The sequence below is a fragment of the Anopheles ziemanni genome, chromosome 3 (genome assembly GCF_943734765.1).
Source record: "Anopheles ziemanni chromosome 3, idAnoZiCoDA_A2_x.2, whole genome shotgun sequence".
Classification (NCBI taxonomy): Eukaryota; Metazoa; Arthropoda; class Insecta; order Diptera; family Culicidae; genus Anopheles; species Anopheles ziemanni.
Window position 1 is genome coordinate 81,696,521 of NC_080706.1, and position 144,179 is coordinate 81,840,699.

At 42.9% G+C, this 144,179-nt stretch overlaps 7 protein-coding genes and 1 pseudogene across 7 annotated transcripts; 3 read left to right on the forward strand and 5 right to left on the reverse strand.

Moving 5' to 3' along the window:
• Nucleotides 1-1,797: 1,797 nt before the first annotated feature.
• LOC131285612 (transmembrane protease serine 9-like) lies at nucleotides 1,798-4,364 on the reverse strand. The gene is made up of 6 exons (XM_058314473.1): nucleotides 4,358-4,364; nucleotides 3,548-3,573; nucleotides 3,364-3,476; nucleotides 2,687-3,285; nucleotides 2,060-2,619; nucleotides 1,798-1,986 (listed from the first exon to the last, which is right to left on the reverse strand). Exons 1-6 carry the CDS (start codon nucleotides 4,362-4,364, stop codon nucleotides 1,798-1,800), a joined length of 1,494 nt encoding a protein of 497 aa, XP_058170456.1.
• A 1,575-nt stretch (nucleotides 4,365-5,939) lies between these two features.
• On the reverse strand, nucleotides 5,940-9,676 carry LOC131285613 (uncharacterized). Its single transcript, XM_058314474.1, has 7 exons — nucleotides 9,283-9,676; nucleotides 7,884-7,940; nucleotides 7,721-7,818; nucleotides 7,548-7,660; nucleotides 6,869-7,467; nucleotides 6,237-6,799; nucleotides 5,940-6,131 (listed from the first exon to the last, which is right to left on the reverse strand). Exons 1-7 carry the CDS (start codon nucleotides 9,674-9,676, stop codon nucleotides 5,940-5,942), a joined length of 2,016 nt encoding a protein of 671 aa, XP_058170457.1.
• Nucleotides 9,677-9,686: 10 nt separating this feature from the next.
• LOC131285615 (uncharacterized) lies at nucleotides 9,687-15,390 on the reverse strand (annotated as a pseudogene).
• Nucleotides 15,391-16,825: 1,435 nt separating this feature from the next.
• LOC131285616 (sialin) lies at nucleotides 16,826-19,480 on the forward strand. Its single transcript, XM_058314475.1, has 4 exons — nucleotides 16,826-17,119; nucleotides 17,970-18,215; nucleotides 18,280-19,125; nucleotides 19,193-19,480. Exons 1-4 carry the CDS (start codon nucleotides 16,826-16,828, stop codon nucleotides 19,478-19,480), a joined length of 1,674 nt encoding a protein of 557 aa, XP_058170458.1.
• Nucleotides 19,481-26,148: 6,668 nt separating this feature from the next.
• On the reverse strand, nucleotides 26,149-31,024 carry LOC131288526 (structural maintenance of chromosomes protein 2). The gene is made up of 4 exons (XM_058317665.1): nucleotides 30,672-31,024; nucleotides 28,605-30,538; nucleotides 28,396-28,544; nucleotides 26,149-27,609 (listed from the first exon to the last, which is right to left on the reverse strand). Exons 1-4 carry the CDS (start codon nucleotides 30,837-30,839, stop codon nucleotides 26,288-26,290), a joined length of 3,573 nt encoding a protein of 1,190 aa, XP_058173648.1. The 5' UTR covers nucleotides 30,840-31,024; the 3' UTR covers nucleotides 26,149-26,287.
• A 431-nt stretch (nucleotides 31,025-31,455) lies between these two features.
• Nucleotides 31,456-32,426, forward strand: LOC131288528 (small ribosomal subunit protein uS9). The gene is made up of 3 exons (XM_058317668.1): nucleotides 31,456-31,534; nucleotides 31,630-31,674; nucleotides 31,795-32,426. Exons 1-3 carry the CDS (start codon nucleotides 31,526-31,528, stop codon nucleotides 32,185-32,187), a joined length of 447 nt encoding a protein of 148 aa, XP_058173651.1. The 5' UTR covers nucleotides 31,456-31,525; the 3' UTR covers nucleotides 32,188-32,426.
• Nucleotides 32,427-32,743: 317 nt separating this feature from the next.
• On the reverse strand, nucleotides 32,744-33,811 carry LOC131288527 (proteasome subunit beta type-7). Its single transcript, XM_058317667.1, has 2 exons — nucleotides 33,656-33,811; nucleotides 32,744-33,596 (listed from the first exon to the last, which is right to left on the reverse strand). The coding sequence occupies exons 1-2, from the start codon at nucleotides 33,715-33,717 to the stop codon at nucleotides 32,819-32,821; spliced, it is 840 nt and encodes a 279-aa protein (XP_058173650.1). The 5' UTR covers nucleotides 33,718-33,811; the 3' UTR covers nucleotides 32,744-32,818.
• A 1,739-nt stretch (nucleotides 33,812-35,550) lies between these two features.
• Nucleotides 35,551-77,816, forward strand: LOC131286003 (phosphatase Herzog). The gene is made up of 6 exons (XM_058314860.1): nucleotides 35,551-35,650; nucleotides 36,853-37,395; nucleotides 73,881-74,119; nucleotides 74,397-74,578; nucleotides 74,687-74,840; nucleotides 75,800-77,816. The coding sequence occupies exons 2-6, from the start codon at nucleotides 37,317-37,319 to the stop codon at nucleotides 76,031-76,033; spliced, it is 888 nt and encodes a 295-aa protein (XP_058170843.1). The 5' UTR covers nucleotides 35,551-35,650; nucleotides 36,853-37,316; the 3' UTR covers nucleotides 76,034-77,816.
• Nucleotides 77,817-144,179: the final 66,363 nt, after the last annotated feature.

The window sequence follows — 144,179 nt, forward strand, 5'->3', positions numbered from 1 at the left end:
GTTGGAAAAGCGCACAAGGTCAGGCGCAGGCGGAGGAGTGCCTGAATTAGTTTGACCTGAGAAAACGAGAAAACACACCGATATTATGTATTTCAACGGATTGAGAATCATTCAGTCTTCTTCGCTGCGTACTGAAAAGTATTTACAAATGTACTTCATTTCGAATTCGACATCAAACCGAAAGATATCGCTTTCCTTGAATTTATTGATTTTGGCTTGAGCTGACAATTTGAAGATAACAATAAACAACTCGCTTTAAGGTAAAAAAGAAAGCTGATAAAAAAAATGAAACAATCCTGCAAACGCAAATCAATCGGCGTTGCTGGTGTTAAAAGTGGGAGGAGTCTTACATCTAACGAACAAACAAAAAAAAATCGACCTGAATCCTTATTTATTCACCGATCTCTTTATGTCATTTCGCACGTCTTGCTCCATTAACCGTGCCCGTATTCAAGATGCTCTCGTAGGAAATAAAGTTGTCTTTTCCGAGCTCTTGTCGAGAAAATATAAACTTAAAGAAACCTACCATTAGAGTTTCTACTGAAGAATTTTACCTTCTGTTAGATTTACCGCAAGCGTTTCTCGGTTCAAAATTAGTAAATACTAACTGTCGTCAAATTTAAGAATTATTGTGGTATTGTATTGTTGGAGTTACATCTTATATGTATATGTTCATGTATATGTTCTTTTACCTGCAGTAACCAAATCTACAACTTTTTATCATACAAACATATTGAGAACTGCACTTCAAAGGCCAACATTATGAAATCCCCTAATCTGTTTACATACGTCACATCAAATAGTATTTCTAACACCATCTCCATGTTGATGTTTCTTTAAGGCAAACCCTCGCAAGGAAACACAATAGGAAAAGGTACACCAAACTCTCACCCATAAATGTAACAAACCATCTCAAAAACAAATCAATTACACCGTTTGATATTTGATTTATTCTTTTCGATACTGCATTATTCAGGATTCCGTCGTTACAGGAAGAAGGAGCTCCCGGAAAAAAACAACTACACTTTTTTCCGACGATAGTACCTCTTTGTCTGCTACAAAAATGCTATGAATAGGAATGAATATCCTACCAAATTTGTAACCATATTAAATTTTATTTCCACCATAACTCTGGCTCTCCACAAATGTCGGGCGCTACGGGTCGAAATACGAAGCCGGTCGATCTCGCATCTCTGTCCCAGCGGAGTAGCAAAATTTGTGTGCATTTTAAGTGAATATTGTAGGGAGGACTGTTCCTTGTTTTTTCCATCTTGTACGCCCCGTCGTTGCTGTGATGGCCGAAAGAGTTTGTCACAGGACGCGTCGGACGAGGCGGTTGCTGCTAGGGAGTATATTTTTCTTTGGTCCACGGAATTGAATTCTAAACCACCATATCAAGCGGGGTGGAACCGAGTCAACAGGATAGGATGGTGGTTTTTGTCAGTCAATAAATTTAAACGCCGTCGTGAATGCGCCCTTTTTCTTCTTCCCGATCATCACTTCTGCTGAAATGTAAGGCGGAAGATTTGAGCAAGTGAAATCGACAATTTCTAAGGTGGATAAGCAGAAGCTTAATGTCATAACCTACAGTAAATCTACATTTACTCTCGTAGGTGTTGGTTTGTCTTCTGCATACTTTCACCATACGCACATGATACCAAAGGAAAAGTTCTTGAAATATCCACACTTTGTTGCTGAGAATATTTTTTATTTGAATTACGATATCAATTCGAGAGATCTAGATCCCTTAATCCCTTTTTCCGTTAAAACCGTTAATATTTCGACTTGCGGACTGTTTTAATTCGTAAATACCAAGAATTTGTTACGCCTGTGCACAATAATAGACTCGATCCATTCGATGTGCGGTGTGATATCGTTCATATACAAATCCAAACCGCAACCTTTGCTCAACGTTGATACAACACCATATGCAAACATTGGCATTCGCGGATTTGTGCTATTGATTACTGCTGCCCCATAATCCATCTAGAAGTTAGATAACATAAAGAGAAAGATTACAATCCCACCGAAACAATTATCGTCTAGAATCAGAACTTACCGTACAAGTTCCAGGAATCAGATTAACGTTGTTTTTAAAGCAAACTACATCGTTCGTGCCAGTACCTGTGATGCCACACTCATGTTCTGGTTCGACATCGACAAAGATGGTAGTATTGACTCGTGGACGGGAATGTATCTCATGCTCAGGACGCGTGTCGTATGCACTAAACTGTAGGCCACTGGGCCACACGCCATCGATGTTTCGATTCCAAAGACACGCCGGACGAAACATTCTGGTGTTGACGAATTTTGCCACCTTTATCAACGCAATGTTGTTCTCCGGTTTGCACAGCCGGTACTTTGGGGAGACGTACACATCTCCTACGGTAATGAGCACTGTACCACTGTGTGCGACGTACCGTGGATAGCCCTTGCTAGATGTAACACAAGAAGCCGACGTTAAGAAATACTGATAGTCGATAAGGGTGGCTCCACATTCATATAACGTGGTGACGTTGTCCCAGAGCAAACCAAAGCGATTTAGTGCAAAATTTGAACCCAAGTTTACCGGACTTTCTTGACGAACTCTTCCGGAACAACGAGGCAAGGTGGTGCACTCTGCAAAGATGGGGAAAATTGTTATGCACGGTACGCAACGATTAGCTATACTATATTTATCACTTACCTGTATAGTCAAACGAAGTATTCGTCACCTGCTCAATCCAGTCCACATATTCGCTCACTTTACTGTATACTCCGGTCGATCCTACCGTGCACGGGGTACCGAACGACACCACACCGACTACTAAAGGGAAAACATATCCTTTTACGTCCAACCGCTTCACACCTATTGGTCCGCCAGAGTCTCCCTCGCACGTGTCCATGCTATTGCCAACGGCACAAAATTGATCTGTTCGGAACCCGTCCGGCATCTGACGACGGTTTAGCGTTATTCTTTTAGAGCAATTAGTCATATCGATCGTATTCAGCTCCGCTCGTTGCAGCGTAGGACTGAGCGCTTCAGCAAAACCGGTTGCCCCGAACCCTACCGCATCCATCGGGCCACTGGGGATTTCAAGTTCACGCCACAGACAAGCGTTGCACACGGCCGACGAGTATGTGGCGGGATCCTTGAGTTGAACTATCGCTATGTCGAAGTACCTGCGGGATCCCCGATACTGTGGATGTGAAATGAATCGTGCGATCGCGATCTGTTGAGCAAATTCATCATCTTCCGGACTTCCTAAATCAGTATCACCGATGCGCACCGTATCAGGGGGAATGCTGCAAAACGACATCAACAAAATGGTTCTAGAAGCTGTCCAATCTGTTACCATTATGACTTTTATAAACCTTTCTTACTTCTCTGAATCTCCACCACAGTGAGCTGCAGTGATTATGAAATCATTGGTTATCAAACTTCCACCACAGAGATAGTCAATTGATCCGTTAGAACGTGTCCAGCCGATCGCCACCTGAAACGTCAGGATGTTAAATTATCCGAAAATATCACCTCAATCACGCATTTGTAACATCAACGTTGTACCATGTGTTGAAATTCTCCACGAAATGCTCAAAAACTAACAGGACCGACGTATGGTGTTTGGTAGAATTGATAGAAGTGAAATCTTGAAGGGCAATCTAGGATACCGCAAGTAGAATTCAAATATATTGAACAAAATATTTGTTTGTAATCAACATTGGCCCATCTATTTACCACGGAGCGATGAGCGGTTATAATAATCACTTGGAGGAGTATCGAAAAAAGCAGGTTCCTTAGAATCTTGCCCAAAAGCAGTAGAGCTCAACAACACACACAGGAAAGCTAAGATTTCTATAATGGACCACGCCATTTTTTTCTCTTTATTTTGTCAAGATACGTCTAACAAAAACCACAACGTGTGTTTAATACCCAGCGGCTCGACACGAACTATTCGCATTTCTACACTGCACGGGTGACCCGTGAGTTAATTGCGTTGTGTTTTGTTCTTTATCACCGGCACCATGTGAGTGTAGTGTAATTGAAAACAGATTCCAAGCTGTCTTTTTATAAAAAGAACTATCGATGTCATCACTCCATGCTACACTCTAGAAAAGGGGTAGGCATACATTTCCTAAAAAGAGCCGGACTATTAAAAGTAAACCAAAAGCGCTTATGGCGTAGATTTAATGTTTTCAAGTACCCTATTGAATGGAGTATCAAGTTTCAAAATGGTAAAGTTATATAAAAGTGTTAAAAGTTAAATTGTTGAAATTTTACCGGTATTTTTGTATTTTCATGCTTATTTTCGTTGAATTTTAATTTTTTTCACTTCGTTAAACAATTGTAATCTTCATTATCGGGAAGAAAACAAACCCGACATCGTGAACCATTCCGATAAAAATTGAGCTAGATTTTTTGCATGAAGCACTAAAATTTTCTTATGTGCCGGATAAAATCAGTTGGCGGGCCGGACTTTGCCGACCCCTGCAGAAGTATGGGGATTTATTTACATTACATTTTCACATAACTCATAGGACTTGATTTGATTAAATTTACCTAAATACTTTATTCAATTAAAAAAAAAATCTAACTTATCTTCATGGCAGCTAATTTAACTTATTAACTTATTTATGTAACAGTAAAGTTACGTTAAGGGGAAGATTAGGAGTGGTTTTGTTGAAACCATTCTACTTTAACCCCAGAAAAAGAGAGTTTAGCATGCTTCACCCATTCGCGGCGTAACGACCATCTTTGGTCATGCCGTCATTCGTGTGCTGGTAGAGACGAATGATTGACCGAAGAGGTCAAAGTCTCTAAAATTAAAAAAAAAAATTGGTCATGCCTGCCCGTTAATGGCTTACAAGAAAGTTTCACTTTGTGTAGGTGTATAGTCAGTTCCCTCGAACAGGGTAGGGTCCGGTCTCGTTTGGGATTCGAACTCACGCCGTCAAGGTAGTGAACCCCGGTGCTCATGGACCGATTTTCTGACCAGCGTAATCGCTCAGCTGTCGCGGATTAAGTTCATTAGAAACAAATTTGAACCTCGTTCATTACCCATTGATGATACAACACCGTGTACAGACCTATGAATGGCTCTTGATCAACAAATTGATTGATCTTGATAACAAATTTTTCAAACTAAATATCGATGGCTCCACATTTGTACAACGAATACGTATCTGGGTCATCCCACAGGAAACCGAAAAGAATCGTTGCATTTTAACGTACGAAATTCTGTGAATGGATATTCAAACTCTCATGGAATTTCAAAGGCGTAAATAACACAGCTACAATCATATGGTGTTATAAGGCGATTCTGTTTTCTGGAAACCGAAAAGAAACCGTCAAATACAATAGATTATATTTATTTGACTGGCGACCTGAGATGTGTACTAGAATACATATTCTACTACTTCATATTTAATCTTAAACCAAAATCACATGAATCGTAATGTAACGTAAACCAAAATTTATAAAACCGGAATGTTTAAAAACACAGAAATAGTTCGACTCTATCCGTCAATATATTTTTTGGTCGGCATATAAAAAACTACCCAATACCAACACTTTTTATAACTTTCAAGATTTTATTTTCAATTCCAAAAACTGCCAAGGACAATATTGACCGCCAAAAGACAAGAATGTTGAAATTGGTGAATTTCATAGACACATAATTCTCAAAAAGTTATGCTAGTCGCCTGATTTGGGTTCTAGGATCAATATCAAATGTGTATACGTTTTTAAATTGTTTGTCTATTGTGCAGTTCTTGCGAACTGTGGTTAAAATCTATTCTGTTTTACTCTTACACCTAATGTACTCAAGCATAAAAAGGACTGTAGACAATTAATGAAATAGATTAACCATTATAAAAGGTCAAAACATAAACAATTTGATTGTAGTTTTTTCTATATGGTTGCATGATAAATAATATAATCTGGATGCTAGTACTCAAATTCAATCTGAAAACACAAGATACTGGTCGCGCCTGCGGATGATGATAGACTCAATCCATTCAATGTGGGGTGTCACTTCGGTCACATACAAGTTTGATCCACAGTCTTTACTCAATGTTGATACTAGACCATAAGCAAACACAGGGGACTGCCCCCATAACGTACCGTTTATGACCGGTGCACCATAGTCCATCTGAAATTTGAATTGAAAAATAGTATATAAAATATATTAGGATATGTAAAATGGACGTACATTTACGTACGTACTTCTTTGGTTAATTATTTTTAATTTACTCACCGCACAAAATCCAGGTACCAAATTAACACTGTTCTTATAGCAAAACACATCACTTGCATCCGTCTTGTCCATGTCACATGTGCTTTGACCTTTAGCGTTGACGAAAATAGTACTGTTTGTCAACAAACGTTCTGGCTGATAGGTCACAATAGGTCCATAGGCACTGAAAAGAGAATCACCAGACCACTCTCCGTCGATGTGTCGATTCCAAAGACATGCTGGCCGGAGTTTGTTGATATTGACGAATTTCTCTATCTTTATCAATGCAATGTTATTCGCAGGACTATCTCGGCGGTACTTTGGCGACACGTACACATCTGTAATGGCTATTCGCTCTGCTTTGCTCTGGGCAACATATTTTGGATAGCCCTTGCTGGACATCACGCAGGATGCCAATGTCATCAGAAACTGATGATCGATTAAAGTAGCTCCACATTCGTACAACGAAGATGTCTCGGTATTATCCCACAACAAACCGAAGCGATTCATGGCGTAGTTGTCACCAAACTCCACAGGAATATGTTTCCGAACTCGCCCTATACAATAAGATGACCTGATGCATTCTGCGACGATAAAAGTAATAAGAGAGCTTTCTAGTGTTTAAGAAAATCAATATTGCACAAAGTACTTGCCTGAATAAGCAAATGATGTATTCGTCACCTGTTCAATCCAGTCCGCGAATTCGCTTATCTTGCTATAAACGCCGGTGGATCCAACGATGCATGGAGTACCGAAAGATACTACTCCAACTATTAGAGCATGCTCTGCTCCTCCGACATCCACCCTCTTCACACCGATTGGCCCACCAGAGTCTCCTTCGCAAGTGTCCATATTGCTGCTTGCAGCACAGAATTGGTCCTTCCGGAATCCGTCTGGCATTCGACGACGATTTATTGTTATTCTACTAGTACAATTGCTTCGGTCGATCGCATCTAGCTCCACGCGCTGTAGTGTTGGACTAAGCGCCTCGCCAAAGCCTGTCGCCCCGAAGCCAATCGCATCCATCCGCTCTCGGGGAACATCATCTTCTCGCCACAAACATGCTTTGCAGACAGCGTCTGAAAATGTGGCCTGTCTTTGTAGCTCTATGAGCGCTACATCAAAATAAGCCTTCGAGACCCTATACTGAGGATGTTTAATGAATCGCGCGATCTTAATCTGTTGAGCAAAGTTATCGTCTTCCGGACTCCCGAGGTCGGTATCACCGATGCGCACAGTATCGGGAGGGATGCTACAAAATTATAACAAGCAAGAAAAATGGTTTATTTTAATATAACTTATCATTAGTTGATTATCGTAAATGGTGCTTACTTTTCTGAATCTGCCGCACAATGTGCTGCGGTTAGCACAAATTTATTGGTTATCAAACTTCCACCACAGAGATATTGTACAGATATATTGGAACGTGTCCAACCGATGGCAACCTGTGAAACCAGCATACAAGATTTAAAATCTTTCACACTTTTATGTTAAACCACCAATACCATATGTTGGAACTCTCCACGATACGCTCGCACCCCTCCAAGGCCTCCAACGGGTCTAAGAAAGTCACCAACGTTGGAGTAAAACCGCTTTGGGCAATCTTGATCGAAAAGAATTAATTCATCAATCTGTTTCTTTGAATCTACTAGTTCTGCTTCTACTTACCCCGCAGTGTTGTTCTTTCGTTATAATCGCTTGGAGGAGTCTCAAAAAACAATGGCTCTGCAATATTTTGACCGCGAGCAAACCAATTCAGGAACACAAAACAAAAAATAGTAATGCGTTTAAGCACAAACAACATATTTGACGATCTTTGTTAAACTTTAAGCCGAACAACGAACAAGCCGGGTGTGTCCGTCACGACGTCTCGATACAAACTAACCGAAAATCCGATCCCCAGACGGGGTTGTCTGCCAACAACGTTGTCTTTTGTCATCGTAATAACATTAATTTCTGGTTGTAAATTCTTTGGGAACAGGTTTACCGTTGCCTTGCGCGAATATCGCACCGAAGTAGACGAACTAGAGAACAGGCGTTCGGAAGCCTGAATGAAAACCCAATAACGAAGATTTGTCTGACAGCAGACGCTCAATGAAACTGGTTTTTGGGACAGAAACAAAAAGCCAGTTTTATGGCTTAGCAACAAAAAACAAGGTTTAAGACAAACTGTGTAGACTCAACTTCACTTTTGGTTTCCACAAGGTGATAATGACCTTTTAAGTAGGTAAACAAAATGCGGCCATTTAACTGTCTGTGAACTTCTGTAGTAACCATCTGTTGGAATGGTATGCAACGACATACAATATGTTGGAACTCTCAGCAGTAAATTTGAACTCCGTAAACATCGCCATCTGATCTACACTGGTTTTCTGCTGTAGAGTGATGTGTGCTAAGCAATCTGAAGTTACAGCAAATGATGATTGGGTACCTCTGTTATTTTTATCTTACGATATTACATCTAAACGAGATGCCGACTAACAAAGTGATTCTTTACCAATCGCTGGTATCTTCAACAATGGTGATAATCTTACTAAAAGTACTCGATCTTTCACTTGGTATAGAGAAACAATTTATGACACTTCAAATTTTTTTTCTATATCAAACTTATTGCAAAACAACTTTATTCATAATTTAGAAAACAAAACCGATAGCGTTAATTTATATCAACTCTTTGTGTCGTCCTATTTTTTTTTTTCATTCATCTATTCAATCTGAAAACACAAGATACTGGTCACGTCTACCGATGATAATAGACTCAATCCATTCGATGTGGGGAGTCACGTCGGTCACATACAAGTTTGATCCACAGTCTTTACTCAACGTTGATACTAGGCCATAAGCAAACACAGGCAATCCCCACAAGGTACCGTTAACGACCGGTCCACCATAATCCATCTGTAAATGGGTATTATATTCAATTTATTTTTAAATTAATATTATATATTTCGTTAGTTTATACTTCTTCATTAACTCACCGCGCACACTCCAGGCAATATATTAACGCTGTTCTTGTAGCAAACCACATCACTTGCGTTCGTTTTTTCACAATTATGTTCATTCCTACCCCTGACGAAAATAGTAATATCGTTTGATCTCGATCCTGGCTCATAAGTCACAGCTGGTCCATATGCGCTGAAAATGGAATCACCAGACCACTCTCCGTCGATATTTCGATTCCAAAGACATGCTGGTCGATACATATTGGTGTTGACATATTTCTCAATCTTTATCAATGCAATGTTGTTCGCAGGACTATCTCGACGGTACTTTGGCGACACGTACACATCTGTGATGGCTACTCGCTCTGCATTGCTCTGGGCGACGTATCTCGGATATCCCTTGCTTGACGTCACGCAAGATGCCAATGTCATCAGGAACTGATGGTCGATCAACGTGGCTCCACATTCGTACAACGAATATATGTCGGCCTCATCCCACAGCAAACCGAAGCGATTCATGGCGTAGTTGTCACCGAACTCCACCGAAATATGTTTCCGAACTCGCACGGGACAAAAAGATGACCTCGTGCACACTGTGTCGATGGAAAAAGTTCGTTTATCGTGAGTTTTTGGAAGTGAATATTGTACAAAGTACTTGCCTCCATAGTCGAATGAAGCATTCGTCACTTGTTCGATCCAGTCTACATATTCGCTTATCTTACTATACACACCGGTAGATCCATCAACGCATGGAGTACCAAAAGATACTACTCCGACTACCAATGGGATAACTGCTCCTCCGACATCCACCCTCTTCACACCTATTGGACCACCAGAGTCTCCTTCGCACGTATCCATACCATTTCCAACCGCGCAGAACTGATCGTTCCGGAAGCCGTCTGGCATATGGCGACGGTTTGTTAGTATTCTTTGAGAGCAATTGCTCCGGTCGATCGCATCTAGCTCCATTCGTTGCAGTGTTGGACTGGGCGCTTCACCAAAACCGGTTACCCCGAAGCCAATCGCATCCATTCGTTCCCGGGGAATGTAATTTTCTCGCCACAAACATGCGCTGCACACCGCTGCTGAATATGTGACTGGGTTTTGCAATTCTACTAGCGCTACATCAAAGTAACGTCGTGTGGCCCTATACTGAGGATGTTTAATAAAACGAGCGATCCCGATCTGTTGAGCAAATTCATCGTCTTCCGTGCTCCCTAGATCGGTGTCCCCAATACGCACAGTATCGGGAAGGATGCTTCAAAAATATAACAAGCAAGAAAAATGGTTTATTTTAATATAACTTATCATTAGTTGATTATCGTAAATGGTGCTTACTTTTCTGAATCTGCCGCACAATGTGCTGCGGTTAGCACAAATTTATTGGTTATCAAACTTCCACCACAGAGATATTGTACAGATATATTGGAACGTGTCCAACCGATCGCCACCTGTGAAACCACGATACACGGTTATAAAATCACTTGCATTTCGAAGTTAACGCAATAATACCATGTGTTGGAACTCTCCACGAAACGCACGTACTCCTCCATAGCCGTAGTAAGGTCCAAGAAAGTCCCCAACGTTGGAATAAAACCTTGTTGGACAATCTATACATGGAATATATAATTTTTCATCAATCTTCGAGCATATGTGCCATTTCACCATTTGCTTCTGTGTGTACCTCGCAATGTTGTTCTTTCGTTGTAATCACTTGGAGGAGTATCCAAAAATGAACCCGAAGGTTCAACAGGAGTACTGCCTAACACAAACGCACTCGTTGACACTAACTGGAAAACTGTGATAATTTTCAGTGTGAGTAACATTTGCACAAATTTGTGAAGATAATTTTAAGCAAACAGACACTTGATTGTTTGTCTCCGTCACAATGATCAGACACGAACTAAATGAAAATCTGCACTCCACATGTACTTGTTTGCCGGTGTAGTGCGTATTGCCATTTTATTACTGATCTCATCTGGGATTGTATTCTTTAGGAACAGGTTTTTTCCGTTGTATCTTACCTCAACACAACCACCCATCCAATATGGGGATTCCTTCGATAAAAGGCAGAAAGCTCGTCAAAGTAGAATACCCAAACGGCTTAATGAAACTGGTTTCAGTAGCAACAACAAGGTTGACAAGACTGGTCTTACTGTCTCAACTTTACTTTTAGTTTCTACAAGCTGGCATTGACCTCGCTATGGACTGAATATAAGACGTTCATGCAATTTTTTGAATATTATCGCTTCCATCCATTTGATATGTGGTGTGATTTCTGTGAAGATGATACAGCCTTTTACGATGGATAGCATAAGTTGAAACGCGTTGAACGCCTTTGTAAACTCCGTTATCGCGTCTGGAAATCGGAATATGACATCTTGCAATCCTTCATCGCGTTTGTCACCGTCATTAATGATTCTTTAAACTCGAATATGATACTTGTAAACTTCATTATCGCCCTGTCAGATTGGAGGCCGGTTTGTTTTGGGTTTCATAGATGCAAATTGTGTACACATACATATATAGTCAACCATTCGAAAAAGACGTTACTGTTCACAAATTGTATCCACGCTGTGAATCAATTATTTTAAACGATTGAACGGTTCTATTGAATATCTGTTATGGAAATTGTATATTGTGGTATACACAAATCATAGGAGGGCCCATAGAAACGAAAATGTAAGATTTATTCTTACCAATCTAGTAAGCTTAGATGTGCTGCGGTGAAGGTAATTGCAAGTGAGAATTTCAGATTCCGTGATAAACAAGCTCAGCGAAGGAGAATTTGCCCACTGAGGAGTAGTGAATTGGCCTTTTATTCCCCATTGAAACTGGAAAAGAAGTGTTGGCTCACGTTTATGCCAAACTCGCATATCGAAACTTTTACAATATCGAGATGTTCCTATGTAGCTGTCGCTGACGGAAACCCCAGCACTGACAAACAACTTAATAGGTCACCGCAGCCAATCGCCGATCGTACGATCGTGATTTATCAAATCATCCTTTGAATCCTTGCAGAATATAATAAAAACTATAGTTTGGTCGAAATAGCAAACCTCAACCTTTCGGTTTTTTTGTTTAAGCATTCCCGCGCTGGGATCGTTCTCTCGCTCGGGATGCCTGGCGCTGGCGGGCATTTCTGTGGAGGCGTCTCGCCTCTCGCAGGCTCTCGTCTAGAGCCACTTGCGCCGCGTCCTGGTGCATTGGGGCCGCGTCATGAAGCCGCAGAAGCGCCAGGTTGCGTTGTATGGTGCTGGCGTAAACCCCGGTTGGCATCCGCTGTTGGCGTCGTCGGAGTTGCCTGATGCTGTCCAAAAGCTGCCTTGCTCTACGCCGGAAGGCCAACCGCGTGTCCGGGTCCATGGCCTGGATCCTAGCCCGTAGCGTGGGGTCACTACCGAACCTGCTCGTTCTCGCTCGATCTTGGGCCGCTGCCCGTTCCGCTGCTTGTTCCGTTGCTCGCCGCCTGGCCGCTGCCGTCTGCCGCTCCGCGATGGCTTCCCTCTCGGTGGTCCAGAGCCGCTGGAGCTCGGAACAGATCATTCTTGCTGCCTCCTCCAGTCGATCCCAGGCCTCCGTGCTATAGAGCAGGTGTTCGTGCATGTTGTCGGCGGTAACGGTTGCCAGCCCATGTCCAGACAGGAGCCGCTAGCCCACCCCGGCGAAACGGGGGCACTGGAACACCACGTGCTCCGGCAACTCCTCGGCGTCAGGGCAGGCCGGACAGCCCGGGGATTGGGTAAACTTTTTGGCTGCGAGATACTGGCGGAAAAAGCCGTGCCCCGTCAGCACCTGGGAAAGGTAGAAGTTTACCCGCCCGTGTTTCCGGGCCATCCACCGCTCTCGTCTTCGAACAATGAGGGCTCATTCAGAAAGCGGTAGGTTTGTTCGTTGCTTGTTGATTTCATCAAATGCCGTCGTTGCAGTGAAAGTTGCTGTTCATCGTCTTGAGCTGACACCATGCTTGTTTTTATATATGCACCCAGCAGGACCAGTGCTTCCAACGCGTCATTCTTTTCTAACACTTCTTTTCCAGTTTCAATGGGGAATAAAAGGCCAATTCACTACTCCTCAGTGGGCAAATTCTCCTTCGCTGAGCTTGTTTATCACGGAATCTGAAATTCTCACTTGCAATTACCTTCACCGCAGCACATCTAAGCTTACTAGATTGGTAAGAATAAATCTTACATTTTCGTTTCTATGGGCCCTCCTATGATTTGTGTATACCACAATATACAATTTCCATAACAGATATTCAATAGAACCGTTCAATCGTTTAAAATAATTGATTCACAGCGTGGATACAATTTGTGAACAGTAACGTCTTTTTCGAATGGTTGACTATATATGTATGTGTACACAATTTGCATCTATGAAACCCAAAACAAACCGGCCTCCAATCTGACAGGGCGATAATGAAGTTTACAAGTATCATATTCGAGTTTAAAGAATCATTAATGACGGTGACAAACGCGATGAAGGATTGCAAGATGTCATATTCCGATTTCCAGACGCGATAACGGAGTTTACAAAGGCGTTCAACGCGTTTCAACTTATGCTATCCATCGTAAAAGGCTGTATCGTTCCCACAACCCTGAGACATCCGTGACAGAACACCAAACACTCGATACTCTCCTTCATCCAGTTTTGCCATCACGGGTCCTCCGTAGTCGAGCTGCGAAGAATAGAAATGAAATAAGACAATAGCTCGATTAGAAAACAATTCCATTAGAAAATAAGAGAAATATGCTATGCCTAACCTGGCATGAGGCTGGAACCAAAGATACGTTTCGGCTGAGACATTGCAGACCGGGAGTTGCTTGTGATGATCCGATAAAACACTTTTCACCCGACAAAGGGGAACGGGTCAAGATACGCTTACTGCTATCAAAAAGCTCCACATAATAACTTGTGTCTGGAATCGATGCAGTGAAACTTGGTTCTTTAATCCACGCGCCTTCGCGGTTTAAATTCCAAACACAAGCTGGCAATGCGTCGACCAGATTTGCGTATTTCGACATTTGGACCAAAGCAATGTCGTAACCCGGCTTCCCTGGCTTAAACTGTGGATGAACGAAAACATCCTTCACCGGGACACGTTCGTTCGTCGCAGTGGCAGCAGCGAATTTGGGATAGCCTCTCCTGGAAGACACACAGTCTGCCGAAGTTAGTAAAAACTGGTAATCTATAAGCACTGCTCCACACTGATGAATGTTGCTGTCCGACTCATCCCAGAGCAAACCGAATCGGTTCCATGGTATTGATGTATGGAAATTTGACGTAACGGAAGCATCGCCATTGCGTTCGCAAGCATTTACGCTAGTGCAAACTGTAAGAAAACGAGATAGAGATCAAGAAATACATTCACAGTTATCTTTATCGTTCGGTCGCATTTGATGTGAACTAACTATCGTAACTGAGCGACTGATTCACTTCACGCTCGATCCAATCTATGTACGAGCTCACACGTGTGTAGACTCCCGTAAATCCCTCGATGCAGTGCGATCCGAACGAAACGACTCCCACAATGAGCGGAAACAGATTTCCAAACAGATCCGACCGTCCCGTTTGAATTGGCCCTCCCGAATCACCGGCACAGGTATCCATCGTTGGACTACCAGCACAAAACTGATCTCTACGCAGTCCCTCGGGTGAACTTCGGCTATTAATTGACAGACGTCGGGCGCATTCATTTGCAGCAATCGCCGAAAGCCTCACTTTTTGAAGGAATGGGACTATTTGTTTCGCCGTACCCGAGGGCACCAAACCCTATGGCCTCCATTTCCACACTCGGAGCTTCCGGCTCGAGCCAAATGCAAGCAGTACAAACCGCATTGGAGGGCCAAACGCGCTCGATCAGTTTTACCAACGCTATGTCGTAGTACTTTCGGGATGCTCGATAATTCGGATGCTTGATGAACATTTCGATCGGTACCTCTACGGCACTATAGTCGTCTTCAGTACTGCCTAGGTCGGTGTCACCAAGGCGTACCGTGTCCGGAGGAATGCTGAAAATGATATAGACGATCAACCCGTTAAATTATCACGTGTCTCGATTGTACGCACTTTTCCAAATCAGTAGCGCAATGAGCAGCCGTCAGTAAAAACTGCCATGTAATCAGGCTTCCCCCGCACAGCCAGTCAATTTGGCCATCGGAACGAGTCCACCCAATCACGGCCATATGTTGGAATTCTCCCTGAAAGGCACGTTCCCCTCCAACTGCTGTGATACCGTACGAACTCGATAGGTCTGGTTTGAAGCGAACGGTACATTCTGTAAGAAAACGTGAAAAGCCGTTAATACCGTATATCTAGCTTAAACTGGCTGTTAAATCTTACCATCAAATGAATTTCCTTCAATGAAGTTTTCTGGTGGAGAGTCTAGAAACGCCTGACCGCGAGCTAATGCTACGGTTGAAAGCACAATTTGAAGTAAATAAATCATTTGTTAAAATGTGCCGAAAACATGTGGACTTCAACGCAGAATGGTCAACGCTATACTGAAGTATCTTTCCTAAATCAACCTATCGCGACCATAGGATTGAGCGGCATTAACAGGAGAAACTGGTTTTATGAGTGGGTATGACAAAGCTTTCGTTAACTGCACAACAAAAAACTTAGTGTCGAACAAGTTCGACATGTTGTTTTTTTTTTATTTCATTCATAAGCTCTTTCTTGGCTATACACAATACACCATACTAGCGGTACAACGACCTGTACAACCCGAGCAGCATAATTCGATGAGTTTGGCGTTACACCTGATTTGGTTTACCATAGCATAGCATAGTGCTCTTGATCAAGAAGGTATGGTTAACCCATCAAGGATGTCCATCACCCGGAAGGAATATATACCGTCTATCGTTCCCTGTGGCTAGACTTTAGTCATACTAACTATGTCAGCAAAGTTGATTCTAACTCAGTTCGTGCTTCAATTTTATCTTGTATTATTACATCAATTATAAACAGTCCTAATTGATCACTACAAGTGGAGATTTGTACTAGTTAAGTGTGAAAATCGTCTCAAACTTAACTGATCTCCGATAATTGCAGGAATCTTGAACGCCATTCCCATGACGGCACGATCTACGCTGATGGTGCGTTATCAGTGTCTTCGTTATTTTTTAACAACACCAGAAGAACAATCACAGGCAACAATTCACTCCCCTTAAAGTACACAGTTCAACATCCCGCTCCGGTTCATCCAATCGCTCCATTATCAGAGGGAAGATGATACGATGCGCTCCGGTGCCGCGGCAAGGAACCAGGAACCGACCGGCGCAGTAGCGGTCAAGATTAGTCAACTGTCAGTGGATGAACACCGTGCTTAAGACCGTGCGCTTATCTTCTCGACGCACGGTCTGGCGTGTAGGATCAAGAAGCCAAACAATTACGGCCAAATCAACAACGCGAGCATTCGTGCCGGCCGTTCCATGATGGTCTTCGACTTCTCAGTTGATCTGAAGTGCTTCTAGCGGACGGGTAACGCTGTTCCGTAGCGGTGTTCAAGAAATAGAACAGATCGTTGTTCGGTCTTTTTAACAAATAGCTTCAAAAATGCTCCTTGGCGCGTCCTAGGACGATCGAGTGTATTTGTGCCTTGTGTCTAGTCAAGTTCAATCCTTCCAAAGTTCCTACAATCGCATTTCATTACTTGCCTGTAGTAAGATGGCAAAAGAAGGGGGTATCAGTGCCAGGACCACCCTTTGGTATTTGGTGTTTGTCGGCTTTGCGGTCAACTACATGATCCGGATAAACACCAATATCACGATCGTCGCGATGATAAAACAGTCCGAAACGGAGTTCGTTGGCAACACAAAGGTAGACTATGCCTGCTACGTTACGCTGAACGACTCCGAAAAATCGGAAGACACCTCCACCTTAAACCAGGGACTTAGTTTGTTGCGATCGCGTGAGAGTAAGATCATATCGCCGGAGCAATTGCTGCTGATGTTTCTGAAGGTAAGAATCACCAACATATTGTTAAGGTAAACTTTCCAACCGAGAAGTAACCAAATTAAGGTCAGCATGCCCTAGTATCTCATCTAATTGGACCGCTTATGTGAGGTGTTTATGATAAGTGTTGTCGGTGGCGCCAAAGTGGACAGGTAGATAAGATCATAACGGAAATAAACTTAGTCATGCCGCTAATCCATCACGGGGACGCGCGCGCCACACACAATAAATGTCGCCCGTAAAGATATACGGTATGTTAATCCTGCAAAGACAACAACGATGTAGGGCGTGCTGTTGACGGGCACAACACTATTGTTTTGATGCGGAACAGACAACTACCGGGCTCGGAAGTTCACCCATAAATACGCTTGAGCTTGTTTTCGGCATTGAACTTGACCTTTCTTGACCGTTTGGCAATGGTTGCACCATGACCGACGTGCGATGCACCTTACGCTTTTGCCCATGCCCGCACGAAGCGCTTGTTGACCTGGCAGTAAATAAATTTCACGCCACTTGACTCCGCAATCCATTAGTGCAGCCATAACGTGCCGACGATAGTGGTACCGGCCGTTTGTAAAGTGTGGCTAATCAAAATAGACTTTAATCACGCTGTAAATGGTTCGCTTCTGCGGCGGGGATCATCTGGTCCGGCGTGAGCCGGTTATCTGTAGCGGAGGTTTTTAACGTTTCACTCTTAACTCGCTGTGTTCGTAACGAAGCGTGGTTTTTGCGGCCACGATTAGAAATGAGTGGGTAATGATAGATGGAAGCATAAGCAGTGAGATGCGATAGCAAGAAGCATATTTTTAGCATAGAAACACCGTTTGATTGTCGATCGTATCTCTCGCTGTTGCAGCTCGATCCCCAGAGGGAAGGTTTCGACTGGAACGACTATCAGCAGGGCCTTGTACTCGGTGCGTTCTACTGGCTACATTGGATCACGCAAATACCAGGAGGAATACTGGCCCGTCGGTACGGGACGAAACTCGTGTTTGGGGCAAGCAATGTGATCGGATGCTGGTTGTGCTTCCTGATGCCCATCGCCTCCTACTGGGACTATCGGGTACTGGTGATCCTGCGTGTCCTACAAGGTTTGATATGTGTACGTCTCTAGGGTGATTGTTTGGTTTGGAGAGATGTTCTTATACTAACAATGTTATCCTTAGGGTTTGGCATGGCCAGCTATGCACCACATGGCGGGACAGTGGATTCCCCCCAACGAACGCAGCAAGTTCGTTACGGCATACCTGGGTAGCTCGATCGGAGTCGCACTCAACTTCCCACTGTTCGGGTACATCATCTCTTGGTCGTCCTGGGAGTATGTGTATCATTTTTGCGGCGTGTTTGGCACCGTATGGTACGTGGCCTGGCTGTATCTGGTGTACGATTCACCGGCCGAACACCCGCGTATCCATCCCAACGAGCGCAAGTTCATCGAAAGTTCGCTCGGCATCAGTGACCACTCGGCAAACCATCAGCAGCAGAACTCGCGCGATGAACGCACACCCTGGAAGGCGATTCTGCTCTCGAAACCGATGTGGATCACCGTCATTGCCCAGTGGGGAGGCATATGGGGACTGTTTACGCTCATGACGCAGGCCCCAACGTACTTCAACAACGTGCACGGTTGGAACATCGAGATGACCGGACTCCTGTCGGGCATTCCGCACCTCTGTCGGATGCTGTTCGCGTACTGTTTCTCACTCCTCGGCGATCGGTTGCTGAAGCGTGAACTTATGTCCCGGACAGGAGTGCGCAAGATGGGCGGTACGATGTGCTGTGTCGTGAATGGGTTGTTTGTCTTCGCCCTGGCCTACAGTGGATGTAACTCCCTGATGGCAATCATCTTCCTAACGCTCGCTACCGCAGTGCACGGGGCCGTTTCGACTGGTCCGCTCGCAAGCTTAGTCGACATGAGTCCCCGATACGCGGGAATCCTGCTCGGTGTAAGTGGGATGATCACCGTCATCCCAGGATTCATCTCACCGATCATCGTGGGAATGTTGGGCAATGTAAGTTCACACCGTATATGTCAAGTACCTTCGTCCTCCTGTTAATCTACTACTTGTATTCCATCAGCACACCGTTGAGCAATGGCGCATCATCTTTCTCATCTCCTCCGCCATGCTGATTGTATGCGGGCTACTCTACATGGTGTTCGCTGATTCCACACTACAACCCTGGAACTCCTACGACGATACTGCCGACGCCGATTTTGACGAATTAGAAGGACTTAAGGAGGCCACCGGGAACCCCGAGGGTCCGAAAGATCCCGCGTACCGGATGTATCTTGATGTCCCACAGGATAGCAATGGGAAACACGAAGAAGCCGGACATCCTCGGGCTGAGAGGCTAAGCTCGGTCTGAAGACAGTATTAGTGAATCTGAACCACATAATTGTTTCTCTTGATGCCAAAGTTTGAGTTTGAATAAATTCGCGCAGAACTCTACGCGACTAGTGTAGTGTGCCATAATAAGCCGGTGTCTGGAAGGGGATCCTTGATGTTTGCTTGTTTGCTTGCGGGTTTTAGAGACACCGAAACCAATCTCGAAGCACGTGGCGAAACCACATCACGAAGCTTTGCGGTCAGCCCCTTCCAGGAACCCTCTCATGCATATGCAAGTGACACATTCGATGTACGGGTAGCATCTATAATGCAGAATGTCCACAAACTCCCACCCGGAAGCGCGTGAAGCTGCGATTCATGTAACTTCATTTCCTTCCACACGAACGTAAATATCGAACCGTGCATATGTCCCACAAGCCTCGACAAACGGGTTAGTACCTACGAGGAAAAGGTGTACTACACCTTAAGAGCAACACCAAATCATACACGAGCACGACAAGAAACGCACCTATTTTCCCTTCCACGGTAGGCTGGATGGCACGATAAAATATTCAAATGCAGTAAAAGACACTTTTATGCCCATCATACATTGCGGAAATTTATGTTTATTTGATTTCGATACCATTTTGCGATAACGTCCCGTATCTTGAAACCATCGCCGGTTTCTTTTATCCAGCCTGCCACTTGGGCCCGGGGACTGACGGGTCGTGTCGAGTCGTTTGCACTTCCCGTACCGACCAGCAAGGTGTTGGTAGAAAGGCTTCAACGATATTCAGATAAAGGAAGTTGGGGTAAAAGTGAGCGATTCTCCTAAGCAACTCATCGCCAATGAACTAAGAATAAGAGAAATTTAAATCTCGTTTATCATCTGGATTTATAGAGCCTAGCGGGTTTGTTATGCTAAGAGTTAGTTTTGAATTAGAACAACACTGCATAAATTATTAATAGTATTCTATGAAACATATTTCAAAATTGGGCCAGTTGCGCTTAGCCTCAAGGTAGCAGATGAGTTAAATCACGTATGAAAATAAAGCGGTGAAGAACAGTCATAAAATTGGAAGAAATTAAAGATCAATATTTCCATAACTTTCATTTTTAATATTCAAATTTTAATGAAAAATTATTTTGAATATTTCAATAACAATAAAGCATTTCGATGATTAAGAGAGAAGAGATTTAAATTTTGCATTGGATTCACCACTTGTGAATAAGTACCAAAAGTGGACCAACCCAATACAGTATGCAGAACGTGTTCCTGTTTTATTTCGATAATTATTTTTTTATTTTTTTTTTATATGTCTTGTTTCACATTCTGTACCTAACGTGGTGAAGAATGTTTTTTGAAAATTTAGAATATAAACGAGGCGTAATCTAATTTAAGCCCCTTCAGTAACTTATTTGCTCTCGTTAAACGTGAAGTGCGCAATTTGGCCCCGCCATACTGTATGCTCAAGAAAAGGTGGCTTTTTTCGCCTTTCCACGGCATGTTTTATCGAAAGAAAGTGACATCGCGTTGAGTTATGGGTGTCTATTGATCTGTTTATTTTCCAACACGGCTCCCCCGGATGCGGATTCCGGTAACCATTCGTTTGCAGGATACATTTTGCCCAAAAATTGAATTCGAACGCACAAATACTATATCACCACCGTTACTACTGGAAAATGGAATATTTTGAAGAAATTTATACATCTTATATTTCAAAGAAACATATCCTTAAGGTTGTCAACAATTTGAACAATTGAAATATTGAACACGATCAATTTTCCCATTCAAAATAATGGGTTAACGTTTGGGAATGGAAATTTCTATATGCATTTTCTTGAAAGAAAAACTGTGCTTTAGCTTTTGAAAACTCATTCCACCTTCAACGCATTGAGTTTTTTTGGAAAATGAAAACTACTCATTCGCAACATCGGATTAACTTATTTGGAACAAATTCACATGGTGATCGTGAGGATAAAAGCGGCAGGTTTTCACGGTTTAACGTTCGCGTGACAAATTCGCGTACGGTTTGTTGGCGTCATTTTATTCTTCACTTTCCCGGCGAACTCTTCGCTCTTAAGGAATTTTATGAGACATCATCAATTTTCCCTCCCGTATGCGCCTGACTGACGCGGGAAAGTAAATTCGCTTACCTTTTTTGGCAAATAAAAAGCGACACCAACGCCATTAGTCTTGATCACGTATCATTTACGAGAACGGGGCGCGTAACATAACCCCGCAACGCCGTAAGAACCGGAACCGGGCAAATCGGAAACGGAAGATGGTAATTTGATTGGCTGTCAAGTGCGCACTTCAAGCCTCCGCGAAAGCACTCGGCAAAGGTGGGAAAATGTGCGCCCTGGGGCAGGTTTAGCGGGGCTAAAGCAACCCACTTTTACTACCTCGCATAATCCTCCCAATCGCGTACCAAATTCGATTCGCACAACATAGATGGGGTAGGGTAAAGCTTTCGAGCTCCGGTCTGATGGCGTGGAAATTGCAGTTTGCAATAGCTTTGCCTGCATCATTTGTACCCATCATTCCGAGGGTTGTTTTATCCACCCAATTTATCACCTTTCACAAGTGTACTTCATTTTTCAATACCTTATGTTCTTCGGAACCCGGCGTGCGTTTTTCACTCATCCGATGCAAACGCTTCATGCAAATATACACCACATGGAACAGAGAATTCCGGTGCTGTACAACCGTACGTGCGACATAAGATCATAAAAATTCCAACTCCCAGCGGATTTAGCGGATCCCACCGGTTCCCGGCTCACCAAACAATCGGTCCGTCGGAATCAACTCCTTTGGCGTGCCTCCGCCCAGGGTTCCGAAACCCCGAAGGTTGGTGTTTATCCACGCTGCCAGCGGCAACTTTCGTCACGGGGAAAAAACAAACGCACGGACTCGCACTCTAACGAACACGACAACACCCGCCCCTGGCGTGCGGTTTCCGGCGTCAAGATCAACCTGGGTGATTTTTTTTTCCTGAACCAGAAAAGCCTTCCACCGACCGTTGTTGGAGATGAAAAATTGAAATCCGCTTCCTTGGCGGGTTTCCCCGCACGAATTTGAGCACGAATGTGTAAATTGATTTCTCGTTTTGCACTTTGCGTTGAACGGACGCGGGGCAGAAGAGCAGCCAGGACGAATGTTGGTGGCTTTTGTTTACTTTTATTATTTTTCTTCGGTGGAACGAGTGCCAGAACCAACTTTTTCCTCCTCCCCGTGGCCGGAAGCAATGTGTGAAGCTAATGTGGAGGGACAATTTGAAGCCGCGGCAATGTTGGTGTTTATGATTATGGATGTTTGATTGGAAGTTAGAATGATTGGATGAGAGATGTCTTTGTCAAAATCCGTCTCCCATTAATGCTGTCGCGTAACGTTTCTATTTGTTTGCTGGGTTTACGAGCTACAGTTGGGTAGATTATTAGGAAAAGTTATCTGACAAATCAACGAATCAAAGAAATTTCTGTTGAGAGTTCTCAAACATGCTGATACGTATGATTTGGTCTTTGACAAATTTTTAAATATTTTAAACCACCTTTTTCAACCTTTCATCTGGCCCCTTTAAAGGTGTCCCACCCGGAAGCTACATTGCAACCCTTCCGTTAGCCACCGGTCCACCTACAATCGTTGTGGAAAACTCTCCACCATGCCGTTCCTCAAATATTTATACCACAACCCGGAGAAAGGTGGATGAGTAAGTGTACAACTTTCTAACCCATCATCGGACTCGGCACAAACACCTAACCCCGTTGGCCTAACGGCACGACAGGAGCGAGGACATTGCTGCGTCGCGGGGAAAGCGTCGGGAAAACTTTTATTTTAAATGTAATATGTTAAAAAGGACATTTTTCAAAACCCCCATGAGGGACATTTATTTGCTTATAATGTAAGTAAATGTTTCTTTTTTCCTGGATCACTTACGCCAGGCTTAACTTCGGGGCGAACTCTTGTGGAAGTGGTGGGGGGGGGGGGGGGGGGAGTTTGGAGACTCATGCTGGGGAATGGAAAATTCACCATCCTTTAGATATCCTGCTTCCCACGGTTTCGGCTACCAAAGCCAAACAAACAGTGACTGAACACTTGCCTAACTCGGTGCGAACATCTCCGATGTGGCGATTCTAAGGTTGAGCAGAAAAAAGGAGCAAAAAGGATAACGTAGCTGTTTACCTTTTTCGGAGTAGAAGGCACATCCCACTCCCAAAAACCGAAAAAACGCACATAGGTAGGGTTGGATCTCCCCGAAAAGTCTAACCGACTGCGAAGTGCACTATCTGGACAACCGCACCTCTAACATCATATCCCTCTCACTGGTAGTGTGTTTTCGTCGTTCTAATTTTTCGGGGCTGCCAAAGTTATCCCAAAGGCAACGGATACGAAGGCAGTGACGAGGACTCAAACCAAGGATGAAAACCACAAGTTTAGAGAGGATTGTGGGTGTTTTTGTCACATTCAGTCGATAATTTAAGAGTTGACATACATCCTGTCGGTGGTTTTGATGTGTGAGAAAGGCTTCCGGTTCTGGACGACTGGTTCAGAACGATCGCTTTTTAACGTAGAAGTTTTTTCATGCGGAAGTATGTTTGTTAGAAGATACTATGATCCTAAAATGTGAAAAGTACTATTGAACAACAAGTTCTTCATTAAACATTCAACTCACTTGGTAAAAAGGCGTAGTTAGGTCAAGAACTCTCGCTGTTCCATTTTATGACTTTGAAACTAACCCAACTTTTCCAGTTTGTTAGTTTTGTTTCTACATTAGATCCTTCTTGCTTGTAGTAAGATATATCAACAAGTTTGAGAATATTTTTAGCAAAAAATTATATTTTACTAATGCATTTGATAATTAATTTGTGAGCGTAGAGCTCTCCATAAATCAATTCAATAAATTACCCCACAGTAACACGTTGACTGCCATGGCTATCATTTTTTATAGCTAGCAGATATAGTTCGAGAAAAGTTGTTACATCCAAAATAAATTTAATTATGAAACCAAAAAACTATGCAATTCGAAAAATCATTACGAGAAAAAGTATAAACATATCACGTAAGTTCTCATTTTCGCACTCTATGGAGATGTTTTTCATGCCTGTCTGAAAACAATATTAGGCAAATTACGTCCTTTATAAAAAATTAAGGACCACTTTGTACATTTCCAAGCTTATCCAAAAGAATGTAATCGTGGCTAGTGCCGGTGTTCAGGTGTTCCTAAGCGCGAAGTTTGTCGTTTTAGACAAACGATTTGAGGTAATCTTGTTGAAACATTAGCAGCAAGCAACATTGGTGGACCGCGCTTTTCAGCACACATCACCACTCGACGAAAAACATGCGCCCGTTTAGATGTAAGCTTGACGGCCTGGGGGATAACAAAATTCCGGCAACCTATTTTTTAAATAAGTTGCTATCCTGTAAAAACAGATAAGACCATCTTGCTACCATCTCATTTTGACTACGTTTTGTAAAATGGATTGTTATATCAAATCGCAATGCTTCTTTGTCCCACCCGAGGGGGGTGAACAAATATACTACAAACATCTTGGCAGCCGACAGGTTAGTGCAGTTTCAGGCAAATTTTTATGCACTAATAGTTATCTTAAGCTCACTGAGTTTAACCTATCTTGGAACAAAAAAGCAAAAAATGCCGTTTGCAATTCGAACAATAGTTTTTTAAATGCATCAATTGCTACATTTCACGGAGGATTTGCTTACAAGTAATTCATACTTTGCATACAAGAAGCCGGTTGGCATCGATATATCACGTAAAGCCTATAGGATCTAAAACATCGAGTTAACACTTTGACTGACAAGCTAAGATTAAGCATCTCTCACATTTAATTGTAAATTAACAATAAACTACGCGAAGCATATAAACCACTCTGTTGCTTTTAGATGCAATACTCTTCTTCTTCTTTGCGTAACGACCGTGTTTTGTTGGTCATGCCTGCCCGTTAAGGACTTACGAGACTTTTTTCCCTATGTGTACGTGGATAGTCAGTCCTCTCGTGGCGAGGGTCCGGTCTCGTTTGGGATTCGAACCCACGCCGTCGAGGTGGTGAGCCTCGGCGCACTCATGGGCCGAATTTCTAACCGGCGCTACCAATCGGCTGTCGCATACCCCCACCATGGTCGCCACGATTGGTGAAATTAAACAAAATTGTAGCAAGATCAGAAGCTCCTTGGTCCGTAGTCATGGAATATGGATCCTATTGGTTGCCTTGATATGCCCGAATCAAGTGTGAAGGCCTTTCTCACGTGCAACCTTCCACCCAACCTCAATTACTTGTTCAGTTACTTCTAAATCTTCTGTTTTACACAAACATTTCAAGCAGCTCGTGGAAGGTAAATAAAATTCGAACCAACTGTAAAATTTTCAAATTCCTTGCCCACTAGGCGATTTGGAGCAAATCGTCCTAAAAAACGTCCTACGTGAAACAAACATCGAACAAACATCGAGCAGACTGCTCGAAAACTACGTCTTAAACGAAGTAGAGGGGCAGTGAAATATATTGTCGGGGTGAGGAGAACACCTTGTAACATTGAAGATTAAATACAAATATTAAATGCATTAATGTCAAATGGTTCCACACTAGAACTTAGTTTATATTATAACGAACTACAAGCTATTTACGACTCTAGTTTTTCTCTTGTGTTTGTGTATTTTCGTCACTTTCCTAGACATCTCATACGTGCAGTGGAGAGTTCCGGTGTACAAATAATCAGATTGATTTCAATAAAAAAAACGTAAACCATAGAAAAGGTCGAATTGTTTGTAAACCGTACATTAATTATGTAAAACATTAAACTAACTCATCTCTCAGCCAAGAGTGTCGTTCATTATCTGCCTCGCGCCGCACCAGCAGCAGCAAATCCGGCTGCCTTCTTTAGGTTGGCCACGTTCACCGTACGTGTGACACCGGACATGCCATCGATAAACTTTGTTCGGAAAAGCACGTTGGCGTTGTTGAACATACCGTCCTTGAGCGAGACGATGATGAATTGCGAGTTTGTAAAATGCGCCTTCAGCATGTTGCCGATGTTTTGCGTGTGCGACAGATCGAGCGCCGCGTCCACCTCGTCGAGGATGTACAGCGGGGCAGGTTTGTACTTCAGCATGGCGAGAATCAACGACAGGGCCACAAGCGATCGTTGGCCGCCACTCAGCTCGGTTAGCGACTCCTTCCACATGCCGTTGAAGCCGACCTTTACCTCGAGCCCCTTCATAAAGTCGATTCCGTCCGGGGGTACCAGCTTGGCCTGTGTGCCCGGCAGTAGCGTGGTGAAGATGCTGCCAAAGTTTTCGTCCACCTCGCCCCATGCCACCTTTAGCTTTTTCTTCTTCTCCTCGTCCAGATCGGTGATGATGGCCTGAATCTTTTTCTTGTCGTCCTCGACCACCTTCTTGCGGCGCATCACCTCTTTGTACTGTTCCTCCTCGCGCTCGAGCAACACCATCGCCTTCTGGTTCACGTTGCGGCTCATCTTGTCCTTCGCGTCCTGCAGCTTCTTCAGCTTCCGGCCAGCCTCCTGCGGGTCCTCCTTGTTGTAGTCGTAGCGCGTGTTTTTCACGCCGAAAAACTCCTTATCCTCCGGGATCCAGGTGTACTTGTGCTCCATCGATGCGATCCGATCGTACCCGTCCTTGTTCTCGTTCTTCACCTTCGCGATTTCGTTCTCCTTCTTCTTTATCTCCAGCTTCAGCTCGTCGTTCTGTTTCATCAATCGGTCTCGCTGGTGGTACTTCCCCTTCAGCTCCTTGTTCTGCGAGTTCATCTTTTCCTTGTGCTCCTTGATGCGTTGCTTCAGTGCGTTCACGGCCGCCGTCATTTCATCGCTCGATCCACTCACCTCCGTCAGCCGCTGCTGCAAGGCCACAATCTGCTCCTCCAGCTTGGCCGCCTGCTCCTGCGAAGTCACAATACCCTTCTGCAGCTCTTCGATTTCCAGCTTCAACGTCTCGAAGTCCTGCTCATGCTTTTTCCAGTTCTTGCGACTTTCTTCGCTTTTCTTTTTCGTACGCTTCATGTCGTCCTCGGCCGCCTTCAGCTCGCGCTCTCGGTGCCCCTTTCCATCCGCGAGCTTCGCCTGCAGATCTTTTACCTTCGCATTGCACTGGGTTTGTGTTTGCCGTGCTTCTACCATCGTTTGCTGCAATGTTTCTGCAGAACAGGATAAAATAGAAATTGGTGAAACAATATCATGTTGAACTCTAGCCACCATGTTTCAAATAACTTTCCTTACAGTTTCAATTCAAAGAAATGTATTTGTTTAAACGGACATGAACAAACAACTAAAAACTTAAAGCATCGCTGACTAAAATTTTACAAATTCGTAACACTGCCATTCGATCAATTAAATATTCTTAAAGTCTCTGATGGGAGTATAAATAACTTTGTTTTAACTTAACGAATAATACAAAAACATGTAGATCAATGCTATCTCTATTATTATTACAACAACTAGTTGATGCATAAAGCTATATTAAAATATTCTGAAGTATTATACTGAACAAATTATTTCTCATGCTAGGGTACAAATATTCAAATGAATTTGACAGCACTGGAAAGGTTACTATGTTAGATATCAGTAAAAATAACCAATAATTACTAAACGCAGAGATATCGAACTAAGAGAGCAATCGGTTGGCCACCGTCATTTTATTCATTCAAATTCATCCGAATATTGTGACACAAAGAAGAGAAACAATTTACTGCAAACATTCCTCAAGCACCCTGTGTTTCTTTTTTAACTCCCTTGCGTACAACTTTCACCAATTGAAAGTCAATTTGACCCATCTAGATAATTCGTATTATTCACGAAAATTTATGTTCGTGTACACTTCACGGTAAATCAAATTTCATCGTGTGTGAATAGTTTTGGATGATAGTGATTGAATTTTCTATCCATAATTAAGCAAATGATGGCAAAAATTTGTTCGTACATACCAATTTTTTTCTTGAGCTCCTCCACTTCCTCTTGCGTCTGCTGGAAGGTCGTCTTTGCAAGGCGCTGCTTTAAATTGTTCAACTCGTAGTTTAGCATATCGTGCTGTTCTTTCAGCTGCGTAAACCGATGGGCCGTTTGTTCAATTTTCCTACAACCAAGAAAAACAAAACATGAGTGGGATTCGATTGCTGTCGTGTTCTATGCGTACCCAATTTCAGAAGTAATTTGTCGAAGTTCCGCTTCTTTCTGGTGCAGCAGAACTTGTAGTTTGTTAATCTCGGCCACCTCCAACAGCACCGCATTTCCCTTCGCCCGGGCACCACCGGACAACGTACCACCCGGGTCCACCACATCGCCATCGAGCGTGACCGAGCGCGTCATAATTCGCGGATGGTAAGTGATCTGCTTTGCCACGTTCAAATCTTTCACAATGAACGAGTGGCCGAAGGCAAACCGCATCGCTTTGTCTACCGCCGGATCGTAGCTGATGCACGATAGAGCCGTCGCTACGTTTTCCCTGCCCACCAGCTCCTCGGCGAAGCGTGCCACCGATGGATCGATCTCGCGGCAAGTGATCTTGTTCAGCGGGATCATGGTCGTGCGCGTTTGCAGCTGCCCTTTCTGGAGCAACTTTTTACTCGTCATGTCCGTGTCGGTTATGACGGAGTACAGGTTTCCGCCAGCCACGGTACCGAGGGCCTGCGCATACTTTGGATCCTTCACCGTGACCAACTTCGCTACCATCCCCTTGACGGCGCTTCGATCGAATCCCGGCTCAGGATCACGATACTGTAGCTCCCAACGGTGCGCATTTCGTCGATCCAAATCCGACCGCAGACCACGAATCTCCGAAGTGAGTGTTTGCCGGCGGGTGGACAAGTTTTCCATCGTACCCTCCTGGTAGCCGGACGCGGTTAGATCCCGCTCGATCGCTCCGATTTGACCCTCGACTTTCGTTAGCTTCCGCTTGTCCTCGAGGTAGGCCGCGTCGCTACTATTCATGTCCTGCTGCTTGTCCCGTAGGACCTGCTGCGAGTGCTTCAGCTCCATCTCCGACTGCTTGACGGTTGTGGCCGCTTCGGCCGATTTTTGTTTGGCCGCAATCAACTGATCCTGCAGCGTGGCCGCCTCGCCGTCTTCGTTAGTCGAAAGACCGGCCGTTACCGCTTCGAAGCGCTTCTGGGCGGTGGCAAATGCATTCGCGTCCGCCTCGCAAGCATCCTTGAGTGCTTGGAAGCTTTCTCCACGACGTTGCATTTCCGCCTCCTTCCCTGCCAATGCCTGTTCGTCATCGCGGATGCTTTTCTGGAGATTCTTTAACTTGCGCTGTTCCACGCCGATGGTTTCCTTGGTGTTGTTTCGTTCGGCGGACACCGTCGCTTCCTTTTTGCTCTCCACCGATAACTGTTCTTCGAGCTCGTGCAACCCTCCACCACCTTCCGTGTCGATGCGGTCTTGTAGCTGCTTCGCTTCCTCTTCAAGCTGTGTCGCCGTTTCGCAATTGGTTTCGATCTTCTTTTCACTCTCGTCAATCACCGACTGTAGGCTTGCGATCGTCTTCTCCGACTCTTCCACGCCCTTGCAAAGCTGCAGATACTTGAATGACACGTACAGCCGTGTCAGGTATTCGATGTCACGGCAGACCTTCTGGTACTCGATGTAGTGTTCGCGTTCCTTGCGAAGCTTCTCCAGCTTCGGTTCGATCTCCTCCCGGATCACGGCGTACAGCTCGTTCAGTTTGGCGTCCTTCTTCTCGATCAGCTTCAGCGCCGAGTCACGCTTTGCCTCGTACATGCTCGTCCCCGCCGCCTCCTCAATCATGGATAGGATTTCGTGCGGCTTCATGTTCAGCACCTTCGTGATTCGACCCTGCATGATCAGGAAGTTCGGGTTGTTTACGTTCAGCTGCACCGAGCAGAACAGATCCTGAACGCGCTTGTTCTGCACCGATTTGCCATTGATCAGGTACTTGTTCTTCCCTCCCACCACGATCTGGCGTGTGATGGCAATCTCGTTGCAGTGCTCGAACCCGATCGGGCACTGGTTTGGGTTCGAGTTGTCGAATATTAGCGTTACCGTGGCTTTCGTTATGCCGGCCTGGCCGCTCTTGTACACCAAATCCTGCAGTGACGTCGCTCGGACCTGCAAATTCAAACACACACCTTTCAATTCCAACTGTCCCTCGATTCGCCTCAACGGGGTCGTAATCGTTGACACTTGAAAAAGGGCGCCAAACGTAACGGACTCGAGTGGGCGCCGGGAAGCGCATACTTACATGGACCAGATTCGAAATACCCAGCACAAAGCATATCGAGTCCAGAATGTTTGATTTCCCCGTTCCATTGAGACCCGTGATGGCGTTAAACTCGGGGTCGAATCCTTGCACCTCCGTACGCCGGCCGTACGATTTAAACCCGTCGATAATGATCGATTTGATGTACATCTTGACGCGTTGGACAATCACAATACCAATTCCACCAACCAACTGTACGATTAGTTCGTGCGCAACATAATTTCACATAAATCGCACCCAAAATAAAACAGTTATTCGATCGTCGAGCGACTTTTAGCGTCCTTTCTGTAGTCAAACACGGCTGGGGCAGTGTTTTTTTAATTTATTTTTTGTTGTTGCTACGCTTCGCACAGCAATCTGTCAAATTATGACGGTTACGAAAAGCGCGTTCAAAAAGCGTCGATACAAAATTCATAAATGGTGGCAGGTTTGTGAAAGATATTTACCGGTTCGCCATTTTCAACACATGACTGTCAAATTTGACAATTTATCACAACCGTTAAACCGGTTGTTGGATTTTCTTGTAATATTTCTAAAATAGCTACGTGATTTGTGTGTTAACTTTATTTTACAGTCAAGTCGTTCAATTTGTTTCTTTCTGGTTGTTTGTTCTCCTAAAAAAGTCATGCAAATTGATAGACATCTATATTGCATACATTCTGGCGTTGACTCCTTGCATAACCGGTTCGTTTGACAGTATGTACTCTGCGAACATGCTCTTGCGGAAATCGATTAATTCACCACACTTCACAACTGTCACCGGTTGTCAATTCGAGTTCAGTGTGCGCGGAAGCACTTCCTTTCCTTTTCTAGTTTTGTTGTGCTACGAATCAAACATGGCCAAAGTAAGTGCTCGTTAAAAATCGTAAAAAATCGTGAATCTCCGTACTTTCCAAGCTGCAATGGGTTGTAAAATGTTCCCGATGTTGTTTCGTTCTAGGCACCGAAGGAGAAAATTAGCGCCGTTCAGGTTTTCGGTCGTAAGGTAAGCATGAAGCTGACCCGTTGACAAATGCGGCGTCGTGAGCAGTGATCCGGTATCCCTCGGGGATATGGAGAAGAGAGTGTGGAATGTTCATGTGCGGTATCATTTTTGCTTTCTCAGAAAACGGCCACCGCTGTTGCCTACTGCAAGCGCGGAAAGGGACTGCTTCGTGTGAACGGTCGTCCGCTGGAGCAGGTTGAACCGAAAATGCTGCGCTACAAGCTGCAGGAGCCTATGCTTTTGCTGGGCAAGGAGAAGTTCGCCGGTGTTGACATCCGTATCCGTGTGAACGGTGGTGGTCACGTCGCCCAGATCTACGCCATCCGCCAGGCCATCTCCAAGGCTCTGGTTTCGTTCTACCAGAAGTATGTTGATGAGGCGTCGCGCAAGGAACTGAAGGACATCCTGACGCAGTACGACCGAACGCTGCTGGTTGCTGACCCGCGTCGCTGCGAGCCGAAGAAGTTCGGTGGTCCAGGTGCCCGCGCCCGCTACCAGAAGTCGTACCGTTAAGGCACCACACAGTGTCCTGTTTTGTATACTCGTCCGGTTTATCATCGCCACTATCGAACCCATCGGGATCAATCCATGGTGGACGCCGGCTGAGGCTGTCATTGTTTAGCGCAGTCGATGGAAGTGTTAAACTGGGCGATAGACAACACGGGAATTATTTCTCCATAAGATTACGAGTGTTTTGCTTTATGCAAACGTGAAATGAAGGTGAATAAATCGTAAACATCTGTACAATCTTACGGAAAAAGTGGTTTTTGTTATTGTGTATCCCTTGAAGTTAGTTGTTTTTAAGACTACCTTGTAGAGTTTCTCACTCGCGCTCATTGTGTTTGGTTATGGGAAAATTATGCACGTTTTTGTACGAAATTGAATATTTCTTAATTCACAGTTCTGTTTTAAGCAGAAACCATGTCTGAAAGAATTTCTCATGCACTAAAAGGCAGAACGTTTCATGATTCTACTAAAACTCGTTACTATAGTAACACTTATGCATGGATATAATGATATTTCTTTCAAGATTTGCTGTCACCTTAAAACAAAGCGTACAACCAACATGTACTTCCGCAGAATTGATACCAGTTTATTTGAAAATGAAAGAATACATATGTGTGGAATCAAGACCTAAACCGCATTAAGCCGTATCCATACTCTCTAAGCCTTCCGGCACCAAATGACGCACAACCGTGTCGGTAATGTCCACCTTGAAGCTCTTGCTCTGCAGAACAGCCGTCGTACCCGGCTTGAAGTCGTACGCCAAGCTGCGGGTGCCCTTCTTGTTGGCTTCCTCAAAAGTGCGCAAGTACTCAGTAGCATCCTTTCGGATAACGCACAGATCAATGTTCGAGCCGGAACCGAGATCGTTGAAGACACCGGCCGCAATCGCATCTCGCACTAGCTTCTTGCCCTCCTCCTCCGACATGTCCGGCTTCCAGCGGGATTCAAAGACAGACATTGCAGCCAAGCTTCCCGATCCCATGGTGGCGTACGGGAGTTTATCGGTCGATCCGTGTGGATAGATGCAGTAGATGTACGGACCGGTGTTGTCAACACCGCCGAGAACCAGAGCTGCACTGATATACCCCTGATAGCGGAACAAAAACTGCTTCAGCATCGTGTTCGCCACCACAACGGGCACTGTGCGTCCTGTGTTCAGTCGGTGCAGCTCCAAGTTGGAGGCTATCATCTGCGTGGTCATTTCTGTATCGGCAGCAGTACCGGCACCGCAGCAGTACATGTTCTTGGCCAAATAGTGGATCTTTTCGCAGTTCTTGTCCGCCACAATCGGACCTTCGGTGGCACGGGTGTCGGCACCGAGAATGACTCCATCCTTGTAGATAATCCCGCAAATGGTGGTGCCAGTTTTGATCATCTTCGGCGGCACGAACCCATTCTTCACAAGTTGGGCATTGCTAAAAGGAAACAATTCAATGCATTCACGTACGAACGGAAAACACAAGGATTCACTTACCGGCGACAGTTTTCGAAGCTGAATCCTGGAGCCTCAAATTCGCGAGCTACGTCGGTGGTCATTTTGTAGAAAGTTCAGAACGAAACAAATTTACTTGTGCTTGTAAATGATTCGCTGTTTTGTAAACTGAGTCGCCTCTTTCGTAGCGATTGAAACTGCTGTTTCATTGAATGCCAAACAGATTGACAGCCGAGGAAAAATTATTGTCATTCGACTGCCATATTGAATTCAGTTTGACAATCGTAGGTTAGGCATTTAAAAAAATATGGCAATGTCCAACAACCCAACAATTCTCGGTGACCGGAAACCTATAATATGAAGGATAAGTAGCAAAACACGACTAAAGAGATAATAATTAACAAAAATATTGGTAATTTTATCTGTTATATTATTTGAACTTTTAACCACGGTTGCTTAAGCGAAGTTATGTAATGGTGTTGGGAAAACCAACTCCCTTTAGGGACTCGAATCTTGCAATTCAAATCTATTGTGAGATCCGATCTTCGAATCTGAATCCCAAATCGGGTACAGTGATTTTTGTATGTAACACTTCGCACTTTGGAAGATGCTCAATGGAAAGTGATATTTTTAGTAGAAATCCGGTAAAAATGTGAAACAGCACCTGCTCAGAATCATTGCTACTCTGTGGGCTAAATATAATGGTAGAACGCCTCAGATAATCAATGTTCTACTACATTTCTTAGCGCCGATTAGAAAATCGGCTCATGAGCGTCGGGGCTCACCACCTCGACGGCGTGGGTTCGAATCCCAACCGAGACCGGACCCTCCCCTGTACGAGAGGACTGACTATCCACGTATAACAGGGAAACAAGTCTCGTAAGCCCTTAAACGGGCAGGCATGACTGTTCGACCGACTCCTATCATTTAGTCGAAAGGCGAATTCGTGCAGTTTCATTGAAGTGCCATCACCGACTTACGCTCGCTACGTATGAAATCGCCTTTTTATACCCGGATCAACCGTGTTTTTGATTAACCGCGAATTAACCAATTATAAAAGGAGAGGATTTCCGCGAAATCGCTCTCTTGCACATGAACCACCAACCTAGAAGGAAAGAAGACCACAGCGACCAGCAGACCCGAAGCAATAGTTCTTTTCAGAGCTGAACGTTCGTTAACCCGAATCACGCCGCCACTTGTGGTTCGGCTTTTACAAAAAGAATTGCGGTTCGTGCAGCATCCTTGTAAGCAGCGACAGGAGCAGAGCGGGACCCACTGTAAGTAGGAGAGTGAGAGATAGAGACGTAACCAGCGATGGGAAAGCCCTTCACCGCTACAAGGAAGAGGTAGAGAGCGCTTCTTCCCAGCATCCTATGGAGCCGCAACCGACCACGGAGGGCGCTGCTGTACCAGCTGTATTCTACAACAGGCAGGCACGAGTGTTAAAAAAGGAAGATTGAAGAAGAAGAAGAAGAAAAATAAAATCACGACGTTGGGCGCACTAAGAGTCCGTGCCCGACGGAACAATGACCAAGAGGTCGTTACGCCAAGAAGAAGAAAAACACTACATTTCTTTCTTAGAATTAAGGTCAGGAATTTTCTCGAACCTAAGTAAAATCTCGTAAAAAACTCAATCTAACATGTTCAATCCATTCTATTCAGCGTTCAATTTGGGTAAACTGAAATCAATCCCATTCTCTAGATCAACTCGTTTCGGGACTAATTCAACTCATCTCGTATCTGGAGATCTGGAGTCACATTCAATTCAAATATGAATATTCGGAGCGCCAACCAAATCAAATCTGATTCGAATCTCATTCGACTCAAATTTATCTAGTCAAAATGGATTCGAATCTTTAGAAACCGTCTAGCGATCGAATCTTCGAATCTTCCGAAACCCGATTCTGCCAACACTAATTCTTTCGCGTCAGTTTGATTCGGAACTTTCTCACGAGTGGTTGTTTCGTGTATTTTCCTTCGGCAGTTGTTTTCCCGTGTTAATGCTTCTACGTGCTGCAGGATTATTGTGCCGAAACGGTTAGTTTTAAGCTTATTGCTATACAGGCAAAATGTAAACAAAAAACCATGATAGAGTGCTGTCTAAGTTATTCGTATAAAAACCAGTTTCAAGTTGTCCATCAAAACTCCCTAGATGGACTAGTTTCTCTTGGGGTTTTATGTGTGTGAAATCGAGCGGCGTGCGGTCGAAGTCGATCAGCGAAAAAAAGAAAGAAAACAGGAATCCAGCAGCTCCACACCCCAAAAACAAGGGCAATTTATTTGGGACCAGTGCTCATCTCGTAGCAACCACAATTGTGTACGAATAAAGTGACATTGTTCAGCGACTACGTCACCCCACTCCGTCCCCCTACGACTTCGGACTGGTCGGATGTGAATATGCGAGAGATTTGCGTTTCGCAATTTCCCGCTCCAGCGCATTTGGAAGAACAGGATTGTGTTTAGAAATCTGTTTAGAGTGGAATAAATGTGAAGAGCTGTGGATAAGGGATGTAGGAGGGTTGGAGGAAAAGGGCGGATATCACTTGCAGTTCGTCACCGATGAACCGTTTGGATCGTGTGAGCGGATGCCCTTTAACCGATTGACGTGTTAAATAAAAAATACATTCGAAATCGTTTCATCGCGAGGGTATGGAAATACACCAATACTAACCTACATTGTGTGATAACCGGTTCGACCGGTTTGTACTACTACGTTCGCAAGTTTATGCTTGTGTTTATGTGCAATGAATGATTCTGATGATGATTGTACATTGATGACATCTCCTCGCATAAAAAAACAAACGAAAAAGGCATAAGAAAACATGTCTTCAAAAGCGAATACTTTCGTGCCACATATTTTTCAAAATATTTTTGTTGCTTTCGGAAGTAGTATATTTTGATACAGTGTTCTCTTCACATTCCCATCAAAGCCTTTTACCACTATGCGACTTGTATTTCATATTAATGATAACATTACAATTTGGAAATCGTGTGGATTATTGTTCTAAAAATTATAATGTTTTGATTCGTGTAATGTTTTGGTGGTCACAAAGGCAAGTGACAACATGTTGTACAGCTGTGTGTGAATCAAAATGGCTGACTGTTTTCGCGGCGATTGCTTTTGGAATGAAAAACATGCTCTTCCATGCTATTACAGTGAAAACCCAACGTAGCAGCCCTCTTTCATTCAGCGTATGATTGTGTGTTCTAATTGTAAAGTGAATTCTATTTTCCTACAGCATATAGCAGTGCGTTTTCGAGCTGCCCAGTGCGGGGTATTTAATTTTTGGTTTTATGCATTTTTTTTACCATTCCCCGAATGTAAACGTGAGTGTTTGAGAAAGCAGTGGTAAAAAGAAGGCATAAAGAAACCCGTTAATGAAAATCTCTCCGGATCAGCCTGGATACAATTCGATTAATCGAAAAGAGAAAGGAAAAACTGCACATACACCAACGGATGTGACACCGGAAGTGGATTAAAAGGCCACCCGATTTCGCGCTCGTCGTCTTGCTGTTCCGTTTTGGTCTAGCGGGGCTCCCGGAGTAGTGCAGCAAGGAAAGATTAGCACAGAAAAAAAGCCGCAAAAGTCCCGGCTGACTGAATTACACTGCCGGCATCGAGCAACGACCACGAACCGCACCTTCTTCTTCCCGCAATCCATCACATTTCCGGACGGCCAGCGACCAACGGCCAATGGTTTAAATGGACGCTACATCCATCATTACGCAGGTGTCGCGGGATGACGAACAGCAACTGAACAGCAGCTATCCCAACGAGAAAGGTAAGCCAGGGAAGCCGATCAGAGGGGGCGCGAAAACCGCACAGCTGCGGCAAGCCAGCTCGTCCGGTTTTCGTGGGTTTTTCTCAACCTTTTTCCCGCTGGGCCTTCGTTGTACCAAGAGGGGTCAATGCCGTATTTTATCTCCCTACCAAAGGGAGATTATTTTGGGGGATTTTTGGATAAAAATTTGACATCCAATTTGGTGTTTTAGACAGTATCTTCGGTTTCCATGAATAATGGGATAAATGTTTCAGAACTGCCATTAGATTGGATTAATAAACTTCGCTTCAATTACCATAACCATCAGGGCATTTGGGAAAATATGTTTGATACGGTTTGAGTATTGTTTGTTTTGGAAATTAATTTTATTAACATAACCTTCATTTCTACACCTCTAAGATACAAGAAAATATTGCGCCAATTGTTCGCTTAATCTCGCAAGGTAAAACATTCGTGCCGACTCCCAGTAACACAACCTAGAAATTAAGCCGAGACGTAGTCTGAACCACATCTTTGACCTTTCACTGCCGGCTTATACGAGGGGAGTACCGTTTCCTTCTCAACTCGACTGTAGAGTTCGCCTACACAAGTTTTTGTCGAGTGAACCGTGTTTGCGTGCCACAAGTCGTTTGAGTTTTTCGTTTTAGGGGATAGATGAAGCGGAAAACAAGAAACATACACCTCGACCGAATCGCAACCGATCAAAAGTATCGAACGAACATCGGCCTAAATGTCGTCCCAAAAAACCCCTAACAACATTCCACGGAGAAGAAACAAACTGGAAACAAACGGAGGTAAAAACAAACATACTCCCTACGCGCACCCTTCTGGGTAATGTGGATGCAAAAAGCGGCCACTCGTGTATCGTCCCTGCCTCGAACCGGCGTTGGTCCATGGTTTGGTGATTTAGAACACGTTCTGCCACCCACATCCCTCGTCATTGGAGCGTTACTGCAGTGGAAGCGGAAGGGATGACGAAGTTCCTTTTTTGGCGAACCACCAATGCCAAGCCTGAAACGTGAAGGCGTTCGGGGTGTATTTGCTACCAGCCGATGGCCGTATGTGCTGTGTTTCTAATGGAGGGATCATCTTATTGGTTGGGTGTTTGATTGGAAAAATATCATTAAGGAAAGGGATAGAAATACGGGACTTTTCATCTCGAAAGAAATCGAGTGGCAAAGAGGGGTTTACAGAAAACATGTTTTACCCATTTTGTTTAACGTTTATCGTAACAGGGCTAGTAAATATTTTATCTTTTAAAAATAGGGAGTTTCCATTCTTTCTAAGAACATTGAGCAAGAAAACCGTTTGTCCAATGTAGCCTATAACTCAACGTTGCAATGTTTCATAACTCAAGCAATCTCGCCGTCAAGCGATTCCTGGTAAAAAAACAAATAAAAAGTTGAGTCCGTTATCGAAAAGTATGAGTAACAGGTGCACAAAACTCGCCTCCGCAAGTTTCCTAAGCAAAACCGGCGTCTTAGCCTAGCATACAGATCCTATGTCAGGCCAGACATAGAACCCCCCTTTGGTTTCTTCGACATCCGTTTCCACGCAGTCAATTTTTCAAGCACTGTAGGAGCAATCTTCGACGGCAATATATGGTCGGGATTTCACGCAGAACACGGACGATATTCATAAGAATTCCCAAGCGCCTCCACCATCAGGTGCGCGCACACCGAAAGGCGCTAGATACCCCGAGATTTTCCTTCAGCGGCGAGCGAGATTGATTTTATATCACTTTCGCCTCGGTGCAGAAAGTTTCTTTCCCTAACGCGAGTAGTTCCGCCACCTCCCCGGAGCTTTCTTTCGCCTTCTCCACCGAACTGACGACGAGCCACCTTTCAGTGTGGCGCAAATCCCTGTGTTGGGTGCCTTTGAACTTTCACTCAGCAGGTTTTTGGTTGTGTCACGTCGAACGACGGCTAGCATCTTCGTTTGAAGGGTTTCGGAATACCTACAATTTTGCGGTGGAATTTCCCTCTGTCGGGGAAAATTTATAGTTAATGTTAGGTGACCAACCCTCCACACCTGCACCTGCACGCGCACCTGTTCAAAAAAGTAAGTAAGTTGTTAAATTCTGAAATGTTTGCCACGACATCTAAAGATAGAGAAGGTATTCTCTTGAATCCTCTTAAACATTGATGTTACGCAGTCTAGTTAAACTCTTGTAATCGTGAACAGTTTGTGAACAGTCCGAGTTGAGATTTCTCATCGTGAATTGTTTCACTTTCGTAGCTTCTGGAATTGGTTATTTGTCTTTATAAGCGTAGGGTGCGTTTTCTGTAATGCAGGAAAGGAAAAAGAGAATTACAAAAACCGTTGCAAAAGATGACTGCAATCAACGTTCGTGTTTGCCAAACGGTTTTGCGATACATAAGAGACGAAAAACCAGGCTAAGTAGGCTCCAGATATTACACGCCGTCAGGTGTAACGCTGGTTGACGCTGTAAGTCTTCGGCTATTGACCTCTCCGGGGAGCATCACTGCCGTCCCCAGACGTGCAGACTATTTCTTTGCAAATACCGGTGCATCTCCATGGCGCTTAGACGCTACTTCACCGCCATTTCGAACTCCCCAAACGCCCGGAGATGCCAGCGGGATCGAAAAGTGAAGGCTATTCCTGTTCGAAGTTCCTATCTTAACTGTTGCATTCGCCATTCGCCAGCGGCACGACTTCGAGACTCGAGCCTTGAAGCCGTATGTTCGATCTATGCCTCACTAGGCCAAGGTGGCGTGCGGTCCAAGGTAGTCTGCGGGCTAGGCGTCTAACGAAAGTCGGGGACTACGTACGCCGTTTGCTGTCTGGTTGGCTGGCGGGTTTTCGCTTGCCCCTGTGTGTGTTGTGTACCTGTTATTATTCCGTTGCTGCTCCTGTCTCTCCCCGGTTATCCCGGTTCCGTGCGCACTACATGGCTCCATGGGAGGCACGTTCCGGCGTCGCCAGCAGCGCGTCCGTGTGGAAAGTGTGTCAATAGAATGCGGCCTGTGGACTTCACCACGCCTGCGGCTGGAGTTGGCGACAACCGGTTGAAGGAAAGGAAAGAGCGCTGTAGTGTAGGGTGACTGCCAAGTTTCTCCTGGGATCGATCCCGCACTCGCCATAAAGTACCGGGGATTATCGGTGTACAGCGGGCAAGGGGGGATGCTACCGGAAGGCGTGGATATGGAGTGGAAATCAATAAAATATCAATAATTTCGATTGATTAGGTACGTTTCCTTGGCAGCATAGGCCCAATACATTCCTGGGTGGACTCGTCACTCTAGGCAAAGTCGTCTGATATCCCTGGAGAAACCTGAACGTAGAATACGAACATTATAATGCGGTCGTTCGGCCCTGAAGACCGAGGAATATAAAATGATACTTTTATCACAAATTACTGTCAAAGTTTAACGGTTTCATCTTGATGCCGAACCATCGCAGATGGTTGCCATCGTCAGTTCAATTTGTGAGAGGCCCACCAGAGGCCAGTGGAGTGTCGAAATGGCAGTAAAAGATAATTGGTCGTAAGCGAAACGACCGTGAGGTCCTACGGTGTGTTTATGACACTGTGATCTACATTGGCCACTGCCACAAAATGACCAAAATGTTAGCCTACTTCAAGTATTACAAGAAACATCCACTTATTATTCCCTTTCCGTTTCTTCTCTTATCATCCCCCATCGGCCCGAACACAGCTTCTGGCCTTTAATTGCTGCATTTGGCGCCCGGTTCGGTTACGTGTTATCAAAGTTTAACGCAATGCACCACGAGCAGTTGCTATTTCCATCGTAGATTGTTGCTATTTCCATCCATCGGTGAGCTCTTGCACCTTACTTCGGAAGTTGCGTTTCACCTCGATTTTCCGATACCGATTCCTTCACGATATCTATCGATAAATCGATTCGTTCCACAATTAAACACCTCGCTTCACTTTACGATGATTTCAATTGCGGCCAAAAGGGAGGTAGGGGGGCTTAAAATGGTGGTGCGGCGTTTGCTTCCACTGACATAGATTGCAACTTTCGTTTTCACTGCTTTTTCCCCGGTTCGCTTTTCCCCCCTGCCCATCCTGGACGTGCGTCGGCCGCCTCGGAATGCTCTGTGCTGAAGGTATGGAATTGAACTCCTCGGTGTGGTCGGTTAGCTTGAAATGTTTCAAATACTTCATAGATGCTTTTCTTTTTACACATCTCGGTAATCGATTAAGGCTACCGGCCGTTTGGGGGCTGTCTGCGATTATAATAATTGGAAAATTCCTGCAGGTGTTGCCCGGTAAATAGTTGTAGATTTTCATCGCTTTTTGGAGCAACGCTGCGCTAAGAAGTTCGTCTCGGTTTGGTTTCCATTTAATCTCATTTGACCATCTGCTAATTAATTGTTCTTCACAAGACGCGATTGGAGCGCTTTTTCTTGGCCAAGCAACAAATTCACTCTGCGCGCGGTCTAACACTTTTTGCCTCGTATGACCGACTTGCTGGTTGTTGTTGCTTCCATTCGTGGAGCAGAACCAGCTGACCTTCCGTTGGGGTGTTTTGAGATTGTTTAAAAAAAGAACCCTTGATTTACTAAAAAAAACCCCCAGCCGCACAAAACGGCCACACAACATATCAACCGGACGGGGGCCAAGATGCTATCGGTCGATGTTGTTCCATCAGAAGTAAATAAGTTTTGCTGTTAATCAGACGAGGAGCTCTGTGGCCTCTCAGAAGCGCCACTAGCTGTGGTGGTTTTCGACTTCAGGCTTGTGGTCGCGTTGCTTGCGGTTGGGGTTTGCCTTGTGAGCCCGTTTACCGCTATCAGCTGCTGGCAATCGTGCAAAATAAAAAAAAAACAGGGCGAGAAAAGAGTTTTGAACCCTCGTCTTCCATAACCGACTTGACTGACATCATCGCACGCGCGTGTATGGTGTGTCTCGGTGAAGGTAGGGAACGAGAGAGAGAGAAAGAGAGATGCTTGGGGGAAATTATCATTTCACAATTATAATTTAATGTTCACGCACGTCCCATGGCTTCTCTCTCTCTCCCTCTCTCTCTCTTTTAAATGCATGTGTGTTTTTGCGTTTCCGCATCGGAATCGATGTCGGCATGGAAGCAATATTTCTCTACCGTTGGGGCCACCGTCATCCTTGACGTTCCATGGTGCTGCACCCACGCACGGCTTGGTGCAAGGGTACACTGGGGAGGGGAGGGGTTGGCGCAATATTTAGTTTCCCATAGAGACATACACCACCTACCACAGCATGTCGCCCGCTGCGCCACCCCATCCCAGCGCTCCATCGAAGCGAAGCGTGTGAGGGTCCCTTTTTTATCTCAAAATAAACATCTCCAGAAATAGCTCTTTTTGCATGGCGTTCGGGCACACACGTTCGGTGCTGCGGTGGAGGGAGGGGTGGAAAAGGTTGGGTTTTGTGCGGGCGGGAAGTAGTCGATGTCGAAGTACTTGCCCCTTCTATGAACCTTAAGGGAAAGATTTGGCGTGGGAGAGTTGGTGCCGTTGCGGTGGCTGAATGTGTGCAAGTTCATTCATGATGATGCGTTCTCAAGTGGGAGAACTTTCGAAAGCAATTAGAAACGAATTGCAGGGCACCCGTTTGTTCAGATTCTAACGGTTCGTTTCGAGTGCATTGAAGCTCCCGGTCATGCGTGACAACTTCTTACAAGTTGATAAGGCTTCGTCTGGTACTGTTGATGAAGTAATTGTCCGTTTTCTACTAATAACGCTCTTCTTTATCTTTTGGCCTCACACATGCTACAACTTCATAGGAAAATTTATTTTGGGTTTGGATGTCCGTGCCAAACACATGTTCTTTACGCTCGACGACAAGTGTCCGGTAAATCATCCTTCTGTTGCCGAACGGTGACACTAATTTATCTGTTCCATTGCACCGGAAACAGCAAATGCGCGAGGATACACGTTCCGCCCGGGCCTAATCCGGTAAAGGCGAGGGCTTTGCGAGTTAAGTGTGCCCGTGCGCCATGGATACAGGGTCTTGCCTCCGGGGCGTTTAGAATCTTGTTTCACGCTCCGGCACTTTGCCGGCCGTTATCAGAGTATATACACCAGCACGGCGCTCGCCGTCGAATCACTACCCAGGAAAACCTCTCCCCGCTCGACCGAGTCCCTTCGATTGTTCAAGATTGCTCCGTACACGCCTGTGTTTGTGCGAATATACACCCAGCCCATGGTTATCTAAATCACACTCATGTCGGTGTGCAAAAATAATAGAAAAACACATTGTAGCCGTTCCAGGGACGGCCTGTGGCTGCAGCTGCTTAAAGGCGCGCGTAGTTGTGGGGTGAGTCGCCCCCGGAGGGTCGTATGTTTGTCGACTCGATTATGTTTGCTGCAGCGCCCGCACTCACCAGTCCCTCCAAGGGCTGCGGTCCTCCAAAGCTACCCCAAAACCGGACCCGATATCACTGCAGCAGTTGGTCATGGTGTGCTAATTGCTGATAGCAACTGCTGGTCGTCGGAGCTGCTTTCTAGGGTGGTTCCCCGGTTCGGGATCTATACAAAAATGGCCAACACTTCTCGAGGATCGCATTGGAGACTCTGAGTCGTTTGAAAGGTAATATAGGCGAGAGGTTTATTTAATCCCTGGCGTTGAATTTGTCGAATGTTTGTTTATTTGATCATCATTTGCCTTTTTTTTATACCCGAGGCAAAACAATGTTTGCATTCTCGATGGTGTCTCGTGCTTAAACCAAGATGCCCTCCCTAGACCGAGCTAAGGTTTATAGTGCATTCAACGGCACACTGTTGTGGATCTTTTAATTTCTTTGATTTCTATTTTATGTCTTGTATTTGCTTGCGTAGGCCATGAATTGGATTAATCTTTTTGCCGCTTGTAAAATGTATTGTGTCATCAAAAACTTGTTTATCGTTTTATCAGCTCAATTTTCACCAAATGGATAGATCCTCTTATCTGCTTTCGTTTAACTTTTTCGACGGGCGAAAGAATTGCATAATTTATTGGTAGCTCTTTATAAGATGGAGGATTACGCCCGACCTCTCCCGACTTTCCTCAATATTTAAACAGCTGGGGCTACTCTCAGGAACTGCGGCCGGTGAAATGAGGTTTCCGATGTGTAAATCATCTTTTATGGTCGTAGGACCAGGCAGACGACCACTCGCCGGCAACGGTCAATTAGTTGTACGGCTTTAAGCGTTGCGTGCTTTGGTAAAATTTTGCTAGATAAACACACACACACACAAACACGCACGCACGCACATAAACCAATGAACGGTTACGGGCGACATGTAAATCTTGGTTATCAAACTGGCAATTATATCTTTATATGCGAGGCTAAATTGTTTGGGTGGCTTTTCCGGGGCTCGGAAAATAAAAGCTAGGTTCCACCCAGGGTTTTGCGTCTTCTAGTTCGCTACTCCAACCGTTGGCCGAAATGACGGCGGTGAGAAATGTGCTGTGGAATGCTAATCGTCGCATATTGCCTTAACCGCTGTTTAAACTTGCCTGGAATTCCCGGTGGCGGGAACGGGAAAAAGTAGCCCAGATTCGACAAAATATCCAGCGGGAACGAGCTTATTCGTCCGATTTGTCAAAGTGAAGCTTTGTTTACGTTTTAGTTTGTTTACGTGATCTAAATTGGCGGCAGGTAAAAGTGGAATTGTGAGTCATTATCAAATATAAAGTTTATGAATGGTGTTGTTGAGTTCCTCCTCCAAAATTTTGCGTCGAAGACTACTCGCATTTTGGTTTCTCTCCAACAACATCGGCCGCATCTATATACGTTGCCCATACCGACGTTGTTGTAGCAAGCGAATGAAACTTTTCATGAAACGTTTCAATTAAGCAAATGCGTCCGTTCCCGCCGGGTCGTAGTTTCGCGTTTTTTAAACATAGCGGGAACGAAATCCGTTTTTTTCATATGGAGTTTCCCGTCGTCCAGCGGGATTCCCGCGGGACGGCGGGAATTTTCGTGCGAATACCGCTGTGTCTAGCCGTCGCTTTAGATTCAGCTTATTATAAAGGGCACTAGACGAAAACAAGCCGTGACAGGAACGGACATTTTTCCGTTTTCTTAAATGTCACCAGCAGGCCCCCCGCCGCTTCTTCACTGTGGTTTAGTTTTCTTGTGTCGCGTTGCTGCAGCTAGAGACTCCGGACAAGGACGATTTGATGCAAATCATGGAAAAGATAGCTTTCGTCCAAACCGAAATACCGCAGCGTGGGGTGAGGGAGATGGTCTGGTACGGAGAAGGAGGCTCGGTTCCGGTTCCGTGTGTTCCGTAATTATACTTTCCCAGTATGCTAAAATCGACCGTTACGGCGCACTATGCTGTGAACCTTCACCTTCGCGACCTCGACATTGGGTCGATCGGTTGTTTGGTTGGTTAGTTTGTTGATTTTTCCTCGTCGCCGTCGATGACGGGTAACGCCGTCGCCGTCGTCGGAAGGAAAAGAGCAGCGTTGTTTTGAGGGGTTCACGCAAGGAAAAGTTCCAGCGACCTTGCACAGCTCCTTGGGCAACGTATTTGGATTTCTTGACATTTCTAAAACGGATTTCCATCGGCTAACGTCCTTCGCTAGAATGGCTACATTGCGAACCGGCTTAGATACGAGTTCACCTCCGGTTGCAGGTCGGAACCTCCTAATCTAAATTTAATCGTCAGCTTTCCACGTGCCACTAGTTTGTTGTTTGCCTGCTTTCTTTACCTTGTGGAAATCGTTGCTTGTCTTCACGCGAGTTTTCAGGCTTTAGCTTTGCATCGGTTAGTGTCGATCGAAGTCAAGATGAAAATCAAAATTGCTTTAACTTCCTTCAAAGAAACCGTGGGGATCATCATATTTGTTTTCGAATAGGAACATCTCGACACTGCGTTCAAGACGAGAGCAACGTCTGGGGGGTGGGGTGTGAATTGTGTCCAACCGGGTGACGGGTTCAATCAGTGATAATCAATCAATTAGCGGTTAATTGACGGCCTCAAGAGTTTGCTAATGAAACTAATTAAGACCAACAACGGTGAAATGGTCTCGTCATCGTTCTGCAGGAGTGTGTTGATTCTTTGTGGACAGTTCCGATTGATTTTCGGCTTTTGAAAGAACCATTTTCATTTCATTTCCTTTCGGCTCCGAATGGAAAAGGGACGGAAAAGAAGGAAAGTGGTTTTTTGCTCTGATGTTTTCCACTCGAACACCTCCCAGAACACTCCGAACACCCTTTCGTTTCCTTTAACATGTTCGGTCCTTCGCGCGAAAAAAAAAACAAAAATACCAAAACTGCTGTACCTAATCGCGATAAATCTGTACGAGGCTTTTAGAAGTGTTGTTTTACTGAAATTTTTATGAGGATTAGTGAATACTTTGTTAGAGGGTAAAGTGGCATTGGCCCGTGGCGCTTGAGAAGAAAAAAAAAACAAAACAGGGACTCGTAAACCTAAATCAGCACCCGAACCGAACAGGGTCGGAGTTCCTTGCGCCGCAACCATTCCGGTTTCCGATAGCGGATGAAAGACGACTCGCACTCCAGTGCTCGTTTGTTTTCCTTTCGTTCTGGGAATTTTCACCGGAAATCCATTTACGCCCGACCGCGAAGCTACGTGCCACCTTGCTCTTCCTTCGGTCTTACTTGCCCCGGTAGCCTCAAACGATAATGAAAATGGACAGGATCTACTGCCAGCAGTCACCGGGCGTCGGTTGGGATCTGCTGTCGACGTCCTTTATTGTTTTGTCCTGCGCCACAATGCGATTTTTCGACCCTGTTGAACAGGGTGTTTTTAAACTGTAGCTTTTAATCAGCCAGTCGGACGGGAAAAAAGGGACGCTTTGGTTTTTTTTTATTTTTTTCGGGACTGCTTGTCACACACCTCTCATGACGGAGGAGATCGGGACGGTCCATGAGTCACTTTCTTTCCCGGCCGTCTCTTATCTACCACCTCACTGCTTCGTCACTTTTACTAATCTGCCACGAAAGACACGCTGACGCGCTGGAGCTATGAGTCACCGGTGGTCCGGAAAATGTTTGGTGTTTTGTTTTCTTCCTTCCAATGAACGAATCCTCGAAACCTTTCCCATTTTGGTTGAGTTGGGTGCCTTAGATAGGGCGTCCATTTGTGTTGTGGTCCGTCGGATTCTATCCGGTTTCATTAGCAGCTGTCTCGTCCGGGTTGATAAGTTGGAAATTATTGTGTATTACAGTTTTTGGAGACATTTTTCAGTCGATTGAATTTGTGTTATTGGTTGTAGTGCTTTACTCCTTCATTGTTTTCTCACGATTCTATCATTTCTAGAGAATTTTTCAAGTTTTTTCTCTTCATGACTCTCGTTCATAGGTTGTGGAAATAGTTCTAAAAGCAGGAAAAAGACGATTGTTTGCTTTTTTTTGTTATTCCTATAGGGCCCTACTAGTCTCGCCCGCTTTGAAAGGGCGTAGCCGGTGTTCGCGTGACAATCGTTATCGCATTTAAATTCAATCTTTTACCCATCACCGGCCGTCAAAGTCGGTAATTGCAGTGGTGAATAATAAATGCATCGGCGCATCCACCACTGCATCCTCCCCAAGCCAGTCCACCAGCACTTCACGTGGATGTAATGGTGTGGTCTCCGGTTCGGTTTGTATTGGATAGCGATGTATTTATTTTCCGATGGCGTTTTCGACGAAATAATAGATCGCACAAAATAAAGACACACGACGAACAGCCGGAGCCGGCCAAAACCGGTACAGGTTTCCGTCCTGCTGCAAGGAGCTGCAGTTGCAACGTGCGCATGCATCACGTTAGTGCATCGACGACTATCGGCAACCCCCCCCCGTTTATTTTTTGCCAACCACCAGACGGTGCGTCTTCCACGCCTACCTCATCGCCGACAAGGAGGTAAATAAATGGTGGAAAAATATATCGCTTCCCTTGCTCGGTTTGTTTGGCATTTGTATGTTGTTTCGGCCGTGCTGACGCACTCCACATCACGGAGCTTCTATTACTATGTAGCGGACCCTTGGACTCTGTTGGACCAAAAACACCGACACATGGGCATGTTTGTTTCCGATGGCGTTTTGTCGCCCCCGACCAAACCAAAATAATACACACATTCACAGCTCATACATTCGCACACTAGGTGGCAGATTATTATGTGTTCTAGCTGGGTGGGATGGAGGCGGAGGGTGGGTGTCGAGAATTGTCGTAACAACACAACACACATCACCTTACCAACCAGCGCCAACCTTGGACCGTCAGATTACTTCATCCCCGAGAGGGACGCTCAAACTTCCGTCCACGGGTCGTGGATTAGCATTACATAAGCATCGGTTACGCTGTCGGGCGATTAATTCTCGACAGCCAGCTTTGTTTCTCTATAACACATACTTCGACGTATTACGAAGACGTCCGGGGCGTCAACTTGGGGACATCGGTGTCTACAAAAGACTTCCCGCGTTGCTGTTGTCACCTTGATCCATGGACCGGGATGTTTTTCTTTTACTGTTCATACGTCGATATAACACACAAGTTACTAGTCTTTCTTCCTTCGGTAATCAATTCTAGCTATCGCTTGGGGAGAATATGCGAATAATACTTTTTTCTTTCGCGACTTTAAACAGATGTAAGAATCTCATGAAACTAAAAACAGCTGTCGACTTTTATGTTGACCAAGTGTTTAACATTCACATACTATTGCACCCGTTGCCACTCAACTTTATCTCGAAAGCAGATGGTGTTGTCTCTAAGGCACTAAGTTTTGCTAAGTAGCTCATCAGCTTTTGTCTTCTTACGCATCTGAGTATGTCACTAACTCATCAGGTTTTGTCTCTGGCCGAAAACATGAAAAAAGGTAGTAGCGGTTTTCGTAGATAATCACAGTGTAGCAAAAATAAACATAAATTCATTTACCCTTCAAAACTTCCGAAATCGGGGATTTTTATTTATTTGCATAGCTGATTAACGTTACTTGTTTTGTTTGTTATCAATCTCTTCCATATATTTGGTTCAGTTCCAAATATTTAATTGGGTAATAATATTGCCTCATTTCCTTTTTGTAGGCAGCTTTGTAAAATAGTTCTAAGTACAAACAATAATGTACAGTCTAAGTAGCCAAATTTTCAGATAGATACAAAATTGAAATCAGGAGACAAAACCAGATGAACACGAGACAAAAGCTGTTGAGTTAGAGACTATCATACGCGTTAGCGACAGAAGCTGATGCACTATTTCAATCATGGGTGGGTTATAGGCAAAGATAGGTTCGAACGACTGTATATTTGATTCATAACCTCTGTCCAGAAGCACAGATTCGCGATTAGAAGTCAGCACCATCACAACTACTCTCATCGAGAGAAGGCACCTCCGATTTGAAATATCTATGCAGCTCAAGGTTAACCTGATTAGTATGGCCTCCAGTGTACGCCAGTCACAGTAGTACTCGCTGACGTCAGTGGCGGTAGTAGCGATAGTAGCGGTGTATCCAGTGCCAGCGGTTAAACTACCACATTTATTCAATTTGAGCATTGTCATATCAATAAGTACTAACCCCCCTTGTCGCGTACCATGTTTGCTTCGAAGCTCTATCTTTTTTCTTATCGATTGCATCTGTGGACCCATTTGATGATGACATCAGTCAGCTGAAAGTGGAATCAAATAGAGGTGACGGGGTGGGGGTAGACATTGCCACGTTATGACGAATTGGGTTACCAGTTTTTCAAATCCCCACGGACATGTAACGACATTTCTCTGGCGTTGATTTGGTTTATTGATTCAATCTTGGAAAATGCACACTTCATACGATAAGATCAGTCGAACAAACAAGCGCGGTTTACCAATGTCAACAGTGCCCGTGTCCGACAGTGGTGGTGTAGCTTTTATTGCATTTCCTGTCGTCGAAAAACTCCACCCAGCGGAAAACATTTATGTTCCATTCAAGATTTCCTTTTCGGTCGTTCCATGCCGTGCCATGTTTCTCCAGCTATAACGGTTTGTGGATTGGATGGAAGCGAAAGAGAAAAAAATAATCTACTACACCACACTCCGATGTCATCAAAAATATCATACACCCAACGTTTGCGCGGCCACACCTTGCGGTCCAGGTCGTTCAAGACGTTGATCACACGCCGCCTCGATGACGAATCTACGCCGAACGATGATCGGCGATGATAATGATGGGGAGTGTACGCCGTCTCGCAACAAGTCTCGCGATTCCGGAGTCTCGCTGCTGGTGGTAGTGGTTTCGACCGCGATCTCCGCGATCTTCGCGGATGCACAAACTCACACACACACACACACGCGCCCGCGGGCATACATACACCTGTGCACACAGAGTCAGCTGAGGAATGTTGCGCTTGAGGTCGGTGACAAGTTGTCCCGCAAACGGCAGTTCGCCAAACCCGAATTCCGGTGGCCCTTTTACGTTCACCTTCAGATATGCGTGTTGTGTGAGTGGGGAGAGCAAGCGTTGCTGGACGAATTTAAAACGAAGAGTTGTAATGTTCAGCTCTTTAAACAACAGCTCTTTTCGCAAGCGTTGTTGTCCAGGTTAAAGTTGAACAAAAATTTAAAACTTCGACTTTAACTATACATTATAACCTACCTCCAGCTTAATGGGGTCGAAGCAGTTCATCGCTTTCTCAATCGCAATCGAGAGCCGGGGGTTCAGAAGTTATTGTTCGTAAAGGCACGTCCATATAATTTCATTTTCGTGGTAATGGCACGGAGGAAATAAATTCAACACACCCCCATTTCAATTTGGAGCTGCGAACTGTTTCACCTCCTTCGGCACGATGGTGGTCAAAACGTTAACTGGACGAAAGACATCATCCACGCTAAGCGGTAGTTCCAGCTTCCACTAAGTGGCCTAATGAAATCGCACTTTGCTCCATCGGGTCTCTCAATTAATTATCGTACATCAACTGGCGAATCCCATTTGCCCCGGTTGCAGTCGATACAGCTGTCAAGCTGGGCAGTAGTTGTATAGGTTTTTTGTAAATAAAACCCTAACTAGTAGGTTATTAAATCTATTTGGAATGATTAGACCATCATATCGTTCTTTTAATCTAGACTGGTGTAGAGGGATAAATGAATCATAGAATAACGACAATGTATTGTTTTAGGTAAGTTAGAAGTTCTCTTCATTGTGAAACTAGACTCGGTACTGTGAGTGGAAATCGGCAGATTAAGTACTTACTCCCTTGAGATGGTTTAATCTCTAAAACCTAGAATGCTCTAGAACAGGGGAATCCTTTGTCGTGTACGTGGAGGTCAAAGTCTTTAAAAATGTAGGTTTATGTGTCTGAAGTCTACGGGTGCGATTAGCTGTCAAAAGCGTTCACCATACGAATTGGTCCTCGAATCAAATGCTTTTGTTGAACGTGTGCGCATTACACAAATGGGTTGTCTATTTCGAGGGCTGCGGCGTGCCACTCACGACTTCCAATTTGGTACTAGAACAACAAATTGGCCTGGCCCATCCATTCTGCCTCGCCAGTGACGTCTCAATAGGCAAACGCGCTCCGCTGACTCTCCAGGTCGAGGTTGCATCGGCAGCCTGCTATCGGTTCGGATATATAGTCCGCGGTTTTCGCCCATACCGTCACGTATGACGATTCCAATTTATTTGCCATTGTTTCGTTGCCCATCGGACGTCCGCGAGGTTCACCCAATATGTTTACTCGATTGTTTCACCGGCACGGAAATAACTGTCTGTCTGCTCGCCGCCCCGCCCCCGTGCTCGAGTCAAGATGGCGCGTGCTTGTGCTTATGATTATGATGAGTGGAAACGGTTCGAACAACAGCTTCGCGGGTTGTCGAACTTGCATGCTGCAATGCCAGAACTGCACTTTCCCGGCCGTGTGGAAACCGATTTCCCCCAGACCAACGGAGTTTGTGAAACGTGAGTTCGAGCACCAGCGGTGCATGCTGGAACTCACGATGAAAGAGGAATTAGAACAATACCTTTTCAAGAGTTCGTTAGGAGTGGAAGCGACTGAGTGTAGCTTAAGCGCTCGTCTGCAGTTTGCGGCTCGCGTAACGGCGAGTTTGTATGAATCGTGCAGTTATTAGGCGGGGCTACCTGTTGCGCCAAAGAATTTCTTCCCGGGCAAACCAGCATGTTGTAAGCGTTATGTTAAGCCACTGCAAATCCTCTCATGCTAATCGGGACATCTACACACGAGCCGAACGGGGAGGTGGATAACTGACCTTTGACCATCGATAACACAATTGAATAAGTTCGTTATGGGGAGCCATATGCAAAGTCAGAAGTCACCTAGTAATCCTCGGCTTGAACCGATCCTGCATAACCATCACACACGCGTGCATACACACAGACACACACGCACGTACGTACACCATACCCACCAATTCCTCTCCATGAGTTTGTTTTGTGACAGAAGTTGTAGAACCATCATCTATCCCCAATCCAATTACGTGCGACTAACAGAATTTATCTTCGGCTTTATCATCACTCTCTTCGTGCCCTCGTGCCCTGCGCACTGCGAGCGCCGTAAACTCTGGTCCAAAGGCGGACCAAGGCACCAAGAAGCGGGGGGATGTAGAGAGATGTTTATACAATTTATGGGAAGCTTTAAGCTCGTTATCATAATTTCAAATTTGCCTACTCGGACTCCTCCGTACTAGGTGCGGTGAGTGAGGGTGACGCCCGGGAGACAGAAGGGCATCCGGACATTGGGTTTAGTCTCCTGAATTCAGAACCAGTCATCCTGAATAATACGTTCGAAGCCCTTGCGAAAGGGTTTGGCAATGACTAACGGTATTCCCTATCTTCGTTTGGATTGTCAGAACTCATGCATAAATTAGTACAATCGTGTTTGGTAGCGTTGTTATTGGTAATATTTTTTTTTGCATCCACAAACAATTAGGTTCATGTCGGGAAACAGCTAAATAACCAACCTTATAAGAGGCCTTCACCTTAATCCTTATTCCTCTAAATATGCTTAATATTGAAAGCAAGTATTTGTATGTTTGCTAATAATTCTTTCTTTATTATTTACAGGTAACACGTTCAACAAGATTGATTTCTTCGTCGCAGATGTAAGATTGGGGAAAAAATGTTATGTTTGTGAAGTAGTGCATCAATGCGGTTTGTATATTCATCTTCTTCTTCTTCTTCTTGGCGTAACGACCTCTTGGTCATGCCTGCCCGTTAAGGGCTTACGAGACTTGTTTCCCTGTTGTACGTGGATAGTCAGTCCTCTCGTACAGGGGAGGGTCCGGTCTCGGTTGGGATTCGAACCCTTGCCGTCGAGGTGCTGAGCCTCGGCGCTCATGGGCCGATTTTCTAACCGGCGCTACCGCTCGGCTGTCGCGGACCCCCATTGTATATTCATAATATTGGCATTATCCTTAAATTGAAGCATTGAAAGCATTGGAAAAAGCAAATTCAATGTGGTGTTCAGCCACATAAAACTTTAACAAACATAAAAACCACGTTCAAGTGAATACTGGAGATAATATCTTTGTCCGTTTTAGTTCGTTAAGGAAATCCACAAGGATATGTCCATGCATGAACTTGAAGGAATACAAACGAGACCACAGGATTAATCCTGTCATTGTGTTTGAAGTAGTTGTTCGAAAGCAGTTTCAAGAAGAAACAGTTGAAGTCGTCTGCAATGCTTCCCAAGGCTTCTAAAAACATTACTTATATACTTCAATACCAGGCTGCCCTTTATGCGCTTCGGTGATATTACTTTTCCAGTGTTACCGCAAGAAAATGGTCCGAGAACTTTCCATGGCTTCTTGGGAAGCGCTTAAAACTTAAACCAAAGCGAAACAATATTGCCTGTGCACCACCACAGAGACTAATCCCTGCTATGTGGAGGAAACCCCACCACCGCGTCGCCCATACCAACTGGTCGGCATCCCCTGGTATGGCACGCGATGCAGTTGCATTTGTTTGACCTCTTCCGGTGCCCAACTCTCAATGTCACGGAACGATTGCACAGCAGGGTCGTGGCGTTACCTTCTTGTAGTTGCAACCGTTGATGTGTTGGTGCTGTTGTTGTTTTACGGCAAATGTCAGCTTACTGTCGGCAGTCGTTGCAGGTGGCGTTGATGTTCTGGTTACACTGCACCCCAGGCAAGCAACGGCATGGAACCATAGAGTGTGCACAATTTGCATGCTTTCCAGATGGCTTGATTGTACTTTTTCGTAGCACAATTTCCTCATAATAAGAACTTCCCGATCGATGGTGTAACGTTATCGATTGGTGCAAGGGTGCTCCACACGGTGGCTTAATTACTTACCTTCTGGGTAACCTTCATCCTACGGTGTAGTTACTGCACGGATTTCACTGACCATGAAATAATCGCGTGAGGATGTCTCTTGCCCGCTTGTAGCCACTCCCTTATCCATCGGTTCATGGTACGTAACTTTGTGTGCTAACTATTTCCAGTTGCAAAAATCGTTTTTCCGCCATAATGTAAACATTATACAGTAGCTTTTTGAAGCACAAGAAAGTTGTCCATGATTGATTTTACTCGAGAGCCTTCAAGGACGCATTCCTCCCTCGACATTGTCGATGAGGGATGTGAAAGCAAATGTAATATCTACAGTAACTCAATCTTTTCTGTCAGCAGGCCGTGGAACAGCTTGACTTTGATGATACTTACCGTTCGACATATCTTCCACGGCTTCGGGTGAAGATATGGCACAGCGAATTTCTGGGAAGAACAATATTTATTAGCCTGATTGGCATGGTTCCCTGGATTTTAATGATTACAGCGAACGGAATTCTATTACGATTACGCTGCTCGGTGCTCGATTTCTGATTTCGACAAGGCATAATTGTCACATCGACTTGATCAATAACATCACTTTTCCGAGTAATACTCTAGCGCCACGTGATGCTACTTCTGTTGGAACCGGGGGACCTTTTTTCCTGTTATTCCATTTATTGGGAAATTTTTCATCGAATATTACCTCTCCAAATGTTTCGAAAGACTCGCGATGTAACGGAACGGTAGAAGAGAAGAATAGCGTATGACTAATGGCCCAGCTGGTGTTGCTGCAGCTCGATGGGATACCGTTGCTAACAAATAATATATTTTACTACGTTAGCCTCGCTCATGATGGATTAAGTATTAAGATGTACCTTTTGTATATGAAAATACCTCATTACGAGATGATTCGTTGGTCCATCGACGAACGGTATGTTATTTTGGAATGGTTATATGTTTTGTTAATGTCCACACACGACATACATACATCTGTTCAACACGTGAACATTTTAATGGTAGAAGTTCCTCCTTTTTGTCGTGCGTATGGGGTATAAAATCCAGTTATATCTCCCCGCTCTCCAAATTCCAGTGAAAAGAATTTAGATCACTGAAAATAAAAAGCTCCGTACAGAATGTTTCAAGGTTTTTGTGTCGTTCGAAAATTTTTCGTAGGAAAAAAGAACATCTTTCCACGGGAAAGCGACGCACGGACAAGGAAAAGGAAGTGCCTGGCTCTTGCCGAAAAGCTCAACAAACCATCCGCGTATTTATGTTGTTGATTATTTAATATCAAGCACCTATTTCCCCACGAGGTATCATGGAAACGAATGTTTGGTTGCGTAAACTCCAATCCCCCGCTAGCCTGGCCCCCGTTGGCATAGGGTCATGCCTTGCGTGCAACGGCCACTGTCACATGAGACCCCTCGTTCTGCACAATCTGAAACCATCCGATGGTGACCCCGCCGATTAATGGTGTGACTACATTAGAGGCTAGACGACGATTGCCGCAGCATTGCTGACCATCACTCAGTGGATGGGAACAAAAATATCCTCATTTGACGACACAATGGCGCACGCTGCAGCGTTCGTCCGCTTATACACACACACACACACTTATGCCAGGGGCGCCAAACCGCTGTCAGACCGTATTCCGTCACTCCCGAGCGGCATTACGTGTGGTCTGGCTTCGTGTCACAGGCGGTGCGGAAGATTGGAAGGGAGATTTTGCAGAGGATTCTAAATTTAGTCCCAGTACGATAGAAATGTTGCCACCTGTCCACCGGCCGGTGGAATTTCGCGTGAGGTGGGCCTATGGCGGTGCCCTTGTGATTGGTCCTTGCAAATTCCCAGTAACCTTTGGAAGGCAAAAAAATTGCGCCGTGAAGTGAACTACCAGACTGAACCCGATCGGAAGCCATTTTGTTGGTTATGGTTGACATTTTATGCCAGGCCTACAATACAGAGGCGGGTGACCCGTGAGGGTTGCCCTAGCGGATGGGAAGGGTTCATTTCTAGCTAGTAATAATTAAAATTGATTTACTGCTCACAGTAGTACCGGGCACAGAACGAGTGAACGATCCGAGGACCAAGGGACCTTCTAGGAATTATGGTCTCCCGCCGAACGGTGCGCTGGAAGAAGGGTTGCTCCATCACCACTCCGTTTGGCGACAGGGCAGGCCTTTGTTTGGTCTGCGCGTGGCATGGCACTATATCATATTTGCACTATTTCGCCAAACCAAGCCCAGGTTGCCTAGCTAGTTTTTGGCGGAAAAGCATGATTTATGGAGTGCAACATTAATTCCCCGGGTCCTACGTAGTACGTTCCGGCAAACGAGTCCAACATCCATCCGCTGATTGTTCGTATCTTCCGGCCTCCAACGGGCCAGAACCTTAAATAAGACGTAAAAGACCTCGAACCGGCAACCCTCGTCACGAAGTTAGCCGCGTTTACCGACAATGTCGTCCATGTTATTCCTGGACGCTGTTGTGACGGTCGTGTTCGATTGACCTTCGTTCGCAAACACACAACCATACCATACATCGTGTTGCATCCTAACGGATTAACCTACCCCGAGTACTTGCCTGCTTTCTTGAACCATTTGCAAACCTAACCATCAGACCTCCTCCACAGCTCATGGCAAAAAATGTCACACCAAGTTCTGTTCAAGGTTAGCACACGGCGCCTCGTGTGATAAAAGCAACGGCCAAAACGACTTGTGTTGGTGGTGGGCGATGGAGTGATGTATTGTAGCGCAATATGTAGATATGGACCTGTTGGTTCACAATGTGCGAGCCGGGGGAAAATGGGGTCATTTGATATGATGGAAGCAACTGTGGTCCCCACACATTTGCGTGTCGAAGAAGGCCACAAGTGTGCCCACCTGCCCGCGGGAGTTGTAAAACTGTTACTTCGCGACAAAACACCTGCGTTTCGCAGGTTTTTGATTGCGAAAGTCCTGTAGGAGAACGTCGAATGGTGGTGCGCGTGTGGTTTTAGCTTATCGACTAGAAAGGCCCCTTTAAACGTGGAATTAAATTTAATGTTTCGTGCAACACCGTTTCCAGACCACTTTGAAGCCACTTTCCCTCGGTCTACATCAGCAAACGCTATCAACGTACAAAGAAAATTAAATCGAACACCTTAAACCGACGAAGTGTGATAGAATGGTAGGTTCTGTTTACGTATAAATTATGCAGCTTCGAATAATTCACCCAAATCAATTATGCATAGAGAAAGAACGCTGCAGATATTGGAGATGATGCTCACCTGCCCGAAGTCCTGAACCTAAACGGATATGATGGTGCGTGTGCAAATGTTTGTTTTGCTCGTTTGCTACTTTGCAAGGCCACTTGACAGCTTCCCCCTTAACTGAACGACTAGTCGAACGAAACCTCTCGTGTGTGTGTAGCACGAAATTGTATAACTGCTGCTGGGGGCCTGGTTTTGAAACTCAACTTCCATTAGCGTCCACCAGCGCTACTGTTAGACAGCGCAAAAAAACACGTAATACTAGAAGTAACGTCTCACAAGAGGCAAGCCAATTGGGAGATCATTAACGTTGTTCGAAGAGCGTTTTCGTTTTATTTGGCTATTTCTGGCTATATTCATATCCTCCGATGTGACCTGATGGGCAATTTTTATTAGTACAACATCGGTCTCTTGCATGTCTAACGATCGCGCTTTCCGCCGGGCATCACGTCTCGTGTACAACCTCGCTTGTAAACCGTCCTCCCTGCCGTACCGAGTTATGTTCTCGTACGAGTGGCTAGTTTTGATGATTATATTTTTATCTGATTCTGATGATGGTTACTCCCAGCTCCACGGACAGAAAATAGCCACGAACACTGCACTGGTGGTCCACTTGACTTCATTGACAGACGAAACGCCATCGCGCGTTTGCGTTCGAATGCTCCGAGTTCTGGTTAGAGGAAACAAAAAACAAAAACAGCTTTCACGTGCAAATCAACGCGGGAGAAGCGAGTTTGGCGCGCTCGTCCATTTGAATTGCGGTGCTATTTTCAGTTCCGGTTGCAGAAGAAGAACCCGGTACCCGACGGGTGTTCTATTTTCAACGCCGCGTCTGTACCCTTTCGATGGAAATACTACCGTGGCCGCATGGCACCGTATATTGTTTGTTGAATCCCTTTTTTTTCGTCCTCCTCGGTGCTCGATAGCTTTGTGAACCAATTCGCCGGGAATGGTACCACAATGGCGTAAATGGTATAAGCATATTGTAAATCTGTTGTCGATCAAATATTTCCCAATCAGTAGAAGATGAATCAGCGAGCGTTCCCGCACGACGGGCTTCCATCCGTGACGGGTGTTTATTAGCATTGATTTACAGTGTCGGCCTCGAAGCACGGATGACTTTGAAATCGCAATCGTTGATCGCGAAGAACATCTGCATCCGATCTTCGATAACTGCTACCGACTCTCGTCAAACGCTTTGTCCGTTGCCCTCGGCACTGCCGGTAGGAGTTCATCAATGGCAAACCGACCGTGTGGCGTTTGGCGAGATATGTAGTAGATATGTTTGGTCAGCTTCTTCCCAGCTAGAGTCTAGTGACTACCGACGCGTACCATTGAACGGGTGTTGGCGAAGAAGATCATGTGACTTGACGGCACGGATCGACGCGGAACGATACCGGATCGCATGAAGTTTACAAATACACCTGTGCTTCTGTGTAGCATAGAAAACGAGCACAGTCTCATGTCTACCGGCACACATGGCTCCCCGAATCTCACCCTATCGTCATTAATCCGGCCTTTCTCGTTCCGCTAATGGGTGGAACACAAGCGCTTGTTGGGGAGACGTCATCGAGATAAATCCGGTGGCGGAACCTGACTTCTGGCGAGTGTCTGAGATGGGGAATACGAAACCGGCTTGCCCTTGTTGCTCACCCTCCCGCGAGTCCTCGGTGGCCTCTGGCGAGGGGACGCTAGCCCGAGACGCTGCCAGACACCGTCCTAATCGACCGAGTCCGGGGAAAACAAAGGAAACAAAACTAAGTCTAATTTTAGAAAACTCTTCTCGACAAAACAGAAAGGCGGCGGCAACGTCCGTGAAAGACGGAACTTCGGGATCCACAGCTTCGGTTGCGTGAATGCGGGAATGGGAGATGTAATTCCGGCGGTCCTAAACGAACCATACAGACCTCCAGCAGCGGGACACTCGTTCGGTGCCGGGGCCAACGTTCGGACTTACTTGGGAGGCAGTAAATTTTGGCATGTCTTCGCGCCGGTCCTGCTAGCTCGAAGGTTAGAGAGAAAGGGTGCTCTTGGATCGGTTCAAGTTCAGTTCCGATGCTCAGGGATGCCATCAGAGGCATGTGGATATGTACATGTGCTGCCATGCTGCCGGCGGGCCAATGGAAAGAATGCATTCTGAGATGAATAATGCTTTGCTTCGCGGTCTTGCTGGGAAGGGAGGGGGGCACATGTGGTATAGGAATGCTTATTATCGAGATGTTCATCGCATTTTTGGAAGGGGAAGCAGCAAGTATGCGAAGCCCTGCCAGGTATTCTGTACAAACCAGAGGCTGTCAATTTCAAACTGCCGTTGATGTGTTCGCGGGTTGGTTTTTTGTTATGAGAAAAAGAGAAACCATTTTGTGTGATATAAATTGATATTTTACAAAATATTTTCTACCGATTTTCCACCAGTATAAACAACCATTTCTCCTCTCTGAATCCAGAGATTGTTGTTCGTTATTGATTCGTAATGCTAATTGAGGTGTAAATGCTTCCTCCTCCGGTTACGAAGTTCCACAACAACCAATCCGGAACGTCTCCTGAATGTCGAAGTAAAAGCTCTGGGTAATTTGATTCTCCACCTGCCTTTGATGTGTCGATAAAAAGGGTATTTTTAATACATGCCCCATTCAAATGCCGGGTGCCCTGTGGGACAAGCCTTGTTTAGTTTTTCATGCGTTGGACTACGTGCCAAATGTAAAATGTACGAGATTGTTTTTTTGGTAACCCACCACATTATTTCCTTAATCCGCAATCCACCGGATGACTGGACTGGGCGTGAAATCCGTGCAAGGACCACGCATGACACGCGTGTCTAAAATTAAATACCCTCAGCAGGAACGTACTCTTCCCAACCCTGTCTGTGATGTGTCCTTTGATTAAATCCAATAACCGTATCATCGTTGACGCAATTTTCCAACCATAGCAAACAGAGAGGAAATTAATCCAATTAATGGCACAGAAGCGCCTTGATGCTCCTTTCATCTTCTCGCCTTCTCTCTGTACTGTGTGTATGCGAGCGAGAGAGAGATAGAGAGATAAATAGGAGGCACTTGATCACAAAGGTGTGTAAAATCATTGAGCATCGTTTCCGCTGACACGTTCATCGATGTTTTGAACGCCTGGTGCGGAGGGGGTTGTCCTTTGTTTTCCCTCACTGTTTTCCACCACCAAAGCCAGGGGCACGAGCCCACGGCGGCTCGTCGAGCACATACTTTATGCTCCATTTCGACTAACACCGGCCAGCATAATAAATTTAAATCTAACAGATGCGCTGGTGCCAGACTTTTTTTTGCCTTCTTCTCAGGATAGATATTTTTATACCTTGCGGCGGGTGCTGGCCAGCATCACTGTGTGTGTGCGCGAGCGTGGGTGTGTGTGTGTGTGTTTGTTCTGATGGGTTTTTGGTAGTTGCGTTGGAGTCGACTGGTCGATCTTGACTCGGGCCGGGGACTTTGGCCTCTAGGTTTGTTGTTTCGAATGGATCTTTGGGTCCGATGAGATGTATCTGTTTTTCTTGGTTCACTGCTTTTGGTGGGGGAAATTATTTTTAGAGATGTCCGAAAACTGGCGGTAGTGCGGTGCATTTTGAGATGATGAGTCCTTTTGATTTTCTCCTTTCAAAATAACTATAAAATCCAGTGATAGGATTTTTCTGCACAAGATCGAACGATTCGTCGTGACAAAACCACTGCATGGTGAATGGATAACACACTTAATCAACCAGATCTCTGCCCTCTGCGCCGATGGTTGTTACATTCCCTGGGAAAACGGACCTTTCCCCCCCTTCCTTAGTCTGAGGTGTGTAGATTTGCAGATTTTCCTACCGTCCCCACTGCTGGAGCTCGGGAAAGGAGCTAGCCATCGGGGATTCAACTCGGCTAGTCGAAAGGAAAAAGGACACGTTTGGATTATAAATAGATCGACAAATTGATGAAATGCTCCACCGCTCGGTGTGTCTGTGTGTTAAGCGGGGTTTGATGAGAAAAGCGATGGGAACGAAAGATGAGCAGACGGACAGAGACGGACAAGGATTCATTTCGCGCCATTGTGTGTGATGTGAAACCATAGCTCTTTTTTTCCCGAGCCTCTGGGTTCGGTCGTCCGTCCGACGAGCTTTTTCTGCCGTGCGCCTTCGTATATGCCAAACCGAAAGCCCGAAGCCCGTCGACGGTAGACAATCGATACTGCTGCTTGCTTGCTTTACAGCAGTGCCTCTTCATGGTTGGGTAAACATCAACATCGTTCACAGTTCAGTTGGGAGAACTGCTTGCACGGGCACTAGGCTAGGGTGGGGGTTAGGGGTGCTGAGTGGAATGGCAAAGGCAAAGGAGCGGCCTAAACAAATCACCAAGAACTTCATCCCGCAACCGAGGAGGTTCAGGCTGGTCCAACATCCTTCACGCTCGAGTGCTTCAAGCAGCGAGATGAGCCTTTTTCGGGTACAGCGAGGAACGATAAGCGGTAGTGAGAGCATGGTGGCATGGGAGGATGGTAGTGAGTGCAAGGACACAAGGCGGCTGCTGTGAAAGTGAGGCGGGAGTGTTGAAGTGATTCGATATTGATCACAATTTTATTAAACTTTCCTCTCACCCGGAAAGGTGCGGAGAGAGACACTGGAAAGCGTCATTTATAGCTGACAGCGGCTTAATGTCGCTTTCGTTGGGCTGCCATTACCGAATGATGGCTAATGGCGTGAGGGGCTGGTGGTGTGTGTGTGTGTACAAGGAAATTTGTGGGGCTTATTTCTCGAGGATATTAATTTCGAAGTTTTCCCGTTGATTACAAGGCCTGACTGGCTGCTGTGGTTTTATATCTCTCGTCTCTTCTCCCCGAACCGTTTTCAATCCGTCGTGGTTTAGAACTTAGTTGTCGTTAAATTTCTTGTTTCATACAGATTATATGTTGGGTTATTTACAGTAGCAGTTAAGTAGCAAAGTATTGACAAAATTCAAATAAAACACTCTTGTTTTATGAACTGGTGTCGGGTGTTCTATTTTCTTACTAGGTTCATGCTCATGAAATGTCAACATCGACAAGTATCAATTGAAAAGTCCTTAGACAGAAACAAAAAGTCAGAGCACTCGTTACTCCTTGACTACTACGACGATTATCATTGCTGTGATGTTGATACTTAATCTCCCATTTCACAACATCTTCTCGTCGCCTGCTTGGTCTCCTCTTCGATCTAACCATGATTGTTTTTCACAGAAACTGTCGTTTGTCTCTCGCCCTTAACACGGTCGTTCGTTCAATGCTTGTTCGAACGATTAGGCGTACATTGTTTAAACGACTGATGACAGCTGGAAGCTGCTGTTATTCGGAACGAGACAACTTTCTGTGTTTTAAACCGATCCAAAAACATCATCTCTTTGCTCGATTTTACTTTTTGTAACTTGCAAGGTATATGTATAAATTTGCTCAATAATTATCACATTGGGTTAATGCATCACGCATGTGGTGGTTGAGCAGGTGTAGAACTTACTTGCGGCCCCAAGCCCGGCGATGAAGTTCAAGGTAAGGGCCCAACTTTACACCGATGGCCCGGATGTTGCGTTGCCAGCAAGACACGTGGACAGCAGCTTGCTGCCAACCTCGGTAGAGACGGTGATCGGTGGAGCGAAAGAGGTGGTTTAATATTTCATCCTCACCCGTAGCATCATCATCTTTCAGCTGGATCCGGCCGGGAGAGTATTAACATCATCGAAACGACGTAGTGGTTGTTGTCTCAGAGGCACGCGTCAGCTCGTTGGGTCCGTTACAACGGAAGTGTTGTAAAGCAACCAACAGGATGCGTAGTATCCCATTACTGCCAAACTGCATCTGCCTGTGAATTATGTCTAAAACTGAGACCTGGTGCAACGTTGTGGTATGTTCTCCTGCTAGCTAGGTAAAAATATGCTTTTGCAGATTAAACTTTCAGCAACGTTGCACTTGCAGCCGCCCAGTGCTTTTAGTGTACTTCCTGCACTTTGTTAGAAGACGAACTTTCCCCTTAATGTAAAATATAAAATTATTTAAGCCCGGTATATGATGTGTAGTTGATGCCACCCAAGGCTAGATATTTTCCTTTTCCTCGAAATATTCTAATGACTGACGAGTGATTCCGCTTAGGTATATTTTTTCGTACTGTTTGATAACTGAGAAGTATTTTTTATGCCACACTTTTGAGCAATCTTGCGTGAATCATTTATTTCCTAGAACACTCACAAGGACTTCCTTGTTTTCAGTCCCTTGCGTATGCTTGTTAAAAATATCGTTCTTCTAACCGCACTTTTCTTCTCTGTCTCGTAAGAAACTTTTCTTCTCTGAGCGAAATCTGTCGAATTCTAAAGAGGGTGGATGTTGGCGGTGACGTCACCAAAAAGAGATTTTCCCGTTCAGTAGCACACCTGCAAGGACCAAACAAGCCTTTGTAGCTGTTAGTAAGTTATACTGCAACGTTGAGCGAGCGTAACGTTTCCGTGAATTGAGCCATACATTTCCACGCGACATTTGGTGCACGAACGGATTCCAAAAGGAAAAGCTCAATGAGGCTGCAAAGAAGAGGGACGGTTTTCGACGGTGCCGGCGGGATAAATCCTGAAAAGCGATTTCAGTGCGACGCTGTATACAAACACACGCACACACAATTTGTTTATCCATTCAGTAGCCGTGTCGAAGCGCCGCAATCCTTCGGTGGGTGGCGGTGCCTTCGGGAAAAAGTACCGCTAATGAATAAAATTTTCATAAATTATTCCAAACGCGCTTCACGTGCAGTGCCTTGGTTATTATCCTCGCGCAACGGAGACATGCTGCCTACACGTGGTGGGGGATGGAAAATCGAGGAAACTTTGTTGAAAACCAATGAAAAGAGCAAAGTGAAACCCAGCACCTCTTGCTACAACGAAGCCGAAAGAGGTTCCTCATCTGCTTCTTCCTTTACAACAACACCGAGGAAAAGCCTTACAGACGAATAAACAATTTCCAACAGAAAAGCTGTTGGCTTATTTTACCATCAACCTGTGCTGCGGCTGAATGTAAGCCCCTGTGTGCTGCTTGAAAAAAAAAACGGAGAAAGAAAACGTTACAAAAAAGGCGCTTCCTTGCATCATTGATTTCCGGTGTGGCGAGAAAAGTGTCTCCACGTGCTGGTGTGCCGGTGTGTGGACGTGTTCGTCGCAAGCCGAAGAGCAACAGTTTCCGTTACTGATCGCCACACAACGGTGCACACACACAAACACACATGCGCAAGAAAAATGGGCCAGACACTAACTAATTCGATGATAATTAATTGAGTGGCGGTGTCGGTTTTTTTTTTGGCGCCGTGGTGGAAAACAATACACGTCGTCGGAAAAGTGTGTCCTTGGGGGGCGTGTGTATCGTTAGCGCCGTGTCGTCCTCGTCCTCCCGTCGCCCCACCGGTGGAAAATGAAAACAAAAGAGCGAGGCGATGATAAGACGTTGGTAAATGGTTTTCTCGTTATCACCCGATTAGGCGGAGTGTATAATCGGGGTAGGGAGTGAGGAGTCGGAAGGGGTAGCTTGAATGTCAGTCCGGCGGGTGTGGGTGTGACATTAAAATAATTTGGTACTAACTTGCATATTCGAACGAATCAATTAGCTTCCGAAGAGAAAAGGATGGTGGTGATAACCCCATAATAGACGCCATTTTTGTCTAGGGAAAGTCCCCCCACCGTCGAGAAAGGCTTTTTTGCTGCTTAAACTTTCAAAGTTCAAGGAACACTCTACTTCTGCAGGAATTTTTAGAGCACACCTGCGCACGATGGAGCGAAGCCGGGATAAAAATCAAAAATTCATTTTTGGATTTCAGAAAAAAGAGACATGTTTTCTTAAACTACAAGATGAAACTAAGAAATGACCCAAAAACTAGAGCCTCTGCTCTTCCAGGTTCTGAGAAACAGCCTCTCAAAGTCAAGATTTGTGAAAATATTGCGTGAAAAATTGAAAAAAATCCATCAACTTTGAAGGTCTGTAACTCCTATAATAATGGTCGGAATCGGATTCCAAGCACAGTTTTGGAAAGGTTTATTATCAAGCTTTAAAATTATTGACAGTTTAAGCTAATTGAAATTGAATGTCACAAAATATTAAGCATTGTTTCGCAAAACTCCCGGAAAATTTTTCAATTTTCTGTTTTTAACCTTATGCCATCGCTAAGGATTGCGAAAGATTGTAATATGATGCATACCCACTTATAGCCTAGAATGTTTTGTAACAATAAATGATAGTTTTTTTTGCGCATACGCGCGCATCTTTACGTTATTCTGTACTTTAGATGTGAAGCTTATAGTTTATCAGCTACTAGGCGCCTCCATCATGCCATATGCAGCATCATGTGTGGTAAGAAATATGAATTCTCATTCAATGCATTCAAATTTGAAATTCTCATTCAATGAAAAATGTGAAGCAGGGTAGTGATTGAACATCACATAAAAGAGGAAAGACAAGCCAAGTCACTGGCAAAGAATGAAACTTGGTTTGGTTTGCTTTGAATGTATCAGGTCGCTTTTACTTGTTCTACAGCTCACAAACCCATTTTTTTATACCCAAAATTCCTCGGAATAATGTACCCTACACTAAAATAATAAATAATAATAAATGTACCCTACACTAACACTTTGTTCTGTTTGTACCCTTACCTGTAAAAGCCGTGAATTTTGGGTAGATATACCTGTCACTCTTTTTCTACCCTAATGGTAAAACGCCGCTAATTGTGGGTGGATAACTCATAGAAGTGAACACAAATATTTGATAATATTTGCTTTTGAAAACAATATACCCTAACCATACAGTAACAGCTAAGGTAGATGTTAAAATTTTGACCTTCGAACGGCATACCATAGCGGTATGCATTTGAAAAGATACATATATAACATACGTTCGTTTATAAAAACATCATTCAAGCTTTACCTTGAACAGCATAAACACCAATTGTCAGAAAGCTCCTTGGAGAACGAACAACGTTTTTTTAGTTTTCAAGTAAATAATCTATCTGAGATTGATTTAATAATTTCACGATGGGTTCCTTTATAATCAATGATATCATAAACGTTTTGAAAAACAATGCTTCTTGCAAGGAAAACATTGGGTATGCTTTACAGTTCATTGAAAGTAAAGTAAGCATCAAACCGTGTGATAAATTGAAAGTGACTAATAAGTTGATGATACTGGAAAAAAGTTTCAAGGCTAGATTGAAGAAATGTGCTAGAAACTCGAAGAATTTTCAAAAGGATTCGAAAATCTGGTTGAACAAACCATTTGACATTAGTGCCTATACGGAAAACAAAAGTCGTGGACGGCCAAAAAAAGAGTTTAATGATCTCTGCGTGAGGAATAAACGTCGAAGTGTGGCCAAAGAGACAGATATCAACGGCAATCTCGAAAAGGAATTATACTCAGTGAGGTTGTTAGCTTTTAAAGAAAAGCAGTTAAGGCTGATGAGTATGATAGACATGTTTTTGAAAAATCCTTCAAGTGTTATGCCAATGACAACCAAAAGTGATGTTTTAGTATCTGCCGAAGAAGCGTTGGCATGTTTTATAGACAATAGTTTCTCAAAATCCCAGTATAATGATTTGCATAAAGTATCAAAAAAAGTTTTTCCGTCATATTACCAAATCAACAAACTTAAAAAAACCTGCGCACCAAGTGAAGATTTTATTTCTATTAGTGAAACAAAAGCTGAAGTTAATCTACAAGAGTTGGTTAATCACACTGCGTGTAGAATAATTGAAATACAAAAGGCAGAAATCTTGCGACACCTTTCATCTTCTTTGTGTGATTCACTAAGCGTCGTATTATTGTGCTCGTGGGGCATTGACGGATCTAGTGGACACAGCATTTACAATCAACCGCTTCATGGTTCCGGAGAAAATACTGCATCAGACAGTGATTTATTAGTATCGGCATTAACGCCTATCCGTCTTTCGTTCATCAGTGACGATTCAGATATCATCTGGATAAACTTGATGCCTCAAAGTGTTAGGTTTTGCAAGCCAATTGTGATCGAGTTTGCGAAAGAGTCAAAAGAAAAAGTTTTACAAAAAGTAGACGAAATCAAAAGCCAAATAACCAGGTTAGTTCCTTATACAATTCAGCTAAATGAAACAAGTAATGTGACGGTAAACTATTCATTTTACATGAGTTTAATTGATGGAAAAATTTTGGCATATTTAACCGACACTCTATCTATGCAAACATGTTGTATATGTGGTGCAAAACCAACCGAAATGAACAGTGTAGAGCACTTAGAAAATGGATTTATTCCAACTCCTGAGAATTTATCTTATGGAATATCTCCACTGCACTGTTGGATCAGATTTTTCGAATGCTTGCTTCACATTTCGTACAGAATTGAATTTAAAAAATGGAAGGTTACTAAAAATTTTAAAAGCATGTACAATGATCGAAAAAAAATTGTATTGGAAAAGATGTACAAGGAATTTGGTGTAAAAGTAGATGAACCAAGGCAAATGGGTGGAAATAGTACGACGGGAAATGTTTGTCGTCGGGCTTTTTCAAACATAGAAAAATTGAGCGATATTTTGCAAATAGAAACAGAACTCATAGAAAGGTTTCGAAATATTTTAATAGCCATCAACTGTTCACAGCCTTTAAATCCAAAAACTATTAGTCTATATTGCAAAGATACATACAAGTTTTACATACATCATTACAATTGGTACAAAATGCCTTCCACTGTCCATAAAGTTCTTGCGCATGTAGGTGAAATCATTGTAAATGCCCCAGCTCCATTGGGATCCTTAGGAGAGGAAGCAGCAGAAGGTAGAAATAAAATATACAGAAGGGATAGAAGAGAACACGCCCGTAAAATGTCACGAGAATTCAATATTAAAGACATTTTTATGAGAGCATTACACTCATCCGATCCATACATTTCAACAATATCTCTGGCTAAATCGTTGAAAAATAAAAAACAAATTCCATACCCAGACGCAGTAAAAACATTCTTCGTAGATTACAGCTCCTCAAATAGTAACAGTCCCTTGCCAATTCAAACCCAAGAAGATGATGGTACAAGTTCAGAATATTCAGATAGTAGCTCTTCGTTAGGAGACGTTATGTCCGCGTTAGATGCTTTGAATATCAATTATATTCCAGATGACAATATTTTGAATGGAAGTTTGTAGTAAATTTAGTTTGTTTTATATCAAACTTTAAAAAATCTTTAAGTTAGTATAAAAAAAAAATTAAAAAATAATGCACCCATAGAAAATTCCAAAAATATGAGGTTTTTGCAGCGCCACCTGGCGGGATTGTCCCGAAACATCATAATTTCGTGTAATATAATAGTATTACACGATATTACAATGAAAAAATTGCAAAACATTTGATTCTGAATTTTATCCCGGCAATTTGCTCTTTTCGCTCCATAGTGCTGCGTAAGGAGTATTTGGTCCAGAAATGAAAATACGGGGTTTGAACCCAGTACGAGCTTCTTGGGTGTCAACAAGTATACGCTCTAGGCTACGAAGCCTGGTACAAAAAGGATTGGCGTTGACCAATAAAAACATTAATCCCCACTTACAATTCCTTTTTTCGTATCTACCCTTACCAAAAACAAACGTTCTGATTCGTTGAAAAGCTTCCTCGAATAAGTAATAAAAAACAGTGTCGCTCGTAGATGAAGAGGAAAAGAAGTACAAACGTCACAGGGGTTGCGGCGGTTTGTTGATGTGGCTTTCGTCATCAATTTGCTAAGTGCACAGCGACACAGACATGCACATTCCGCACAGGGTTCCGACGTCAACAAAAGAGCCAGACGGCCGGGGTCTGGTCAGGTGTTCGTTGACGAAATGGAAAGTCATCAATCCACCGATCCTGGACAGCTCTCCGGCTGCGTGCGATGGTTATCGCTTTGTTGACCAGCACCAGTGACCGGCACGGGCTGGGCTAAAAATAATACTCCGGAAACTGTTCCACAGAGCACGGTCCACTCTGGAGCGTCCCCTCGATCGGCAGTGTTTCAACGGACACCCGTTCCGATCTGTTGTGGTGCGGGGGATTTTTAGCGGTTCGCCGGAATAATTAATGGTTCCCATTAGTTCCCGTACGATCCGGTGACGTGTTGGTGTTGTCTCACGTGGTGTCGTTGCATCAAGTCCCGCAAGGCCAGCCAACGGGCGCCACGGAGCGCCACTTGCGTAAGGTCACAGGCTGGTGGCACAGTTTTCTGTACGACGCAGCCACATGTTGTGGTTATGGAATTTAATGTCGAAAATTAATGGACTCTAGGAGAGCTAGGAGGTTGCCCGCCGTTGGAAGATCCTCTTAACGACCCCAGCAAATGGTTGCAGGACCAAGGAAACTAATGAGAAATTCCTGCACACCTCGAACAACAAAACATAACTTCGTTTCTATCACGCCATATCTGCTCGGTGGAGAGCCAGTACAAACCAGTTCCATTATAAACCATCTTTCATGATGTTCAGCGTCGGGTACACAGTGAAGATTCTTCTTCATAAATGTCGACTTAAGCGGATGGGGGTGGCGTCCCGCGGGGAAGACATCCTTTGGACCTGCAAACTCATAAAGCCGTTGGTTTGCTGTGCGTCGTTTATGTTTACCACGGACGGAACATGGCGGGCGGGCTGTCAAAGGAGAATGTGGAAGAGCTAGAAAATAGAAAAATGGACAGCTAGTGCTTGATGGCAGCAGGAAGCGATGGCAAAACTCTTCCGAACAGTACAAACGCCACCTCGTGTACTGAAAGTTGGGGAACCTCCAGACAAACTGCTCCAAGTCTGAATGGCTCATGGGTGGGGACCACTGCATTGTGATCTTTTAATTTGCCCCGTTTCAACATCCGCTTCCGTTGTGACGGTCGGTTTAGTGACCCGGCCGGGTTTCGCTCGCGGATGTCCGGCGGTGCTAACAGCTTGATGTCGCGCCAGTCTTTCGGACGGGTACAGTGGTCGTGTACCGAGGTTATGTTTGTGGACTCTTTAACGTACTTGAATAACTCACTCAGTTGGAGCCGGGGTGGGATTGTGTGTGTGCCATCGCTCCTTTTTTAACTTAAGACGTTAAAAAAGACAGAATAGCCCTTAAATTATTAATGTTGATGTCCGCACAGACCACTCCACTACGTTACATGCAAGGATAAACGACAGTAAAGGACTGGCTCCTCCGTCTACCATCTCAAGCACCGATCTCAAAGTATCCGATTTAATTTTGGTACGCGGCCAACGTATCGATTGGCAAAGTCAGCACTCACTTCCCCGTTAATTAAGGGGACCAACTTTATGCGCTCGTTATCGAATTAGAGCAAACACAAATTGACGCTCCGTTCCGGCGTGGCAGTTTTGCAACTGTAAGTCTTGCCAACGACAAACACCCGCAGCCACCGTCCTTGCCGCCGGATGGATTTTCCAACCGATCGTGAAAATGAGGATTACGGTTTCCATGGATGTTTTCCTCCTTACAAATCCAACGCACGCATCGTTCCGTCGAACTTTGACCCCGGGACCAGAATCTGTACGGCAAGAGCAGGGGCGGAACGATGTGGAAATGGAAGTGCAAAACTGTGCCATTTTACCACATTGGGGCTGCTGGTGGTGAACGGAAGCGAAACTTTTGTTTTATACTTATTGTTTTGCGAAAACCCCGCAAAAACGTTACATGAACTTTGAAATCGCTTCTGGAAAAAACAATCACCGCCAAGCGCTTCTGCGAAGCAGCTCCAGGATAAGCGGCGGCTTAAGTAGGATGTATGCGTTCCAAACGGCCGGGCGAATGCTCGGAAAATGTGCGAACATGTTTTCATCTGCATCACTCGTCGCGCGGAAAGCGGAGGGTTTTTGCTATTGTTTTCTTTCCCCATTCTATCATTCTTGTAACAGTTTCCACACTCTCTGTAAAGGGTTCCGCTGAGGAAAAGCTGTTTATTTTCTTGGTTGATGCAGTTTCGGCGACGGCTTGTGTTGTTGGCAGCATGCATGAAGGATTCGCGTTGCGCGAGAGGGACTGAAAATCCTGGAACACTCTGTGTGTATGTGTGAGAGTCAGTTTGCCTGTTGATGGCAAAGTTCCAAGAAGATTTTGTCTTTCCCTGCCGACAGAATGTGTCCGCTGGCAAGTTGGCGAGCATGAGAAATGAGCGAAATTAGGGCGAATTGCCAAAGGTACCGAGCGAACCGGAAAGGTCACTGAACGATGGCGATGTGTTGGTGCGAATTTTATCCTGTTTTTGAGTTGTGTAACATTTTACCATGAAAGTATGCCAAGTGTCCTAAAGAAAAAAAAAGGACATCCGTTAAATTGTGTTCCAATTTTGGCTTGCAGAAGACGGATGGAAATATGTAATTAATGCCATGACAGACAAACTTACTTTGGTATTCAAATTAACTCGCGTCCCGAAACAAATTAAACACACAGCCTAACCAACCATCCATAAAATCGATCGTTGGTTAATGAAAAACTGGTATTAATTAATACAAAAGATTAATTTAAATTAAAGCTAAAAAAAATCCCTTTTTTTAAATACGAAATTTAAAAAATAAAGAAAGGTACACATTAAACCCGTAAGTCGAACCCATGTCAATCATTGCAACAAATCGGCGGGTATATCCTCAAAAATGTCAGGAAAAAGCACCGCGCAACAGGTTGTGGAAGAGATTTTTTCCTACAATTATAAGCTTTGTGTTTTGCTTTTACCCTAAGCGTAGAGAATTCCTCCAAATATGTCTTCCGAAAGGACACCGTAACCCAAGGATTTTGGATTCGTTTTTGGCTTCCTTTTCTCAGCTCCTGGAAATCGAACCAGTTAATCTTCTTCTTGCATTGCTTTCCCCACGACCAAACGCCCCGGCGGAGCGAGCGAAGTATTGCCTTATTCCCATGGTATTGAAAAATTGCATGTAAATCTAGGTCGTCTCTCTAATGAACTGCTACTCCTACATCTTCCATCTCAGTGGTAATGAGAAAAGGACCCTTTACTGCGAATCCCTACCGACGCGCAAGGTGGCAGGACACAGGGAACGTTTTATCTTGCGAGGTGATTTGTGAAAAGTAAGAAAAGAAAAATGCCTGCTTCGAAAGAAGGTGAATTATAAATTTTCGCAATCTTGAAACGAAATGGGAAGCCATCTATCGTTCGCCTGGAATTTTCTTTCGGTTTGTGGAATTCGTTTGCCGTGAAGGTTTGCTTTAATCGGCAAGTGGAAACATTATATAAAGAATATGGTTCTAAACATCATGAACGGCACCTAGATCGGAGGCAGATGTTCTAGTTCACTCCATGATGCATGTTTTGAGTGAATTGGTGTACTTGGAAATCTCAATATCTTTCGCTCATTAGCGGCTTCATTGGAGTGGATTGAAAATTTGTCTTGTATGGTGAAGGAATCAAGAGGAGAGCCTCTGATGTGTAGAAACATCGAGACCGGCGCCTTTTGGTCCTCCTGTATCGATCAGGCTGCGAGGGTGAAGGCTTGTGTCTCACTTGATTGCAAAAGAAAAATAATTGTATCCATATCTACCCCCATGCGTGCCATATCGTCTGAAGAAGAGATGACGCTTCCTTTCGCACTGGTGGCATTCCCATCATGATGCGCTTTTCTTTCGATTCAACTAGTCATGCAGCATTCATCACAACTCCGGCCAAAGTCAACACCCTGGAAGAGGAATCTTGTTTGTTTTTCGCAGCATCCAGTGATCTCTTAGTCCAATGCGAGAGATGATGATGCCCGGTCATCGTTTCGAATTTCGCAACAAATCCGCCACGAATGGCACGTTCTACCCTCCCTAACTCTGGAAGCAAGCTTCAATCGGGGGCAGCTTTTTCTATGTTTAATCTGCAGATTGGTGAGGAAATTATGGGTTTCCCCTTTATATTTCGGTGTGTGGTGACTGTGGTTACCGTCGGTTCCGGCCGAGACAATCTTTCGCGCGCGTTTAACCCTCCGCCTTCGTATGTAGATTGAACCGAGAATGCGCCACTCGACGTGTCCGCGAGCAACCACGAAGCAATCACCGGAATACTAATACGCCATTTCCGTTCTTTTCCGTCTCGTTCCATGTGTTCCCGTTTCGCTTTCCCCCGCAGTCAACAATGTTGATAGGTTAAAACCGCCGAATCGTGGTTTCTTCGAGACGCTCTTCTGCTGCTGGCGGAATGGACGGACGAAAAGCAATCAAAGCGGGACGCCGATCGATGGTTCCATCACGCCACCCCCGATCCAGGGCCAGCCAAGGTACCTGCTGCCACAGGTCCGACCTTCCGATATGTACAAGAAGTGCATGGTGATAGACTTAGATGAAACCCTAGTTCATAGCAGTTTTAAGGTGAGTAAGGTTTATCATTTGTTTCAAGGAATCTAATGTACGCTTTTTTGTTTGGTTACCCAAACCGTAATTATGATGTCACGTGTAAGCTCAAGGATAAATTTTTCCTGCCTATCACAACCACATGGAGATCGCTCCCCAGACGTAGGTTATGGCATATCCTTCTTTGAAGAATCATATAGAGTCACAGAACAGTTTTCAGACTGGGCAGGAAAGAACTTTATAATATTTTTTTAATTGTTGATTTACTAAATAGAGGTTCGCTATTTCTTTACAGCCAATTCCAAACGCGGATTTCATAGTGCCAGTGGAAATCGACGGTACCGTACATCAGGTGTACGTCCTGAAGCGACCGCACGTCGACGAGTTCTTGAAGAAGATGGGCGAGCTGTACGAGTGCGTGCTGTTCACGGCCTCGCTGGCCAAGTACGCCGATCCGGTGGCCGATCTGCTAGATCAGTAAGTAACCCTTCCGCTAGGGGGGGAAAAATTAGTGCTTATCGCTATGACTTCCGTGAAGAAGCACGTTTAAACTATCTCCTTGTTCTTGCTTTCCTTTCCTTGCAGGTGGAACGTGTTCCGGGCGCGGTTATTTAGAGAATCGTGCGTCTTTCACATGGGCAACTATGTGAAGGATCTAAATAAGCTAGGGAGAGATTTACAGAAGATTGTTATAGTTGACAACTCACCTGCTAGTTACATATTTCACCCGGATAATGCAGTAAGTATCCTGGAGGAAGGAAGAAAGAAGCCATTATTTGGCCACTTTTAATAATTTCAATCCCCTAAGTCACGGTTCGATCAATATTGTTTGATTTAAGTTTAACTACAACCCGATGTGCTCATCAACGTACTCGTCCTTGTTGACCTTTTTTTTTATAATAATTTCAATAATTCTGGTTCATTGTATGGGGTGGTAAAATTAGTCATCTTAGGTTTGTGTTGACGGAAGTTTGCATCGTAGCGGTGCTCTTTCCATATTTGGTAGTCCAGCATGAGTCATAAGATTTATGTGTTTAGAGAAGGTCTCCTTTTCTCCAGTCCGTTTCCAAATCGTCTTAAAAGGGGGAATAATACTCACCCTCTGAAAACTAATCGGTAAGCATGCTTACTAAATAGCACTCTTTCTCTCATAGCGCGTTTTTTTCAAGCGAATTATTGCGTTTCATACAACGGTAACGATAGTTTGAAATGTTTCTGCTTTAATTAAGCTAGAAACAGCTTAAAGGCACTTTGCAGACAACATGTAGGATGCCTTTTGTTAAGGAATGATGCTTAAAATAAATACTTAGAATAAGTGATAACACCGTTTTCACGGCCAATCCCCGCATAATCCTGTTTTGGTCCGTGCCAACAAGTCGCCATGCTCTGCGTTCTTTAGTGCATAAGATTCAACGTTGTTTGAAATTATTCAGGTTGCTTGCTGCCACTACTTGGTTCAATCAATTATTACTTTCTACAGAAGCCGTGAAAATATGCCCGAATAAGATCCTTATTTTAAAATTGAAACAGATCTGCTTTTTATTTTATTTATTTATGGTAATTGTTTCAACCAGTATTCGCGCAGAAGCAGTAATTAAACGAATGGATAAAATCACGTCCGCCTGTTCGTTTATTTGAACCCGTAATATATTGCTATTACAACTGAATATTTAATTTTATTCACTTATGTCCTTTTAGGTGCCAGTGAAATCGTGGTTCGATGACATCACCGACTCCGAGCTGCTGGATCTGATACCGATGTTTGAAAAGCTGAGCAAGGTCGACTCTGTATATAGCGTTCTATGCAACTCCAGCTCACAGTCCCAGCTGCCGTCGTCCATGTCGCATCACAATCAGCAGGATCTACAGTCGTCCCAACAATCCCAGCAGCAGCAACTACAGTCGAATTCGTCCGATGTCAACAACACGTAACATTGGCAACAAATGTTTATCAATATTGTATGATTCATACACCAAGCCCTGTGTAGGGAAAGACGAGGGAGGGTAGCACCGGACCGACCGAGGACCGTAGAGTTGAAAAAAGCATTGAGGGGAGGGAGGGCATAGTGCGGTTGAGCAGAAAAACAAAAACTGTGGGATTGAAACCTAGAAATAAGTCCTTTTCTTGTGTGAGTGTGAGTGTAAACATAAAAATGAGAGTAGCCACGAAACGAATTGATTATTCGTTTTGATTTAAGGCCCCACGGGAAGGAAAGAGACTCGAGCAACACACATGCTAAACACGAAGACCGACAACTATATTACACCAGGAGAGAAGTCATCGTTAATTAACTTTGTTATTCTTTTTTTATTATTATTAATATTATTTTGTACTACACATACATAAATACCCCCACACAGAGAGGTACACGTTTGTTGGCACGACTATCGCTATGAAAAAAAAAGAAAACTAGGTAAAGCTCTATATTTAAATACTATTTTACAATGTATCTGTCACAAGCAATGACGGACGCTTACGAAGATGAGTAGTGGGCCCAACTTCAATCAACGGCCGGAAAACGTTGGCGAGCGCGGGACTCCACGCGTGTACAGGCATCCAGCACGTAGAACTAACGATGACCCGATACTTGTTACTTCCTCATTTCTAAGGATCACCTTCTTTCTGTCACCTTCTGCAATAAGTTGGTGAATTGCGATTGTTTAATTCCTTTTCTTCGTTTTTACAATCATCGATTATATTACAATAACGATACACTTAGGGTTAGTAGAAAACAACTGCCGCCGAAGGGGTAGTAACGGAACGTATTACACGACGATACATGCATACAGACCATCCATTTAGGAGGAGATGGCACGATAGTTTTTATAGTTCAATATAGCTTTTTTACTGGAGAAATCAAACAAACACAACACTCGACACAACATATACTGGCGGTCTGCTATAAGAAAGTATATATTATTGAAGATGAAGCCAGACGAGAGAAGTAGGTTTTCTTTCTATTCAGAATACATCCGACCGTAGGTGCGAACTAAATAAAAAATGGAGCGAACAATTTTGTATCCAAAGAAGGAGAATTTGTGAAACGTCTTGGACAGCAGTCTTAACAGTCCGCGGCATGGTTTGAAAAACCAAGCTATTAAAGGTCGACAGGATCGCAAACCATAGAAAAAGCAGAACAATCTGTCAAAATTAGGCACTGTGGAAGCAGCGATGTAGGAAGATAACAAAAAACAGCCACAAATGTACAGTTTTATACTGCGATGCGTAGAAAATCCAAAAGAAAGAATTTAGAGAAAGAGTATAACAAAAAAAACAATACACATATGAGCAGGTGAGTTGCAGGATGGAATTAAAAGCACGCACTTACTAAACGAAGCCGATTCCGCTTCGAGCTAGACGCGTCATATCTTGTGCAAGAATCCGCCAAGGGCCGTATCTTAGTCCTTGTTGTTAGCAATATTTCTTCTGTTGGCCATTGTCCGCGCATACGTCCGTTGGCCATATGCGCATACGACAATGTACGGCTAGCAGTATGCTTTCCTTTCTTCTGGATTCAGTGCTACATTCATTCGACATATCATCTTGTCAGCGCGAGAAGAGTATAACGGGGTTGTATATCAGTAAAGTGACAAAAACGTGACAAACAAGATTGATGCATTTCCAGAAACGATAAAGAAAAGCCACCGAATGTCGGCTTCCTATAAATGAGTACTAATAAAGGTTTGCTGGATCTGCTTATGAAATGGCGCCATAAGATTATGATTTGACAGAAATGTATCCAGTCCCGTGGAATCATTGCAGAATGTTTTATGTTTTGCCGAAACAAAAATGGAAGACTGAACGAAGAAAGATATTGAGAACGAGAAGATGAAATGGCGAGAATGGTCTGTTTTGGGTTAGCCAAAAGATATGGATTCATAATAATACAATATAACAATGGAAATCCAATTGTACACCTACCTCTAATACCTAACACTCGGTACGAAAATGGTTCTCCATCCCCACTTGTATACCACTAGCAATCAAAATTATTTTCCGCCTATGCATTATAGCTGAAATACGGTATTGCCTGGCTTTAGAACTATTTTACCATATCTATTCGGAGACGCTCCTGCTTAAAATGCATCTATCTGAAAACTGCTTATCCTGTGAGTCCGTTTTGCCTTTGCTTTCACGATTCCTTTCGGTTTTGGCAAGTGCACATGAGACGTGCAGCATGTATTTAGTAAGTGTAACATTATAGCAGCAAACAAGGCGACTTGAATTGAGTGAGTAACATATGAAGGAAAGGGTTGGAAATTCCGCTGAAAAGAGAATTGGACCATACAATAATGATTGCCTCTAAAATAAAGAGGAAAGAGGATGTTTGATCATCGTGCAGATCTCTGTCTCACTCTCACACACACAAATACATGCACCCGTGTCCTTACAAGAAGGCATATTTTTGTACACGTATTAAAACGCGACGAAACGCGTCTTTCGACTCCAGGTAAAAAACACATATGAAACGATAGTGCGAGGCCATCTCGTCAAGCAGCTAGGAAAGATCGCGACATGTACTTTTGTAATCCGAGCCTCTGACCGATCACGGTGGTCACAGGTTCGATGAAGAGTTTTGCTTCATTCATCAAGTCAAAGTTTTGCTATATGGTATAGAGCAGATACGACCAAACTGGTTATCCATCTAACCGGTAAACTTACCTATTTATGATCTAAATACGTCCACAATGCTGGTGAACGCTAAAAAGAAAATATTAAATCACACGCCAACTCGAGTGTACCGAGTAGCAAAACTAGCTTCAACTCACTTCAAAAGGGGCTTCAAGTATCTAAATTTTTATGAAGTAAAACAGCACGGATTTAAAGGAAACAAAACTAAGCCTTGATGGAAAGCCTAAGGTTTACTCTGCGATAAGGAATTAAAACAAAGCATAGTGTTGAGCTCAGTTTTATAAATCACTAGATGGTATCGATGGTCCGCTGGAAGGTACATTGGCACTGAAACTTCTAGTCCTCCTTCTGCTAACTAACACGAAATAAGATCAGAGGAAAAGTTGTGAAAGCAGCAGGATAAGAAAAGCATCTCGTAGACCGCCAGAAGGCTCAGTCTTTGTACATGATTGTCGATGCTACAAGGAAGGAAACCCCCAAACGAAAGGTAGAAATTCAACTCCGATGGACAAAAAGTGTATTAATAGTTTGTGGATCAAAAAAGAAGGGACAAAATGAAAAACTAAACCGATAAAACTTAAGTCAAAGAACAAGACATCAGCGTCAAGAGAAGTTTTATAAAATTATCTCACGGACAAAATAAAACAAAACAGCAAGATGTTCATATATATATCGTATATATATAAAAAAACACAAAAAAAATTACAAACGGATCCAAGTTATTTTGGGCTACTACTTTTGCTCATGTTGCATCCTTTAGAATTCCCGTATTAGATTTTCTTATGCTGTTTTTCCGGCTAGTTCCGAGACTTTTGGACTATGCAGCTAGATTTAAAAACATTTAAAATGTTTTGCTTGTTTCTTTTGAGTTGCAATAACTTTGTTGTTGGTTTATATGTTTTTTATTTTTATTTTTTATTATCAATTGTGTAGAACAGCATAAAAAACCGAAGGCTAAATGTGGGCAAAAATGAACTCGAAAAGATCACTATAGTACTACCATGTCGAAAGAAGAAAAGCAATGTAAAAGCTTAAAGTAAGGCAACCATGTATCAGTTTATTTTTGTTGTTATCTAATGATTACATGAGAAATTCGAAGTGTAGCGTATTATTCAATAAGTTTAGTATAGCAACGGCAATTATTATAATTTTTATCTTAGCAGTAAACAATCAGTTGAACATGTTAGAACCCACACACAATACGCAGTACACAACACCACGGACAGAACCAGGCCACCAATAGTCTACTTAATGCATTCAAAAATGATAGAGGTTTTGTGAAAATTAATTTGATAGAGGTGTGTGAGTGACTGTTGGTGGTGCAGTGCGTGTTTTTGTGTAGCTCTACGTTTTCGGATATTTTTGTTCAGTCGAGGGCAGTTTTAACGTTTGTTTTCACTGTGCAAAAGTTGTTTTTGATCGTGGTGCATCGTTCGGTGATAGCGGTTGGTTTTGTTCTCGACGGCGTCGCTTCCCAGCCCGTAAGATTGAGTTAGCTCAAATGATGATGAGTCCCACCTCTTACCCCAACACAGGTTTGAGAATGGCGGAGTTATCAAAAGATATTTGTTTCAAACTTTAAAGCAAATCACGAAGTGGTGGGATCAAAGTGACCCTTCACGAAAAAGACCAGTCAGCTCTCTTTTCCTTGCGTACAACGGTTAGCACAACTTCCATAAGACAGGAGTCGTGGAACCGCTCTCCGGAGTGCACGGCCAAAAAATGCTCTCTCCTATTCGTGTAGCCGATATCTCCCTTGTCCAACATATGGAGGGGAGTTACCACTTTCCAGGATTGGCAAATTAAGCAAACCTTATCCGTGAAACAGTTGGTCACGTCGAAAAAATCATCAATGGATGAATTCGAGGCGCCTGCCACGTGATTGCACAAGAGCGACTGATACAGTTCCTACAGAAAGATCAACTTCAAATTTCCACTTTTACACGCGCGTGTCTCAAAGATATGTTGTTCCATTTTTTTTTTATTTACATTTAAATTTGCAAAACAAAAATCTCATCATCATCATCTGTGAGATCGTGATGACAAGTGCGATGCTTACAAACATTAAATATTCACAATACACATCTACGAGACATTTCACATTCTACTGGGTGCTACTTAACAACCTGTTTAACGTACACGGCACACAAGCGCTTGAACTCGCGAACGTTTGCAGCCTCGGCAATCTCTCTAGGCATGCTGTTATACCATTGTATCCCTTTGCAAAACAAAGAATTTCTAGCAAATACTGTTGAAAAGTTCGACGTTCTAGGATCATGAGCCCTTCGAGTGTTGTACCGGTGAACGTCAGAACCCCTAACTACTCTTTCTCCAAGGTACCCCGGTAACAAGCCCCTCAGGAGTTTGAATATTAGTATCATAGTCTGATACACTATCCGCTGCTCTACCGACATCCATTGCAGGACATCCAGCATAACAGCAGACGGCGTGTACCGACTACAACACAACACTAACCTCATTACCCTATTTTGCACTTTTTGCAACCTTTTGAGCTGTGTCCGATTGCCGAGGAACAATATTGATGGACAAAAATCAAAATGCGGTGAGATAATTGATTTGTAGAGGTGAACTTTCCCAAAAAAATTTAGGTTGTTCCCCAGTCTACTTATCACCCCACACTTCTTTGCCACCTTAGCGATGACCCCATCAATATGTGCACTGAATGTAAGCCCGTCGTCAAGAATTACTCCCAGATATTTGACCTGGGAGACTCGGTCAATTGGTTCCGTGTTGATGGCGATGGAAAGCTGGCCGATCCACTCCCTCCTCGACATTACCATGAAGTGTGTTTTACTAACATTCAATGCGAGTTTCTTGTATTTCAACCAGCCATCCAGAGCCACCAAGTCTGCATTCAAAAGGGACTCTGCCTGTTTGACGTCCTTTCGCGATATAAATATTACTGTGTCATCAGCAAAAAGATTTATCTCGCAGGAACGTAAGACCTGCTTCATGTCATTTATATACATGATAAACAAAATTGGTCCAAGAACACTTCCTTGTGGAACCCCAAGGGTGTTTTCAATAGGATCTGAAACAGATTTTTTGAAAATTGTCCTCTGGGTTCTACCTGTCAGATAATCGCTGAACCAACTGAGTTCCCTCCCCTCAATACCGAATCGTCGAAGTGTTGTGAGCAACAAGGGTCTCGATATTGTTTCAAATGCCCGTTTGAGATCCAAGAAAACTGCAAGTACCGGTTGTCCGTTATCCATCAACCCCTTCCACTTTGCAAGCACCAGGTTCAGTGCGGTTTCACAGGAATGTCCTTCCCGATACCCCGACTGCTCCCGGGCGAGCAGGCCGTTCTGATCCAGGTATTGAACCAATTGGTCTTTGATCACAACTTCCAGGACCTTCTCGACAGTGTGAAGCATGTTGATGGGGCGGAACTCCTCCGCCTTGATAGCTCCAGTCAGTTTTGGAATAGGTACAACCAATGACTCCTTCCATGTCTCCGGAAAAACACCTCTCTCCATCGATTGGTTAATCAAATCCAGGAGCGTCTCCCCAGCTACATGAAAGCAATCCTGCAAAGTTTTTGCATTTACATTTCCTATTCCTGCCGTATTGGTCAGGTCAAAACATATCTGCCTAAGCTTGCTCATGTCTATTGGTTGAAAAGAAAATCTATGCCTGGGAGCATCAACTTGTCTCAGCTCGACTGGTTCGTCTACCGTCGGAATGTTGCTGTTAACAAGTGTGACACTATTCACAAAAAAGTTGTTGAACCTTGCTGCGACCACCGCCTCATCGGACTCGAAACAGTTATCGAATTTCACGCATGAAGCGGTATTCTCGTCGGGTTTCAACATGCTTTTAAGAAGTTTCCAAAGTTCCCTACTATTACCCTGATGCTTGCTAATTTCCCTACGTTGTATGGCGTTGTAAATACGTTGTATGGCGCTATCTCGCTTCTGTCCACTAGAAAGCAGCCTACGAATCTTCGGTTTTTATCCCTCTTCGCCGTGCTCCATTTCCCTCGTCGATCAATTCTTCCGAGTCACCCATTTTTACTTCCCCAGACCCGATAGAGGATCCTCCTCTCCACCTCCTTTCGTTACTGCGTCTATCAACGCAGTCGGGCCAGCTATGTGGAAGAATTGTCGTCGTTTTAAAGCTTGCCGATTCCCCATCTCGTCCCAACGCCACTTCAGGTTCCACACACGGTCCATCGAATGTTCGCTCCGGCAATTCTCTTTCATTGATTCAAACTGTTGCGACGATCGTTCGAGACCCCATGAATGAGTGTTCCTACCCTTATTGGGATCCTGCACCGTATAATAGGGAAAGGCAGAGTCTCAATCGGGTAGTAGCGGAATAGACGTAGAAGTGATATAGTGTAGTGAAAGTAAAGTGATTAAAACCGAAAAACATTGAATTAGAAGGACAGAGGGGGAGAGGAGTAAGTAGGAGTAATAAAGGAGAAATAAGGAAAAGGAAAAATATTTTCAATAAATAAACTAGTTTCAGAACCCTGTGCCCTGTGCCCTGTGCCCTGGGCCTGGTTTTAGAAAAAAACATCCCAACACAAACGATTATAACGTTTTCATTGCATGGTGTTAGCCAACGATGATTCTCTAAATATTTGTTGAATTTATCTTGATGCGGAAAATGTCTGCCCGCAGATCAGAAAATAAGAAACTTTACATAAAATACATTTGCTTCGCAGAGTAAGAAACGTAACATGAACTTACATACATACACATAGATACTTACATAACAACAATTCATAACGCGTCACAAAATCACAATAAATTAAATGAAAAAAAAAATTTCAAAACAAAAGTATTTCCCTAATAGTACGTTTAGGGAAATACTTTTGTTTTGAAAATTTATTTTTTCATTTAATTTATTGTGATTTTGTGTTTTTATCGTATTCGCATTACATCGAGATTGCTCTCAATTCGATCGCCATCTACGATGCTATGCGAATAACGACAAAAACGAAGAACTGATACATACCCGGTTGACAAAAATTCAAATTTTTTGCAGCTGTCATGTAGTACCAGCAAGTTTTTCCATGGCAGATTGCTGGGACTCTTGCTGGAACTACATAGTACCAGCAACAATGTCAATTTCTGTCAACCGGGATAAATACATGTGCCATTTAACACCTTGTTGACGGGAGACGAAGATCTTCGTCTGTTTTTGACTCAACGTTGAGGACGGAAAGACGGACATGTACGTTGCACACATACCACCTTGTTGGCCCCGGTGACAGCAGCTAGTTTTGGAAAAAAACGCCCGTCAACAAAGTGTTAACATACATTATTTTTTATTTTTTAGTACGTTTAAGGAAAAACTTTTGTTTTGAAAATGTATTTTTTCATTTAGTTTATTTTATACTTTTACGTATTACATGAACAGAGAAAACAGGATTTAATCTATTATATGAAAACTGTCATTAAGTTAGTTGAGTCGGAGTGTTATGATGCATTATCAAACTTAAGGAAGGAGTAGAAATCCACTGCCTGTTACTGCAGGATCTGGCCCAACTCGTTTTGCTTTGCTGTGAACAGGATCGCGATGTCCGAGTACCAATTATCAAGGAGTAAGAGTAGGACTGCATTCTGTTTTAACGTTTGCTATGAGCACTGAGGAAGTGCTCTCGTTCTTCAGCACTGCTGCGAGAGAACACAACATGCGATCTCTCAATGTCACACAGCGCTCTCCCGGGAGAGCTGCTGAAGGAGACCAGCACGCTATCTGTTCAAGTGGGCCAGAAGGGGATCGCCAACGCACAGTCATAATCTGCGAGCAAAATATACGGGTGTTGCTAGCACACTCTTTCATTACGGATCTCCTATTGTTTATCTCTGTCCGATTCATATTTTGCGACATCCGGGAAGGTGAATGCACGAAAACTTTATAAAATTTAAAAAAAAGCTTGCCATTTTGCCAAATACCTGATCGATTTGCTCACGGTTAATGACTACGGTTATGGAATAGGGGATTTCATGTCCACCATATTGCTTAAACTCAAGTGTCAAATATTGTTTATAAACAAAGGGAAAACGACGAGCACTGACGACAATTTTCCCTTTTCTGGAGGACCCATCCTTACTCATCGGACACCTTGATGAGAACGCCTATCTGGGACAACTGCTTTTTTCAGTCATACAATTGCTAGTTTCAATTCAACCGGTTAATTGATCCATCCAAACGATGCGGAGATTCATACAACTGCTCAGTTGCGGATTACAAGCATATAGTGGCGAGATCCAATCGCTGAGGAGATTCATCGAAGCGAATTGTGGCGGCTGCCAACCGGTAGCAAACTTCGAAGTTGATAGATCGATCCATCGACCAGGAGGTGATTATTTTGTCCTAATTTTGTCCTAATCGAATGGTAAACCCTTTAAAAATTTTGAATCTTGAAGTAGTTTACTCAAGTCCTGTGAACGAAAGCACTTACCACAACTCGACTAACAAACCTTTCGGATATTTTGATAAAATATTATCAAGCGTGTTGTTTATTTGAGGTTGTACACAAATGCAAGTGTATTGCGCAATAAGTTTCTGGTCCTTGAATTAACACTGGTTTCGTACAAGTTTGGCAATTATTAGTTTTTCTTAACACGTTTGTATTTGTTAATATTTTATCAAATTTACGATACTTTTATTTTAAAACTATCAAATTGAAAACAGCTGACTTTGCGGCCGCATATATTAATCTCGACTGATTTCTGGCCGAATTCGTTCAGATAATTCACATCGTTTGGGCTTGTTGTTAATTCTGTGTCAATTCATCCCTTCCAAAATTGATATAATTTCGACGAAAATTTCATGTTTTGCAAACTAGAATATTGCAGCCAATCTGTTAAAAATCTATCAATATATATCCTCGCTAGTTTTGATTCACTCAAGCGTTTTGAAAACATCGAAGCCGATTCTTTAACCGAAACATAATTATTTGCTGACAACTCATTTTGTATAATATAGTTTGCAACGAGAACATTATTCAATAACGCATAATAAAACACATTAAGATTTTCGGTATCCAGCCGACCGAAGAAATTGAAAGAGTCTTTATCCATCAAGTAAGTAAATATTTTCAGTTTGTTCGAAGCATTTTCACTGTTGCATGCGCAGTAGACGAAAGCGTTCCAGTTTTATTCTTTTTCATTGATTTCGGTCGCATCAAAACCATAATGTTCAATAAGACATTTTGCCAAAGTTAACCAACCCTCCATACAAGCGATATGCAGAAGATTCCTTCCCGTTTGTTTGTTTTTGTAGTTCAGTTCTCCAGTTGATTCCAAGTAATCGCAAATAACATTTACCGATTTTTATCAACCAAATGATTTTGCTCAAATTGAAGAATCTTGCCGTAGCTATTGAAGCGAGAATTTTTTAACTTGTCCATCAACACAGAGATATGCTTTTCGATAGGAAGATGTTCCTGCAATTTACACTCTCGTTTGAATATCTCCATTCCAATTTCATAATTATTATCCGTTGCATAACAAAAGACGCTATTTCCCTCCGAATCAAGTTGACAGAAGCAGTCGAAAGGATATTTCTCTATTAAATAGGTGAATATTTCTAGTTTATTTGAAGCATGTATCCTATTACACACGCAATAGAAGAACGCGTTCCAGTTGTTGTTTTTTTATTGATTTCCATTGGATCAAAATCATATTGTTCAATGAGAAATTTCGCCAAATTTAACCAACCCTTCATGGAAGCGATATGCAGAAGATTCCTACGCGTTTAATTGGTTTTCCAGTTCAGTTCTCCAGTTGATTTGAAGTAATCACAAATGATCTTCACCAAGTTCTTATCAACCAAATGATTTTGTTCAAATTTAAGAATCTTGCCGTAGGTATTGAGGCGAGAATCTTTTAACTTGTCCATCAACACAGGGTTTCTCTCTTCGATAGGAAGATGTTCCTGCAATTTACACTCTCGTTTGAAAATATCGTTACTAATTTCATAATTATTAACCGTAGCATACCAAAAGACGCTCTTTCCTTTCGAATCCAGTTGACCGAAGCAGTCGAGAGAATCTTTCTCTATCAAATAAGTGAATATTTGCAGTTTGTATGAAGTATATTTACTATTAACAACGCAGTAGAAGAATGCGTTCCAATTCTTTTCTTTTTCATTGATTTCTTTCGCATTGAAACCATAATGTTCAGTGAGACATTTCACCAAAGTTAACCAACCCTCCTTGCAAGCGATATGCAAAAAATTCCAACCCATTTTGACGTCTCTGTAGTCCAGTTCTCCAGTTGATTTAAAGTAATCGCAAATGATCTTTACCGACTTTTCATCCATCAAATGATATTTATCTAAATTTTCCAATATCTTTTCCATAGAAATTTCTGACTTTTGTAATATTTCAAACAAAGCAAAAGCTCGCTGTTCGATTGACAAATGCCTTAATTTGTTAAACTCTGGTTTTAACATCTGTTTTGCAAGGTTTTCATCATAGTCATACAAACAATAAAACAATTTTTTTATGTTTGAATCACGTTGCTTGAAGAAATCGATAGGGTCCTTTTCTATCATGTATAAAAAGAAACGTTTTCTGTCTTCCCTACAAAAACTATAATAATGTGTCGTGTTCTCGATGATCGACCGATCGATATATTTCGTCCGTTCTCCTAGACGTTCCAGTTCGAAGAGACCGTTCTATCTTCCTGATCTCTAGTGACAGCTGCTGACGGAGAGTACCCAATCTGCAAGGTTTGGCTTAAAAGACCGAATGCCTCAATTTACGATGCAGGGTTGAGGAGTTTGAATGGTTTTTACTGCGCTTGGTTTCTGCTTGTGTCCGTGTAGTTACATACTGTCAAGCGGGATTAAAGTGCATTTCGTGCGATTTTCAATCTGGTTTTGAAGGTTCTTATTTTTCTTCCTTGCATTGTATTTCTGTCACAGCAAAACAGGCACGATACGAATCGTAAATATTTGATTGTTTATTCCGTGCAGCTGACTATCGTAGCATCATAGATCAGAGTTTTTTCATCGATACAATGAACGAAAAGGGTGAAATCACAGTGAAGAAAAGAACAACTCGTAAGAAGGTTTGGCAACAGCAGACGACACAGCTGAGGTAGAGGAAATGTTCGTATCATCGTTCGGAAGTTTAACTCAACGCAGTGATCCCGCTTTCATCTTCAGACATAATTGCTTGTATAACAATCTGTGCTTTTTTTGTTTAATATCAGGGTAATCTTCGAAAGATCTGGGCGCGACTCCGAATGCCGGATTTTTGTCCGACCAAACCACCCGACGGGCGCTACCCGTTTCACCACTGGTCGTTACCGCGAGCTTTGAGCCAGTGGTTGGGGCATGGCTCATTGAAAAGCATTGACGCCTAAAGGCGCTTGGGCTCTCGCAAAGTTCTTGGGCAAGAAAGCTCCTGTCTGGCCACATCAGCTGCGCGACATCTGTGCCGGGTGGCACCTACAGGCCGACCTACCGCTGGTTAGCGGCCCGACGTCGAGGCCTCCGAGACGGCCGCTTCCTCCAGCACCGATCAGCATGTCTGCTGTGGCTCGTAGGACAGCTATCGCTCGTAGGACAGCTAGTGCTGCTGCTATCGTCCACGCTACGGACAACAATGTGTGCTTGACGAAGACATCCGGCAAGGTTCAAGTTGTGTGTTTGAACTAGTTTTAAATTCAAAAAGCAGCATTCATATAATGAATCTCTCCGGAGGAGCTACAAACATACACAGTGATAGTTAGACCGTAGCTCAGGCCGCATCGAAAAATTTGGCCAACAATCCACTCCAGCAGGAGGACATTTTGGGCAACGGACTGAAAGATTTGCATCATGAAAATGTACCAATTGTGTTTTTGTATTACTGGATTGAAAATAAATAAAAAATCTGGCTGTTGGAAGGCTGTTGGATAGTATTGGAATTAGCCTCATTTCGTCATTATCATTTTTATGCGAAGAATCATGTCAGAAGATCAAGTATTATTTAACACCGTTCTTACGGTTTACAACGATACATTTATTGATTTGTCGTGCGAGCGTTTGGAATATGTATTTAAAAATACACTCTTGCTCCATTTATATATGATAACTGACTAAACAGAATTGTCCAATCGAATGGTCTAGTGGTTAGGGGAGCTGAACACGAAATATGCAGTCGATGGTTTGATACACATGCAGGTATGTAATAAAAATTTACTAATACATATACGAAAATCTACATGCTTTCAGAAAAGGAAACTCTACAACAACACGTAGCAAGCAGAGCAATGACGAAAGACAGAGACGTGGGTGTTCGAAAAAAGGAGGGACATTTTTTTATTTCGAATTTTGGAAATACCCACTTTTTGACATATGCGGTCTTTTAACCGTGTTATTTAGACGTCTTTTAATGGTCTTTTAAACTATTAAAAGACCATAAAAAGACGTCTTTTAAAGTGACGTTTGCAGCTTGGGTAGATGACATATACTCGGGTCACACCTGACACTACCCGTTATACCAGTTATAACTTCTCCGGGGGGTGAAAGTCGGTCGTCCTCGTCCGAAGAAGTGCGGAGTTATATATTTTTTCGTAATTCGTTATAATAGTTCTTTTTTTTTCTTAATACTAGCCCTAAATTAAGCTGATCTAAACAAATTATAGGTCCATTCACAATAGGATAGGTCCATTACATAGGATGGTTAATTTTTAAATTTGTATGGATACTATAATTTGTAATAGTTAATGAATGATGAAATGGAAAATTAAACAAGATGTCTTAACTAATGAAAAAGAAGGTGGTCAAAAATATCTAGCACGATGCGCATTTTGATTTTGGCCTTGTGTCTTATCACACCTTTTCCGTTTTCGAACGGTTTTTCTTTTACGCGCTTTAGCACACTTTTCTTTGCTCGCGGTAGCAAATTTGTTCTTATTTTAGGTAATCCAAAAAGTTTCTGGCACTCGCTAAATATTGGTGAAGCCCGCTTTACAATATTTTCTGCCATCCGTCTATTTGATTTAATTGCCTTTGGCATGTTATTTTTTGCCTTAAAGAACAAAATCTCTGGTGTTCTATAGTCGTTGTTGCTTAATAATTCTGTAGTTGGATGATTTGTATTGTTATATTGCGTGACTGCTTGTTTTTGTAATAATCTAGTATCCGATCGTTCGTATTTGTGCATGTTCGTATTCAGAATATCCGTTATTGTACGTGGGTCCCCCCAAAAGTAACGGGAATCGGGTTGTAGGGAGAAGAGGGGAAAAAGGGGATCAGATACAATATTTTTTTAAAAAAGCTTAACATATTCTTGATCAGTATGCAAAGTTTAGTTTCTGTAAGTGCATCCGCTAGTCTTTGAGAATTTTTTCAGTATAACGGTTTTAGTGTTTTCGGCGATTTTGTGAGATGGCCAAGTGAAACTGAGGTCAACCTCGTTCTGGGCTCCCCACAGCTTCAAAAGCGGACGAAAATGTTTCAAAAATCAACAACCTTGTTCAGAATGTGTTCCTCCAGGATGGAAAAATCGGCATCATGCCATTTTCGGTCAAAAACTGCCTCACGGACAGCGCTTTGTGGGCAGGTGCGTTGTCGTGGTCTCAGTTCCGTGGAAGAACCAGTCTCGCCACGGATCCGTCGATTTCTTCCAGCTGTCTTCCCTCAACATCTTCAAATCTGCCTGGTGGATTTTTTAGTTTATCCTCCATCCTGGATAAACAAATGCTGAACAAGATTGTTGATTTTTGAAGCATTTTCGTCCGCTTTTGAAGCTGTGGGGAGCCCAGAACGAGGTTTCACTTGGCCATCTCACAAAATTGCCGAAAACACTAAAACCGTTACACTGAAAAAATTCTCAAAGACTAGCGGATGCACTTACAGAAACTAAACTTTGGATACTGATCAAGAACATGTTAAGCTTTTAAAAAAAAATATTGAACCCAATCCCCTTTTTCCCCTCGTCTCAGTACAACCCGATTCCCGTTACTTTTGGGTCCCCCCACGTACAATGTGTGTTTCTAATCTGTTCGTTTGATTCAGAATAAAATGTACAAATCGCACAGCTATGGATACAACTAGTGTGTTCTGTTATTATAAGGTTGTTTTGTTCGATTGGTTGTTTCACATCATCTCCTATTGTCGTTGTACTAACATAACGTTCTTTTGTGAAATTGTTATTGCTATGTGTTTCTGGTAGTGTACTAACATAACGCTCTTTTGTGAAATTGTAATTACAAAGTGTTTCTTGTAGGGTTTGCATTACAGTTTCTTCTGCAAATATAGCAGTTTGTTTTCCGTAATAATCGCCAGATCTTTCGGCAGAATGAATGGTTTCTAAACTTGAGGCTTCGGAGTTAATAGTATCTAAGAGGTGTTTCTTAGGACTCGAAGAGTTTTTTGTTAATGTTTCATTTGCATGACTTTCTTGTGGTATTCGACTAAGAGCGTCAGCGACTATGTTTGCCTTTCTCTGCTTATACTTCACTTCGTAATCATAATCTTCTAACTCTAATCGCCAGTTAAGTATTTTTGAATTTATTTTCTCTTTGACCTGCCAAAAATTTGTCAAAATTTCATCTTCTTCACCGCCGAAATTTTCAGTATTATGTGAAGGAATTTCATTATTGTTAATAATGTTTCTATTGGCTGTAAACCGACTATTCGTGGAGGAATCTACTTCCATTTTTTCTGTATGAGTTTTAAAATGGTTTTGTTGAACTGGGTTGACCTGTGAATATGTTTGACTTGGCCCTTGGGTATGCACAAAAGATGTTTTTGCATTTGTATTAGTTGCAAATGTCTTGTTAACTGCACCGGATTTTTGATATTTTGTTTGTGTCAATTGAGAGGATATTTTTTCATTTGCAGTGAATTTGCAAAGAAATGCATAAGCAGTTTCAATACTATCAGGCTTAGATGCTTGTACATAACCGAAATAAGGATGCTTTAGCCCGGCAATGAATGCGGCAAGCACATCGTCTTCTATAAACTTGCAGATGGCTGTCCAACTTTCACTGTACACGCTGTTCTGCTTAGCAATTGTTTTAATGTTAAGCATCAATTCTTTTGTTTTCTTATATTATGCATGAATACTCATGTCATCACTTTGTTTATTCGACCAAAGCTGGGCTTTATATATATGTGACCAGCTCTTGACGATCACCAAAAGCTTCTATTAGTACTATTTTTACTTCTTCAAAATTTATCGGGTTACCAGCTAAACACAGCACGTCCTTAGCATTTCCACAAATTTTACACCTGGGAGTTTACTAAATCTTTGAAAATTTTCAGAGTGTTTTCTACTACTGTTAACCAAGACTGTAACTGTTTTCGATTTCCATCATAAGGCGGTACCGATTTGATTGGATCGGGGATCCGAAAAACATCACTTGTAACAAGAAGCAATGAAACAGGTTCTGCAATCGTGTTTGATCGTGAATCGAGTTCGATGGCCTTTGTACCGTGGCTTCATACGTTTCCTGCTTTGCAGTTATTTGTTCTATTTTATCATTTAAAATGTTTAACTGTGAAATCACTTGTGTTAACACATTTTCTGCCGTTCCCATTTGGGATTGCGATTGTTCAAGTGACATCGCTCCTAGGTCAATGTTTAAGTTAGCAATTGGAATGTGAGCTAAACTTCCAGAATCTATTGAATCAGCACTTTCACTATATTCACTATCACTCACGTGGTCGCGTCTGGTAAATAATAGCTTATCCAGGTCACTCATACAATTGCAAAAAACAGAAGAGGTAGAAAAAAACTACAATAGATCACAAAAGCCGTCTATCTGGTAGTGCGGTTTTGTATTTAGATAGCGCATCTATCTTGTAGTGCGCACTATCTTTCGAACGCCAAGTTCGATGCTCTTTGAAAAAAAAAACTGGGTCAAAGGAGACAGAAGATGGGACAAATAAAATTGATGTGAGCACGTTACAGGACGGCGGCACCACAAATCACCCGATCTTTGACGATCGATCGGAGATGAAACTACGCTTAATAAAAAAACGACTTTCGGGTACTCTTACACAAGGGATCACAAAAAAAGTGAATCACTAATTTGCACTGTTTTAACCTGTTCACTATACTCACATCCTACCGGCTGCGCCAATAATTTGTCGTGTTCTCGATGATCGACCGATCGATATATTTCGTCCGTTCTCCTAGACATTCCAGTTCGAAGAGACCGTTCTATCTTCCTGATCTCTAGTGACAGGTGCTGACGGAGAGTAGATGACATATACTCGGGTCACACCTGACACTACCCGTTATACCAGTTATAACTCTATATTTGTCTTTTGACACACAATAGAAAAATGCGTTCCAATTGTTTTCTTTAACATTGATCTACCAGAGTGGTGGAGACAAGCACGAGCTCGGTACGGCGTTCCTTGTTATGGGTGCTAAGAGGAAGCGTGTGATCGGATGGTGGCCGATCAACGACAGGATGTGCAGGTTGAGGATACGTGGACGTTTCTTCAACCTGAGCATTATTAATGTGCACAGCCCGCACCTTGGGACCAGTGATGACGACAAGGACGCCTTCTATACGCAGCTCGAGAGGGAGTACGACCGCTGCCCACAACATGATGTGAAGATCGTCATCGGAGACCTAAATGCTCAGGTCGGGCGAGAGGAGGCCTATAAACCTACGATTGGTAGCTTTAGTGTCCACCAGCTAACCAACGACAACGGCCTCCGGCTCATAAATTTCGCATCCTCGAGGCACATGAACATCCGTAGCACCTTCTTCCAGCACAAACCTCGTTTCAGCTACACCTGGAGATCACCACAGCAGACATATTCCCAAATAGACCATGTTCTCATAGACGGAAGGCACTTCTCGGACATCATCGACGTACGTACGTACAGGGGCGCAAACGTCGACTCGGGCCACTTCCTGGTTATGGTGAAGCTACGGCAGAACCTCTGCGCTGTCAACTCACTGCGTCACCGGCCTACCCCACGCCTAAACACGGATCGGCTGCGAACACCTGCTGTTGCCGAGGGCTACGCGACAGCGCTTGGGGAAGCGCTACCGGACAACATCGCGACCGCCACAATGTCCCTCGATGACCACTGGCGTATGGTGGAGCGAGTCATCAGCAGCACAGCCGAGCAGACACTGGGCCATAAGCCACGTAACCAGAGGAAAGAGTGGTTCGATGACGAGTGCAGGCGGGCACTATCCGAAAAGAACGCAGCGCGCGCCCGAATGCTGCAGCGCGAAACCCGTCAGAACGTGGAACACTACAAACGACTGAGAACACAGCAAACCCGGCTCTTCGAGAGCAAGAAGCGCCGCTTCGAGGAGTCGGATGAACAACTGATGCAGCAACTAACTGTGTAAGGTGAGGATTTCGAACATGCTGTCGGATCCGTTCGAATCTCACCGGGGTCTGAGGCAAGGTGATGGACTCTCTTGCCTTCTATTCAACATCGCTCTGGAAGGTGTCATGAGAAGCGCGGGCTTCGACATCCGTGGCACGATTTTCACCCGCTCTCTCCAATTCCTCGGCTTCGCGGATGACATCGACATCATCGGGCGGAACACTAGGACGATGTGCGAGGCGTACACCCGACTGAAACGCGAGGCCGCAAGGATTGGACTAATGATCAATGCGACGAAAACAAAGTACCTGCTCGTCGGAGGCTCTGTCAGTGACAGAGCCAGGTTGGGGAGCAGTGTATCAGTGGACGGTGACGAACTTGAGGTAGTAGAGGAGTTTTGCTACCTCGGCACTGTAACTCCGGACAACAACGTGAGTTGTGAAATCCGGAGGCGCATTGTTCAGGGGAATCGTGCCTACTATGGACTCCACAAACTCCTGCGGTCCAGATGGCTTCTCCCACACACGAAATGTGTCATATACCGCACGCTGATAAGACCGGTCGTTCTCTATGGGCATGAATCCTGGACTCTGCTCACGGAGAACGCCAACGCCCTCGCAGTCTTCGAGAGGCGCGTGCTCCGGTCTATCTTTGGCGGTGTGTACGAGCAGGGCGTGTGGAGGAGAAGAATGAACCACGAGTTAGCTGAGCTGTATGGCGAGCCGGACATCCTGACGGTGGCGAAGGCCGGCAGGATTCGTTGGTTGGGGCATGTCATGAGGATGCCGGACTCATGCCCCACCAAGAAGGTGCTCACCAGCGATCCGCCCGGCACGAGACGACGAGGAGCTCAGCGAGCTCGGTGGATGGACCAAGTGGAGCAGAACCTGCGAGACATCGGATGCGACCGGGGTTGGAGGGCTGCAGCCATGGACCGAGTGACCTGGAAAGCGATTGGTGACCAGGCCATGTCAGCACGACGTGCTCAACTGCGAGCGGGCCATTGAAGAAGAAGAGAAACGATAGGCTATGCTACTTGCGCATGCGAGGCAAATTTTATAATATAAGCCTCATTAACGTTCATGCCCCTACCGAAGACAAAGATGAAGAGGAGAAGGGTCTGTTTTACGGACCAACGGGTCGAACTCGCATATGGACAGCTGCACCTACTGGTCGACCCGGAGTCGTTGCACCTACGGGTCGACCCGAACTCGTTGCACCTACGGGTCGACCCGAACCAACGGGTCGAACTCGCATATGGGCAGCTGCACCTACTGGTCGACCCGGAATCGTTGCACCCACGGGTCGACCCGAACCAACGGGTCGAACTCGCATATGGGCAGCTGCACCTACCGGTCGACCCGGAGTCGTTGCACCTACGGGTCGACCCGAACTCGTTGCACCCGCCAATAAAGCCGGGATACGGAATTGGACCAGCGTGGCGAGCGACCGTGAGCGGTTTCGGATGGAGCTTCGTTAGGCCAAGACCGCTCAGCGGTTGTAGCGCCACATAAGTAAGTAAGTAAGTAGTATTCCTATTGCTATTCTTATTCAAGTATGATCCTTTACGTTGATTACCATTACATCGAATTCGCAGTGTTCAATCAAATATTTCGTCAATAATGACCAACCTTCCATGATAGCAATTTGTAGAAGGTTTCGACCGGTTTTTTCGTTTCTGTGACTCAGATCTCCAGTTGTTTTCATATATTCACAAATAAACTTAACAGAATTTTCATCAATCAAATTGTTTTTTTCTAAATATGCTAACTTTCCTGTTCCATTTAGTCCTCCATTTTGTAATTTGCCCATCAAAACGGGGATTCGTTCTTCGATGGGGAGATTTTCCGTCGACTTACATGCTTGTTTGAAAATTTCTGTGGCAATTTCTTCATTATTACTAGTTGCATACCAAAAAACACTCTTTTCATCTGAATCCAGGTAATCGAAAAAATCCATGTGACATTTTTTCTGCAAATAAGTGAATATATTCAGCTTTTCTGTTGGTTTCTTTGCATTCCCCACGCAATAGAAGAATGCATTCCAGTTATCATCTTTTTCGTTGATTTCCATTACGTCGAACCCATAGTGTTCAATCAAACATTTCGTCAATAATAACCAACCCTCCATGATAGCAATTTGTAAAAGATTTCGACCAGTTCGTTCTACTCTCAAGTTCAAATCTCCAGTTGTTTTCATATAATCGCAAATCAACAGAGCCGATTTTTCGTCAATCAAATTGTTTTCTTCTAAATGACACAGCTTTCCATATGCATTTCGAATTGTATTCTGTAACTTGCCCATCAAAACATGGATTCGTTCTTCAATGGGAAGTTTTTTAGTCGACTCACATTCTCTATTAAAAATTTCTTTGGCAATTTCTTCGTTGTTACTCGTGGCGTACCAAAAAACGCTCTTTCCCTGCGAATCCAGCAGATTGAAACAATCCATTGGATATTTATCCATCAAATAAGTAAATATATTAAGCTTTTCTGTTGGTTTCTTTGCATTCCCCACGCAATAGAAGAATGCATTCCGGTTATCATCTTTTTCGTTGATTTCCATTACGTCGAACCCATAGTGTTCAATCAAACATTTCGTCAATAATGACCAACCCTCCATGATAGCAATTTGTAAAAGATTTCGACCAGTTCGTTCACATCTCCAGTTCAGATCTCCAGTTGTTTTCATGTAATCGCAAATCAACAGAGCCGATTTTTCGTCAATCAAATTGTTTTCTTCTAAATGACACAGCTTTCCATATGCATTTCGGTTTGAATTACGTAACTTGCCCATCAAAACGGGGATTCGTTCTTCGATCGGAAGATTTTTAGTCGACTCACATTCTCTATTAAAAATTGCTTTGGCGATTTCTTCGTTAGTATTCGTCGCATACCAAAACACACTTTTACCCTTCGCATCCAAATGATTGACACAATCCATTGGATATTTATCCATCAAATAAGTAAATATATTCAGCTTTTCTGTTGGTTTGTTTGCATTCCCCACGCAATAGAAGAATGCATTCCGGTTATCATCTTTTTCGTTGATTTCCATTACGTCGAACCCATAGTGTTCATTCAAACATTTCGTCAATAATGACCAACCCTCCATGATAGCAATTTGTAAAAGATTTCGACCAGTTCGTTCACATCTCCAGTTCAGATCTCCAGTTGTTTTCATGTAATCGCAAATCAACAGAGCCGATTTTTCGTCAATCAAATTGTTTTCTTCTAAATGACACAGCTTTCCATATGCATTTCGGTTTGAATTCCGTAACTTGCCCATCAAAACGGGGATTCGTTCTTCGATCGGAAGATTTTTAGTCGACTCACATTCTCTATTAAAAATTGCTTTGGCAATTTCTTCGTTAGTATTCGTCGCATACCAAAACACACTTTTACCCTTCGCATCCAAATGATTGACACAATCCATTGGATATTTATCCATCAAATAAGTAAATATATTCAGCTTTTCTGTTGGTTTGTTTGCATTCCCCACGCAATAGAAGAATGCATTCCGGTTATCATCTTTTTCGTTGATTTCCATTACGTCGAACCCATAGTGTTCAATCAAACATTTCGTCAATAATGACCAACCCTCCATGATAGCAATTTGTAAAAGATTTCGACCAGTTCGTTCACATCTCCAGTTCAGATCTCCAGTTGTTTTCATGTAATCGCAAATCAACAGAGCCGATTTTTCGTCAATCAAATTGTTTTCTTCTAAATGACACAGCTTTCCATATGCATTTCGGTTTGAATTCCGTAACTTGCCCATCAAAACGGGGATTCGTTCTTCGATCGGAAGATTTTTAGTCGACTCACATTCTCTATTAAAAATTGCTTTGGCGATTTCTTCGTTAGTATTCGTAGCATACCAAAACACACTTTTACCCTTCGCATCCAAATGATTGACACAATCCATTGGATATTTTTCCATCAAATAAGTAAATATATTCAGCTTTTCTGTTGGTTTGTTTGCATTCCCCACGCAATAGAAAAAAGCATTCCGGTTATCATCTTTTCCGTTGAATTCCCTGATGTTGAACGCATAGTGTTCAATCAAACATTTCGTCAATAATGACCAACCCTCCATGATAGCAATTTGTAGAAGGTTTCGACCGGTTTTTTCGTTTCTGTGACTCAGATCTCCAGTTGTTTTCATATATTCACAAATAAACTTAACAGAATTTTTATCAATCAAATTGTTTTCTTCTAAATATGCTAACTTTCCTGTTCCATTTAGTCCTCCATTTTGTAATTTGCCCATCAAAACGGGGATTCGTTCTTCGATGGGGAGATTTTCCGTCGACTTACATGCTTGTTTGAAAATTTCTGTGGCAATTTCTTCATTATTACTAGTTGCATACCAAAAAACACTCTTTTCATCTGAATCCAGGTAATCGAAAAAATCCATGTGACATTTTTTCCGCAAATAAGTGAATATATTCAGCTTTTCTGTTGCTTTCTTTGCGTTGCTCACGCAATAGAAGAATGCATTCCAGTTATCATCTTTTTCGTTGATTTCCATTACGTCGAACCCATAGTGTTCAATCAAACATTTCGTCAATAATAACCAACCCTCCATGATAGCAATTTGTAAAAGATTTCGACCAGTTCGTTCTACCCTCAAGTTCAAATCTCCAGTTGTTTTCATATAATCGCAAATCAACAGAGCCGATTTTTCGTCAATCAAATTGTTTTCTTCTAAATGACACAGCTTTCCATATGCATTTCGAATTGTATTCTGTAACTTGCCCATCAAAACATGGATTCGTTCTTCAATGGGAAGTTTTTTAGTCGACTCACATTCTCTATTAAAAATTGCTTTGGCAATGTCTTCGTTAGTATTCGTCGCATACCAAAACACACTTTTACCCTTCGCATCCAAATGATTGAAACAATCCATTGGATATTTATTCATCAAATAAAGAAATATATTAAGCTTTTCTGTTGGTTTCTTTGCATTCCCCACGCAATAGAAGAATGCATTCCGGTTATCATCTTTTTCGTTGATTTCCATTACGTCGAACCCATAGTGTTCAATCAAACATTTCGTCAATAATGACCAACCCTCCATGATAGCAATTTGTAAAAGATTTCGACCAGTTCGTTCACATCTCCAGTTCAGATCTCCAGTTGTTTTCATGTAATCGCAAATCAACAGAGCCGATTTTTCGTCAATCAAATTGTTTTCTTCTAAATGACACAGCTTTCCATATGCATTTCGGTTTGAATTCCGTAACTTGCCCATCAAAACGGGGATTCGTTCTTCGATCGGAAGATTTTTAGTCGACTCACATTCTCTATTAAAAATTGCTTTGGCGATTTCTTCGTTAGTATTCGTCGCATACCAAAACACACTTTTACCCTTCGCATCCAAATGATTGACACAATCCATTGGATATTTTTCCATCAAATAAGTAAATATATTCAGCTTTTCTGTTGGTTTGTTTGCATCCCCCACGCAATAGAAAAAAGCATTCCGGTTATCATCTTTTTCGTTGAATTCCCTGATGTTGAACGCATAGTGTTCAATCAAACATTTCGTCAATAATGACCAACCCTCCATGATAGCAATTTGTAGAAGGTTTCGACCGGTTTTTTCGTTTCTGTGACTCAGATCTCCAGTTGTTTTCATATATTCACAAATAAACTTAACAGAATTTTCAGCAATCAAATTGTTTTCTTCTAAATATGCTAACTTTCCTGTTCCATTTAGTCCTCCATTTTGTAATTTGCCCATCAAAACGGGGATTCGTTCTTCGATGGGGAGATTTTCCGTCGACTTACATGCTTGTTTGAAAATTTCTGTGGCAATTTCTTCATTATTACTAGTTGCATACCAAAAAACACTCTTTTCATCTGAATCCAGGTAATCGAAAAAATCCATGTGACATTTTTTCTGCAAATAAGTGAATATATTCAGCTTTTCTGTTGGTTTGTTTGCATTCCCCACGCAATAGAAGAATGCATTCCAGTTATCATCTTTTTCGTTGATTTCCATTACGTCGAACCCATAGTGTTCAATCAAACATTTCGTCAATAATAACCAACCCTCCATGATAGCAATTTGTAAAAGATTTCGACCAGTTCGTTCTACCCTCAAGTTCAAATCTCCAGTTGTTTTCATATAATCGCAAATCAACAGAGCCGATTTTTCGTCAATCAAATTGTTTTCTTCTAAATGACACAGCTTTCCATATGCATTTCGAATTGTATTCTGTAACTTGCCCATCAAAACATGGATTCGTTCTTCAATGGGAAGTTTTTTAGTCGACTCACATTCTCTATTAAAAATTTCTTTGGCAATTTCTTCGTTGTTACTCGTGGCGTACCAAAAAACGCTCTTTCCCTGCGAATCCAGCAGATTGAAACAATCCATTGGATATTTATCCATCAAATAAGTAAATATATTAAGCTTTTCTGTTGGTTTCTTTGCATTCCCCACGCAATAGAAGAATGCATTCCGGTTATCATCTTTTTCGTTGATTTCCATTACGTCGAACCCATAGTGTTCAATCAAACATTTCGTCAATAATGACCAACCCTCCATGATAGCAATTTGTAAAAGATTTCGACCAGTTCGTTCACATCTCCAGTTCAGATCTCCAGTTGTTTTCATGTAATCGCAAATCAACAGAGCCGATTTTTCGTCAATCAAATTGTTTTCTTCTAAATGACACAGCTTTCCATATGCATTTCGAATTGTATTCTGTAACTTGCCCATCAAAACATGGATTCGTTCTTCAATGGGAAGATTTTTAGTCGACTCACATTCTCTATTAAAAATGTCTGTAGCAATTTCTTTGTTAGTATTCGTCGCATACCAAAACACACTTTTACCCTTCGCATCCAAATGATTGAAACAATCCATTGGATATTTTTCCATCAAATAAGTAAATATATTCAGCTTTTCTGTTGGTTTCTTTGCATTCCCCACGCAATAGAAGAATGCATTCCAGTTATCATCTTTTTCGTTGATTTCCATTACGTCGAAACCATAGTGTTCAATCAAACATTTCGTCAATAATAACCAACCCTCCATGATAGCAATTTGTAAAAGATTTCGACCAGTTCGTTCACATCTCCAGTTCAGATCTCCAGTTGTTTTCATGTAATCGCAAATCAACAGAGCCGATTTTTCGTCAATCAAATTGTTTTCTTCTAAATGACACAGCTTTCCATATGCATTTCGAATTGTATTCTGTAACTTGCCCATCAAAACATGGATTCGTTCTTCAATGGGAAGTTTTTTAGTCGACTCACATTCTCTATTAAAAATTTCTTTGGCAATTTCTTCGTTGTTACTCGTGGCGTACCAAAAAACGCTCTTTCCCTGCGAATCCAGCAGATTGAAACAATCCATTGGATATTTATCCATCAAATAAGTAAATATATTCAGCTTTTCTGTTGGTTTCTTTGCATTCCCCACGCAATAGAAGAATGCATTCCGGTTATCATCTTTTTCGTTGATTTCCATTACGTCGAACCCATAGTGTTCAATCAAACATTTCGTCAATAATGACCAACCCTCCATGATAGCAATTTGTAAAAGATTTCGACCAGTTCGTTCACATCTCCAGTTCAGATCTCCAGTTGTTTTCATGTAATCGCAAATCAACAGAGCCGATTTTTCGTCAATCAAATTGTTTTCTTCTAAATGACACAGCTTTCCATATGCATTTCGAATTGTATTCTGTAACTTGCCCATCAAAACATGGATTCGTTCTTCAATGGGAAGTTTTTTAGTCGACTCACATTCTCTATTAAAAATGTCTGTAGCAATTTCTTCGTTAGTATTCGTCGCATACCAAAACACACTTTTACCCTTCGCATCCAGCAGATTGAAACAATCCATTGGATATTTTTCCATCAAATAAGTAAATATATTCAGCTTTTCTGTTGGTTTCTTTGCATTCCCCACGCAATAGAAGAATGCATTCCAGTTATCATCTTTTTCGTTGATTTCCATTACGTCGAAACCATAGTGTTCAATCAAACATTTCGTCAATAATAACCAACCCTCCATGATAGCAATTTGTAAAAGATTTCGACCAGTTCGTTCTCCCTTCAAGTTCAAATCTCCAGTTGTTTTCATATAATCGCAAATCAAAAGAGCCGATTTTTCGTCAATCAAATTGTTTTCTTTTAAATGACACAGCTTTCCATATGCATTTCGGTTTGAATATCGTAACTTGCCCATCAAAACAGTGATTCGTTCTTCGATCGGAAGATTTTTTGTCGACTTACATTCTCTATTAAAAATTGCTTTGGCAATTTCTTTGTTAGTATTCGTCGCATACCAAAACACACTTTTACCCTTCGCATCCAAATGATTGAAACAATCCATTGGATATTTTTCCATCAAATAAGTAAATATATTCAGCTTTTCTGTTGGTTTCTTTGCATTCCCCACGCAATAGAAGAATGCATTCCAGTTATCATCTTTTTCGTTGATTTCCATTACGTCGAAACCATAGTGTTCAATCAAACATTTCGTCAATAATAACCAACCCTCCATGATAGCAATTTGTAAAAGATTTCGACCAGTTCGTTCACATCTCCAGTTCAGATCTCCAGTTGTTTTCATGTAATCGCAAATCAACAGAGCCGATTTTTCGTCAATCAAATTGTTTTCTTCTAAATGACACAGCTTTCCATATGCATTTCGAATTGTATTCTGTAACTTGCCCATCAAAACATGGATTCGTTCTTCAATGGGAAGTTTTTTAGTTGACTCACATTCTCTATTAAAAATTTCGTTGGCAATTTCTTCGTTGTTACTCGTGGCGTACCAAAAAACGCTCTTTCCCTGCGAATCCAAATGATTGAAACAATCCATTGGATATTTATCCATCAAATAAGTAAATATATTCAGCGTTTCTGTTGGTTTCTTTGCATTCCCCACGCAATAGAAGAATGCATTCCAGTTATCATCTTTTTCGTTGATTTCCATTACGTCGAAACCATAGTGTTCAATCAAACATTTCGTCAATAATGACCAACCCTCCATGATAGCAATTTGTAAAAGATTTCGACCAGTTGGTTTTCCTCTCCAGTTCAGATCTCCAGTTTTTTTCATGTAATCGCAAATCAAAAGAGCCGAGTTTTCGTCAATCAAATTGTTTTCTTCTAAATGACACAGCTTTCCATATGCATTTCGAATTGTATTCTGTAACTTGCCCATCAAAACGGGGATTCGTTCTTCGATGGGAAGATTTTTAGTCGACTTACATTCCCTATTAAAAATGTCTGTGGCAATTTCTTCGTTAGTATTCGTCGCATACCAAAACACACTTTTACCCTTCGCATCCAGTTGATTGAAACAATCCATTGGATATTTATCCATCAAATAAGTAAATATATTAAGCTTTTCTGTTGCTTTCTTTGCGTTGCTCACGCAATAGAAGAATGCATTCCAGTTATCATCTTTTTCGTTGATTTCCATTACGTCGAACCCATAGTGTTCAATCAAACATTTCGTCAATGATAACCAACCTTCCATGATAGCAATTTGTAGAAGGTTTCGACCGGTTTTCTCGTGTCTATAGGTTAGATCTCCAGTTACTTTCATGAAATCAGCAATGATCTTTACTGACATTTCATCAACCAAATGATTTTGTTCAAAGTAAAGAATCTTACCGAAGCAATTCAGGCTTGAATTTTGTAATTTTCTTAACAATACAGGAATTCGCTCTTCGATAAGAAGATGTTCCTGCAATTTACACTCTCGTTTGAAAATCTCCACAGAAATTTCATAATTATTACATGCTGCATAGTACAAGACGCTCCTGCCCCTCAAATCCAGTTGACCGAAACAGTCGAAAGGATCTTTCTCCATCAAATAAGTGAATATTTCTACTTTGTTTGCAGCATTTTCACTGTTACACACGCAGTAGAAGAACGCGTTCCGATTGCCGTCTTTTTCATTGACTTCCTTTGCATTGAAACCATAATGATCAATGAGACGTTTCGCCAACGTTGACCAACCCTCCATACAAGCGATGTGCAAAAGATTTCTGTCCGTTTCGTCGTGTGTCCATTTCAGATCCCCAGTTGTATTCAAAATATCGCAAATGCCGTTAACCGACCTTTTATCAATCAAATGATTTTCTTCTAAATATTCTAACTTTTTTGGCACGCTCAAATTTGAACCTCGCAACTTTTCCATTAAAACGGAGATCCGTTCTTCAATGTGAAGATTTTCTGTCAGCTTACATTCTTGTTTGAAAATCTCCATTGCAATTGAATTGTTATTCAGTGTAGCATAAAAAAAAACATTCTTTCCTTTTGAATCCATATGTTGGAAACGATTTTCGATCGGTTGCTTCATAATAACATACTTAAATATTTTGAATTTCATTGATGCGTTTCTGCTGTTGCATACGCAGTAGAAAATCGCATTCCAGTTATTTTCTTTTGCATTATTTTCGCACTGATCAAATCCACAATGTTCAACAAGATATTTCACCAATACAAACCAACCCTCCATGACAGCGATTTGTAAAAGATTTCGACCCGTCATGTCGTTTTTATAGTTCATATCTCCATCTGCCTTAAGATTATCACAAATGATCTTTACTGACCGATCATCAAGCAACTCATTTTGTTGTAATAATTCAATCTTTCCTTTAACATTTAAAGCAGAGTTACGGAAACGACTCATTGAGATTGCGATTCTCTCTTCGAAATTGAGACTTTTCATCAAAATGCACTCCTGCTTGAATATTTCATTTGCAATTTTATCATTGTTTGCTGTCGCATAGAAAAAAACACTCCTTGCATTCGAGTCCAGGTGATTGAAACAATCCATTGGGTCCCTTTCCATAATAAATGTGAATATTTCGTATTTCTTTTCAATGGCTTGGTTAGTGCAAACACAGTAGAAGAATGCGTTCCAGTTGTTTTCCTTTTCATTTGTTTGTTTAAGATCAAACTCATAGAATTCAATCAGACATTTAGTCAGTGTTAACCAACCTTCCATGATAATGATTTGCAAAAGATTTCGACCCGTTTCTTCATTAGTGTATTTAAGATCTTCATCTTCCATGTGATCGAAAATTACTTTAACAGACCTTTCATCAATCATATCATTTTGCTCAAAATATCTTAATTTACCTATAATATTAAGGCCCGAGTTGACAAAACGATTCATTAAAACTGGAATTCTTAATTCGATCGGTAGTTTTTCGTGTAATTTACATTCCCGTTTAAAAATTTCATTAGCAATTTCTCTGTTGTTTAAAATCGCATAATCAAATACACTCATCTCTTCTGAATCCAACTGACTGAAACAATCCATTGAATATTTATCCACAATGTGCAGAAATACTTCGAGTTTTTCCAGTTTGTTTTTACTATCGCAAACACAATAGAAGAAGGCATTCCAGTTTCCGTCCTCTTCATTTATTATCTGCACGTCAAATGTGTAATTATCAATCAGACATTTCGAAAGAATTGACCAACCCTCCATGATAGCAATGTGTAGCAAATTGCGTCCCGTTTTGTGACTTTTATAGCTCAAATCTCCTGTTTTTTCCATATATTCGCAAATCGTCATTACGGACACGTCATCAAATAAATTATTTTCTTCGAAATGTTTTAACTTCCCTACACAATTCAGATCCGAACCTGCTAAACGTTTCATCAAAACTTTGGTCCTCTCTTTGATTGTGAGGTTTTTACGAGTAAGTAGCTTACACTCACTTTTGAAAATTTCTCTAGCGATAGAATGATTGTTCATTACCGCGTAATAAAATATGTTCTTTTGCTTCGAATCTAATTCACCGAAACAATTCACAGGATTTGACTTTATCATAAAATTAAAAATGTCTAGTTTTTCATGCGGAAATTTGTCATTGGTCACACAATAGAAAAAAGCATTCCACTTGTTTTCTCGTTCATTGATTTGCTTAACATTAAAGCTTAAATGTGCAATCAGACATTTCGTCAAAGTAAACCAACCCTCCATTACAGCGATCTGCAAAAGATTACGACCAGTTTCTTCGCATCTATAGTTTATTTGCCCATTTGATTTCAGATAATCACATATGCTTTTAACTGTTTTTTCATTAATCAAATGATGTTGTTCAAAATGTTTTAATTTTGCCAAAGCAGTGAGCTTTGAGTTAGATACCCGACGCATCATATGTACAATGCCATCTTGCTCAGGGACATTTTGGTAATTCTCCCATTCTCGTTGGAAAATCTTTTGAGCAATTTCATTATTACTGCGTGTCGCATAAGTAAAAATACTCATCTTCATCGAATCCAGCAGTTCAAAACAATCCATTGGTTGTTTGTTGATCATATAGGTGAACATTTCTAATCTTTCTGCAATATTGTTGCTGTTGCAAACACAGTAGAAAAAGGCGTTCCAATGGTTTTCTTTTTCATTCTCTGCCCCTATGTCAAAGCCATAATATTCAATTAAACATTTTGCCATAATTGACCAACCCTCCAGGACAGCGATGTGTAACAAATTCCGACCCGTGTCTTCGTTTCTGTAGTTCAGATCACCTGTTCTTTTCATATAATCGCAAATGGCCTTAACGCATATTTCATCAAACATATTGTGTTGTTGAAAATATCGTAATTTTGCTACAATACTAAGCTTTGAGTCAGCCAATCGTCTTAATAAATCAGAAATTCTTTTTGTGGCTGTATGATTTATATACGCTCTGCACTCTCGTTTGAAAATTTCATTTCCAATTTTATCATTATGCATAGTAGCATAATAGAAAACGGGGATTTTTTTCGAATCCGTTTCATCAAAACAATCCATAGGATATTTTTCAATGATAAAATTAAATATTTTTAATTTCTCTAATACTTTTTCACTGGTTCCTACACAGTAGAAAAATGCATTCCAATCATTTTCTTTTCCGTTTTTCTGCTCCACTTTAAAGTTATGATTTGTAATCAAGCATTTAGCGACCTCTAACCAACCCTGCACGATAGCGATGTGTAATAGATTGCGCCCTGTTTTACCATCTCGATATTTTAAATCCCCAGTATTTTTCAAATAAGCACAAATGCTCTCAATCGACAATTCATCAAACAAATTATTTTTTTGAAAATATTGAAGTTTTGCCTCAACGCTAAGGCTTGTTCCCGCAAACCGAATCATCAAAACTGAAATTTGATCGTTTTTAGGGAGGTATGAGTGTAAGTTACACTCGCGTTCGAAAATGTTACTAGCAATTTCTGCATTATTTACCGTCGCATAGAAAAACACATTCTTTTCCATTGCATCTAAATGACTAAAATAATCCATTTGATATTTGTGCATAATATAATTAAAAAACAAAGATTTTTCCGCCATTTTTGTTTTGTTAGACACACAGTAGAAAAAAGCGTTCCAGTTATTCTCTTTTTCGTTTTCTTCATGGACATTGAATCCGAAATGATCAATCAGACACTTCGCCATCAAAAACCAACCCTCCATGATAGCGATTTGCAAAAGATTTCGGTGTGTTTGAAAGTTCTTGAAGTACAAATCTCCAGATTGTTTTACAAACTCACACATCGTCTTAGCTGCCATTTCGTCAATCAAATGGTTTCGTTCAAAAAGTTGTATTTTCCCTTCTATGTTGAGGTTCGAGTCATTTAGTAGCCTCATCAACTCAGACGTTCGTGTTTCAACAGAAGGATATTCATTGGATTTTTGCCTGAAAATTTTGCTAACTATTGCGTCATTATTCATTGTTGCATAATAAAAAACGCTTTTTCCCTTGGAGTCCAGTTCACCAAAACAGTCCAATTGATCGATCTCCATCATGTAAGTGAACAATTCGTATTGCTTTTCTATGTTTTTGCTAGAACAAACGCAGTAGAAGAATGCATTCCAGTTGTTTTCCTTTTCATTCATTTGTTTTATGTCAAAGTCATATAACTCTACCAGACATTTTATTAAAGGTACCCAACCTTCCGTTATGGCGATGTGTAGCAGGTTTCTACCCGTTTCTGCATCGATGTAGCTTAGATCTCCGGTGGATTTCATACAATCGCATATAGTTTGAACTACTGATTCACTCATTAAGTCATGTTTTTCTAAAAAACGCAATTTTACCACAATATGTATATGTTCGATATTCATTAAAATAGGGATTTTTTCATCGACAGGAAGATGTTCCATCGAATTACACTTTTGATTGAGAACCACTTCTACAATGTCAATTTTATTCATCGTGGCATAGAAAAATACACTTTTCCCTTTCGAATCGAGTTGATTGAAACAATCTATGGGGTATTTTTCTAGCATATATGAAAATAAATTGGCAACCTCTTTAGATGACTTGTGTGTCTTCTCTGACACACAGTAGAAGAAGGCGTTCCAGTTGTTTTCTTTATAGTTACTTTTGTTCACGTCAAAGTACTCAACTAGACATTCTGCCAAAACAAACCAATCGTTCAAAATGGCTATATGCAAAAGATTTCTGTTCATGTCATCAGTGTATTCTAAGTCACTAGCACTGAAAGCTTCACAAATCCTTTTACATTTAATTCCATCATTCAAATGTGGATCGTTAAGATAATGTAAAATTTCTTTTACATCAAAACCTGACATTTTCAGGAGGCTTATCAAACTAGTTATGTGCTCCAAATTCAAATGTTCCAAATGAGAAGAAAATTTTCCTTGAATAATGTATTCAGAAATGTCTCGGTTGTTTTGCACTGCATAATAGAAAACACTTTTTCCCATCGAATCTAATTGCTCAAAACAATCAAGTGGGTCAATTCCCATTATAAAGGAAAAGAAATTAAAACATCTTTGTTCAGTGCTCCTGCGAGTTTTGTTTGCCACGCAATAAAAGAAGGCGTTCCAGTTGTTTTCTTTATCGTTGATTTGTTTCACGCCAAAATACTCCACTAGACATTCTCCCAAAACAAACCAATTATTCAAAATGGCTATATGCAAAAGATTTCTGTTCATGTCATCAGTGTATTTTAAGTCACTAGCACTGAAAGCTTCACAAATCTTTTTACATTTAATTCCATCATTCAAATGTGGATCTTTAAGATAATGTAAAATTTCTTTTATATCAAAACCAGACATTTTCAGGAGGCTTATCAAACTAGTTATGTGCTCCAAACTTAAATGTTCCAAATGAGAAGAAAATTTTTCTTGAATAATATATTCAGAAATGTCTCCGTTGTTTTGTACTGCATAATAGAAAACACTTTTTCCCATCGAATCCAATATAATAAAACAATCAAGTGGGTCAATTCCCATAATAAAAGAAAAGAAATTAAAACATCTTTTGCCAGTGCTCCAGCGAATTCTATTTGCCACCACGCAATAAAAGAAGGCATTCCAGTTGTTTTCTTTATAATTGATTTCCATCACGTCAAATTCAAAACACTCAACTAGACATTTTCCCAAAACAAACCAATCATTCAAAATAGCGATATGCAAAAGATTTCTGCTCATTTCATCCGTGTAATGCAGTATACCAATTGATTTAAAAACTTCACAAATAATTTTACAAGTCGTTTTATCACTTAAATGTTTGTCTTCAAAAAAATGTAATATTTCTTTTGCACTGATTGCATTCTTTGTAAGGATTTCGATAAAACGAGTGATTTGCTCTGGATTGAAATTTTTCAACTGGGTGGAAAATTCTCTTTGGATAATGTGTTCATAAATCGTGTGATTGTTCTTTGTCGCATAGTATAAAATACTCATGCCGCTTGAATCTACTTGATAGAAACAATTCGAATGAACTTTCGCGTCCATATAACTGAAGATGTTTGCTCTGGCCTCCAAGTTGGTTTGGCTTGACACGCAATAGAAGAACGCGTCCCAATAATTTTCAATTATATTCATTTCTGTCGGGTTGAAACCATAATGATCAACCAAACATTTAACCAAAAAAAATTCCCCATAATCTGCCGCAAAATGTAACAGATTTCTGCCTTTTTCATCAGTGCTGCAAAGAACGTTGCTATTATCGAGAAGAAAGTGAAAAGAGTTATTGCAAGACCAGTTCTGTCCCATTATACAATTTTGTATAATTTTCTTTATGACACCATTGTTTATAGTCATTTTGGTCTTTATTATCAAATATTCAAGTACTGATATATGATCAGTTAAAAGTGCACTGGATATCAAAAACTCCGTCCCTGTGTCTATAAAGCCATCGGAGTTAACTTCAAACTTTGTAGGAAACTGTTGCCAAAGATCGCATTGCAAGGAAACTCCCTTTTTTCCTATTCTTACTGCTTGCGCAGGTATTATTTCATTATTTGCCTGACATGTGATATTATGTCTACAACAGTAATCGTGGAATAGAGTTTTAAACTTGTCTTCATCACTTTGCATGTACATTAACAAAAACAACAATTCACGTTCAAAACTGTGTATTATAAATTTGTTGTTGCGATCAATGATCATAAACTGAAGAACATTAATAGCACGAAACTCAACAGCTAATTCTATGAGATAAGGAGTCTTCTTGTTAACATACTCGAGTTCATTTGTGTTTTCTACTAGTATTTCAAACATTATTGAATCAGTCATGACACACAACTCCAAAGGAATTAGAAAAGGTGTAGTTGCTATTTTATTTGAAAATCGATCCGATAGACTTTGGCAATAAGATGAAAAAGGCACTTGGAAAACAGAGGTCGGAATCGAAATGAAAAAATGTAGCTGATTTTTGAGAACAGATTTCTTTGCTACCTCCTCAAACAACTGTTTTAATGTATTTTTGAAGCTGTTGTTCCACCTTCTCGGATAAAATTGACACAATAAATGGAATTCAAAAAGAAGTGCTCTTCGAAACATCACGTCAGGATTTTCTGAATAAAATGTCGCAAACATTTCAGCAATATCAACAACAGCTCCTTTATCGATCAATTTCAACACATAGTTGAATTTTGTTCGATTTTCCTGGTCATTGTTTGTATCAGCAATATAAGCATAATAAAAAACCGACCACTCGAAATACAAATCTTTTACATATATGCTAGCATCATTGGTTCTATCCAAAATTATCCGAACCATCTCATCATTTCCATCGGATCCGTAAACCATTGCCAAATGTAATGGAGCTCGTCCCCATTCATCGGTAGTGTATAAACAGCTTGGTTCTTCAGTCAGGATTCTCTCTAGTTTTGATTTCGAACCATCAAGAACAGCCATATGTGGAACTTTATTCTTGCAAACCATTCTATCTAAAAACTGTCTTATTCCTAGCCATTCATTGGTTCTATACACATTGCATTTTAGAAAGTTTTTAACGTTATCAGTATTTAGATTGGAATAGAACCATAGCGCAGCAAAATACTCTGCATACAGCCGGTGGGTAAAGATCGGAACGTTATTCTTAACTCCTTCGATAATACTGGATTTTTCTGCTCCAATTTTAACCTGTTCCATGTACTCGAGAGCTTTTTTTTGTTGCTTATCCGGCAGTAATATTTTAATTGTGTTTTTGTTCATAATTGTGTACAAAGCCAAACGTGAATGTGAAGTTTTTACAAGCTTGAGGTATTGTTCAAGGAAGGATCTGCTTGCGGAAGCAGATCTGGCAGCAGAACCAACTGAACCAGTTTTCTTAATGTGCACGATGTTTAGCTTCTTTGCAATGAAATGTTCAATCATGCTCAGTGGTTCAAATATATATTCACATTCGTCTATAATTTGTGGTGGAATTCGGTCATTTTTTACATCAATGTGTTTCAATAAAATGGGCAATAAAAGCTCTGCTCCGATCGACAAATACAAAGGAGTTTCCAATAAATTTCTCAGACGCGATTTTAATAGTTTGAAAACCATTTCTAACAGTTTAACTTGCTTTGATTTTTCGCATGATTTATACCCATCGAAGTAAGTCAGTAGATACCGATGTGTATACAAACATTGATCTTTCTTATTGAATCCCAGTAGGCGGTAGAATGCGTAATCTTTCAATGTAGCTTCTAATTCTGTCCTGAAATTGTGATGACGGCTGGTTAAATACATCCTATGAATTCCGTCAAAGGTCGTAAGAATTCCAAGTAGCTTAAGTACTACCGTCTTGTAACAGGGAGCAATTTCATCAAACCCATCTATCAAAATAACTAGATGTTTGCTGTTGAATTTATTTTGGAATATTCTCAGCAATATCAATTTCTCACAAGATACGGAGTGTAATTTTTTATCATCCAACTTCACACACCCATCCGAAAACGAAATTAATGTCGAGATTTCCTGTGCTATTTTTCGCGCCTTCACAACATCAAAACAAAATTTGTTGTCGACAAAAATCAGAAAGTGGATAAGCTGAAAAAGAAATCTTATCGTGATAAGTTCATCTATATGCAGGGTTCCATCGCAAATTTGCAACTGATCAAAATCGATCAAATAATCGTTAAGGTTGAACTTAATAATCCACAAAGAGGGAGACAACAATTGAAGCTCTTTTGCTAACCAAATTAAATAGAAGGATTTCCCTGATCCGGCTTCGTTAAAAATTATGTGCAGTTTCTTTTCAGGATTACGTTCAACTCCATTTTCATTCCAATTGTTACAAATATCCTGTTTGCCACTCCCTCCAATGCCGAGAGGATATTGGATTTTCTGATTTCTATATTCCAAAATATGTTGAAAACAAGGATCGTTAACATTCAGCATATCGTTAAGATTTGCTCTTGCACTAAACCAATCGCTTGAAGCTTTTGGTATTTTTGTATCATGACGTGTCCATTTTCGTGGAATGTACAAATTTTGTATTTTCTCGTAATTTTCTTTGTTGATGTTACGGTTCATTGTTGCATTATCATGAAAATACATAACATTTAAAAAAGTCTGCAATGTATCTTCATCCCGGAAAAACTCCAAGGAAGAAATGTGAGTTCCAAGTAAATGTATGCTCTCTTTACATTTGATTAATTTATATCTACTATGATCGGTAAAATCCCTGATCAGAAGGTCTTCTTCCGATCTCGAAGATTTGTCGATAATTATGATCTTTTTACGATAATTCGTTTGTCTTCCATGTAGCCAGCTTTCTAATAATTCTACAATATTTGACACCTTTTGGCAAACGATCACCAAAACAAGGGTAAATTTTACCGCAAGTAAAACATCCAATACAGGTTCCTTCACTGTTTCAAAAAATGTAGCCTCTAAAATTAAATAATTCAGTTGAGACTTGAATAATTCCAACACCTGAACAATGACACACGAAGGATTTTGCTCGATGGCAACCTCAACACAGCAAATTTCTTTGTTGTTCTGTTCTGTAAACCACCGGCTGAGCTGTTCATATAATTTCATCCGCTTTAACGTTTCCTCTTTAAATTTGGGCTCCGAGTCAAATATTTGCAAAAGGTACATATCTGATATGCCCTTCAACTGCGAGAATATTAAATGCGATAAAGACTCAGAAATATCCTGTTTTGTTAAAGTTTTTTCTTGATTTTCTGTTACCCAACGCAAAAACAAATTGTTATACATTAATATGTTGAGATTTGTGAGGGGAACTATTGAAAATAAGTTCAAAAATTTTTCTACATGTTCTGCTTTGACTTGTTTTGGTAAAACAAGTTCGACAGTTTCTGGTTCCTTGTTGTATTTTTTCAACTTTATGCCTTTATCTTGAACATTTTGCCATATATTTTGTTGGGCTAGCATTCTTTTATACTCTTTTTCGAAAACACTTTTAAAGTCGTTGTTTTCGTTGAAAAATGTTTCGTTTACTGCGTAGTGCATTGTACGTTGTCTTTTGGATTTTACGGCATCACGACAAGCTATGTTATTTTCTATGATATAACGATATTTTTTAATCAAAGGGTTGCGAAAATCAACAGATGTCTTATTGTAAATGTGTTTGGCCAGATCCTTTGCGAGTCTGCTTAGGTTCGAGTTTTCTGTGAAATGGTCAAGTAATCTGCTTTTGATATTTTCTTTTAAATTTGTTGGATCAATTTTATATGTATCGAACTCAAGAATAGAATCAATAGCACTTCTATTCTTAATTTTTACGAATTTTTTAACTTCTTCTGCCAGTTCAATGTTAGTACAAAGGACTAATACGGTGCTTTCCTTATTCGTCATATAGTGTTTTCTTAGAAATGAATTGAAGTACTTACAAAGCGCAAACGGAGCTTTTTTACGCGACGATGTAAATTTGTTCCATGTGATGAGTTGTTTCTTATGTTTCATGAGCTTACCTTTGATGAAAAGATTACTACACCGATCGCCTCGTTCGATTCGAATTTCGATGTCGTTGAACATTCCCCCAGTTTGATTTTTGAGGATAATTTGGGTATCATGCTTCTTATCCTTTTTTACCAGCTCAGCCATGGCGTGTAGAACGTTTATTTGAAGCTTTTTCTGTTCTATTTCCTCAGCATCCTTCACGTTGATTATTTCCTGACCTGTTTGATTTCCTGGAGTTCCATCTTGTACACCTTCCACATTTCCTCCATTTGTTTTGTATGGATTGGTTTTAACGATCTTTTCAGAGCTGCTATTAACATCGCTCTTTTGTGATGCATTTGCTTTTGGTGTACGATAGTACGTTTCTTTTTTCAATGGAAAACCTTTTACCTGTTCATCTTGATTGACTTTGTTGACACTACGTTCTAGTGTCACTGGAACAACATCATCATCTGTATTTGATTTTAGTGTTTTGCACGATGAAGGATCTTGGCACAGAGCTGGTCGATTGCTTTCGTTAAGGATATATCCCACTGCTGAATTTTCCATATCCTCAGTATTGCGTCGGACATTTTGGGTTCGACTGTGACCAACCTAAAATGAATATAGGTATATAGGTACAGGGTTTGACAGATCAACTACAAGATCAAGCAACATTCCTTGTAAATCACACTTTCTTTCTCGTCAGCAGCAAAATTTAAGTTGTAATCTCAACGGCGTTATCTGTAAGCATGAAACCATAACTAGACACGGAGAGCGTAACCGATTACTACCAAAAAGGAGCTTGTGGAAGAAAAGGAAATTTTCCATCTCCGTGACAATGCACAATGGCCACTTTGGAGTAAATACCGGGATACAAATATTTTTCAGTTGTTTCATATTGCGAACTGTATTTTATAACTGTTTTGTATGAAATTTATACGAGTAATTCCAGCCAATTACGTTTTGGCGTAACGACCTCTTGGTCATGCCTACCCGTTAAGGGCTTACGAGACTTGTTTCCCTGTTGTATGTGTTATTACCATGTGTTATTACCTAGAGTACCATTTTCCGTATTTCACAAAGTGCACGCGACTAGTGAAGAACGACCGAGACCAGGTCAGAATTGATTCTGATATGCCTAGCCTATCTAATTTTGCTAACAGTACTAGGTGCTAGGGGGCGATTACATGACACGGTAACACGGCCCGTTTACAGGACACGGTTGCAGAACCCATTTACATGGCCCGGTGACACGGCCCGTTAACAGGACCTATTTACATGGCCCGGTGACACGGCCAGTTAACAGGATCCGCTTACGTGCCCCGGTAACACAGCCAATTTACTGGACCCGGTTTTACGGCCCGGTAACACGGCCCGTTTACTGGGCCCAACCTTATGGATGTAGTTTTATTATTGATTTTATTCTACGTTGGTCATTTTCATCACGTGAAGCACAACCTTTCCGAAGAGTAAATGCAATGTTCGATTCGAAATTGTACCCAAAATCACTAAAACGTTTCATTTCCTTCCTATTAGAAACTTTGAATGAAACTGTGTAGCAGATTTCCGCTTTGCTTTGTTTTATTTTCCAGCAAAGTAACCATCGATAATCAATGTAACCATCGATTACCAAAAAAAAATGTTTCCCCTCCGTCCTGCATCCATAGTATCCTTAGCGACAGCACAGCGTTAAGGGGAAATTCCGACGCTTAGGGGAAATTCCTACGCTTAGGGGAAATTTCTACGTGTAGAAATTGTTTGCATCTCACTTTCACCCTCCCTTCACTCGCCTTCCACGCTATTGCTATCTAATGCCATCGTGACATCTAAGCGCAATTTTAGAGTGGACTAGGTAAAACGGCCCGGTTACACGGCCCACTTGCAGAACCCGTTTACAGGGCCCGGTACCAGGGCTCGTTTACAGGGCTCGTTTACATGGCCCGGTTACATGGCCCGGTAACACGGCCCGTTTGCAGGGCCCGGTAAACGGCGGTAACACGGCCCGTTTGCAGGGCCCGGTAACACAGCCCGTTTACAGGGCCCGGTAACACGTCCCGTTTACATGGCCCGGTTACAGGGCCCGGTAAAACGGCCCGGTTACAGGGCCCGGTAACACGGCCCGTTTGCAGGGCCCGGTAACACGGCCCGTTTACATGGCCCGGTTACATTGCCCATTTACAGGACCCGTTTACAGGACCCGTTTACAAAACCCGTTTACATGACACGGTAACACGGCCCGTTTACAGGATACGGTTGCAGAATCCATTTACATGGCCCGGTGACACGGCCCGTTTACAGGACCCGTTTACAGAGCCATGTAACCCGGCCAATTTACAGGACACCGTTACATGGCCTGGTAACACGGCCCGTTTTCAGGGCCCGGTAATACGGCCCGTTTACAGGGCCCGGCTAAAGTCCCGTTTACTGGGCTCAACCTTATGGAAGTAGTTTTATGATTAATTTTATTCTGCGTTGGTTATTTTCATCTCATTGCCACCTTTCCCAAGAGTAAATGCAATGTTCGATTCGAAATTGTCCCCAAAATCACGAAAACGTTTCATTTCCTTTTGTATGCCCAGAGAAAACGGAAACTATTTTTGTACGATGGTGCAAACATTATTACGCATACGGTAAATGGGGTACACGGTGGTGCAAACATTATCACGCATACGGTATTTGGTTTCCCTTAGCAACAGCATAGCGGTTAAGGGGAAGTTTCTACGCTGTAAAGGGGAACCTGACGCGTCAGCACAGTGCATCTCACTTTCGCCCTCCCATCGCTCGCTCACTTCTCGCTATTGCTATCTAATGCCAACGTCACCTCTAACTGTAATTTTAGAGTGGACTAGGTAAAACGGCCCGGTTACACGATCCAGTGTCAGGACCCGGTAACAGGACCCGGTTACAGTGCCCGTTTACAGGTCCCGTTTACAGGGCCCGTTGACTGGACCCGGTTACAGGGCCCGGTAACACGGCCCGTATACAGGGCCCGGTAACACGGCCCGTTGACTGGTCCCGGTTACAGGGCCCGGTAACACGACCAATTTGCAGGTCCCGGTTACAGAGCCCGTTTACAGGATCCAATTACCACGGCCAGTTTATAGGGCCCGGTAGCACGGTCCATTTACAGGGCCCCTCAAACGGCGGTAACACGGCCCGTTTACATGGCCCGGTAATACAGCCAATTTACATGTCCCGGCTTCAGGGCCAAAGCTTATGGATGTAATTTTGTTGTTGATTTTATTCTACGTCGGTCATTTTCATCACGTGAAGCACAACCTTTCCGAAGAGTAAATGAAATGTTCGATACGAAATCGCCCTCTTAAATTACAGTTAGACGTGACGTTGGCATTAGATAGCAATAGCGTTGAAGGCGAGTGAAGGGAGGGTGAAAGTGAGATGCAAACAATTTCTACGCGTAGAAATTTCCCCTACCGCGTAGGAATTTCCCCTAAGCGTCGGAATTTCCCCTAAGCGTCGGAATTTCCCCTTAACGCTGTGCTGTCGCTAAGGATACTACGGATGCAGGATGGAGGGGAAACATTTTTTTTTGGTAATCGATGGTTACATTGATTATCGATGGTTACTTGGCTGGAAAATAAAACAAAGCAAAGCGGAAATCTGCTTCACAGTTTCATTTAAAGTTTGTAATAGGAAGGAAATGAAACGTTTTCGTGATTTTGGGTACAATTTCGAATCGAACATTGCATTTACTCTTCTGAAAGGTTGTGCTTCACGTGATGAAAATGACCGACGTAGAATAAAATCAACAATAAAACTACATCCATAAGCTTTGGCCCTGAAGCCGGGACCTGTAAATTGGCTGTATTACCGGGCCATGTAAACGGGCCGTGTTACCGCCGTTTGCCGGGCCCTGTAAACGGGCCGTGTTACCGGGCCCTGTAAACGGGCCGTGTTACCGGGCCCTGTAAACGGGCCGTGTTACCGGGCCCTGTAAACGGGCCGTGTTACCGGGCCCTGTAACCGGGTCCAGTCAACGGGCCCTGTAAACGGGTCGTGTTACCGGGCCCTGTAAACGGGTCGTGTTACCGGGCCCTGTAAACGGGCCGTGTTACCGGGCCCTGTAACCGGGTCCAGTCAACGGGCCCTGTAAACGGGCCCTGTCACCGGGACCTGTCAACGGGCCCTGTAACTGGGACCTGTAAACGGGCACTGTAACTGGGCCCTGTAAACGGGCCCTGAAACTGGGCCGTGTAACCGGGCCGTTTTACCTAGTCGCCCTCTTAAATTACAGTTAGACGTGACGTTGGCATTAGATAGCAATAGCGTGGAAGGCGAGCGTAGGGAGGGCGAAAGTGAGATGCAGACAATTTCTACGCGTAGAAATTTCCCCTACAGCGTAGGAATTTCCCCTAAGCGTAGGAATTTCCCCTTAACGCTGTGCTGTCGCTAAGGATACTATGGATGCAGGATGGAGGGGAAACATTTTTTTTTGGTAATCGATGGTTACATTGATTATCGATGGTTACTTTGCTGGAAAATAAAACAAAGCAAAGCGGAAATCTGCTACACAGTTTCATTCAAAGTTTGTAATAGGAAGGAAATGAAACGTTTTCGTGATTTTGGGTACAATTTCGTATCGAACATTTCATTTACTCTTCGGAAAGGTTGTGCTTCACGTGATGAAAATGACCAACGTAGAATAAACAATAATACTACATCCATAAGGTTTGGCCTTGAAGCCGGGATCTGTAAATTGGCCGTATTACCGGGCCATGTAAACGGGCCGTGTTACCGCCGTTTGCTGGGCCCCACAAACGGGCCGTGTTACCAGGCCGTGGTAATTGGGTCCTGTAAACGGGCTCTGTAACCGGGACCTGTAAATTGGTCGTGTTACCGGGTCCTGTCAACGGGCTCTGTAACCGGGACCTGCAAATTGGACATGTTACCGGGCCCTGTAACCGGGATCAATCAACGGGCCCTTTAACCGTGATCTGTAAACGGGCCGTGTTACCGGGCCATGTAAACGGGCCGTGTTACCGGGCCCTGTAAACGGGCCGTGTTACCAGGCCGTGGTAAACGGGTCCTGTAAACGGGCTCTGTAACCGGGACCTGTAAATTGGTCGTGTTACCGGGCCCTGTAACCGGGACCAGTCAACGGGCCGTGTTACCGGGCCCTGTAACCGGGTCCAGTCAACGGGCCCTGTAAACGGGCCCTGTCACCGGGACCTGTCAACGGGCCCTGTAACTGGGACCTGTAAACGGGCACTGTAACCTGGCCCTGTAAACGGGCCCTGTAACTGGGCCGTGTAACCGGGCCGTTTTACCTAGTTGTACCCAAAATCACGAAAACGTTTCATTTCCTTCCTATTAGAAACTTTGAATGAAACTGTGTAGCAGATTTCCGCTTTGCTTTGTTTTATTTTCCAGCAAAGTAACCATCGATGGTTACATAACCATCGATTACCAAAAAAAAAAATGTTTCCCCTCCATCCTGCATCCATAGTATCCTTAGCGACAGCACAGCGTTAAGGGGAAATTCCGACGCTTAGGGGAAATTCCGACGCTGTAAAGGGGAAACTAACGCGTTAGCTGAGTGCATCTCACTTTCGCCCTCCCTACGCTCGCTTTCCATGCTATTGCTATCTAATAACAACGTTACGGCTAACTGTAATTTTAGAGTGGACTAGGTAAAACGGCCCGGTTACACGATCCAGTTACCGGACCCGGTAACAGGACCCGGTTACAGTGCCCGTTTACAGGTCCCAGTTACAGGGCCCGTTTATAGGACCCGGTAACACGGCCCGTTCACAGGTCCCGGTTACAGCGCCCGTTGACTGATCCCGGTTACAGGGCCCGTTTACAGGGACCGTTTACAGGGCCCGGTTACATCACCCATTTACAGGACCTCTTTACACGACCCGTTTACATGGCCCGGTGACACGGCCCGTTAGCAGGACCCGTTTACGTGGCCCGGTAACACGGCCCGGTTACACGGCCCAGTTACAGGACCCAGTTACTGGACCCGGCTACAGTGCCCGTTTACAGGGTCCGTTTACAGGACCCATTTACATGCCCCGGTAACACGGCCCGTTAACAGGACCCGTTCATGTGGCCCGGTTACATTGCCCATTTACAGGACCCGTTTACTGGACCCATTTACATGGCCCGGTAACACGGCCCAGTTACACGGCCCAGTCACAGGACCCAGTTACTGTAACCGTCTACAGTGCCCGTTTACAGGACCCGTTTACAGGACCCATTTACATGGCCCGGTGACACGACCCGTTAACAGGACCCGCTTACGTGGCCCGGTAACACGGCCCGTTTACAGGGCCCGGTAAAAGGTCCGTTTACTGGGCCCAACCTTATGGATGTGATGTTTTATTGTTGATTTTATTCTGCGTTGGTTATTTTCATCACGTTGCAGCACCACCTTTCCCAAGAGTAGCTGCAATGTTCGAAAAAATTGTCCCCCAAATCAAAAAGTATCATTTCCTTCCTATTACAAACTTTGAATGAAACTGTGTAGCAGATTTTCGCTTTGCTTTGTTTTATTTTCCGAAAAGGTAACCATCGATAATCAAAGTAACCATCGATTACCAAAAATAAGAGCGCATGGAAAATGTCCCCTTCCATCCTGCATCCTTGGTATCCTTAGCAACAGTATAGCGTTATAGGGGAAACTAACGCGTTAGCTGAGTGCATCTCACTTTCGCCCTCCCTACGCTCGCTTTCAATGCTATTGCTATCTAATAACAACGTCACCTCTAAGCGCAATTTAAGAGGGCGACTAGGTAAAACGGCCCGGTTACACGGCCCAGTTACAGGACCCAGTTACAGGACCCGGTTACTGTGCCGGTTGACAGGTCCCAGTTACAGGGCCCGTTTATAGACCCGGTAACACGGCCCGTTCAGAGGTCCCGGTTACAGCGCCCCTTGGCTGATCCCGGTTACAGGGCCCGTTTACAGGGCCAGGTTTTAGTGCCCGTTTACAGGGCCCTTTTACAGGGCCCGGTTACATTACCCTTTTACAGAACCCGTTTACAGGACCCGTTTACATGGCCCGGTGACACGGCCCGTTAGCAGGACCCGTTTACGTGGCCCGGTAACACGGCCCGGTTACACGGCCCAGTTACAGGACCCAGTTACTGGACCCGGCTACAGTGCCCGTTTACAGGGTCCGTTTACAGGACCCATTTACATGGCCCGGTGACACGACCCGTTAACAGGACCCGCTTACGTGGCCCGGTAACACGGCCAATTTACAGGACCCCGTAACACGGCCCATGGATGTAGTTTTATTGTTGATTTTATTCTGCGTTGGTTATTTTCATCACGTTGCAGTACCACCTTTCCCAAGAGTAACTGCAATGTTCGAAAAAATTGTCCCCCAAATCAAATAGTATCATTTTCTTCCTACTACAAAATTTGAATGAAACTGTGTAGCAGATTTCCACTTTGCTATGTTTTATTTTCCGGCAAAGTAACCATCGATAATCAAAGTAACCATCGATTACCAAAAATCAGAGCGCAAGGAAAATTTCCCCTTCCATCGTGCACCCTTAGTATCCTTAGCAACACAGTATAGCGTTATAGGGGAAACTAACGCGTTAGCTGAGTGCATCTCACTTTCGCCCTCCCTACGCTCGCTTTCCATGCTATTGCTATCTAATAACAACGTTACGGCTAACTGTAATTTAAGAGGTCGACTAGGTAAAACGGCCCGGTTACACGGCCCAGTTACAGGACCCAGTTACAGGACCCGGTTGCTGTGCCCGTTGACAGGTCCCAGTTACAGGGCCCGTTTATAGGACCCGGTAACACGGCCCGTTCACAGGTCCCGGTTACGGCGCCCCTTGACTGATCCCGGTTACAGGGCCCGTTTACAGGGCCAGGTTTTAGTGCCCGTTTACAGGGCCCTATTACAGGGCCCGGTTACATTACCCTTTTACAGGACCCTTTTACAGGACCCGTTTACATGGCCTGGTGACACGGCCCGTTAGCAGGACCCGGTTACGTGGCCCGGTAACACGGCCCGGTTACACGGCCCAGTTACAGGACCCAGTTACTGGACCCGGCTACAGTGCCCGTTTACAGGGTCCGTTTACAGGACCCATTTACATGGCCCGGTGACACGACCCGTTAACAGGACCCGCTTACGTGGCCCGGTAACACGGCCAATTTACAGGACCCCGTTACACGGCCCGTTTACAGGGCCCGGTAAAAGGACCGTTTACTGGGCCCAACCTTATGGATGTAGTTTTATTGTTGATTTTATTCTGCGATGGCTATTTTCATCACGTTGCAGTACCACCTTCCCAAGAGTATCTGCAATGTTCGAAAAAATTGTCCTCCAAATCAAAAAGCATCATTTTCTTCCTACTACAAACTTTGAATGAAACTGTGTAGCAGATTTCCGCTTTGCTATGTTTTATTTTCCGGCAAAGTAATCATCGATAATCAAAGTAACCATCGATTAGCAAAAATCAGAGCGCAAGGAAAATTTCCCCTTCCATCCTGCATCCTAGGTATCCTTAGCAACACAGTGTAGCGTTATAGGGGAAACTAACGCGTTAGCAGAGTGCATCTCACTTTCGCCCTCCCTACGCTCGCTTTCCATGCTATTGCTATCTAATAACAACGTTACGGCTAACTGTAATTTTAGAGTGGACTAGGTAAAACGGCCCGGGTTACACGATCCAGTGTCAGGACCCGGTAACAGGACCCGGTTACAGTGCCTGTTTACAGGTCCCAGTTACAGGGCCCGGTTACAGGACCCGGTAACACGGCCCGTTTACAGGGCCCGGTAACACGGCCCGTTGACTGGTCCCGGTTACAGGGCCCGGTAACACGACCAATTTACGAGTCCCGGTTATAGAGCCCGTTTACAGGACCCGTTTACCACGGCCTGGTAACACGGCCCGTTTACAGGGCCCGGTAACACGGCCCGTTTACAGGGCCCGGTAACACGGCCCGTTTACAGGGCCCGTTTACAGGACCCGTTTACAGGGCCTGGTAACACGGCCCGTTTATAAGGCCCGGTGAACGGCGGTAACATGGCCAGTTTACAGGGCCCGGTAATACGACCAATTTGCAGGTCCCGGTTGCAGAGCCCGTTGACAGGACCCGTTTACAGGGCCCGGTAACATGGCCCGTTTACATGGCCCGGTAATACGTCCAATTTACAGGTCCCGGCTTCAAGGCCCAACCTTATGGATGTAGTTTTATTGTTGATTTTATTCTACGTTGGTCATTTTCATCACGTGAAGCACAACCTTACCGAAGAGTAAATGCAATGTTCGATTCGAAATTGTACCCAAAATCACTAAAACGTTTCATTTCCTTCCTACTACAAAATTTGAATGAAACTGTGAAGCAGATTTCCACTTTGCTATGTTTTATTTTCCGGCAAAGTAACCATCGATAATCAAAGTAACCATCGATTACCAAAAATCAGAGCGCAAGGAAAATTTCCCCTTCCATCGTGCACCCTTGGTATCCTTAGCAACACAGTGTAGCGTTATAGGGGAAACTAACGCGTTAGCTGAGTGCATCTCACTTTCGCCCTCCCTACGCTCGCTTTCCATGCTATTGCTATCTAATAACAACGTCACGGCTAACTGTAATTTAAGAGAGGCGACTAGGTAAAACGGCCCGGGTTACACGATCCAGTGTCAGGACCCGGTAACAGGACCCGGTTACAGTGCCCGTTTACAGGTCCCGTTTACAGGGCCCGTTGACTGGACCCTGTTACAGGGCCCGGTAACACGGCCCGTTTACAGGGCCCAGTAACATGGCCCGTTGACTGGTCCCGGTTACAGGGCCCGGTAACAGGACCAATTTGCAGGTCCCGGTTACAGAGCCCGTTTACAGAACCCGTTTACCACGGCCTGGTAACACGGCCCGTTTACAGGGCCTGGTAACACGGCCCGTTTACATGGCTCGGTTACAGGTCCCGGTTACAGGGCCCGTTGACTGGACCCGGTTACAGGGCCCGGTAACACGGCCCGTTTACAGGGCCCGGTAACATGGCCCGTTGACTGGTCCCGGTTACAGGGCCCGGTAACACGACCAATTTGCAGGTCCCGGTTACAGAGCCCGTTTACAGGATCCAATTACCACGGCCCGTTTACAGGGCCCGGCAAACGGCGGTAACACGGCCCGTTTATAGGGTCCGGTGATACGGCCAATTTACAGGTCCTGGCTACAGGGCCCAACCTTATGGATGTACTTTTATTGTTGATTTTATTCTACGTTGGTCATTTTCATCACGTGAAGCACTGCCTTTCCGAAGAGTAAATGCAATGTTCGATTCGAAATTGTCCCCAAAAACACGAAATCGTTTCATTTCCTTCCTATTACAAACTTTGAATTAAATTGTGTAGCAGATTTCCGCTTTGCTTTGTTTTATTTTCCAGCAAAGTAACCATCGATAATCAATGTAACCATCGATTACCAAAAAAAAATGTTTCCCTTCCATCGTGCATCCATAGTATCCTTAGCGACAGCATAGCGTTTAAGGGGAAATTCCTACGCTGTAGGGGAACCTAACGCGTAGAAATTGTTTGCATCTCACTTTCACCCTCCCTTCACTCGCTTTCCACGGTATTGCTATCTAATGCCAACGTTACGTCTAACTGTAATTTAAGAGGTCGACTAGGTAAAACGGCCCGGTTACACGGCCCACTTGCAGAACCCGTTTACAGGGCCCGTTTACAGGGCCCGGTACCAGGGCTCGTTTACAGGGCCCGTTTACATGGCCCGGTTACATGGCCCGGTAACACGGCCCGTTTGCAGGGCCCGGTAAACGGCGGTAACATGGCCCGGTTACAGGGCCCGGTAAAACGGCCCGGTTACAGGGCCCGGTAACACGGCCCGTTTACATGGCCCGGTTACATTGCCCATTTACAGGACCCGTTTACAGGACCCGTTTACATGACCCGTTTACATGACACGGTAACACGGCCCGTTTACAGGACACGGTTGCAGAATCCATTTACATGGCCCGGTGACACGGCCCGTTTACAGGACCCGTTAACAGAGCCAGCTAACCCGGCCAATTTACAGGACACCGTTACATGGCCTGGTAAAACGGCCCGGTAACACGGCCCGTTTGCAGGGCCCGGTAATACGGCCCGTTTACAGGGCCCGGTTAAAGTCCCGTTTACTGGGTCCAACCTTATGGAAGTAGTTTTATTATTAATTTTATTCTTCGTTGGTTATTTTCATCTCGTTGCCACCTTTCCCAAGAGTAAAAGCAATGTTCGATTCGAAATTATCCCTAAAATCACGAAAACGTTTCATTTCCTTTTGTATGCTCAGAGAAAACGGAAACTATTTCAGTACGATGGTGCAAACATTATTACGCATACGGTAAATGGGGTACACGGTGGTGCAAACATTATCACGCATACGGTATTTGGTTTCCCTTAGCAACAGCATAGCGGTTAAGGGGAAATTTCTACGCTGTAAAGGGGAACCTGACGCGTCAGCACAGTGCATCTCATTTTCGCCCTCCCATCGCTCGCTCACTTCTCGCTGTTGCTATCTAATGCCATCGTTACGTCTAACTGTAATTTTAGAGTGGATATCGATTGATATTTCATTACTCTCACCATTTACATTTACATTTATTTGGTACAATGGTTCGCGAAGAACAAGGATGGGGTGGCCGCATGTCTTTGTTGAATAGTTTGAAGTCCGAGCAAATTACAAAGCGACGGTCCAATCCACAGAACGAAGCGGAGCTGATGAACGCCATCGCAGGAGCAGCTTCGTTAATTACTCCATCTGATTGTGCAGGCTATATGTGCAATATGTGGTCATATATCACAAAATGCCTCAGAAAGGAAGCAATTATGGAGTAAATATGCACCAAACCCAATGTACGAATGTAAATAAGAATGTTTTTGAAAAGACGACCTCTATGAAAATAAATATTAAAGTTCTTTATGGAAATTAATATTTTCATTTACAGTTTTCAGAAAGAATTTCCCGAGACATTTTAAAGAACTTTCCAGCTAAACAAAACATATTCGAAAATATTGATACGTAACGGAAAATTCAAACCACGAAATGAAGCATCCACCTCTAAAATCGACTCTTTGAACAAAAGCGCTCACAAAAGGCTCAGAAAAATGACTGCCGCTAAAAGGTGCGGCGAACGGTCTAATAGGTGCGGTCAACGCGCAAAGGGTGCTCCCATTATCTTAGAAGGGTCTGTCATCTTCTTAATGCTTTGGATGGAGTTGCTAAACGGCGCTCGCGCTGTCTTATTAGCTCCGGCGATCGTATTAATGTTTTGGACGGTGTCACCAAACGCCTTGGCCATCGCGCTAAACAGTGGTAAAAGGTGTATGAAGAAATGCATCGAAAAACCAAAAGCGTCAAAAGATAGAAAACAAATATACATATATATGTACTAAAAAGAAACAGTTTTCGGATTTGAAAAATCTTCAAAAATTGTGTAGTTATAGCGTTTTAAAAATTAGCCCGTAAAAAAGCATTCTAGGGATAGTCAAGTTGGTTCTCGGAACTGGTCGAAAACAAAAATCTGAAATTTTTGTTCTGAACAAAAATATGAAAGTTTTGTTTTAGATGCAGCTTTGAATTTCAAGAAAAACCTTCTTTTTTTTGTAAAAATATTCAGCCGTTTTCAAGATATCAAAATCGAAAACTGCGTTAGCATTTCATTCAAAACAGTTAACAAATAAAATACAGTTCGCAATATGAAACAATTGAAAAATAATTTTATCCCGGTATTTACTCCAAAGAGGTCATTGTGCAGTGGCGAGAAAACTGTCCATTCCTTGATACCTTTGATTTTCTGGAGTCCCATCTTGTACACTCTTTTCCTTTCCTCCATTTGTTTTGAATGGATTGTTTTAACGACCTTATCAGACTTGTTATCAACTGCGCTCTTTTGTGAAGCAATTGCTTTAGGTTTACGCTGATCACGATAGTACATTTCTTCAATGAAAAACCACCTACCTGATCGTCTTGATTGGTTTTGTTGACACTACGTTCTCGTATCTCTGGAACAACATCATAATCTTCATTCAATTTGGTTGTTTTGTACGATGAAGGATCTTGGCAGAAGGATGATCGATTGCTTTCGTTAAAACGAAGTTCTGCCGATTTTTTCATTTCCTCTTTGTTTCGTCGAGCAAGCAGGTCTCGCTTATTACCAAACTGAAATGATATGTTTTAAAACATGTTTATTGCGTCAGGTATATTTATCTATTACATACAGTCTGCTGCAAGTAAAATCGGACGCTCAAAAAATGAGACGGTCTACTGTCTTTCCGCAAGCCTACAGCATTCCCGGAACCGAATATTGACCTTCAACGTATACATTTCTTTTCATCAACTCTTCCTCTATGTAAAAAAAATTGAAAACGGAATCAAAATCGATTGTTTTACTGAGATACGGCTCAAAATGTGCGCGAAGACCCGAAAAGCGGACACGCAAGTAAAATCGGACAGGTAGGTTTCTTTGCCGTTTGGTGCACTTCAAGTGGTCGCACGTGCAAAACTGCCTTCGTGTGCGCTCAAATTATGCAAAATTTTACTTAAAACAGACACAATTACCACAACCGCAATAGCACTCCCCAACACAACGGTCGTTCTAAAAGCAAACAACATTAACCGGAATTTCAAAGGTTTCTTGTATTTTTCTTTTGACGATTTGTCAAAATGCTTTACAGTATTTGACCAGAGTATTACATTAGACCATGATACCGGCCGTCAGAACTGTACAAGGTCTGTAAAAGTGAGAGGTCGCGTATGTTTTGAATATTGTGATGCATTTGCATTTTTTTGTGATGCATTTGCTTTAGGTGTACGATGAACACGATGATACATTTCTTCAATGAAAAACCACCTACCTGATCGTCTGGATTGGTTTTGTTGACACTACGTTCTCGTGTCTCCGGAACAACATCATAATCTTCATTCAATTTGATTGTTTTGTACGATGAAGGATCTTGGCAGAAGGATGATCGATTGCTTTCGATTTCAAAAAGTGCTTTCGAAAGAAGTTCTGCCGAATTTTCCATTTCCTCTTTGTTTCTTCCAACAAGCTGGTCTCGTTTATTACCAAACTGAAATGATATGTTTAAAAGCATGTTTAATACGTTAGGTATATTTATCAATTATATAAACTAACAATTATGGTTTTTTGTGTACAGTATGTCCCATAAAAATGCAAAGATTTTCAATGGTTATTTTTGGGTAGCTTTAAACGTAATTTTTCCGTGATCATATACGTGTGTAATCATCAGTTAGTATACACTGAGATGATGTAATCAAAAGAGTGGTTCTCAAGTAATAAAGCGAAAAAATTTACGTTAAGAGGTTGTGACTAGTTTGCTGCGTGTCCAAAAGCACATAAAACAAATTGTACAAGCCCCGCTACACGAGCTCAAAACCGTATAAGTTTACGTCAAAATCTTTGCGGATCGTGTAGCCGCGTTTTGTGGTACCAATGTCTTCACCAGTAAATGCAAGCGCAAAGTTTCTGACAGTCTCTGCACGCGTCATTCTCTGCTGTTTTTGTTTTTGATATTTCAGTTAACTCCAAAAGCTTCCTTAATGAAGCTTTGAATTCAAAGCAAACAAGATTTTATTTCAGTTCACACAAAAAGTAAACGTTGGATAATCAGTTGATGAGTGAAGTGTGGCTAACTACCCTATCGCGGGTCATCGAGTTGAGCATCCAAAACTTGCATCATCGCAACAGGCAACGCAATTGTGCTTAGGAAGTGGATGCATCCATTTTTTTCCGGCGGCTAGAAGATGGCAACCGTTTGCTGGACAATACTGTAGCAGAGCAAGTAAATGAAAGAATAATTAACTTTCTTTGCATGAAGAAGGAAGATTTTGATGTTCTCTAGTTACAAAAAAAGTGGAAAGATAAAATATTTAAAATTTTATCTCTAATCTATTTTAAACATTTTCATTATTATTTTCGTTGTATTTTGATGTTTTTTTCAACATGTAACAGAAACACATCGTTGAACAATATTAATCTTCAGTTTTAGGAAAAAACAAACCTAATATGGTGAACAAATTCGAAAAAAAAGAATGGTTCTTTGTATAAAGCACTAAAATTTTCTTACGGGCCGGATAAAATCAGTTGGCGGGCCAGTTTTGGCCCGCGGGCCGGACTTTGTCGACCCCTGATCTATAGTGAATTTAGTATTGATATTCTAGTTATAAAATGACAAAATATTACTGTAGCTGCAAAATAAGTACGTAAATTTATCACCGTATGTCCGTTTATTTTGTTTTTGAGATTTGTTATGTTTACATTTATTTGTTCTTAATTTTCTTCTTCTGGCGCATTTGAATTCGCGGTTAGCTACCAAAAACTTTGCGGGTGCAGTTTTCAGCTCACGGAGCTGAAAAGTTTTTGACGTAATCATTTCGGCTGTTCCCCTCTTTGCACCGCAAACTTTTTTAGTTTACGGTTCGTGTAGCGGGGCGGTACCGATTGCGAAATGTATCCAACGATCACTCCTTGATGGACCACATCCCCGGAAGCCAGGAATTGGCCATCCACGGTCTACTAACACGCGAAAGGTCATCAGATCAATGAAAGGTTAAGTGAGGCAAAATCGTATCAGATCGATCCGGAAATTGACTAAGGAAGCCGATATTTCAAAATCTACCATGCATCGGTTGATCAAACATGACTTGAAATTCAGATCAATCAAAAGACAGGTTGGGTCAAAGCTATTTTTTGTTCCACCATTGTTGTGACAGTTGGTTGAAAAAGTATTGTGGGAGATCTACGCCAAAATCTTAGCGAAATAGCTAATTGGTAATTCTAGATCACAGTACCCACGGTCTAGCAGATAGAAGCTACTCTTCTGTGTGAAGTCATGGAATATGGATCCTCCAGAACATATTTCGAACGCCTCAATTCCTTGTTCTGTTGATGAAACATACCAAATTTGCAGATTTACCTCACTTTCCTGGCTTGTAATAAGGTAAACAAAATTTCAACCAATTGTCAAAAATTTTTCCAACGGTTTTCTCTCGTTACTTAGTATACTGCGACCTCTTTTTTATTTACTTTGTTTGAAATGTTCGTCCAGAGTCAGAGTAAACCGTCATCATGCACCAGATTGAATCAAATAACTACGGTTGGAATTCTCGATGCATTTAGTGTCAACATTAAAACAAAAGAATACAATCATCGTATTCTCTGATGAAGAAATGTTCATGTTCGATGTTCGATCCCGTATCCAACACGCTTACAGACAGGTTTTTTATATCACCGAAGAAGATTAAGAATGTTTCAGAGAACCTGAAAATCAAGTTTACAACCAAACATTCGGTCGGAGTCATCAATTTTGCGGCAGTTGCTCCCAATAGCTTGAAAATGCCTTCAGCATTTACAGCGTTTTACATCTCACCTAGCAACCGCGGCAGTGTATGTAGAACATCAAGAATGATAGTCTACTGCAGAGTATTTGATGTAGAATCGCAAAACCCACAACTGGCAACACAAACGGTGTTGCTGCACCAACGAGTTGTTTAAGTTAGTTAAGGCTTAGTTAAGAAACAAGCCCACTTTTGCACAACTGTAACATTTCGGTAACCGGTACGATCGTTGATCCAAATAAAGAAACTTTCCGAGAGGGACGCGACGTACCGGAAACCAAATGCCCAAACAACAAGCTTCGCAAATAGAAGTTAATTTCGATGGCTGCCGCCGTGCTGCACCGTGCTGCATCAGCGAGTTAAATGCCGTTCCGGGTGACCCGTTGGCGCGTATTGCTGCGACAATACAACCCACGGCGCACCAAGTGTTCGGCCAGCGCGCGTTGCTGCGTCGGCAGCCCTCGATTGTTGGCAGGCCGGCTTACTGCCCTACCTATCAATAATCAATACACCCTACGATGCGCCAAGTGTCCGGCCTACGCGCGTTGCTTCGTCAGCAGCCCTCCGTCAACGGCCGGCCGGCTCGTTGCTCTACTTTTAAAATCGTAAACAAATGTGAAATTCGGGTATATAAATGGTAAGAAATCTTAGAATAAATCAGTGTTAAGTTGAAACTCAGACGATTCACTTCGTAGGTTATTTTGACCGCTACACTCGCTGGTATTCTGCCACCCAATCCGAAAGATCGAAACGATCAACTCTCCCCATCTGTTGCATAGGCCTCCGTCATAAGCTTGAGGCAACTAGCTTGATGGTAGTAGAGAGTCAGAGACTTCGACCATTTTATCCCGGCAGATATCAGTAATCCTTCCCCCTACCTTTCTTTGAAAACCGTTACCACGCGGGAAAGCAAACTAGGAGGTCTACCTTCGCGGGGCCTGTTTGCTAGAACGCGCCGTAACAAACGGGTTAGTAGAAAAATCATCACTTTCTAGGATCTACCAGAATGAAAGTTGTCGCGTGGATGTTCGAAGTAGGCACGACCAGTCGAGGGGTGCAGGTAAAAGCAGGGGAAAATCGCTTTCCGGTCGAAAACATACTTTTCGAGGATTGTTGTGATTCGAGCTCGTTTTCTGATGCGAAAAAGCAATCATAGCCTACCTTATCCTGTACCTTTCAACTGGTCGCCTGTACTTCGAACATCCATGAGACAACTTTCATTCTGGTAGATCCTAGAAAATGATGAATTTTTTACTTACCCGTTTGTGTTACCAGTTGTGGGTTTTGCGATTCTACATCAAATACTCTGCAGTAGGCTATTATTCTTGATGTTCTACATACACTGCCCGGTTGCTAGGTGAGATGTAAAACGCTGTACAGGGTGTCCACTCAGATTATGATTTCAAATTCCCGGTTTTTCCCGGTTTTTCTCGGTTTTTTTCCGGTTTTTTCTCAGCTTTTCCCGGTTTTTCTAGTTTATGCAGGTTCACTACATTTCGATTGCTCATAGTAGATAAAGTTATCTGTTATATGTCACTATGGTTTCTAAGGTAGTTTACAACTGCATGTAAGTTATGTGTTAAAGAATACTTTAAGGAAATAACTTCAAAATTTTCAAAAACAAAAACTCTTGAAAAACTAAAGGAAAACAAGGACAACATATACGGGTTGGGATTATACAGAATCGTAAACTGAACTTATATTGCAGCAACACACATATCTTGACCGTATATAGAAGAAGAAAATGTATATAAAAATGTTGTAGAACAACTTCATTATTGACATAAAAAACAAATAAATTTTTAATACGGTTCAAAAATAGAAATGAATAATGTTTTTCTTTCGCTCATAGAATTTTCTCAATCATAACATATTCAAAAAAAGAAGGGAGATGTAGCATACCTGTTGTACATCTTCCAATATTTCTATCAAAAGATACTTTCATAAACACGTCAATACAAATGATTCACGTTATCAAAATTTCAAACAAACACACCAACAACTCAAATGACCTACATTTTACCAATATTAAAAACTGACCAGTACACTCGTCTAGCGAATGCCGCAATGCAATAAGATCCCATACCAAAACAACCAATACACCAGCCAGAGAGTGGTTAGCAGTTAAAGGTAAAAAATACTTTATCCATATCAAACCATTGCTGACAAATAGAATGAAACATATATAATTATTTCCGTACGAATAGTAATGACCACACCGCGACCGAAATTCTATCCAAAGCGGCAATTTTTTTGCAATCATAGAAATCGATCAGATCACATCCGAAATTTCCCGTTTTTTTCGGCGAAATTCCAGGTTTTCTCGGTTTTTCCCGGTAAAATTAAATTCAAGGCTGATTCCCGGTTTTCCCGGTTGAGTGGCCACCCTGGCTGTATCAAAGCTAAACTAAAATGTAATACCGAGGTTAATATGAACATTTTGAAGGACCACGTTCTGTCATGGATTAAAGCCAACTTTTGAGTACAAAAACATGTCATTTTCGAACATGACATGACAACAAACCTCCAGTAATAGAGTATTTAACAAACTCGTTAGACACAATAACTGAAAACAACAGCCGGAACTCCAACATGTACGATGTGTTTGGAGATTTCAACTTCCCCTCTATCTCGTGGGTAACCGATAATGGCAGCTTGCCCTACTTAAACCATACTGCATCACGTGACACACCAGGATGTCAAGCAATAATAGACGCAACAAACTATGCTGGACTCAACCAGATAAATAATATCCGCAATAGTAGCAACTGCATGCTGGATCTTGCTTTTGTATGCAATAACGTGGTAAACTATGGTTACTTATTGACCGAATCACCTTTTCCTGTAGTAGACGCCGATACCTACCATCCACCGCTTGAACTACTGCTACACTACCCCTCGCCTGAAGCTGGGCCGCCAGTTCCCCCACGCATAGACACACATGACTATGCTCATCGACTTGATTTTAAAAAAAACTAACTTCGCACGACTAAATGAACTTCTCGAGATCACTGATTGGACCATCATTGAAACTGAACCTGATGTAAACTTGGCTGTTGATAAATTCAATAACATATTGATGGGTTATCTCAATTGCTGTTGTCCCTAACGAATCAGGAGGCGCGGTCCCCCGTGGTCGACGCGCCAGCTTCAGGAACAGAAACGTGTGAAAGCTTCTTGCTATCGTAGCTATAAAAAAAAAATGACCCACTATGCAAAAATGGGACACACAATGGCACATAACCTGAATCGACGACTGAACAAAATATTGCATGATCAGTATGTGAGAAGGATTCAAGAGAACCTGAGAAGTAACCCACGCCAATTCTGGAGCTACGTAAACTCGATGCGCGTTAATACGCGAATACCTCAGCCCATAATGTACAATGGCTCAGTTTCCGCTAACGACCAAGAAACCTGTAATCTCTTTGCAGACCGTTTTAGAAACCAGTTTTCAAGTGGAGTTAGTTACGACATGCCACGCTTGAATGCCGCAGTTTCAAATGCTCCATCTGAAATAGTCAACTTTACTCCATCTGATATTGATGTGTCGGTCGAATCTGTAAAAAAGGCGATAAATACGATAAAGCAATCATTGAGGCCAGGACCTGATGGTGATACCGACACCGATATTTAAAAAATGTAGTGACTCTTTCGCAATGCCTCTGTTCAAGATATTTTCCATGTCGCTTGAACAGGAAACGTTTCCTTTTGCGTGGAAATTTTCTTGGATGGTTCCTATTCACAAGAAAGGCGACAAAAAAACATGCAGAGAACTACAGAGGCATAACTTCTCTGTGCGCCTGCTCAAAAGTATTCAAGGTCATTGTCCATCGAGAACTTCTGAATTGTTGCCGAGATGTCATCAGCAGGCGCCAACATGGTTTCTATCCGCAAAGATCTGTTACAACAAATCTACTTGAATTTGTCACCGTGTGCCATGAAACTTTCGCGTGCGGACTCCAACTGGATGCTGTATACACGGACCTAAAAGCGGCCTTCGATCGTGTGAATCATTAATTACTGCTGGCTAAACTGCGAAAGCTGGGTGTGTCACCATCGCTGGTTGAGTGGTTTTAGCTCATTTCTCCACGATCGTCGCGAGAAATGGTGATGGGTGATCGTCCGTGCAGATAGGTGATGTCCCAATCTGCAAGGTTTGGCTTAAAAGACCGATTTCCTCAATTTACGATACAGGGTTGAGGAGTTTGAATGGTTTTTACTGCACTTGGTTTCTGTTTGTGTCCGTGTAGTTACATACTGTCAAGCGGGATTTAAGTGCATTTCGTGCGAATTTCAATCTGGTTTAAGAGGTTCTTTTTTTCTTCCTTACATTGTATTTCTGTCAAAGCAAAACAGGCATGATACGAAACGTAAATATTTGGTTGTTTATTACGAGCAGCCGACTATCGTAGCATCATAGATCAGTGTTTTACAAAGCATTCAATCGATACAATGATCGAAGAGGATGAAAAAAAAATCATCACAGTAAAGAAAAAAACCAGTTTGCAAGAAGGTTCGGCAACAGCAGACGACACAGCTGAGGTAGAGGAAATGTTCGAATCATCGTGCGGAAGATTAACTCAACGCAGTGATCCCGCTTTTATCTTAAGCCATAAATGCTTGTAACAATCTGTGCTTTTTTCTTGTTTATCATCAGAGGAATCTTCGAAAGATCCGGGCGCGACTGTGAATGCCGGATTTTTTCCGACCAAACCACCTGACGGGCGCTACCTGCTTCAACACTGGTCGTTACCACGAGGTTTGAGCCAGTGGTTGGGGCATGGCTCATTGAACAGCATTGACGCCGAAAGCCGCTTGGCCTCTCGCAAAGCTCTTGCGCTAGAAAGAGCATCAGCTGCGCGACATCTGTGCTGGGCGGCACCTACATGACGACCTACCGCCGTTTAGCGGCCCCACGTCGAGGCCTCCGAGACGGCCGAATCCTCCGCCGCCGTCAGAGGGCTGCGGCTAGTCTCGTCGGCTGTCACCTCCCGTACAGCGTGACTGCTCCTACTTCTGGAACGGGTGGTGGTGCAGTAGCTCGCCTCCTTGTTCCTCGGTTGTCTGCTGCTTCGGTTACGGTCCTCGGGATCGGCGCGAGGCTGTATGCTGTACAATGGTGCTGAGCTACCATTGACAACTCCTTCCGTCACGAGGACGATTTGTCCAACAATGCGCAAAATCCACACCAGCAGGAGGACAATTCGAACGGATTGAATCAAGGGAACAGGGGAATCAAATGAACCACTTGCTGTGGAACGTTTTGATACCAAAGATTTGCATCAGTCCATTACCCGAGGGCTGACCGCTAAGCAAAGGAATCATCTTCGAAATGCCGACCGCAAGATTCTCAAGCTTTGCAAATAGCTGCCTGACCACCTGATAGTGGGTGTTAACGCGTTCTTAGCGGAGGACATATGGAGCGATGTCGTTGCGTGACTGCCGATATGAATGTTGAATAATTTGTCCACCTCGATTGCTCGAAATGTAACAATTGGGTTTTTTTGTTTTACTAGATTGAAAATAAATAAAAAATCCACAAAATCTTTTCTCGAAGCGGCTGTTGAAAAGTATTGGAATTAGCCTTATTTCGTCATTATCATTTTTATGCGAAGAATCATTAAACACCGTTCTGACGGTTTACAACGATACATTTGTTGTTTTATAGTCGTGCTAGCGTTTGGAATATGTATTTTAAAAAGACATAACCAGAAAAAAACTTGTAATAAAATGTTCTACGTTTTGAATTGCATGCACTTGGTCCATTTATATATGACAACTGACTAAACCGAATTGTCCAATCGAATGGTCTAGTGGTTAGGGGAGCTGAACACGAAATATGCTGTCGATGGTTTGATACACATGCAGGTATGTAATAAAAATTTACTAATACATAATATGAAAATCTACATGCTTTCAGAAAAGAAAACTCTACAACAACACGTAGCAAGCAGTGTTGAGTGACTAACAGAAGAAAAATTAGAAAATGGCCAAGCACCGAGAATACGTCACTCACGGCTAGTTTAGAAAGAGAAAGATAGGACACTCAGTAAGTTTTTTTTTTATGTGGCACGACATCCCCTAGTGGGACAAGGCCTCTCTCCGAAGAGAGTTTGTGTGACCGAAAGACGGTATATTATAGATCGGTGGTCAGCCGTTCGTAATACCGGGGGGTGCTAGACTCGAGATTCGATCCCACTCAGTAAGTTAGGGTAGAATAATTGCGAACTCGCCTAACCATGTATAAAAAGAGTGTTTCACTTAGAAGTGACACACAACGTAGGAAACCTTCGACCATTGAACATCGCGATCCAGAGATAGAAGAAAATAAACACCAGTTCTTTTCAGAACTTCCAGCACGGAATTATTTGTCTTCTTTGCCATCCAGCGCCGTAGCTCTGCGCATCCGCTTCACTGCGTTTGACGATCACCCAACAAGCAGAGCAATGGAGTTCCAGTTCGGCGTCGCATCAGAGCGGATGGTTAGCGTGAACGGGGTTCCTGAAACAGTTAGCGAAAAGTAAGGTTATCTCGGCCGCATGGTGGAGGCGCTGAGCTGGAGCTCAGGTCAGATAAATCCTAGCCGGCGCACATCTCGTGCTGTTTTGAGTAATCAAGCGGATCACGAGCTTCGTGCGATCTGACCAACGGAAGGAAATATTCCTTTCGTGACGGCGAGTGAATAGCCACAATTTGACTGTTCACTAGCGTGGCTGGTTAGCAGTGCTCATGGTGGCAGTCAAAATGTGACGCCCACAGAAAATCAGAATCACAGAAAATCAGAACAACACAGAAAATCAGGACATATGGCCTTAGTAGCCGGTCCTTAATCAATAGAGGTCTATGTCTCCAGGTAGCTTGCTAAGGCCCAGGAAGCTGGATTCAATAGCCGTACTGGAGTAAATCCTCGCAGAAGAGAAGAAGAAGAAGAAGAAGCAGAGCAATGACGAAGGACAGAGACGTGGGTGTTCGAAAAAAGGAGGGACAATTTTTTATTTCGAATTTTCGAAATCCCAAGTTTTTGACATATGCGGTCTTTTAACCGTGTTATTTAAACGTCTTTTAGTGGTCTTTTAAATTATTAAAAGACCATTAAAAGACGACTTTTAAAGTGACGTTTGCAGCTTTGGGTGTGTTCCAATGTGTTTGAAGGTACTTCTGGCGTACCACAAGGGAGCAATCTTGGTAAAAAATTTACACTGGCCGAAAATTTTAGACTGGTATGGACAGCTTGTCAACTCGTTTGGCAATGTTGCTTGGCACTGAAAAGGAGATCAATTATCACACTGATTTCAAATAAAAATGCACCCTAACCTTTTTTACAGTGTTTATGTCGATTTATTCTAATTAAATGCCAAATTTGAAAGCGATTGTATCTCATTCCACTAGACATTTATAACGATTTACCTCAAAAACTCCTCATCGCGAACTAAACACTCCTTTTTTTGTATGGACCAAGTCTTCTTCTTGGCGTAACAACCTCTTGGTCATGCCTGACCGTTAAGAGTTTACAAGACTTTTTTCCCTTTGTGTACGTGGAAAGTCAGTCCTCTCCCACAAGGGAGGGCACGGTCTCGGTTGATATTCGAACCCACGTCCACGAGGTGGTGAGCCCCGACGCTCATGGGTCGATTTTCTAACCGGTGCTACTATTCGGTTGTCGCAGACCCCAAGTATCCTCAAGTATCATCACTGAAAATTTCAAACTGATCTGGCATCTCAATCAAAAGATATTTGGTCTGAAGTGCAAGAACACGGAATCTACCATACAAAATGTATGGACTACCTTGGTAGGTCGGTTGAACTAGATGGGAGTATCAACCAAAGAATGCAAATAAAAATTATTTAAATTCCTTTCAAAAATTTATTACTTAGGCAAAACCATAGGAAATAAGTTTTTATAAGCATTCTAAAAGATTCATGCCGATGCGTAAATCCAAGAAAAAGTTATTTAAAAATAAAACTTCAAAAACTACCAGTGAAGACGGTTAAAATGCACCAAACAACAAAGAGACCTACCGGTCCGATTTTACTTGCGAGTCCCTATTCGGGTCTTCACACACATTTTGGAACAAAAATAAAGTAAAACAATCGATTTTGATTTAATTTTCAACTTACTTACATACTGGAAGAACTATTGAAAAGAAATATATATTCTGAGCTGCAGGCTTGCAAAAATACAGCAGACCAAATGATACAATAGAAGAAATGGAACACTTATTAGTGATTTGGATAGAAGATATGTTAATTAAGCGGTTAACTCTCAGTGTCAACTCTTCAATATGAGGTATAAACGATATGGCAGAGGAAATCCGCAATACGCGAAAATTTGATGTACGCGATTGCGTTCGGTCTGAAACATTCGCGTACTGCGGGGACCAATGTACTTGGTGACCATCTAACCGCCCATGAAGGCACACAGTTGTACACCCGTGCTGTACATACACATACAGGTACGAACATGAGTATCATTCCTACTGCGCGCTATTGGATAGACTACCAGCTGTCTTTTTTATTTGTTTTTTTTTTTTTGTATGGAGTTTAGGAGAATCTTGTTCGTAGAACAAAGTTTCGTTCATTCCCAACTGACGGCGACATGCAACATTGCCCAGTTTCCACAGATTCCTATCCCCGCGAGTCCAGAACTGTCAGCTTTCTCTTGCACACTTTGTCTTCCTTCTCGTTCTAATGATGAGCCCGTGTGCTACGGGAGAAGTCACATCTGCCCTTTCACATCTTCCCTTTCAGTCTGACACATTACAATAGCGGAGCCGATCGTGTAGCATTCCCACACTGCACAGCAACCCGAATGTGTGTTGGTGCACTTTATGTCGGTCAATAATGTAGAGAATAAAAAAGGTCGTCTGTATGAATGCCATCACGCACCAACTGTCAATCGCGACGCGATGAAGTTTTCAGTCTTCGAAACATCCCAACTGACTGCGACATGCAACATTGCCCCGTTTCCACAGATTCCTACCCCCGCGAGTCCAGAACTGTCAGCTTTCTCTTGCACTCCTTGTCTTCCTACTCGTTCTAATGATGAACGGGCGTGCTAGGGGAGAAGTCACATCTGCCCTTTCACATCTTCCCTTTCAGTCTGACACATTACAATAGCGGAGCCGATCGTGTAGCATTCCCACACTGCACAGCAACCCGAATGTGTGTTGGTGCACTTTATGTCGGTCAATCATGTAGAGAATAAAAAAGGTCGTCTGTATGAATGCCATCACGCACCAACTGTCAATCGCGACGCGATGAAGTTGTCAGTCTTCGAAACATCCAGCGCTAGAACAGTCGAGTGAAAAAGTGTAAAGTGTTGTACCTTCCGCAAAAGTGTGTTGAATTTTCAATGTTCATGGCGCCTAAACGGAAACTAATAGGATCCATCAACAAGTCGGGAACAGTGTCAGCTCATGTGCGATCTGGTCCGGGAAACGGATGAGGAGTTCGATCGTCCACGAATGCGTTGGCCGGATCTTAGAATCGGTAAGTAAACAAAGTGGTAGTGCAAAATCATAACCATTTATAACAGCGATTCACTAATTCTATTCCTTGGTTTGTTTCGTTCAACAGAAATAACACCGGAGGAAGAAGCCGCCATTGGGAGAGCAGAATGTTGAAGAAGCGGAGGAATTCGACAAAAATAAAAATTTCCGCGTTGGCGGCTCGAGCAGAATACAACACCGTCTTCTCTGTCTTACTTGACATCCGAAATGGATTATATAGTTTTGTGCGTGCCATTATGATGAAATAGCACGCACACATTCGTAACCTCTGTTTGGCACTAACACCACCACAAAATAACCGATTGAATGTTGCATCCCCACCCCTTTTTTGGTGCAACACTTTGTCTCGTTATGGAGATCGAAAATTAACACACGAGATGATAACGATATGATAAAGAGACAAAATTCGCCAGTTGGGTTCTGCCTTGATGGAAAACACAAAATCAGTGAAAACTCGCCCAAATTGCGCTCCTACCTGGAGTGTAGTGTGTATATGTGTATGTATACTTGCACTAGGTGTATAAGACGTGTCTATTACAACCATCCAAGCGTTAGCTATCGTTATTGTAGATGTGAAGGGTCAACATTAGTGTTGGGTAAAGTGCGATTGTGCGCACAGTGCGCACCGCACACCTTACTGTGCGCACCGCACAGCACAGTGCTTGAAGTGCACGCACTTCAGTGCTTGAAGTTCGCACAGTGCGCACTTCTCGCACAGTGCGCGCTTCTCGCACAGTGCGCACTTTTCGCACAGTGCGCACTTCTCGCACAGTTCATGTGGGTAAAGTTCTGCAGCGGCGAACCTGGCGACGCAGAGAGTGATAGCGAGCAAGAGAGCGAGAGAGAGAGAGAGAGGGAGAGAGAGCGAGAGAGAGAGAGGGAGAGAGAGAGAGAGAGAGAGAGAGAGAGAGAGAGAGAGAGAGAGAGAGAGAGAGAGAGAGAGAGAGAGAGAGAGAGAGAGAGAGAGAGAGAGAGAGAGAGAGAGAGAGAGAGAGAGAGAGAGAGAGAGAGAGAGAGAGATAAAGCCAGTAAAATGATTACGCAGTATAGCATACGTAACAATATGCAGCAAATATGTGAAAAGTTTTTTTTAATCCCAACAACCCTGCTCAACCCTGCTGCAACAACTGTGTGAGAAGTGCGCACTGTGCGAAAAGTGCGCACTGCCCGCACAGCACACTTTAGTGCAAGTGCGTGTGCGCACAGCACACTAAATTTTGGTGCTTTACCCGACACTAGTCAACATATTTAGAACCTAGCAGCCAACTTATACAGCAGTTCCCGGGTTTTTATTCCAAAGTCTCATCAACACAATAACAAGTAGCAGGTTTCATCTGACAAGTTGCGCTCTATAATGACAACAACGGAGCTGAAAAGTTTTTGACGTAAACTTCTCGGTTTTTCCCCTCTTTTCGCCGCGAACTTTTTGAGTTTGCGGCTCGTGTAGCGGGGCTCGAACGCTGTCAACATTGCTCGTCAATGTTTCTAGCTTATCCATCGACCCATGGATAGCTCGTCAATTCGTTCGGCAATGTTGCTTGGCACACACATACAGTCAACGAAATCGTGTACGAATATGGTAAACGTCAACATTGCCAAGAAACATTGCTGTCGTCTGGATGAACCTTTTCCATAAAGCTGGCTGTAGACGTCACATATTAATCTGTGCAGATCTTTGACGTCTACAGATTTCCTTTGTTCTCTCGTACCCATCGTCTGTCAAACATCCCTCCAGATATCCCGAATATCTCGAGGGATGTTGGAAACAGCTAAGGAAAGGCAGTAGACGTCAAACATCTGTGCAGATTAATAAGTAACATCTACAGCCAGCTTAAGGCCTGGTCGTGGCAGCCATTTTGAATTAATTTTTGACAATCGTTCCTGATTTTGCTTACCAACAAAAGGATTACGAAGCGTTAGCAAGCTGCTGGTTCCAGTTGATACGGTCACCGGAAGACTCTGCCCTCATTAGCCACAACTTTACTGAGGACAAAGTTCCATCTACGATATATTGCAAAGTCATCTAGTACATGAGGTTGAACGAGATACCCTGGTAACACAAAATGAACTTTTCTCTATACAAAATGGATCCCGGTTTTCTCAACGATTCTCTCAACGGTCGTCCAGTCAAACCGGGGGGATTCATTCGATCCGCGATACCGATTACACCGTGTTGCATACTTATAGGAGCCGAGAAACCCCGTTTTGTCCCGGGTAATGGGGATCGGTATCATTCACATTTTATGTCATACAACCCCAAACAACCATAAAAAATCCCAGTAAAACCAAACGATACAAAATATGATGAAACATTGTACTGTGTACTCACTTTTCTGGTGCGTGTTTAGGGTCCGACGGCACAATTTTGACCATATCTCGGGAACCCAAAGTCGTATCGCGGCCAAATTACATCAAAATAAAGAGGATAATGCAAGAAACAATCCCTCATTTTTACTTTTTTTAAACATTGGTTCCTTCCAAAGTAAATGGCCTTTGTTTCAGTTTTAGCCTGCTGTGTACTGACTTTATGGGTACAGTGTACATTGTGGAAGCGTTAGTGAAAAGAAATATAAACGTTGAAGGCCAATGTTCGGTTCGGGGAATGCTGTACGCTTGCGAAAAGACAGCAGGCCGTTTCACTTTACGAGCGTCCGATTTTACTTGTCGCAGACTGTATTTGGTCTGAAGTACAGGTAAACGGAATCTCCCGTACAAAATGTATGGGCTACCCGGATGGGCCGGTTGAACGTTGATTACTTTAGTTGCACAGGTAATGGCTCTTCTTCTTATTCTTGGGCGAGGTTTTACTCCAGTACGGCTTTTGAATCCAGTTTCCTGGGACTTCGCAAGCTGACCTACACAAACATAAACCTCTATTAAGGCTACTAAGGCCATATGTCCTGATTTTCTGTGATTATTCTGATTTTCTATGTGAGTCTCAGTATGACTGCGACAATGCGGCCAAATTAACCCTACTTCTTTAACCTATTTCAGGAAACCCGTGCACTGCTAATCACACTGGTGTGCTGTCAAACTGTGACTGCAGCTAACCACAGGTTTACACGCCGCTGCGACAATTCTGCGCCCGGAAATTTCTCCCTCACCCAGTCACACCCTCAAGTATCTTTACTGAAAATTTCAATTCGATCCGACATCTCAATAAAAAGATATTTGGTCTGAAGTACAGGAAAACGGAATCTCCCATACAAAATGTATGGATTTCCCGGGTAGTCCGATTGAACCTTTGAGGGGTATCAACCGAAAAACGCGAATAAAAATTATTTAAATTCCTTGGAAAAATTTTCTGTAGCAAAACGATAGAACATGAGTTTTTATAGGCATTCTAAAAGTTTTATACGCCGATACGACAATCCATTCAAAAGTTATTTGAAAATAAAACTTTAAAAACTAATCGAGTACCCGCACGAACGTAGGACGTTTTTAGCACGATTTGCTCGAAATCGCCTGGCGGGGTACAACCTGAACGGGTGAAGGTTAAAGCCGTTTTTATATGACCTTGTGTCAGGGGAGCTGTCAATGGTTCGTAGAGATGTTTCCTTGAAAATGTGGAACTTGTACAGAAACACTAGCGAATCACTCTACCCAACACTTTTGTGATTTTTAATCACGTGTTTGTCTATCCCTTAAAGTTAATAAATCATATAAAAGTACATTGCTGCGAGGTTTGCAATACTTGCACTGGATGAAATTTCATGAACCACGCCGATTTCGACAATGTTGCCTTTCCTTGTGCTTTTCACTCGCGTTGATCAATGTAAAGAAGGTTTTATGAATAAATGTCCGATAGTCACTTGTCTACAATAATCACTCCACAATGTCCGAATAGGCACTATCAAAATATTACTCGTAATAGAACGCACATCAAACTGAAAATGGTGGTTATCTTTACACTTCACCGTCTTTGTTGCGTCGGCAAACTTTTAGGGGAAGCTTTAAGTACGACTTGTCGAGTGCAATGATTTTTCCTTGAATTATTTTGTACACACAGATGTCACACCGAACAAAACCGCTTGCTTGTTCTTGTTCAGTTATTATTATCTTTTATTAACAGATGTCTACGATTGTTTCTCTTCAAGCGTTCTCGAACGACTGTAGTGTTGCGAGTTCCGTGTTGCGTGAAGCACCTACCTGGAACGA

What these genes read in the sequence shown, in the direction of transcription:
- LOC131288528 (XM_058317668.1), top strand. An exon ending in TTCAGGTTTTCGGTCGTAAG is followed by an intron (nt 31,675 to 31,794) that starts GTAAGCATGAAG and finishes TTGCTTTCTCAG; the next exon opens with AAAACGGCCACCGCTGTTGC.
- LOC131285612 (XM_058314473.1), bottom strand. An exon ending in GTGGAGAATTTCAACACATG is followed by an intron (nt 3,477 to 3,547) that starts GTACAACGTTGA and finishes CTGACGTTTCAG; the next exon opens with GTGGCGATCGGCTGGACACG. An exon ending in TGATTCCTGGAACTTGTACG is followed by an intron (nt 1,987 to 2,059) that starts GTAAGTTCTGAT and finishes TCTAACTTCTAG; the next exon opens with ATGGATTATGGGGCAGCAGT.
- LOC131288527 (XM_058317667.1), bottom strand. Translation starts at nt 33,717, where the DNA reads ATGACCACCGACGTAGCTCGCGAATTTGAGGCTCCAGGATTCAGCTTC. An exon ending in AGCTTCGAAAACTGTCGCCG is followed by an intron (nt 33,597 to 33,655) that starts GTAAGTGAATCC and finishes GTTTCCTTTTAG; the next exon opens with CAATGCCCAACTTGTGAAGA.
- LOC131285613 (XM_058314474.1), bottom strand. Translation starts at nt 9,676, where the DNA reads ATGAATCGCTTCGGTTTGCTGTGGGATGAGGCCGACATATATTCGTTG. An exon ending in TACATCATTTGCTTATTCAG is followed by an intron (nt 6,800 to 6,868) that starts GCAAGTACTTTG and finishes TTATCGTCGCAG; the next exon opens with AATGCATCAGGTCATCTTAT. An exon ending in TGGTACCTGGATTTTGTGCG is followed by an intron (nt 6,132 to 6,236) that starts GTGAGTAAATTA and finishes TTCAAATTTCAG; the next exon opens with ATGGACTATGGTGCACCGGT.
- LOC131285616 (XM_058314475.1), top strand. Translation starts at nt 16,826, where the DNA reads ATGGCAAAAGAAGGGGGTATCAGTGCCAGGACCACCCTTTGGTATTTG. An exon ending in TGCTGCTGATGTTTCTGAAG is followed by an intron (nt 17,120 to 17,969) that starts GTAAGAATCACC and finishes TCGCTGTTGCAG; the next exon opens with CTCGATCCCCAGAGGGAAGG. An exon ending in TCCTACAAGGTTTGATATGT is followed by an intron (nt 18,216 to 18,279) that starts GTACGTCTCTAG and finishes TGTTATCCTTAG; the next exon opens with GGTTTGGCATGGCCAGCTAT.
- LOC131286003 (XM_058314860.1), top strand. Translation starts at nt 37,317, where the DNA reads ATGGACGCTACATCCATCATTACGCAGGTGTCGCGGGATGACGAACAG. An exon ending in CAGCTATCCCAACGAGAAAG is followed by an intron (nt 37,396 to 73,880) that starts GTAAGCCAGGGA and finishes TTTCCCCCGCAG; the next exon opens with TCAACAATGTTGATAGGTTA. An exon ending in TATTTCACCCGGATAATGCA is followed by an intron (nt 74,841 to 75,799) that starts GTAAGTATCCTG and finishes ATGTCCTTTTAG; the next exon opens with GTGCCAGTGAAATCGTGGTT.
- LOC131288526 (XM_058317665.1), bottom strand. Translation starts at nt 30,839, where the DNA reads ATGTACATCAAATCGATCATTATCGACGGGTTTAAATCGTACGGCCGG. An exon ending in CAAATTACTTCTGAAATTGG is followed by an intron (nt 28,545 to 28,604) that starts GTACGCATAGAA and finishes TCTTGGTTGTAG; the next exon opens with GAAAATTGAACAAACGGCCC. An exon ending in GGAGCTCAAGAAAAAAATTG is followed by an intron (nt 27,610 to 28,395) that starts GTATGTACGAAC and finishes CCTGTTCTGCAG; the next exon opens with AAACATTGCAGCAAACGATG.